Source organism: Macaca mulatta, chromosome 2 (genome assembly GCF_049350105.2).
Source record: "Macaca mulatta isolate MMU2019108-1 chromosome 2, T2T-MMU8v2.0, whole genome shotgun sequence".
NCBI lineage: Eukaryota > Metazoa > Chordata > Mammalia > Primates > Cercopithecidae > Macaca > Macaca mulatta.
The window spans coordinates 41,029,419-41,155,000 of NC_133407.1; the positions used below are offsets into that span (position 1 = coordinate 41,029,419).

At 43.3% G+C, this 125,582-nt stretch overlaps 2 protein-coding genes and 1 pseudogene across 9 annotated transcripts; all 3 read right to left on the reverse strand.

Annotated features, from left to right (window-relative positions):
- Positions 1-28,176: 28,176 nt before the first annotated feature.
- DZIP1L (DAZ interacting zinc finger protein 1 like) lies at positions 28,177-83,426 on the reverse strand. 7 transcript variants are annotated; one of them, XM_077991526.1, is made up of 17 exons: positions 82,962-83,133; positions 79,842-79,982; positions 71,311-71,892; positions 65,240-65,324; positions 62,365-62,486; positions 57,556-57,717; positions 53,497-53,625; positions 52,085-52,147; positions 50,703-50,843; positions 48,326-48,356; positions 47,172-47,222; positions 43,618-43,751; positions 37,812-38,004; positions 34,320-34,536; positions 33,705-33,871; positions 30,794-30,933; positions 28,177-29,159 (listed from the first exon to the last, which is right to left on the reverse strand). In XM_077991526.1, the coding sequence occupies exons 3-17, from the start codon at positions 71,809-71,811 to the stop codon at positions 28,998-29,000; spliced, it is 2,298 nt and encodes a 765-aa protein (XP_077847652.1). In that variant the 5' UTR covers positions 71,812-71,892; positions 79,842-79,982; positions 82,962-83,133; the 3' UTR covers positions 28,177-28,997. The 7 variants fall into 7 exon arrangements, 5 of the variants coding, with proteins under 5 accessions (XP_077847652.1, XP_077847651.1, XP_028699572.2 ...); XR_013413579.1 differs by lacking the exon at positions 79,842-79,982 and adding an exon at positions 30,100-30,488 and having other exon boundaries at positions 28,860-29,159; positions 82,962-83,426; XR_013413580.1 differs by lacking the exon at positions 79,842-79,982 and adding an exon at positions 30,353-30,488 and having other exon boundaries at positions 29,027-29,159; positions 82,962-83,426.
- On the reverse strand, positions 69,233-70,356 carry LOC114676252 (keratin, type II cytoskeletal 8-like; annotated as a pseudogene).
- Positions 83,427-90,351: 6,925 nt separating the features above from the next.
- A4GNT (alpha-1,4-N-acetylglucosaminyltransferase) lies at positions 90,352-100,019 on the reverse strand. Of its 2 annotated transcripts, none has more exons than XM_015132078.3 (3): positions 99,861-100,019; positions 98,374-98,807; positions 90,352-92,393 (listed from the first exon to the last, which is right to left on the reverse strand). In XM_015132078.3, exons 2-3 carry the CDS (start codon positions 98,779-98,781, stop codon positions 91,779-91,781), a joined length of 1,023 nt encoding a protein of 340 aa, XP_014987564.1. In that variant the 5' UTR covers positions 98,782-98,807; positions 99,861-100,019; the 3' UTR covers positions 90,352-91,778. The 2 variants fall into 2 exon arrangements, with proteins under 2 accessions (XP_014987564.1, XP_077847655.1); XM_077991529.1 differs by having other exon boundaries at positions 99,731-99,906.
- Between the last annotated feature and the right edge of the window lie 25,563 nt (positions 100,020-125,582).

The window sequence follows — 125,582 nt, forward strand, 5'->3', positions numbered from 1 at the left end:
TACAAAAAATTAGCCGGGCGCGGTGGCGGGCGCCTGTAGTCCCAGCTACTCAGGAGGCTGAGGCAGGAGAATGGCGTAAACCCAGGAGGCGGAGCTTGCAGTGAGCCGAGATCGCGCCACTGCACTCCAACCTGGGCGACAGAGCGAGACTCCGTCTCAAAAAACAAAAAAAACAAAAAACAAACAAAAAAAAGAAAATGTTACTTTGTACATATTTAATGTAGAGGCGAAAAGTTTCAGGATGAGAATTCCCTCATAATCGGCATATCTCAAAGGCATCTCTTAGTGGGTCTCCAGATAATAAGCAAAGCCAGTACCAATGACAAAGAATTCATCAATGGTCATTCTCTGAATGTCTTGCCTCATACTAGGAGGTAGTATCATCTAACAAAAAAAAAGATACGTTCACTTCATATTTCTTACCAACTTATCAGTTTGTTAGACATTTGTTTTTATGTTTTGATCTCTCTTTTTATGTGTGCTAACATTGAATATTTTGTGTGATATGTGTGTCCCTTTGGCTTGTGTTTATGGACGAATTGAGTATTGGTAAGAATAAAGGAAATTTCAAAATCCTTGGTTCTCAATCAGAATGTGCTAAAAAATGAGAGACTTCCAGACTCCTGGAAGAATAACAGCAAAAAAAAAAAATGTAATTTTATGCCAAGTACATTGAGTTGATTGATAAAAATTATCTGCTAAAACAACTTTTTCACACTAGGATGGTTAACAGGGACATTGTGTGTATATATGAAAGTTGTACAGAGATAAGATTTTAAAAGAAATGAAACTAAGACTACTCTGTTTGCATTTAATCACCTAAAACCTATTTTTAAGAAAGGATTACAGAGTTATCTATTAGTCATCATCATTGATGGCAAATAGTTCAACTCTCCTCTCCCTCCAGGTATATTTTCCTCCAGGATGTGAAAGAAAAATATTTTCCAAAGCAGTTGTCTTTAGGCCAGATTCTCCCAAGGAAATAATTATGGCCCCTGCAGTGGACAATTTAATCCCACAGCAGCTGGTGAGGGTACGGTTTGCAGAGTAGGATGGGACAGACAATGAGTGTAAAGACACTATTGTGAGATCCTGTAGCTGACTGCCCTTCAGTTCTTCTGCTCTGCCCTGATTCATGTTTGAATGGAATGGAAACTCCAAAACCAGGCTGAACATGAGTTCCTCCACTTACATGCAACCCCTTAACATTCTTTTTTTCTTCATAGAAGCTAACTCTTCTTTCTGTGAACAGTAGAACTGGCACTTCAGTTATTGTTCTCCAAATTGGGTTTCCTACACTTAATATATTTTCAAGATTCAGTTGTATTCATTTAGTCAACAAATATGTATTAAATATCTATTTTGCAAAAACATGAAGAAACTTTGCTATTAAAATATAATATCTACGAACCATGTAGCAAATTTTTAAAAAATTAAAGAAATAAAGGGAAAAAACTAGACTGCAGTAGGTGAAACTGTTGAGTCCCATAGTAGGCACTCCTTATGGATGCATCCACACCCCAGGACATGCACGAGCTCCCCATACAAAAACACCTCTCACTAAAGTTAAGCTCACTATCAAGAATTAGAGAGCATGTGGAAAAAAAAAAAAAACCATGATGAGAAAGCCACCCAAGGTAATAACCAAGAGAAATCCCATCTCAGTATCTATAGCTAATAGAAAAATCTAAAAGAAACTGTAAAATAAGCATATGTAAAATGTCCAAAAAAATAAAGAAGGTGTAGTGGGGGGATGGAGGAACCTGTGGGATTTTAAAATAAACCAAATAAAAATGCTGGAAATCTAAAATATAGACACTGATACAAGAAACACAGGTAAGTTAAACAGTGGACTAGACACAGCAATAGTGACTGAGGAGAGCAAGTCAAAGAAATGACCCAATATGAGAAGGAAAGAAACATGATGACTGAAAAGGCTTTGGAGATATGACACACAGGATGGGGAACTTCTCAACATGCATTTAATTCAGGTTCCAAGAAAGGAGAACAGTCAGAATAAGGAGAAGAAACGTCTCTATACTTGAAAACATACATTCTAGTATTGAAAACACTCTGTCTTCTGAGAAGTATTAAACCATGCTTAGCTACACTTTAGTGAAAATGGAGAATATCAACAATAAAAATAACATCTTAAAATAAGAAAAAAAATATGTATTACATACCCATGGCAATGAGACTGACATCAGTACCAAAAAAATGACAGAAGACTTTGTAATCATTTCTTCAAAGATCAGAAGGAAGACGACTGTCAAGCTAGAATATTACACCAAGATAAATCATCATTCCAAAGTAAGGACAAGATAAAGAGTAGCAACAGCAACTGTGATCAAAGCCTTCATGGGACCAGCATAGAAGATACTGGAAATTCCAGCTGTCATCATGCTCCGAATGTGTAAGCCACTCAGGATTCTCCTAGCAAAAAAGGGTCAGACCTAAAGAACTGGAGATCCTGTTGACCTTGTTACATGGGGAATCCGATACAAATTTCACTGAGGATTCTATGCAGACACTCAAGAGCAGGTGGGCCTTGAATAGTAGTCATCATCTTAGTTTTAGTGTTATTTACCCATCTGAAATGGCTTCATTAGTTTGAGAACTACAAAGATACATACACTGGGTGAGCAGAGGGCCCAGATTAAATGTAAGCTGTGCTCACCCTAAGACGCATACATCTATGAATACCTTGGTCAAGTATTTTCATATGCAAGGAACAGAAAACCCACTCCAAGATTCTGGCTGTTCCTGCCAAGTGCTTACTCATCAACTAACAATGGTTGCCCCACCCAGATCCAATTCTGTGTGAACTTCTAATTAAAGCATCTACTACTGCCTAAGCAGAGTCTATGTTTCTCTTAGTTTAAATTCTCTCCAAAGAGAAAATCTTATTGACGACTAGCCAGTGAAATGTTTGTCACCCCCTCTGAAGAGAGATCCCCTCTCTCAAGAGTCCACCTCTGATCCAATCAGCTCTTTCCCTGTGGAGCAAGAACTGTTGGCTTGCCTAATCAACATCCATTCCACCATCACTATCACTTTTTTCTTATTAATATTGTAAATCAATCCCTCCCTCCTATGGTGCTATCCTCAGCTCAAGGGGTATATTCTGATTTGCCTAAGTCATGGTGTCCCATTCTCCTTACCAGTGATTGGTTTAGGGGATGGAGCACATGACCTTGTTTCTTTTTTTTAAGTCTTTATTTTTTTAAAGGAGTTTAAGCTTACAGCAAAATTGAAAGGAAGGTACAGAGATTTCCCACATACATGCAGGTGCATAGAGTCCCCCATTTTCAACAGCCCCCACAGAGTGGTACCTTTGTTACAACTGATGAACCTACATTGACACATCATTATCATCCAAAGTTTACAGGATTTGCTCTTGTCACTGTACATTCTATGGGTTTGGACAAATGTGTGATGACACATATCCACCGTTGTAGTATCCTACAGAGTGACTTCATTGCCATAAAAATCTATGCTCTGCCTTTCCCCCAGCCTCTGGCAACCACTGATCTTTTTACTATCTCCATAGTTTTGCCTTTTCCAGAATGTCATATAGGTGGGATCATACCCTATGTAGCCTTTTCAGACTAGCTACTTCCAGTTCATAATATGCACTTACAATTTCTTCATGTCTTTTCATGGCTTGATAACTTATTTCTCTTTAGTACTGAATAGCATTCCATTGTCTAGATGTACTACAATTATTTATCCATTCACCTACTGAAGGACATCTTGGTTGCTTCCAAGTTTTGACAGCTAAGAACAAATCTGCTATAAACATCTGTGTGTGGGATTTTGTGTGAGTGTAAGTTTTCAATTCCTTTGTGTAAATACCAAGGAAAATGATGGCTACATCATATGGCAAGATTATGGTGAGTTTCATAAGAGCACATGACCCAGTTTTGACTAGTGGTTCAAAAGGAAAGATTCTAGTATTTCTTCATTGAAGGGAAAACTTCTTTACTCTTAATGAAGAGACAACAAAAGAGGCAGCTCCATCCTTGGAAACATATACAGACACACACACACACACACACACACACACACACACACACAGGTGCACACCTTCTTCCTCCATCTAAGCATTCTCATGTGTGATACATTGGAAGTACTGCAGCCCAAAGATGAACCAACATGGATGAAGGCAGAACAAAAGAAGCCTGGGGAAATGGAGCCAGAGCTCTACTTTATGTTCCTCACCTGACAACACCCCTCCTCTGAACTTTTTATAATGTGTGGTAAGTTTTCTTTTTTTTTTTTTTTTTTTTTTTTTTGAGGCAGAGTCTCGCTCTGACACCCAGGCTGGAGTGCAGTGGCATGACTCACTGCAACCTCCACCTTCCGAGTTCAAGCCATTCTCCTGCCTCAGCTTTCCAAGCAGCTGGGAATACAGGCACATGCCACCATGCCCAGCTAATTTTTGTATTTTTAGTAGAGACGGGGTTTCACCTTGTTGGCCAGGCTGGTCTTGAACTCCTGACCTCAGGTGATCCACTCGCCTCGGCCTCCCAGAGTGCTGGGATTACAGGCATGAGCCACTGCGCCCAACCTTAAGTGTGGTAAGTTTCTTTATTACTTAAGTCAATTTCAGTTGGGATTTACTATTACTTAAAGCCAGTGCATCTGAATCAAAACATGGACACCCACGCCAGTCCTCCATCAAAGATCACGTGTAGGTCCAACTCCCACAGAAATATCTACTGTGTCATGGGGGTTTTGTGGACTTGGAAAACACAAGGAATGAACAGTGTCCTGGGAAGTCCCATCTCATGAGAAAAAAAGTGAAAAAGAACAAGTTTGAGTAGGGATGAGAGATAATTCTATTGTCCTGTAAACTAGTGTGCATAGACTCATGTCTGACTTCCAGGGCATACACATTGCAAAAAGTAGTTTAAAACAAAATTATATATATATATATATATATGGCTGTTTCGCTAAAATCTCTGTGGCATAGTGAAAGGTGCTAGTAACTTTGGTGCCATGACCTGGCCATGTCAGGAGACCAAAGGAAGCTTCCTGAGGAGGAAGGGAGTCTTTGAATATTGGGTACTAAATGTACAAAAAGTGGTCCTTTTTGGGGCCAGGGACAACAAATTGTTTGATCTTAAATCTTAACTGCCAACTCAGGCCAATTCCAACTGACTATGCTGAGAAGGACTCAGGAATGGAAGACTGTCATGATCAATCGGCAATGCCTGTCATGGAACTGACTGGAAACCAGCAGTACACATGCCACATGCTTGCCCTCTTGAATTCCTTTTTGAGATGGACCTCGGCCAAATACTCCCTGCATCAGTGAAGATGCATTCACTCTAACACCCCACGTTACATATTCAAAAATCTTACATTTTATTTTCTCTACTCTTAAGCAAGGATACACATACAAAAGTGCACTTTTTAGTCCACTTTAGATTGGTTTAAATTAACCAATCTAATCATTGTTGAACAATCCCCCAAACCCAGGAGCTGTTCTTGTCACATTTATTGTCCCTTGTGCTTCAGGGTACTTGACAATCCTCAACTACTGCTGTTTCTTGAAGAGCAACAGCACTCCATCTAGTACATTTTACTTCAGAATGTTAGTACTATTGTTATTTTCAGCATTATTTTTGTCTGTCTGCCTCATCCTAAAGATTGTAACCATGAGTAGCTTTGACATGCTTCAAAACTTCTTTTGTTCTTCCAGGGAGCTTTTGGAGAGGGTCCCACTTCATGATGTCCCTATGAAACAAGGTCATGGAGAATCCTTTGAATTTACTTCCACGAATATTTCTTTGAGTACCTATTTTGTGCCAGGTGCCACAACAGGTATAAAGAGGAATAAGGAAGAAAAGAGAAGGATCATTTGTCGAGATTCTGGTCTGCTATGCAATGTGCTAATACGCCATTCTGGTGACTTGGAGGCGTTCATCTCATTCCATTCCCATAACTACCTCCCAAAGCATCTTTACCACAGTTACAGCTGAGGAAACTGAGGCTTGTGGAGGTTACATGACTTGCCCGGTCATTCATCTAGTGGTTACTGGTGCTGGGATCTGAATCATGTCTGTCTGACTCAAAGCCCATGTTTCAATTCTCCTGACAGGAGACCAGTTGAGAAGTATGGTTCACAAGTTGGGGAGGAGCGTGTCTTGGGAAATTTTGAGGCAGAGCACTTCCTAGCCCAGTGTATGAAAGCAGGTCAGTTATTAACCTATCTTAGCCTCAGCAACCCAGTCACCAGAGGCTAATACCTACCTTGCAAAGTTGTTGTGAGGATTAAAGATAATGAGTAAAACATCCAGCACACAGTATGTGGTCTATAAAGAATAGCTATGTTATTCAAAGCTATGTAAAAAATTACCATTTCTCAAAGAAGCAGCAGCTATTTTCTGATACAGTGAATTCTTGGAACTTGCAATGGGTGTGTATTGTGAAATTTAGGATCTAAGCTAGCAAGATTTTGCTATATGGCTCTGAGAAGGTATACGGTTGTCGCAAAAATCTCAGGAGTATCTGCAAGATAAAAAAAATCTCAAAGCAGAGGCAAGTTCAGACACTTGCTTTCCTACTCCTGAATCTTCATTCAGCTGAGCTACTGGCCAGGAATAACAAGAGGACTCACCATTGTTTGAGCCTGCCTGTGAATTTGCATAAAATGTGATTTAAAACAAAAACATAACCAAGGATCTGGCCCCCAGGAATAGCCATGGTATCTGCAGTGAGTAGAAGACCATTATTTATACTGCCTGGAATCCCACCACAAATCTTTACAGAAAGGCACAAACGCACATTGGATCAGGCTTTTGTTGGTCTCCAGGGAATGCTGACTTTGTTTATTAATGCCACAACAAATGTGTCTCTGAATAAGGGAATTGACAGAACACCTGTCTCTGCATTGAAACCTGATTAAAAGCAAGTCCAGCCCCTTCTAGTCTCTCAGGAGTCTTCACAGTTTCTAAGCTGTCCTTTGTGAGTCAGTGATGTCGAAGGCAGGAAAGCTCCATCCTTGCTTCTTCGGGTGATAATCCACACAGCACAGCATGAATACTCAAGCTCTCACACGAAGCAATGGTCTGTCTCCCATATAGAAAGAAGGAGAGTTGCCTAAGTGGAAGGACTTGATAGGAGCTGAAAATGCAATCCCATGACACCCAGTCCTCCCCTAACAAAGGTTTTTCCCTATCTCCTGTCACTGATGCTGCAAATTCTACTCTGGAGGCAGAATGGTACAGGCAGGCAGCACTTCTTGAACCTTTCCATGAAAGGACCCCTCAAACACAGGGGAACAGTGCGGATAGTTGCACAACATTATGAGTATACTGAAAACTACTGAATTGTATACCTTATTCTGTGAACTTATTATGTGCTGAAGTTATATGAATTATATGTTAATAATAATAATAAATTTTTTAAAAACACATAGAAGAAATAGCCTGTCCTTGCAAGGCCAGCAGGGCCAGGACTCAAATGGACAGCTCTAAGTATAAAGTCTTGTGCATGTTGTATTCTGCTCCAACATATATCTGTTGTAATTGTTTAAGGTTAAAGTTATTTACCAGTTAAAATGTTTAACTTTTATCCCCTCAGATATTCAAATAAAATTGATACCCCAGGTAGACATACCTCAGATGGAGAACCCTATGGCAGCACCACTCACTTGTGGCTTGAGAAACACAAAGGGGAGGTGGGCTTACCAGGGTGAGATCCCAAGGTGTGGATCCCAGAGTACAAATCCCAGGATGTGGATCCTAGGGTATGGGCGCCTAAAATGGTGCTGAAGTTCTGACTTAGGGTGACTCTCACTCACATTTTTCCCAGAATAAGTTCAGAACTCTGGGCTATCAAAAGCGCATTGTCACATGTGTGGACCCATGCATCCACTCTCACCCTTCCATGTTCTGTTCACAGTGCTGCCTCAGGTCTATGACATCCAATGGCAGCAGGCGTCATTCACCTTGTGCGTGCCCAACTCTGACTCCCAGGGCAGTCTCCCCACCCCTCACGGGCTGCATGCCACATATGAAGCAGGCCTCTGGGGGTGGTCTCAGCCATATCCTCCGAGAGCCTTCAAGACTGTTGCTCTGCAACACCAGTGGTCCCTTCCAACCAATGTCCTTTCTTGCCTCCAGTTGACATGGTGACATCATGCTCTCCAGCTTTAGTTTTAAGCCATGGCGGAAAATGTTTGGTCATGCCTTGCACAATAGACATACCTTACTCTTCTCACTCCATCCACAGGCCTTTTGCCTACCCAACCTGCAAGTGGCTGTGTGTGGAAGGCAGGGGTATGTCAACATGGAAAGAAATCACATTCTAGGAATGTGGGGGTTAAGGCCTAAAAAGTCAAAGAGAAGACATGGTTTGTAGATGTGTCATGCTACATTTCCATTATGAAATTTCAAATGGCAAATTTAACAAGACCAGAACATTATCATTCAGATTCTCTGCATACTCTGGGTAGGATTTGTATTTGTTCTTAACAACAAAGCACAGCAACAAGATTTGAGAGAGTCCTTGGAAGCCAGCATCCACAGGAGGCTGACATGTGACTCGGCATCACAAGTAAGCAATGATATCACCAGCAGGACACGTGAAGCCCAAATGCACCTAGATCTACTAATCTGTGGGTCTTAGGTAAGGTGACGTTCCCTGCCAGAGGTCCCAGAGTGCCCCACATAGCAACAGAGCTGTCACCTGCACCCTCCGCGCGCATCCTCCCTGTGCTCTGTGATCTACTGCCCCCTGCCGGCCTCCCTGGACTCACCTCATCCCTCTCCTCTCTGAAGTCCAGACGACCGTTTTCTGGCTTCTTCCAGGCCACTCTCAAATCACCATCTACACCCACTGCAGATCTGCACACACCCCCTGCCTCTGTCTCCCAGAACAGGGCCTTCCCCTTCTAAGACCCAGCTCTGTCGCAGAGCTGCGTGGGCCCCTAATGATATAGCTGTGAACCCCATAATTCCCGAAGGGCTTTTTCAAAAGTCATTTTGTTTCTGCTATACATTAGCCACAAAAGAACTAATTCTAAAGAAAAAAAAAAAAAGACAATTATGTGAAAAACGGCTCAGAACCATGAAATAGATGCTGATTATAAATATAGGCTTCAGGCTTTATGAAATGAGGCAGCTCTAAATTTTCAAAGAACAAAGAAAAAGCAAGAGGATTTTTTAAATATCAAAAAGACTTTCAGGTTATAATTAGTAAATTGACTAACCTTTTTAAAGGTAAAAGTGAATTTCTAAAGCCTGCAGCATTCATGGAATTATATATACTGTAAGTCTAGGGGACCGACTCTGCCAGCCTCACTTCACAGATGAAAAAACAAAAGGTTCCATGACTTTCCCAAAGTCATGAAACAAGTTTGTGGCTGCCAGGATTTTAATTGGAGCTCCTGACCTCCATCCTCAGTTTCTTTCACCCATTCTACAATGGAAGCTACTTTCACAAATAGGCAACAATGTTCAGATTACTTGGATAAATATATGGAGATGGTGTTTGTGGAGGTGGTGGTAGAGATGGTGGTGGTGGTAAGAAGGTGGTAATAATGGTAATAGAGGTAGTAGAGGAGGTGGTAATAGCCGTGGTGGTGGAGGTGGAAGTGGTTGTAGTGGAGGTGGTGGTTGTGGTGGTGGTGGTGATAGTGAAATGATGGTAGTGATGTTGGTGGTGGAGGTAAGAGGTGGTGGTGGAGGTAAGAGGTGGTGGTGGAGGTGGTGGTTGTGGTGGTGGTAGAGGTGGTGATGGTGATAGTGGAGTGATGGTAGTGATGGTGGTGGATGTGGAGGTGGTAGTGGTAGTGGTGGAGGTGGTGGTTGTGGTGGTGGTGGTAGTGAAATGATGGTAGTGATGTTGGTGGAGGTAAGAGGTGGTAGTGGAGGTGATGGTGGTGGTAGAGGTAGTGATGGTGGTGGATGTGGAGGTGGTAGTGGTAGTGGTGGAGGTGGTGGTTGTGGTGGTGGTGGTGGTGATAGTGAAATGATGGTAGTGATGTTGGTGGTGGAGGTGGTGGTTGTGGTGGTGGTAGAGGTGGTGATAGTGATGGTGGAGTGATGATAATGATGGTGGTGGATGTGGAGGTGGTAGCGGTAGTGGTGGAGGTGGTGGTTGTGGTGGTGGTGGTGGTAGTGAAATGATGGTAGTGATGTTGGTGGAGGTAAGAGGTGGTAGTGGAGGTGATGGTTGTGGTAGAGGTAGCGATGGTGGTAGTGGAGTGATGGTAGTGACGGTGGTGGATGTGGAGGTGGAAGTGGTAGTGGTGGAGGTGGTGGTTGTGGTGGTGGTGGTAGTGAGATGATGGTAGTGATGGTGGTGGTGGAGGTAAGAGGTGGTAGTGGAGGTGATGGTGGTGGTAGAGGTAGCAATGGTGGTAGTGGAGTGATGGTAGTGATGGTGGTGGATGTGGAGGTGGTAGTGGTAGTAGTGAAGGTGGTGGTGGTGGTGGTGGTGGTGAAATGATGGCAGTGATGTTGATGGTGGAGGTAAGAGGTGATAGTGGAGGTGATGGTGGTGGTAGAGGCAGTGATGGTGGTAGTGGAGTGATGGTAGTGATGGTGGTGGACGTGGAGGTGGAGGAGGTAGTGGTGATGATGGGGGTGAAGGTGGAGGTGGTAGTGATGATGGCAGAGATAATGAAAATTGTGCTGGGGCTAGGCACAGTGGTGCACACCTATAATCCTAGCACCTTGGGAAGCTCAGATGGGAGGATTACTTGAGCCCAGGAGTTCAAGACCACCCTGGGCAATATAGAGAGACCGCCATCTCTATAAAAAATAAAAAATGAGCCGGGCATGGTGACACACGCCTGTGGTCCCTGCTACTCAGGAGGCTGGGGCAAGAGGATCTCTTGAGTCTGGGAGGTCGAGGCTGCAGTGAGCTGTGATCGCACTACTGCACTCTAGTCTGGGTGACAGAGCAAGACCCTGTTTCAAAAAAAAAAGAAAAAGAAAGAAGAAAGAAAGAGAAAGGAAGGAAGGAAGGAAGGAAGGAAGGAAGGAAGGAAGGAAGGAAGGAAGGAAGGAAGGAAGGAAGGGAGGGAGGGAGGGAGGGAGGGAGGAAGGAAAGAGAGAAGAAAGAAAGAAAGAAAGAAAGAAAGAAAGAAAGAAAGAAAGAAAGAAAGAAAGAAAGAAAGAAAGAAAGAAAGAAAGAAAGAAAGAAAAAGGAAAGAAAGAAAGAGAAAGAAAGAAAATAGTGATGGTATGCATATGTGCTGGGAAGTTGAGGAGTGAGGGACAGTTCAAGGGCATTTCAGTCAAAGCTCAGATTCAGTTAAGAGTGAATATATATAAGAAACTGGTGGAATGAGGAAAAGGATTCAGCAGGTATAAACAAATCAATTACATGTATCTATAAACAAAATGACAGAAATGGTACAGCAGCTGAGGAAGTAGCAACAGGGTCATAAGGATCCTTCAGTGTGGGATTGCCATGCATGCTGGATACTTCCAGGCTGGGGAAAAGCTCCTAATAATGAGGCTTCTCGAGTGCAGGTACAGGTTGTGAAACCCATCAACATTTGTTGGTTGCCTTTTCTGTGCAAAGACCTCAGCTGGGCGTTGGCAACACAAGGGTATGCAGGAAAGCAAGAGAGGCCACACCCTGTCCTGCTCCATTTTCTGTCTTTAAATGTTGGAGGTTTTGTGCTTTGTTTTGTTTTTTAATCACGGGAGAGTTGCGCGGCTGAATAAGACAATTCGTCAAGTCCTGCCGAACTGTGAGTGGTGGTGCAGGCTGCAGGAGCCCGGCTTATTTCTTACAGTGAAGTTCACCTGTCATTAAAAAGTGCCTGTGTAGCCATTCACTTTGTGGCCCACAGTGCCACCGTGTGGAAGGCACCTGTTGACTGGACATGCACAAAATAAAACCGAAGCAGTAGCAGCTTTTAAACTAATCCATCACCTTCACTCAGGGAACCCAAAGCACTCCCTCCATGTGACTATTATGCTCAATTTACCAAAGAAAAGGCTGTTGGATCTGTGGGTTCAATGAACCCTTAGTGCATCAGCTATGTGGTCTAAGTTCTCACTGATCTCCTCTCCAAGATCCCTGACTGAGGCCAGAATCACAGAATCAATGGGCACCTCTCTATTCTTTCATACCAATCATTTGATCCATTGCAATGATAGTTTATTGAGTACAAAATGCTGCTTCCTTTTCCACAAAAGCCTAACAATGGTCAGCTATTGCCAGTGGAAGAACAATTCAGCTCATCGCATCTTTTCTGGATCAGGCCCTTATATTCACCACCCTCTGAGCTTTATTTAAAGTCCTCTCTATCCCTTTGAAACATTTTTCTTTCTGGCTCCCTGCTTAGGTTAGCTCTTCTCGCGTGTCTTGTCATTAGGTGGAATAATGCATGAAGACACTCCTGGCACAATTACTGCCTCAGAATTGGCCCAGTTCAGCTTATCAGATGATGAGTGTCTGCTATGGGCAGATACAAGTGATATAAGCATCAGAGACACCTCCTTCCTAGAGAACTTAACAAATGTTAGTGTCTCCACCAGCAGCTCTGTTTTCTGTCTACTATGCTAAACGTTGAGCCTGCATCTTTACGTCCAGCTGGGAGACAGGCTTGCAACCTTTTGTAACAGACACAGGCATGAACACAGATGTAGAGAAGGCCATACAGGTGCAGGATAATTCCTTCCACACCCTTTCCACCTAAGCCTGGAGAGGACTTAGTGGACCTTTGCAGCTCCCCTAAGAAACTGGCAGTGAGGCCAAGCGCAGTGGCCCACGCCTGTAATCCCAGCACTTTGGGAGGCCGAGGCAGGTGGATCACCTGAAGTCAGGAGTTTGAGACCAGCCTGGCCAGCATGGTGAAACCCTGTCTCTACTAAAAGTACGAAAATTAACTAGCCATGGTGGCACATGCCTGTAATCCTAGCTACTCAGGAGGCTGAGGCAGGAAAATCGCTTGAATCCAGGAGGCAGAGGTTACAGTGAGCCAAGATCAGGCCACTGCACTCCAGCCTGAGCAACAGAACAAGATGCCATCTCAAAAAAAAATAATAAAAAAAGAAGAAACTGGCAATGAGAGACATGGGGAAGAGAAAAAAGTGTAGAATTACACTTGATGCTCTGTTGATTCTAAAGGTTACTTTACTCAGATTCCCTATAAGCCTAGAATTTGGTTATAGTATGTGAGTCAGTTTATTATAAATATATAATTCACTTTGGATTTTCTAAAGTTGAAAATGGTCTTAATCTTTATCTCAGTTACACACCACTACTAGGTTCCAGCCACGAGACCAAAGCATCTTCTGCTTCCTAAATTGTGGGCTCAGGTTTTCAGGTGATAAAAACCTTTTTCAGGTTGTAACTATAAACCTATTATACATTTCCAATCAATGTCATCCCTGTATGTATAAGTTCAGGACATTCTTTAGTTTACCTCAGAAAATACAGCTAATTAAATTTTCTCTTTTTATATTGAACCATGCAGTCATGGAAGGGAAAAGCTGGTATGGTCCAAAGACACAAACCAGTGCAGCAGCTCCCAAGTGCTAGGCTGTGGACCAGAGTTGGTCTATTGCTAAATTTTCATTTGTCTAAGACAAAATATGGGGCCAGCTGTCCATTCTTGGAGAGCCTTATTTTCTTACTCTGCTGGTATTAAAGTATCCTTTATAAAATGACAGTTATTGTTGCATATTTTATGTGCTGACTCGGCAAAATAAAAGTTAGCAACCTTGGGTCAACTGCAAAGCTTTTTGTTAACAGCCTATGGCACGCTGCTACCTCACACTACCAGGGACTATACTCCTGCATTACAGACAACTAGCCTGATGAGAATCCAGAACAGGAAGAATTGTGAGAAATGAGACTTTCTACTTAAAAGTATTCAGAAGATGCCCACAACTAAGGTTCAGGACTCAACTTCAAAAAAGATTTCTAATTAGAATTCATGAAGGCACCTACCCGTCAGAGCATTTATCCATATGCGGAGATTGGGATGGCCTCACAAGAATGTGATGTAATTTCACATTTGAAAAATAGTCAATAAAAAATTCTGAAAGAGAAAAATAATCAGAGTATCTGTGTCTTGCAAGATGGTAAAATATATGATAAAATTTCCATGACTAAAAATAGCACACTATTAGGACTAATAAATGGATTCAGCAAAGTTAAAGGATACAAAATCAACACACAGGCCGGGCGCGGTGGCTCAAGCCTGTAATCCCAGCACTTTGGGAGGCCGAGGCAGGTGGATCACGAGGTCAGGAGATCGAGACCATCCTGGCTAACATGGTGAAACCCCGTCTCTACTAAAAAAAAATACAAAAAACTAGCCGGGCGTGGTGGCGGGCGCCTGTAGTCCCAGCTACTCGGAGGCTGAGGCAGGAGAATGGCGTGAACCTGGGAGGCGGAGCTTGCAGTGAGCCGAGATCGCGCCACTGCACTCCAGCCTGGGTGACACAGCGCGAGACTCCGTCTCAAAAAAAAAAAAAAAAAAAAAATTCAACACACAAAAATCAGTTGCATTTCTATACATTAATAATGAACAATCTGAAAAAGAAATTAAGAAAACAATCCCATTTATAATAACATCAAAAGAATAAAATAACAATACACCAAATCAAGGAAACAAAAGATTTGTACACTAAAAACTTCAAAACATTGCTGAAAAAAAATTAAGGAAGACACCAATAAATGGAAACACATCGTGTGATCATGGATTGAAAGACTTAGTATTATTAAGATGTAAATACTAACCAAAGTCATCTACAAATGTGATGCAATGTCTATCAAAATCCCAACATTTTTTGCAGGAATAGCAAAATCTATCCTAAAATTCATATGGAATCTCAAGGGACCCTGAATAGCCGAAACAATCTTGAAAAAGAAAAACAAAATTGAAGGTCTCATGCTTCCTGATTTCAAAATTTATGGCAAAGCTATAATAATCAAAATAGTGTAGTACTAGTATAAAGACAGACATGTAGACCCATGGAGTAGAATAGAGACCCCAGAAATAAACACTCGCATATATGGTCACATGATTTTCAACAAGGGTGTTAAGACCATTCAATGGGAAAAGGACAGTCTCTTCAACACATGGTGTTAGGAACACTTGATATCCATGTGCAGAATAGTGAAGTTTGACTCCCCACTCCCCACCTTACAACATATACGAAATTTAACTCAAACTGGATCAAAGACCTAAACATAAGACCTAAAGCTATAAAACTCTTGGAAGAAAAGATAGGGGGAAATATTCACGACATTGGATTTGGCAAGGATTTCTTGGAAATGACACCAAAACACAGGCAACAAAAGTAAAAATAGATAAATGTGACTAAATAAAAATTGAAAATTCTTGTGCATCAAAACACACAATGAACAGAGTAAAAGACAACCTATAAAATGGGAGAAAACCATTTGCAAATCATATCTAACCCCACAATATATAAAGCTCCTATAACTCAACAACAAAAAAACCCAAATAACCCAATTTTAAAATAAGAAAAGGACTTGGATAAACATCTCTGCAAAGAAGATATACAAATGGCCAACAATCATATAAAAAGATGCTCAACATCACTAATCATTAGGGAAATGCAAATCAAAACTGCAATGAGATATTATTTCACATCCATTAGGACGGCCAATATTTTTTTAAAAAAACAAAATAAAAAGTGTCAGCAAAGGTGGAGAGAAATAGGAACATTTGTGCATTTTCGGTGGGAATATAAAATGGAAAACAGTATACAGGTTCCTGAAAAACAAAAAATAGACTATATGATTACTATATGATCCAGTAATTCCACTCTGGGTATATATCCAAAAAAGTTAAAAATAGGATCTTGGAGAAATATTTGCACAGCTGTGTTTATAGCAGCACTATTCACAATAGTCAAGATGTGGAAGCAACCAAGTGTCAACGGACAAATGGATTTTTTAAAACGAGATATATTCATACAATGGAATAGTATTTAATCTTTAAAAGGAAGGAAATTGTGACACACACTACAACATGAATAAACCTTGATTACATTACGCTAAGTGAAATAAGATAGTCACAAAAAGACAAATACTGTATGATACTACCATATATGGTATCTACAGTAGTCAAAATCATAGAAATAGAAAGTAGAATGGTGGTTGCCTGCAACTGGGTTGGGGGAGATAGGGAATTCTTTAATGGGTATAAAGTTTCTGTTGGGGAAGATGAAAAAGTTCTGGAAATTGGTTGCACAACAGTGTTCATATACCCAGCACCACCGAACAATACAGTTAGAGGTGGGTAAGATGGTAAATTTTACGTGTTGTTTTACCACAACTAAAAATAAATTTTTAAAAACAAAACTGTGCAACACCAAAATAGTACCAGAATAGTCAGATTACTGGAATATATAGAAAGTTCAGGAATACACTAACCACATACAATAATTTACATTTGATGGAGCAGGTATTTTTCAAGTGAAGAAAGGATGAATTGTCAAGTAATGCTGCTGAGATGACTGGCTAATTGTAAAAATAAAATAGATCCCTAACTTACTGTTAACATCCCTCAAAAAATCCAGATATACTAAATATTGAAATTTTTAAAACTTTTTAAACTAGTAAAAGAAAATATAGATGAACATATAGAAGTCTTGGAATGGAGAAAACATTCCTAATTATGACACCAAAAGCAGAAATTACAAAGTAAAACACTGATTAATTAGACAGCTACAACTTAAAATCTCTTTATAGTAAAGAACTCCATGAACATAGTTAAAAGACAAATGATCAACTAGAAAGGAGAAAAAGTAACATATACAACAAAGGATTAATATTTTCAATATATTAAAAACTCTTAAGAGCAATAAGACACAAATTACATAATAAAAATGCAGTCTCTAAAATCAAAAGTAAAATAAGGCATTCAGTAGCATAAACACAAAAAAGAACTACAAATGACTTTTGTTTGTTTGTTTGTCTTCTTTTTTTTTATTATTATTATACTTTAAGTTCTAGCATACATGTGCATAACGTGCAGGTTTGTTACATAAGTATACTTGTGCCATGTTGCTGTGCTACACCCATCAACTCGTCAGCACCCATCAACTCGTCATTTACATCAGGTATAACTCCCAATGCAATCCCTCCCCCCTCCCCCCTCCCCATGATAGGCCCCGGTGTGTGATGTCCCCCTTCCCGAGTCCAAGTGATCTCATTGTTCAGTTCCCACCTATGAGTGAGAACATGCGGTGTTTGGTTTTCGGTTCTTGTGATAGTTTGCTAAGAATGATGGTTTCCAGCTGCATCCATGTCCCTACAAAGGACACAAACTCATCCTTTTTTATGGCTGCATAGTATTCCATGGTGTATATGTGCCACATTTTCTTAATCCAGTCTGTCACTGATGGACATTTGGGTTGATTCCAAGTCTTTGCTATTGTGAATAGTGCCACAATAAACATACGTGTGCATGTGTCTTTATAGCAGCATGATTTATAATCCTTTGGGAATATCCCCAGTAATGGGATGGCTGGGTCATATGGTACATCTAGTTCTAGATCCTTGAGGAATCGCCATACTGTTTTCCATAATGGTTGAACTAGTTTACAATCCCACCAACAGTGTAAAAGTGTCCCTATTTCTCCACATCCTCTCCAGCACCTGTTGTTTCCTGACTTTTTAATGATCGCCATTCTAACTGGTGTGAGATGGTATCTCATTGTGGTTTTGATTTGCATTTCTCTGATGGCCAGTGATGATGAGCATTTTTTCATGTGTCTGTTGGCTGTATGAATGTCTTCTTTTGAGAAATGTCTGTTCATATCCTTTGCCCACTTTTTGATGGGGTTGTTTTTTTCTTGTAAATTTGTTTGAGTTCTTTGTAGGTTCTGGACATTAGCCCTTTGTCAGATGAGCAGATTGCAAAAATTTTCTCCCATTCTGTAGGTTGCCTGTCCACTCTGATGGTAGTTTCTTTTGCTATGCAGAAGCTCTTTAGTTTAATGAGATCCCATTTGTCAATTTTGGCTTTTGCTGCTGTTGCTTTTGGTGTTTTAGACGTGAAGTCTTTGCCCATGCCTATGTCCTGAATGGTACTACCTAGGTTTTCCTCTAGGGTTTTTATGGTATTAGGTCTAACATTTAAGTCTCTAATCCATCTTGAATTAATTTTCGTATAAGGAGTAAGGAAAGGATCCAGTTTCAGCTTTCTACTTATGGCTAGCCAATTTTCCCAGCACCATTTATTAAATAGGGAATCCTTTCCCCATTTCTTGTTTCTCTCAGGTTTGTCAAAGATCAGATGGTTGTAGATGTGTGGTATTATTTCTGAGGACTCTGTTCTGTTCCATTGGTCTATATCTCTGTTTTGGTACCAGTACCATGCTGTTTTGGTTACTGTAGCCTTGTAGTATAGTTTGAAGTCAGGTAGCGTGATGCCTCCAGCTTTGTTCTTTTGACTTAGGATTATCTTGGAGATGCGGGCTCTTTTTTGGTTCCATATGAACTTTAAAGCAGTTTTTTCCAATTCTGTGAAGAAACTCATTGGTAGCTTGATGGGGATGGCATTGAATCTATAAATTACCTTGGGCAGTATGGCCATTTTCACGATATTGATTCTTCCTATCCATGAGCATGGTATGTTCTTCCATTTGTTTGTGTCCTCTTTTATTTCACTGAGCAGTGGTTTGTAGTTCTCCTTGAAGAGGTCCTTTACATCCCTTGTCAGCTGGATTCCTAGGTATTTTATTCTCTTTGAAGCAATTGTGAATGGAAGTTCATTCATGATTTGGCTCTCTGTTTGTCTGTTACTGGTGTATACGAATGCTTGTGATTTTTGCACATTGATTTTGTATCCTGAGACTTTGCTGAAGTTGCTTATCAGCTTAAGGAGATTTTGGGCTGAGACAATGGGGTTTTCTAAATATACAATCATGTCATCTGCAAACAGGGACAATTTGACTTCTTCTTTTCCTAACTGAATACCCTTGATTTCTTTCTCTTGCCTGATTGCCCTAGCCAGAACTTCCAACACTATGTTGAATAGGAGTGGTGAAAGAGGGCATCCCTGTCTTGTGCCAGTTTTCAAAGGGAATTTTTCCAGTTTTTGCCCATTCAGTATGATATTGGCTGTGGGTTTGTCATAAATAGCTCTTATTATTTTGAGGTACGTTCCATCAATACCGAATTTATTGAGCGTTTTTAGCATGAAGGGCTGTTGAATTTTGTCAAAAGCCTTTTCTGCATCTATTGAGATAATCATGTGGTTCTTGTCTTTGGTTCTGTTTATATGCTGGATTATGTTTATTGATTTGTGAATGTTGAACCAGCCTTGCATCCCAGGGATGAAGCCCACTTGATCATGGTGGATAAGCTTTTTGATGTGCTGCTGAATCCTGTTTGCCAGTATTTTATTGAGGATTTTTGCATTGATGTTCATCAGGGATATTGGTCTAAAATTCTCTTTTTTTGTTGTGTCTCTGCCAGGCTTTGGTATCAGGATGATGTTGGCCTCATAAAATGAGTTAGGGAGGATTCCCTCTTTTTCTATTGATTGGAATAGTTTCAGAAGGAATGGTACCAGCTCCTCCTTGTACCTCTGGTAGAATTCAGCTGTGAATCCATCTGGTCCTGGACTTTTTTTGGTTGGTAGGCTATTAATTATTGCCTCAATTTCAGAGCCTGCTATTGGTCTATTCAGGGATTCAACTTCTTCCTGGTTTAGTCTTGGAAGAGTGTAAGTGTCCAGGAAATTATCCATTTCTGCTAGATTTTCTAGTTTATTTGCGTAGAGGTGTTTATAGTATTCTCTGATGGTAGTTTGTATTTCTGTGGGGTCGGTGGTGATATCCCCTTTATCATTTTTTATTGCGTCTATTTGATTCTTCTCTCTTTTCTTCTTTATTAGTCTTGCTAGCGGTCTGTCAATTTTGTTGATCTTTTCAAAAAACCAACTCCTGGATTCATTGATTTTTTGGAGGGTTTTTTGTGTCTCTATCTCCTTCAGTTCTGCTCTGATCTTAGTTATTTCTTGCCTTCTGCTAGCTTTTGAATGTGTTTGCTCTTGCTTCTCTAGTTCTTTTAATTGTGATGTTAGAGTGTCAATTTCAGATCTTTCCTGCTTTCTCTTGTGGGCATTTAGTGCTATAAATTTCCCTCTACACACTGCTTTAAATGGGTCCCAGAGATTCTGGTATGTTGTATCTTTGTTCTCATTGGTTTCAAAGAACATCTTTATTTCTGCCTTCATTTCGTTATGTACCCAGTAGTCATTCAGGAGCAGGTTGTTCAGTTTCCATGTAGTTGAGCGGTTTTGATTGAGTTTCTTAGTCCTGAGTTCTAGTTTGATTGCACTGTGGTCTGAGAGACAGTTTGTTATAATTTCTGTTCTTGTACATTTGCTGAGGAGTGCTTTACTTCCAATTATGTGGTCAATTTTGGAATAAGTGCGATGTGGTGCTGAGAAGAATGTATATTCTGTTGATTTGGGGTGGAGAGTTCTATAGATGTCTATTAGGTCTGCTTGCTGCAGAGATGAGTTCAATTCCTGGATATCCTTGTTAACTTTCTGTCTCGTTGATCTGTCTAATGTTGACAGTGGAGTGTTGAAGTCTCCCATTATTATTGTATGGGAGTCTAAGTCTCTTTGTAAGTCTCTAAGGACTTGCTTTATGAATCTGGGTGCTCCTGTATTGGGTGCATATATATTTAGGATAGTTAGCTCTTCCTGTTGAATTGATCCTTTTACCATTATGTAATGGCCTTCTTTGTCTCTTTTGATCTTTGATGGTTTAAAGTCTGTTTTATCAGAGACTAGTATTGCAAACCCTGCTTTTTTTTGTTTTCCATTTGCTTGGTAGATCTTCCTCCATCCCTTTATTTTGAGCCTATGTATGTCTCTGCGTGTGAGATGGGTCTCCTGAATACAGCAGACTGATGGGTCCTGACTCTTTATCCAGTTTGCCAGTCTGTGTCTTTTAATTGGAGCATTTAGTCCATTTACATTTAAGGTTAATATTGTTATGTGTGAACTTGATCCTGCCATTGTGATATTAACTGGTTATTTTGCTCGTTAGTTGATGCAGTTTCTTCCTAGCCTCGATGGTCTTTATATTTTGGCATGTTTTTGCAATGGCTGGTACCGGTTGTTCCTTTCCATGTTTAGTGCTTCCTTCAGGGTCTCTTGTAAGGCAGGCCTAGTGGTGACAAAATCTCTAAGCATTTGCTTATCTGTAAAGGATTTTATTTCTCCTTCACTTATGAAACTTAGTTTGGCTGGATATGAAATTCTGGGTTTAAAATTCTTTTCTTTAAGAATGTTGAATATTGGCCCCCACTCTCTTCTGGCTTGGAGAGTTTCTGCCGAGAGATCTGCTGTTAGTCTGATGGGCTTCCCTTTGTGGGTAACCCGACCTTTCTCTCTGGCTGCCCTTAAGATTTTTTCCTTCATTTCAACTTTGGTGAATCTGGCAATTATATGTCTTGGAGTTGCTCTTCTCAAGGAGTATCTTTGTGGCGTTCTCTGTATTTCCTGGATTTGAATGTTGGCCTACCCTACTAGGTTGGGGAAGTTCTCCTGGATGATATCCTGAAGAGTGTTTTCCAACTTGGTTCCATTTTCCCCCTCACTTTCAGGCACCCCAATCAGATGTAGATTTGGTCTTTTTACATAATCCCATACTTCTTGCAGGCTTTGTTCATTTCTCTTTCTTCTTTTTTCTTTTGGTTTCTCTTCTCGCTTCATTTCGTTCACTTGATCCTCAATCGCTGATACTCTTTCTTCCAGTTGATCGAGTCAGTTACTGAAGCTTGTGCATTTGTCACGTATTTCTCATGTCATGGTTTTCATCTCTTTCATTTCGTTTATGACCTTCTCTGCATTAATTACTCTAGCCATCAATTCTTCCACTTTTTTTTCAAGATTTTTAGTTTCTTTTCGCTGAGTATGTAATTCCTCCTTTAGCTCTGAGAAGTTTGATGGACTGAAGCCTTCTTCTCTCATCTCGTCAAAGTCATTCTCCATCCAGCTTTGATCCCTTGCTGGCGATGAGCTGCGCTCCTTTGCCAGGGGAGATGCGCTCTTATTTTTTGAATTTCCAGCTTTTCTGCCCTGCTTTTTCCCCATCTTTGTGGTTTTATCTGCCTCTGGTCTTCAATGATGATGGTGACGTACTGATGGGGTTTTGGTGTAGGTGTCCTTCCTGTTTGATAGTTTTCCTTCTAACAGTCAGGACCCTCAGCTTTAGGTCTGTTGGAGATTGCTTGAGGTCCACTCCAGACCCTGTTTGCCTGGGTGTCAGCAGCAGAGGCTGCAGAAGATAGAATATTGCTGAACAGTGAGTGTACCTGTCTGATTCTTGCTTTGGAGGCTTCCTCTCAGGGGTGTACTCCACCCTGTGAAGTATGGGGTGTCAGACTGCCCCTAGTGGGGGATGTCTCCCAGTTAGGCTACTCAGGGGTCAGGGACCCACTTGAGCAGGGAGTCTGTCTCTTCACAGATCTCAACCTCCGTGTTGGGAGATCCACTGCTCTCTTCAAAGCTGTCAGACAGAGTCGTTTGCGTCTGCAGAGGTTTCTGCTGCTTTTGTTGTTGTTTAGCTGTGCCCTGTCCCCAGAGGTGGAGTCTACAGAGACAGGCAGGTTTCCTTGAGCTGCTGTGAGCTCCACCCAGTTCGAGCTTCCCAGCGGCTTTGTTTACCTACTTAAGCCTCAGCAATGGTGGGCGCCCCTCCCCCAGCCTCGCTGCTGCCTTGTGGTTAGATCACAGACTGCTGTGCTAGCAATGAGGGAGGCTCCGTGGGCATGGGACCCTCCCGGCCAGGTGTGGGATATAATCTCCTGGTGTGCCTGTTTGCTTAAAGCGCAGTATTGGGGTGGGAGTTACCCGATTTTCCAGGTGCTGTGTGTCTCAGTTCCCCTGGCTAGGAAAAGGGATTCCCTTACCCCTTGCGCTTCCCAGGTGAGGCGATGCCTCGCCCTGCTTCAGCTCTCGCTGGTCGGGCTGCAGCAGCTGACCAGCACCGATTGTCCGGCACTCCCTAGTGAGATGAACCCAGTACCTCAGTTGAAAATGCAGAAATCACCAGTCTTCTGTGTCGCTCGCGCTGGGAGTTGGAGACTGGAGCTGTTCCTATTCGGCCATCTTGCTCCGCCCCCCTACAAATGACTTTAAAACAGTAATTTAATCATGGCATCACACAAGTGATTACTATGATACTGCAAGGAAAAGAAGGGTTGACATACACCTAAAATACATGTTGGGAACTATCATGACCTAATGTATCTTTTATCATTATGCATTACACAAATGATGCTGCTAGGTCCAAAAAGAAAATATTTTATTTTTCATGTTATAACCTGCCAACTTTTGTTTAATGCTATATCTATCTCACATATATAGTGATATATAGGGATATACAGACATCCCAAGTAGGATCTACCTTAAGGACAAAAACAACTCCAAAAAAATTAATAATAAATTTTAAATTGTTTTCAGTAGTCATACAATAAGCAATAGGGTGGGTATTGTTATTTCTAAGACTATGATTGTGATGTTAACAGCCAGAATTTTTGGTATGGAAGACAACTGATATAGATGTTAGATCAACAAGATAAAGTAAAAATTCTGTAGTCAGGAATTTGAATAGGGAATATCAGCATGAACTCACAATATTTTTATTGTATTTCTTATCTCTGTGCACTGAAAGTTCTTAAAAACAAATAGTAATAGGCACTCCTAGCACCCAGATGTCTACAAATATAATTTCCTTCTAAAAGAAACCAGGATTCCCTCAGATAAATTACTAATTTTAGGTCTGGGACAAGAAAGGTATGCAATGAGCCTGGAAGGAAGCTATCAGACTACTAAGGTCATATCAAAATCATTCAAGAACCGAATTAAAGAGGCATCCAAAGACAGGACAATCTCAGCATTAATAAGGATAATAGCTACAAGTGATTTAAACAAATCAAATATATTTAAATATATAAGGTTGTATGGCACCTATTGAAGATACTAGGAAGCTCATTCATTATTCTGAAAAAAGAAAGATTCGAGCCTTCAGCTGCTTTACCTGTATGAACTGTACCTCAGGGCAACCAGACAGTTTGATGTGGAGGATTTCTCTTTACAGAAGTTTTCCAGCTAGTAAATGTCAAAGGAATAACAGACTTAGACTATCAAACTTTTACAGATCTCTAATTAATAGATAGGGCTGGGCACGGTGGTTCACGCCTGTAATCCCAGCAAGTTGAGGGGTCAACGAGGGCGAATCACAAGGTCAGGAGTTCAAGACCAGCCTGGCCAATATGGTGAAAACCTGTCTCTACTAAAAATACAAAAAATTAGCTGGGCATAGTGGTGGGCACCTGTAATCCCAGCTACTGGGGAGGCTGAGGGAGGACAATCATTTGAACCCAGGAGGTGGAGGTTGCAGTGAGCTGAGATCACACCACTGCACTCCAGCCCAGGTGACAGTGCAAGACTCTGTCTCAAAAAAAAAAAAGATGGTAATGATCAATGATCATCAATGTCTATCATCAATGCCATCATCAACATCACAAGAAAGGAAAAAAAGATATTCTGTGTCTCCTGATGGAGATACACAAAACCACCGATGAAGAGTCCTGCCAAAACACAAAAGAATAGTCAAAGCTGAACCTGATCAAGCATTTAGCTCTAACTACAAATCTACAGATAGTTCAGGAGAAAGAGGAATACATTAAATGCCACCACAGTAATCAATCAGCAAAACCCAGACTGTGGGGAATTTCACAAGATGAACAATCTGATTTATTCAGCAACCGTCAAAATAATAAAAATCATGGGGAAGGAAAAGGGAAAGGAAGAGAGGAAAGGAGGGAAGAATGGAAGAGGAATCTATAGATTAAAAAAAGACAAATATGTGTAGTAAAACAGAGGAATTGTGGATACTGAATCGATATTTGACGACATTTAGAAAAAAAGTACTGATTTTTGTTGTAGTGTGATGGTGGTACAGTGGTTATTTTTTAAAAGGAAGTATCTTTTAGAGACACATACAGAAATGCTTGTAGATATAATGACATTATTTGGAATAATATGTAGTATTACATGTAAATTACTTGGAATAATATGCAGTATATTAAAATATACAATATTATTTGGTGAAAGATACACAGGAAATAAGATTCTCTATGTGTTGATAATGGTTAAAACTGAGTAACAGGAACACCAAGGTCATTACACAATTCTATTTTATATACGCTTGAAATTTTTCATAATAAAAAGATAAAACAGCAAAAAGAAAAGTGAACTACAGGCAACTCATAAAAGAAGACATAGCAACAACCAATATGAAAAGAAATAAAAAAGAATTTTACTTTAGAAGAAATATTAAAAATGCAAGTTTCTTAAAAGGTGAGGTTTCATTTTTCACGTATCACGTGGCCAAAACTTTGAAAGATTAATGATATCCCTGGGAGCAAAGGAATGCAAAAACTAGCTTTCTTGTATGCTCCAAACACTAGTAGACTAAATTGGCTCCAGTTTTCTGGAAAGCATTTGGCAATATGTAAGAAAAGTACATGGGGAAAGGAGCTAGAGTTCCAGGGCCAGGTTGCCAAAGCCAGATTGCAGTCACACCACTCACTGGTGGCAGGACCCAAAGCAAGTTTCTTGGCTGCTGTGTACCTCAATTCCTAGCCCATAAAAAGCATGTACTATAACAGTGGCATCCACCTCAAGGGCTGCTGCGAGGCTAAGTCATAATATTTGTACCAAACTTGGACCAGTGCCTGGCATATGGAGCTGGCTTTCATTATTATGTTGGCCCAGCAACCTTACTTCTAAGAATTTATTTTAAGGAAATCTTAATCAAGTGCACAAAGACACATATACACATTTTTTAATCACGTCATTATATATAAAATGCAAAAAGTAGAAATGTCTGGTTAAAAAAATTTTTGTAATCTTTGCCTGGAATACTAGGTGGCCATTAAATATAACTGTCTTATATTTATATGTACTGACATGTGCATGTGTAATGATATAAAGACATTTGTAATCTGTTTTCCAGGAGGAAAATCAAGCTAGAGAAGAATATAGTTGAACCCTAGGAGGGAGTTTTTTCTTCACCAGTGCATGTCTATCTAGATGTTAACAATAATTGACTAATATGTGGGTTATATTCTTTTTGATTATCTGTATTTTCTAATTTTTCTGCATCAATCTTATCATTTGTGTAATTTTTAAATGATCTATTACATATGTTCCATAGTTCTGGCAAATCTTGTGCTGGTTAATTTTAGGTTCAATTTGATGAGATTAAGAGGTACCTGGACAGCTGTAAAGCATTATTTCTGAGTAGGTCTGAGAAGGTGCTTCCAGAAGAGATTAGCATTTGAATCAGTAAACTGAGTGAGGAAAATCCGCCCTCACCCATTGTGGGGGGACCATCCAATCTGCTGCAGGCCTGGATAGAAGAGCTCTCTCTCTGGAGTCGGGACACTCAGCTTCCGTCCTTGGATGTCAGAACTCCAGGTTCTCTGGCCTTTGCACCCAAGGACCTGCACAATAGTCCCAGGTTCTCCGGCTTTCGGATTTAGACTGAGCCACTCTACCAGCTTCCCTCGTTCTCCAGTTTGCAGACAGCCTATGCCGTGACTTCTCAGCCTCCGTAATCGCATGAGCTAATTCGCTTAATAGATCCCCTGTCATTTATTAGGAACACTGGCTAATAAATACCCATAAGTATCTATCTATCTATACATCCTACTGGTTCTGTTTCTATTGAGACCTAATACAACTTACTAAAGAATTTTTAAATATACTTGAAAATGGGGAGGGGTGAACACAGCATAGAAACACCAAAGTAATATGTTAGTCAAACCCTCCAAAGTAGATAGAAAAATCCATTTGGAAACATATAACGTAATGATGAACATTTAAGAACAGAGACATTCTCATTGATAATCATCACCAGTGTGTGCACACACGTACAAACACATTTACTGTTTGCACTTGCGTTCCCCCGAAAGTGGAGCTAGAAACAAGGACTTGGGTGCAGATTAATTTATCTCAGAGGTGCTCATAAGAGAAAGAAGTGAGGGAGTGAGAAAAATGAAACAGAAAAGAGGAAGACCGATGAACTATGCATTAATAATAGTAACTGCATATTAGTGAGAACTAGCACTCAGTCCCACAAGGGACTCTGAGAAACCGTGCAGAATGAAACTCAGAGGTACCCCACAGAAGCACAGGAAGCCTGGAGTAATTGCTCCAGGCTTTTACTCATCAGGCAATTACTCATCAACTCCCATCGCACCAATATTGTGGGCTGGTCTGGAAGCATCAGCTCTGCAGCTCTCCTGAGCTTCCTCACTGAGCAGCTTCCTTTGTACCACAACACCCCAGCCTGCCCCTCCCCCAGCCGCCCTACCCCACCACCAGACCCCTTTTGCTTCCCGCAGTGCGTTTCCTCCATCACCTTCCTATGAGAACTTCAAGTCCTCACCAGGTGTCAGGATCACCCAAAGGCCAAAGGAAGTCTGGGTGAGATGGAGGTGGTAATAGACGAAACAAGATTGACCTTAAGTTGAGTTGATAATATTGGAAGCCCAATGATGAGCACATGGGTTCATCACACTCTTCCCTTTACTCATATATGTGTTTGAAACTTTCCATAGCAAAAAGTTAAAAATAGATCTTTGCTGTGTCAGGGATGGAGGTTCTTTGCTGGGTCTCCCTTTCAGGAAAAAAAAAAAAATTGCCATTCAACCAGGAGAAATGAAATTGACTGGCAGGTTCACACCAAGGTTCACTCCAGCTTTCAAGTCGAGGTCTCATTGAGTCCAGGCCACCCCAGCCGATGGCCAAGTGCGGGGCAGGCATGAGGGCCTGGACGTTTCTGAACAAAGGGGGACTCCCAAGTGGGCGGTTCTTGCTCAGGAGCTCCCCACTGGGTCAGTGGAGACCTTGTCAACCCCATATCGATGCCCTGAGTTCTCCTGGCTCCACTAGCTTCCTTCTCTCTTTCTGTTCACAGTGGTCAGGTGTACATTGCACTCTGTGGCCTTTCCCCACCGGATCCTGCCTCCACCTCCTTTTCTTTCCCAAGTGCGGCTCCTCAATGACTCCATCTTGGCAACTGTGTCCCAAAAGACCTAAACTGACACAATTAAGATGCAGTTGCTTCCTTTCCTCCCAACCCCTTGAAAGCTCCAAAAATAATGAAATACATACCAGAGTTAAAAACATCATACTATATTTAAACGTTTGCATATAATATATTAATGTTTTTCACACTACAAATATACAACAGCTATGTATAAAACCTGATTTTGGAATATCAAAAAATACACGTGTGGTCCCTTGGGGATACAAGGTCCAGCCAAGTGGCCCTCCTCTCTTCCCATCCATGAGTAGGCCTGCCACATATCACAACCCTAGGAAACTCTCCAGGGTCACCCAGGCTGGGCTGGATGGCCTTTCATATGCTCCCCGTAACACCCTGTTCTCTGCCACTAGATTACTACCCTGTGCTGGCACTGGCTGCAGACATTCTGCCCCAGCCTCGGCCTGCACCCTAACTCAGTAGTGAGAGGCTAGAGAGCCTGACGCAGAGTAGGCAGGCACTCAGTAAATAATTTTGGATCAATCACAGAATGACTGACTGAGGCATATGTCCCCAAAAGGACTCCAGATAGGACCCATCTCCACAGTGTTCCTGCAGTTTTATAAAACGCTTGGGAAAAGAGAGCTAGTGACTCTTTTCAGTCTCGGGGGCACACGGAGGTAGAGGAAGAAAACTACCTGGAGGTTCTGTTTTAACCCTTTCTCAAGCCTTGGGACCAGGGGCTCCTAATTAGGCACCTGTGGTGCTCTACAGCAGGGCCCCTCACAGGTCAGGAGGGATGAGATCATATCCGTTCCCTGCACTGCTTCTCTCCAAGAGGATGATCTCTTGGTTGTTTGTGAAGACAAGAGGCCCAGCAGCCTCTTCTGTTGGAGTGGACCTGAGCTGGCCCCAGCCAGGCTAACCGTCTGGCCAGCCAGCCTCTGGGGTGAATCACCAGGCAGGGACCCTGGGCTGGCTGGAGCTCTGCGGACCACTGCCAAACTTCTCAGGGAGCTTTGAGCGAGACAAGGGCTTGGGTTTCTCTCTCTGGTCCAGGTCCAGAGGAAGATCTTCCAAGGAGGAGATTTCCAAGTCACTCTCATCTTCAGAAAGCTGCAGGGGGTGAAGGGGAGAAGAAAATACATTTTGATAAGGGAGGAGGGTGGCTGAGAGCTAAGCACATTGCAGGATGGGAATGCAGAACGGAAATGGGGACAAATGCACACTGGGAAGGAAGCCAAAGGGAGACGCTACTCCTCCTGCCTTCTCAAGTCTTCCTGCCTTTGAGAACCTGCTTTAGTGACCTGGGATCACGGTGATTTCAAATACCCCTGAAATTCTACTAACCAAACCCAGGCAGCGCCTTGGAAAGGCCTATGTGCAGAGCAGGTTGCTCTCGTTTTCACTTCAACTTTGTGCAGATTTTTAACTCCCTCTTTGACAGAGCCAGAAGCCCAGAAACTCCACCGTTCCAAGTTCTCGAGCTGAATGCACTGTGGGCTAATGACCCGCCTCCTCTCAGACGGGTTCCCTCAGGCCTGGTAAACATCCTAACTGAAGGAGCATGAGAGGAGCTTGGGAGTCCAGCCTGGAAGGGTCTGCGCTGTAGCCAGCAGGACAGCTCAGAGTCGGCCAAGGGACTCTGACCACAGAGTCGATCCTGACCACAGCCACCTGCGTAGCAGCCCAGGCCTTCCCCTCTGGAGTCCTCATTGCCCCTGCTGGCCACCTGGGCTTTGATACAAGCCATCCTGTGCATTTTCTCCAGGAATGTAAGGCGACCAATCAGAACGCATGCAGGGTGCAGGGCAGCAAGCATGCTCTGAGCAGCGCCTCAATCTGTTTGGGGCTGTTGGTGCTCTTTCACAATTTGGAAAAAGGAACAAGTTTTTTCTTCTCAATCATTTGGATGCATTACTCACAAACATACATGAGCCGTGTGATAAACCAAACACACCATGGTAAACAGCAGGGAGTGCTATCAAAAACCCAAGAATGGTTGCCCACCACTACCAAATTTTAGAGCAATAGCACTGATTACCCCAGGATGCACCTTTTTGATGGAGAAAGGTGAGAAAGGAGTGCGAAGTAAAGGGAGCTCTGAAGTTTTCCGCTTGAAAAATAACAGCAGTGTGCAAGTTGTTCCCTGACGGAGGAGACAGGGGCAGTGAGGAAGGTCTGGTGATGCCAGGGAAGCTCAACGTCTGAGCTCTAAGTCTGAAAATCTCATGGTGGCTACAGTCTGACGCAAGGCTCAGGTTTCTAAAACAGGTATCTAAATACTCCCGTCTTGTGCTGTTACTGACTCTGATGTGCTATGCGAGGCCACTCCAGTACCACCCTTCGGGGAGTCCGCTCCACACACATATTGTCTTAGGGTCCGTGGCAGAGGCACTGGGGAGGAGCCCACTGCAGGATGAGACCGGACTGGAAGAACAGTTGCTGCAGGAAGCCAGGCACAGAGTCAGCTCCGAGGCTCTCGAGAGGCAGGAGATGGAAGAATCCAAACTTACTGAGCATTGCTTGTATAATGAACCAAAAGGCTTTTTAATGTTAACTTGGACACAAGTATTCCAAACTGGCCATCTCTCCATGTGCACAGGGCAGAGGGAGGTCACCTGCGACGTCCCACTAGGGCAAAGGATGACACTTGCTGGACCCTCCCCAACCTTCACCCCAGGCCCCCCAAACTCAGAGCTGGTTCTGTAGGGAATTGCAGGGTGAACTCTAAGCATCCTACATCCTACCTGAGGCTTCCCTCCTGGTGTGGCAGCCCTCTGCGGCCCAGCATTGGGCATAAAAAACAGACTGACCCCTCCAGCAGGCTTCTTTGCCGGAGCTTCTAGCTGCTTCTCCAGGTTTTTGACCATCGACTGCACCAGTGTTCCTGGAAGGGGAAAAAGTGGCTGTGTCAGTGGCAGAAGCCTAGAAAATGAGCATTTCAGTTTTATGGGTCATGCGTCCAGGCTCCAGTGTGGATAGAGGGAATGAGCAGAAGGGTCAGGAGGAAGAAGGCTGGGCAACCACAAAAAAGGAGACAGAGAAGGCCAGGCCAATGGGTGCCGAGTGAACAGAGGCTTGGCATATTCGGAAAATGTGACGGTGCAAACTTAATGACATGGCTAGTGACAGAGACTTAGGAAGCTGTGCTTCCCTCTAATGAGAGGCTGAGGCAGGACCTCTGCTCAGTGTGGGAAATGAGCTGTATCACTAGCACGCACTTAGTTCCTCAACATCTTCACACAGAGACAAGAAGAAATATCATAAAGATTAGTACATGAGGACTGCAGGCAAGAATGACTTTCTGCAAAGTCCATGCAGGAAGCAGGAGCTAAGCAGTGACAGAGATCATCAATAGATCCCTGGTGCCTGGCACACCAAGGTGATGTATGAACCTCAGGAATGACCAAGAAGCAGGAAGCTAACTACAGTCTTCTACGATTCAAACGAAATCAAGGTCTGAGCTGACTTTTGGAGCTACAACAGCCCTTGGCTCACTGATTCATTCAAGAAATGTTTGTTAAGGGCCTATGATGTAGCAGGCACTGTTTCCTCACCCTCTCATTAATCACCTTGTCCAAATACCTCATTTTACAACAAAGGAGCAGAAACCACCTGCACAAGGACAAGCAGGTAGCAAGTGGCAGAGCCAGGACTTTCTCTGAAGATTCCTAACTCCCAGTCCCAAGACCTTGCCACCCTATTGCCCTCGCCTGGCAGGGCATCAATACTTCTCCAGAGATCTGTTTCTGGCGAATTCTGATGGACTGGCAGGCTTGGCTTATGCTGTAAACATGGCCAAGTGCTGCAGAGTCTATTAGGAGCAAGAACTTTGCAGACTGCAAGCCTAGCCTGACATCCCAGAGTTTCTACTTACTGACCTTGGCAAGACAAAACTCTAAATTCCACATTCTTTATTCTTTAACTCAGTCTTGGCTAGAAAATACAACTGAAGCCAGAAGCTGCAGGCCTCAGTTGGCAGTTTGATAGGAAAATCTTGAAAGAATGGGAGTAGACAGTTGTTTTGAAAAGAAGGATGCTCAACTAGTCATTGCAACCTGTTAGACAGAAAATAATACATTGAAGGAATATTTTCATTCCAGTTACCATGACAGTTAGCTCAGGTCTCTACAATACCCTTTCCATCAACACGTTGAATTTCTAAGTCTCTTGGCTGAAAAGGGCAAAGAGCTTCCCCGTATGATGAAACAGGCTGCGTGGCCCAAAGGCAGCCTGCTATAAAGGTTGACTGACTGTCTGTGGCTGCCTCCTCTGTCTCAAGCTTTGCTGGGAAGCCACACTTTTCACAATTGAGTTGTTGCAAAAAGTTATGCTTGTTACAGTCTATGTGTTATAGAAAACTATATTTGTCAAAATGTTCATGGTAGCAAACTGTTTTCCCTTCAAGTTGTAACTGAGGTTTGCCCTGGAGGCTACTTTGACCACTGTGGTATTTAACTCTAGGACCATCAACTCTTGATCGGTGCTAACGAACTCAAACAGCATAAAAGACTATGGGGATATTCTTAACATTTGGAACACAGCTAAAGGCAGCTCTTTCTGTTAGTTTACAATTAAATAAATAAACGTGACTCTAACACATTAACTTCAAAAACATCATACAGAATCTCAACTTGCCATGACATCGTTCTGCGGTCTTGGGCCAGTCATAATGTCTATGAGGCTTAGTTTCAACTTCTGTCACGACGTGTGTGGCTCAGCCTTCCCTCATCAGTGCTGTGAGGAGTAAACGAGGAGACTCGTGCGAAGAGATCCACACAGAGCTGAGCACTCGGTGAGCACCCAGAAACACCAACACAGAGGGGAGAGCCTTCTCTCACGCCTCGAGCTTGCGCAGAAGGAGGGAACTTCTGCTCTCCTCACCAGGATGGACAAGGATAGGAGAAACACCCTCCCAGTTTCTTCCCCACATCCTACCCTCTCCTCACAGAAGAAGCCAAGCAGAGGGGTGGGCCTGCAACACACCCTGGGCCACGGCGCACCTGAAGGAGGGCTGCTGATCCAGAAAACAGTGCCAGCTCTTTCTCTCGGAGCCTCCCCGCCCCTATGGCTGGGTTTGAGCCGGGCTGGAGTGCACCCTACAGCTGCCTGTTTAAGGTCTTACACATTCAGGGTCTGCTTTGCAAACCCAGCCCTGCGCACAAGTAAGATCAGGATCTGGATTCGGGGAGACTGGAGGGGCCCCCACTTTGGCCTCAAGTGCTGGTTGTTCCTCTAATCCAGCCCTAACAGAAAGCCAATGCCTCAGGCATTCCTGGGCCCTGTCACCACTATTAGAGCGAGGCTTTGATCACCCGTGGCTGGCCACTGTGTTTATTCTCTACTGGAAAGAACATGGAGGAGAAAAGAGATGAGTGGCTCCCTTTGACCTCCCACAGTCAACAATTTGATGACAAAACAAGGGGTAAAATAAACCTTGCTCAAACTCTAGCTTTCTCCTGATATCTCTGCTATCCCAGAAAAAAAAAAAAATTTGAGGCGAAGGAGGACCATTCTCTCGAAGCCAAATAGAGAAAGAGATGTCAAATCAGAAAGCCTAAAGGAAGCTGAAGGGTGTTTCTGGAGCCTCGAGAAATCTGGGCTGGAGAAGGGTTTCACCCGTGGTCCCAGCCCACTCACCCGAAGGTGCCAGCTCACCTGAGCCCTGGCCAGGGGGCTGGGCATTCTCTGAGGTCTCTGTGTCAGACCAGTCCCAGTCATCCTCGGGCCGAGGCACCATCCTGGAAGGAACTTTCGGAGGCTGTAGAGACACACGCTGCACACGGTCTCCCTCTGAGTCCTCTTCAGAACTGAACGGGGGCGTGCTGCCATGAGGAGGAGAAGAAATGAGGGATGCATGGGCCAGAAAGAAAACTTTGAAAGCCAAACTTCATCATGCTGCAAGCTGGCTTGGTGGGCTCAGGGCAGCCCTGCTCCCTCCCTCAGGCCCAGAAGATATCTAGGAGACCCGTGGAGTGCAGCAGCCACACCAGCTTCTCCCTTAGTAGAGCCCTGCCTGTCTGAGGATCCGCCCCTCCGGAGTGGGAACGGGCTTGGGGGAGGAGATGGGTAAGGGGAGGGTGGGTTTGTCTTGGCTAGGAGCACAGGTTCTCAAGTCCAGAGCCCAGACTGGACCCTACCTGAGGCACCTTCTGTTCACATGTATCTGCCCCCCACCTATCTGCAGAAGCCCGGAGGGAGCCCAGAACAGGGCTGCCTGAAGCCAGGAGCCGCCACTGCAGGTGGGGTGAGAGGGCAGAGTCTGGGGCTCACCTCATCCCAGGCCCCAAGGAAGGAGGGGTGCTGGAGGGTCCATGCACTCTGGGGCGTGGAGCCGGGGTGGACACTTGGGTCAGGCCGGAGCCATGGCTGCCATGGCTCTGACGAGTTGGTGGGGGCGGCTCTGCCGGCGTGGATGGCAAGGCCCCCTGCAGGGTCCTGGTCTTTGGCTGGGCCTCTCTGGTGACCAGTGTGCTCTGCTGGCTTTTGACTGGAAACAGAAAGGAATGACTTTTGGAGGACACCCATGCTGGGTCTCAAGCCTAAGAGGAGGGAGAAAGCGGCTCCAACACCCTGGAAATGGACAATCACTCCCTCTCTGTGCTGTAATAACCACAGCAGATTGCACAATTGCTGCCAAATCAGGTGTTCTGCTGCTGGCCAGATTCAAGGCTGGGACCATAGTTCCACAGTTTCCTCAGAGACCAGGAGAGCAGCTGGGTGCTCCAGAGTCATGCTGTCATTATAGACCAGCAGGAGTCCGCGGGCCTGAAGAGGAACTCAGCAGTCCTAGATGGACTTCACCAAGACCGCTACCCTCTCCCCAACCCACACTACAGCTGCGGCAGTGCAGGCAGCCCTGCAGGAAGACCACGCTGCCACCAGAGGTCGCCGCAGGACTGCATGAACCATCAAGATCCACTCAAACCTCCTCCCAAATGCAACCTGGGGCAAGGCACTACTAAGGCAGGCAATTGGACACAGCCTCTCTGTTTTCCAAATCGCATCAAGACCTATAGCTGAGAAGAGAGGTCTGGGATCAGCAAGTTTTTATGGAAAGAGAAGAGATAGAGTGCATCACAGGGAGTCAGACATGTGTAGACTGAGTCACAATGTAAAATGAGTTTCTTACAGTAATTCAAGATCAAAAAATGTTTGAAATACAGTTGACCTTTGAACAACGTGGGTTTGAACAGCCACGGGTTCGCTTGTACATGGATTTTCTACTGACTCTGCCACATAAGACAGCAAGAGCAACCCCTCCTCTTCCTCCTCCTCCTTAGCCTACTCAACACGAAGATGACAAGAATGAAGTCCTTTATGATGATCCACTTCCCCTTAACGAATAGTAAACATATTTGCTCTTCGTTGTGATTTTCTTAATAACATGTTCTTTTCTCGAGCTTACTTTATTGTAATAATACAGCATATAATTCATATAACATGCAAAATAAGTGTTAACAGTCTATGTTGTCGGTAAGACTTCTGGTCAACAGCAGGCTATGAGTAGTTAAGTTTTGGGGCAGTCAAAAGTTACACGTAAATTTTCAACTGCATAGGGGGGTGGCACCCCTGGCCCCTGCGTTGTTCAAGGGCCAGCTGTGCACTGCTCTCAGTCAATGTGTCTACTCAGAAGTGGAGCTTTCAGGAAAGAGTGAACTAAAGAGAAGGGGAAGACAAAGACAAGCTTGCTGGGGGAAAATAACAATAGTTTCCCATGACTATGCACCAGATACCAAGAAAAGCACTTTACCTACAACCACGTGGCCCCCGAGCATCTTCAGAGGCTATCCTTTTCCCTACAGAGGCTTGCCCTCAGCTCCACGGAAGAAAGTGGTGAATACAAACCCAGGCTGTCTGTCTGCCTCAATCTTGGGCCCTCACTGCTACCTCCCACAACCTTGCCCCAGACAAGAGAAGAGGCAGGGTCTGAGCAGAAATGAGAGGTGAGCATTAAGACAGCACTTGCAGGACCCAGGAAAAGAATAAAGGTGCAGAGCTGGAAGGAAAGGTCTACAAAATGCCACAAAAACACAGCGCTCATCTCACACCTCAGTAACATCTCCACAGAAGGCAGAATCTCAGGGCCAGGGAAAGGGAAAGGCAGTGAAGGGGGCTCTCCCTCCTGGCTTTTTTACTACAGGAACAAAAGTGTGTGGGAGTGGGTGGGGCGTAGTACCTAGAAGGAGCAAGATACCTTTGCTGTCTCCTGGAAGCCAGCGTTCCAAGGGTTTTTCCATTAATCCTCCCCAAGTCCCTGTCCCCTCCCTCCTCTGAGCTCCCACCACCCCTGTGCTTGGCTCCATCATGTCACCTGGTCCTGGCTGGTTTCCCAGGTGAGGTGGCAGGCCCTGGCACACAGTCAACCTCAGCAAGTACTGAACTAAATGAATGAGTGGGCAAATGAATGAATGACCATTTGACTGAATGAGCAAAGGGATGTACATTTAAATTGGAGCATGAAAAGCAGATTGGCAACCAGGACAAATACCCTTCTGTCTGAGATTTCTGTGTAAGACTAAAAACCATCCTTTCCTTAGAGATTTTAAGACCAGAAGTTTAAACTAAATATTATAGTTTCCCAGGTCAACTCATTTTTTACCACATTTTCATGCCAAAATGACAATGCTTTTAAACACAAAATACCTGCTTTGTACTTGTCCAAGTAATAATTTCCATGAGCTCACAGGATTGCTATGTTAGTGTTATTTTCTCCTAATTCACATGAGGAAAAATAAAAATAAATTATAAAATGATTGGTAGATGTAGCAACTAAAATCATCTCTCATATCTTCAGAGATACCTGGGCCATACTCTGCAAAATTTTTTTGCATGAAGAGCTCAGGATGGTTCTTCCTGGACACAGGAGATACAGAACTAGCCTCCTTCTGGCCGCACATGTCCCTGACTGAGGAGACAAAGTAAAAGGAGCAGGACAGCACCCTGCATAAGCAGACCAGACCCACTGAAGCCCTCCCCAAAGCCTCCAATCACAGCAGCCCAGGGCCTCTGGGAACCTTCTAGAAACAGGGGGCTCTCAAACCTGGGAACACAAATACCCTTGCTCCATAAGAACAGACTCAAGGGTCCTGGTCCACAGAATTTAGTGTTCCACCAGAACCACAGGGCCTTCTCTTGTCATGACCCCCAGAGCATGGACAAATGGTAAAGTAGCAGCTATGACCTGGCCCAAAGAACTAACTCTGAGCTCTGAGAATTCATCCGTGTGCAGAACTGGCCCAGCCTCTCATGCCCTCCCATGGCCAGAGCAGGGGCTATCTGAGCTCTGTGGAAGTTTACATTTGATTGATATTTGCCTCCACCTGCAGCTCCAACGTTCCCAGGCCTCTGCCTGCCTCCCCAGGCTGGCACACCTGGTGTGTAGAGCCAGAAACTGAATAGGCTGCTCTCTGTTGAAGAGACACTCAACTGTGGTCGCAGCAAGCCAAGCAGTGCAGAAAGAAGGTGCTATGGGAGGCAGCATGTCTGCACAGGGACAGTTCAGGCTGACAACAGGCTCCAGCTCCGGTTCTCCTCCAACTTCCCTGAGTGACCCTGGACAAATGCCCCCACTCCCACCCCAGATCCTATTTCCTCAACAGAGAACTTCTGGACTCAGTCACCTGTGAGAACCCTACCAGCTCAGCCCTTCAGAGAAGTGCCCCTAAGGGACAAAGACTATACCCGCCTCATGTGCAAACAAGTCTTGGCAAGAATGGGACCCTTCCAGGTCACAGCCCTGAGCGAGCCCTCTCCCCAGTGTACCTGAAGGCTGCCCATCTGGCTGGGACACCACAGCGCCATTCTCCTGTCTCTCCTTCACTCTGCTGGTGACTTCCTTGACAAGCTTTCCCCTCAGACTCAGAAATTCAGAAAACTTCCGGGCCTTCTGCTCCCGCTGGACTCTCAGCAGGGATTCCAGGTGTCTGAGAGTCTGAATCGAGATTCCCTTTGCATCCTAGAGGAGACAGGAGTTCACCTTTACAGACAGAGGCTACTCTTCTTCTCCTTCCCCTAAGCCTCTCACACCTGCTGCTGCTGGCCTGGGAGTCTGCGATCAGTGCCTGGGCTTTTCTTGCAGGAGTGGGGGGCATGAAATGAGGATCAGAGAAGGGTAAGCAGCGGCTTCAAAGTTGCTGAAAGTGCAGTGGTTTGGGGTTTGAGAGCACCATCAAAATGTGCACAGCAGGATAATGCAAAGGACTGCATCACAATTCTAACCACATCATAGCAGAAGGGACTTCGTTGGAACATGCTTTTCTACATCTGACTGAATCCTAGGATAAGAGACCATAGCTTGCTCATTTTTGTACCCCTGATTACCATTATTATGCCAAACACACTGTCCATGGCTAACAATGTTTAAAAAACTAAACTGCTGTAAACACAATTCAGGTCCCTTTCAAGACCTACTGAAAGTTGCTCAAGCTTTTGACATCCACCCAGAGCCCATGGGAGGGTCTAGGGAGGCATCTGAATCCAAGATGAGGATTCATGCAAGGTTAGAAAGGAACGTCTTAATCAAGTATAAATATAGAGCCAAAGTTAGAGTAGTCAGTAGTTGAAAACAATCAAAGCAGTGAGCATTCTTCCTAAAATAACCCTAGTTGTCTATTTGATTTTTTTCTAACTTACTGTACACAAATAGTATTTCCAATAGTGTAGTGCTTGGCTAATTTAATAACAGGTGTGTTTTTATTTAATAATAGATTTCATTGGTGCTTCTAACAATAACATACATGTTCTGGTTAAGCACAATGGCATTCAAATACTAGTTGGAGAGAGAATCCAGAGACCCTTTAAAGGAACTGGATCACTGCTGCAGACTCCCTGAGATGCCGAAGACCTGTGAGTCTGCTTGCTTTCTCAATGGGGAGGCTCATGATCTGGGGCAAGTTCCCAGCCCTGGTCACCGGCTGCCTGGAAATAGACTCGGTCCTGTTGGTGGGGCACAGTGAGAGTGAGACCGGACTTTAGGACTGCAGGCTGCGTGGAAGCGGGCTGAGGCCTGTGACTGCCAGCTTTCCCCCACTTCCCTGGCGACCTGTATGACTCAGCAGAGGCAGCCATAATCCCCCTGGGAATATAACTCCACTGGACTGGGAACCACACCCTCATCCCCCACAGCAGCTGCAGCAAGCCTCACCCAAGGAGAGGCTGAGCTCAGACATGTCTATTCCTGACCCCACCTGGTGGTCTTCCTCTACCCGCCCTGGTAGCTGAAGACAAAGGTCATAATCTCTTAGGAGCTATATGGCCATGCCCACCACCTGAGAAACCTGAATACTTAACCACGTGTCCCTAGAGCAAGTAGGCAAGTATGCTTCCTCCCTATAGGGCCACAGCTTGAAAGCACCACCTCCTAGCTGGAGGCCAACTAACACAAAACCAGTGCACTAAACAAAAAAAGAAAAACACAAAGACCCTCAAGAGTCCACTTCACTCCCCTACTACCTCCACCGGAGCAGGCGCTGGAATAGTATCCACGGCTGCAAGACCTGAAAATAGATCACATCACAGGACTCTTTGCAGACACTCCCCAGTACCAGCCTGTAACTCTACTGGGTGGTTAAACCCAGATGATCAAAAACAATCGCTAGAGTTCAGCTCTCAGGAAGCCCCATTCCTAGGGGAAAGGGGAGAACACCACATCAAGGGAGCACCCATGGGACAAAAGAATCTGAACAGCAGCCCTTGAATCCCAGATCTTCCCTCTAACAGAGTCTACCCAAATGAGAAGGAACCAGAAAAACAATTCTGGTAACATGACAACACAAGGTTCTTTAACTCCCCCAAAAATCATACCAGCTCACTAGCAATGGATCCAAACCAAGACGAATCTCTGAATTGCCAGAAAAAGAATTCAGAAGGTCAATTATTAAGCTAATCAAGCAGGCACCAAAGAAAGGTGAAGCCCACCTTAAAGAAATCAAAAATATGATACAAGATATGAAAGGAAAATTTTTTAGTGAAATAGATAGCATACATAAAAAGCTATCACAACTTCTGGAAATCAAAAACACACTTAGAGAAATGCAAAATACACTGAAAAGTCTCAGCAATAGAATCAAACAAGGAGAAGAAAGAATTTCAGAGCTCAAAGACAAGGCTTTCAAATTAACACAATCCATCAAAGACGAAAAAGAATTTAAAAAAAAATGAACAAAGTCTCCAAGAAGTTTGTGACTGTGTTAAACATCCAAAACTAAGAATAACTGTTATTCCTAAGGAAGAAGAGAAATCTAATAGCTTGAAAATTGAAATCATCTTTGAGGGAATAATCGAGGAAAACTTTCCCAGCCTTGCTGGAGACCTAGGCATCCAAATACAAGAAGCTCAAAGAACACTTGAGAAATTCATCACAAAAAGATAATCACCTAAGCACACAGTCAACAGGTTATCTAAAATCAAGATGAAGGAAAGAATCCTAAGAGCTGTGAGGCAAAAGCACCAGGTAACCTATAAAGGAACACCTATCAGACTAACAGCAGATTTCTCAGCAGAAACCCTACAACCTAGAAGGGATTGGGGTCCTATTCTTTAGCCTCCTTAAACAAAACAATTATCAGCCAAGAATTTTGTATCCAGTGCAACTAAGCTTCATAAAAGAAAGAAAGACACAGTGTTTTCCAGACAAACAAATGCTGAGAGAATCTGCCACTACCAAGCCAGCACTACAAGAACTGCTAAAAGGAGCTCTAAATCTTGAAACAAGTCCTTGAAATCTACCAAAAGAGAATCTCCTTAAAGCATAAATCTCACAGGACCTATACAACAATAACACATGAGAAAAAAAAAAAAAAGGCAAGGTATTCAGGCAACAAATAGTACAGTGAATAGAACAGTACCTCACATCTCAATACTAACATTGAATGTAAATGGCCTAAATACTCCACTTAAAAGATACAGAATGGCAGAATGGATACGAATTCACCAACCAAGTTTCTGCTGTCTTCAGAAGACTCACCTAAACTCACATTGGGACTCACATAAACTTAAGGTAAAGGGGCGGAAAAAAACATTCCATGCAAATGGATACCGAAAGCGAGCAGGAGTAGCTATTCTTATAGCAGACAAAACAAACTTTAAAGCAACAGCAGTTAAAAAAGACAAACAGGGACGTTACATAATAATAAAAGGACTAGTTCAACAGGAAAATATCACAATTCTAAATATATATGCACCTAACATTGGAGCTTCCAAATTTACAATACAATTACTACAAGACCTAAGAAATGAGATTGACAGCAACACAATGATAGTGGGGGATTTTAAGACTGCACTGACAGCACTAGACAGGTCATCAAGACAGAAAGTCAATAAAGAAACAATGGACTTAAACTATAACCTACAACAAATAGACTTAACAGATATTATAGAACATTCTACCCAACATGAACAGAATATACATTCTATTCATCAGCACATGGAACATTCTCCAAGACAGACCAAATGATAGGCCACAAAACAAGTCTCAGTAAATTTAAGAAAATTGAAACTATATCAAGTACTCTTTCAGATCACAGTGGAATAAAATTGGAAATCAACTCCAAAAGAAACCCTCAAAACCATGCAAATACATGGAAATTAAAAAACTGGTTCCTGAATAATTGTTGGGTCAACAATGAAATCAAGATGGAAAATTAAAAGTTATCTGACTGAACAATAACAGTGACACAACCTATCAAAACCTCTGGGATACAGCAAGAGCAGTGCTAAGAGGAAAGTTCATAGCATTAAATGCTTACACTAAAAAGTCTGTGGTCAGGCACAGTGGCTCATGCCTGTAATCCCAGCACTTTGGGACACCGAGGTGGGTGGATCAGGAGTTCGAGACCATCCTGGCCAATATGGAGAAACCCCGTCTCTACTAAAAATACAAAAAAATTTAGCTGGGCGTGGTGGCGCATGCCCGTAATCCCAGCTACTCAGGAGGCTAAGGCAGGAAAATCCCTTGAACCAGGGAGTAAGAGGTTGCAGTGAGCCGAGATTATGCCACTGCTCTCCAGCCTGGTGACAGAGCGAGATTCCGTCTCAAAAAAAAAAAAGAAAAAAAAGTCTGAAAGAGTACAAATACATAATCTAAGGTCACACCTCACAGAACTGGAGAAACAAGAATAATCCAAACCCAAGGAGACAATGGATCAGGACGAGTGGCTGAGGAACGGGCCCAGAAGCCTTGGGTAGCAGCACTGGAGGTCCTAAGGACTGCAGACTGTCCTTAAATGAGGAGGGAGCTTCCCAGAGTGGGGATAGTCAGCATCACTAATTACCAAGAAAATGCAAATCAAAACCACAATGTGATACCACCTCACTCCTACAAGAATGGCCATAATCAAAATATCAAAAATTAGTAGATGTTGACATGGATGTGGTGAAAAGGGAACACTTTTACACTGTTGGTGGGAATGCAAAGTAGTACAACCACTATGGAAAACAGTGTGGAAATTCTTTAAAGAACTAAAAGTAGATCTACCATTTGATCCAGCAATCCCACTACTGTGTATCTACCCAGAGGAAAAGAAGTCATTACATGAAAAAGATACTTGCACATGCATGTTTATGGCAGCACAATTTGCAACTGCAAAAATGTGGAAGCAGCCTAAATATACAATCAACGAGTGGATAAAGAAACTGTGATATATATACATACCATGGAATACTACTCAGCCCTAAAAAGGAACGAAATAATTGTATTTGCCGCAACCTGGATGGAATTGGAGACTATTACTCTAAGTGAAGTAACTCAGGAATGGAAAACCAAACATCATGTGTTCTCACTCATATGTGGGAGCTAAGCTATAAGGACGCAAAGGCATAAGAATGGTACACTGGAATTTGGGGTAAAGAGCACGGGGGTGGCGAGGGATAAAAGACTATACACTGGGTGCAGTGTATACTGTTCAGGTGATGGCTGCACCAAAATCTCAGAAATCACCACCTAAGAACTTATACATGTAACCAAACAACACCTGTACCCCCAAAACCCATTGAAATAAAAAAAAAATAAATTTCAGATATTTTATCTCAAAATAAAATATACATACATATATGTAACTGCTAAAAAACTATAGGAAAATATGTTGTTATTTCTCAAAAAAAAACCCACAAATAATTGGTGCCAGACATAGCTTTCAATGATGCCCACACACAGCCACCTGCTGAGTGGACACAGCCACATATACCACAGATGATGGGCTTGCAGATGGATACTTACCCAAGGGGGGGACCTGTCCATAGGCCAGATTGAGCCAATTAAATTCCCTCTAGCAAAAAAATTAGAGACACAGAGGGAAGTAACCAATGAGTGGAGAACACTGAGCAGTGAGGACTCAGGGTAGCATCACCAGCCAAATAGGGCCAGTCTTGAGAAGCTGCTGGAGAAACACAGGAAAGATACCACACTGCCACTGTGAAGTGAGAAAGGCGTGCAGATGCCAAAGGAGGCCGGGCTGCCAAGTGAGATGAATGAGCTCACAATGCAAAGAACAATCGATCATTTGTCTGTTTGAGAGTGCTTAGTGTCTAAATCGTAGGTATCAGCCCTTAAAACGGTGGCCCTGAAACTCACCTTCCTTATCCCCATGCTTTCGAGCTTCTCTTCCAGGGTGTCCTCCAGGATTGGTCTGAAGTGCTTCAGCAAGGTGGGGTTATGCCTCAGAGCTGCCAGCACCTTCTGCTGTTCATCCTCGGAGTCGTCCATCTCTGTAGCATGAGACAATCACCCAGATCAGCCTGGGCACCTGAGTTCTCTGTTCCTAAAGCCCCACTGCACCTGCCAAGCCCTCACACTGCCAGGGATCCTGGTCTCTAGCCTGTGAGCCCAGGGCCACTGACCCCTCCTGAGTGTCCATCCTTGGGTCAGAAGCTGGGATGTTTCTGCTCCTGGGTACCGCTGCCTTGGACTCTCCACACATCTTTACATTTCTCATCCCCCGCCAGTCTGGATCTCCAAGACCTGGGCTCAGTCAGTCCTACCACAGGTTAACTCAGAACTTGGAGCTTGCATTTGAGCCCTTAAAGCAGCTTGTTCTCTGGGCTCCCTTCTGATCTCAGATTCCAGGCCCCACTGCTGTGGGTTCCAGCCTAATCCTAGCCCCACCTGATACCCTCATCTCATTTCCATGCCAGGCTCAATTCTGGTCCAGGTGATAAACTGGTGGACAAGATAGACAGATCGCTGCTCCCTCAAGTTTACTCTCTAGGCCGGGGATTCTCCCTCTAACTTTAGCATATGTCAGAATCACCTGGGCATGGGTTAAAAATTAATAGTCCCGGCCCGGCGCGGTGGCTCACACCTGTAATCCCAGCACTTTGGGAGGCCGAGGCGGGCGGATCATGAGGTCAGGAGATCGAGACCATCCTGGCTAACACAGTGAAACCCCGTGTCTACTAAAAAATACAAAAAATAAGCCAGGCGTGGTGGTGGGCGCCTGTAGTCCCAGCTACTTGGGAGGCTGAGGCAGGAGAATGGCGTGAACCCGGGAGGCGGAGCTTGCAGTGAGCCGAGATCACGCCACTGTACTCCAGCCTGGGTGACAAAGCAAGACTCCATCTCAAAAAAATTAAAATAAAATAATAGTCCCTCACCTCACCCTCCAATGAGTCTGATTCTATAAGTCTGGGGGAGGGCCCTAGAATCTGCAATTTAACATATTGAGATGATTCTTATGGAGGTAAGCCACAGACCATACTTTAAGAAATACTGATCTGAGGCTAGCAAAATAAGCAATTACAATTAAATGTGGTAAGTGCTACAAAGGAGCAGTCCAAGGTGAGTCAGGAAAGGCATCCTACAGTGTTCTTCAGGTTCCACGTGGGGGCCTCTGTGGTAAGAGTGGGACCAAGCCCTTTGACTCACTCAGTAGACATTAACTGAACAAGTAGCATGAGTGTAATCCAGCTAAGGCTGGATGCTAAGGACAGCGAAGCTCATCTCTCATCCCCCAAGGACCTCACTCACAATCAAGGGTGGTGAATTTCACCGCTGGCTGCCTGTTGGAATCACCCCAGGGTGATTCCATCAGAATTTCTCAAGGTGGACCCAACACTTGATATTTATATTTTGAATTCTCTAGATATTCTAATAAACAGCAAAGCCTGAGAAACAATGATTCTAGGACAATGGTCTTTAACTGTGAGCCAAAGGATCAGCATTACCTGTAACTTGTGAGATGCAGATTCTCAGCATCTACTCCAAACCTACTGAATCAAAAATTCTACAGCTGGAACCCAGAAATCTGGGTTATAACAATCCCTCCCCTACCACCCACTCACCCCCGACCCTGCGTGGTTCTGCTCAATCAAGTTTGCACCAGGACATGAGCCTCAACCTTGTCTTCACATTAGAATCACCTGGGGAGCTTTAAATGCTACTGATGCCTGGAGCCCAACCACTCCATGTTCTGCTTTAGGTAATGTGGGAGTGTAGCGTGGTCCTCTAGACAGTTCAAGCTTCCTGGGTGATTCTTAATGTTTAGCCAGTTGTAGACAGCCACTGGTCTCATGATGGTTCTCAAACTTGAGCAAGAATCAGAATGCCCTGGAGAATGTGTGAAAACAGACTGCTGGGTCCTGCCCCCAGAGTTTCTGCTTCAGTTTGTCTGGGATGGGGTCTGAGAATTACAACTCTGCATTTCTAACAAATTCCCAAGTGATGCTGTTGCCTGCTGGTCTGGGATGGGAAGAGGTAGACAAACAGTCTGCTAAGCAAGTAAAACCTCCACTGTAACAGCACGAGCACGGCCATGGGATCCCCCTGACTCATCGATCTCAGCCTCCTCCTCTCTAGAACCCTGCATCCACTGTTTGAAGATGTGATTCATCCTACCTGAGGACTTTGTGTCACTGAACAGATACTTTCCTCAAAAGTTATATGCAATTCTAATTTTTACAACTATATCCCAAGGTTAAATGCACCGGGAGGGTAGGGGGAGGCAGCAGAGGACTAACTGGTTAAATAAATTTTAGTTTGTCCATCTAAGGGAAGACTGCAAAGCCCTGAAAAAGTAATGAAGCAGTTCTCTTTAAAGGGATATGAAACCATTTCTCAAGTAAGTTGTTAACAATACAACTGACAGCAGAACAATGTGTACAGTGTGTTCCCATTTGGGAAAAGGGAGGAGAACGGGTACACACATGTGCTTATATTTGCACATACTCCCATGTAGCATGAGACGATACACGAGAAACCATTAACAGTGAAACTTCTGGAGAGGAAACTGGATAGCTGGGCAGAAGGGAGGCCTGCTTCTCACTGCATACCCTTTTACACCATTCCTTTTTTTTTTTTTCCCAAGGATTACCATCTCAAAAATAAAGAAAAACATTACATTAAAAAATAAAGTACCCCGTGATGAGCTCTCTGATGGCACAATTAAAATCTGTCTGGGCGTGTCTGTGGGGAACTTTGAAATTGTCACATTGCTGCCTTGCTCAGACGAATGGGCCCTGGTCAGCAGCTTTTCCAGTCAGCACTCACTCATCTGTCCTGGGAGCTTCCTCTCCCTGACTATCCTAAGAGCTCCTTGCAGTCTGGGAGCATCTCTCTTTTTCTCACTTTTCTTTGGCATCCCTTGGCTACATCTGGTTGAGAGGTCTGCGAATCAGAGTCAGTCACCGAATAGGGTGAATAAAAACAGCAGGTACCCAGTGCTCTGAAAAGGGAGCCGAGGTGGATTCCTACGCATTAGTTAGGCCCTGTGGGACCTGTCTGCAGCACACTCACAACGTAGAACAAAACAGCAAATGCCGTTTTAAGACAACTCAGCGAGTTATCTTCCACTGTTCTGCATAGTCACAGGTGAGAGTCAGTGGGGCAGGCTGTGAATCAGAAGTCCCTCCAAAACCTCACTCAGCTACCTTCTAGCTTTGTGACTCTGGACAAGCTAATGACCTCTCTGGGCCTGGGCTTCCCCATCACTAAACCAGCAGATTGTATGTCAGTATCTGCGTGTCACATACCTGGCACACAGAAGGTGTTAAGAAATACTATTTCATGTCCTTAGTTCCCTCCACTCCAGCTTTGGATGTTCAGATACAGTTAAGTAGAGAGAAACTAAACAAGAAGGAGGGCAAAAAATCTGTTTCTGCACTGGAAACCCAGGAAAGAAAGTAAGGTCCCACCTTCCTCTGGAGAGTCCTCTGCATCCGCAGCCTTTGGCACCTCGTGGGTCCCTGAAGAGAGGAGGAACGGTTAGTGGCGCCGGTGCCCTGGACCCCATCCCAGACTAGGAGAAAAGTACAGGACTCCAGCTGAGTATAAGTCAGAAAGAGAAAACCCTCCAGTCAGTTCATCTTGACTGTAGAAAGGCAGGATGCAGCAGACACTGGGGGCAGAAAAATCAGAGTCCACACACTAGCTCTGCCCCTCACTATCTGTGAAAGAGGCAAGTCCTTGAACCCCTCTAAGCCTCAGTTTCCCAGTCTAGAAAATGAGGATAATAATATCGACACCACATTCAATAGTGAGCCAATGTAATGAGATGATGAATCTGAAGTGGCTGGGGAAGGGTGTGGCACATGGCTGTTATTACTGGCTCTGTTCTGGCTCCATCCCTCAAGAAGTTCAGGGCCACAGGGGTCAGGCCTCTCTGAACTGGCTGCATGGCTGGGAAGGGGATGGGAGGAAGGCAAGATAGGAGGAAATGTGAGTTTGCAATAAAAGGCAGAAGTGTAGCTAAAGCCATAGGACAGGGGAGCTGGGGGTGGAGGATGAAGGGCCAAACTTCACAAGGGACTGTCCAAGGTCCTCTAAACAGGAGTAGTCCCCTGCGGGTTGCCATCTACCTTTAGATGCCAGCACCTGCACCCCATTACACACAGATACACGCATCCCCACACCAGAGTACCCAAGAGGAGGAGACTGTATATGCCAAACAGGACACATTCACATGGGGTTGGGGTCAACTTGCTGAACATTGGGAACAAGGTAAAGGTTGCTGGCAACGCTGAATCCTAATTTTCCTCATTCGCTGCAGGCATGGTGAATTAGAAAAGCCTTCTCAAGAACCCCCACTCTACTCATAACCACCCTCCTCCCCACTGCCTCCATCCCTCTACAGACAGGAGCAAACCAGGCAAGCAGCTCTGCCAGCTGCATGGAAAGCCTTCAGCACAAACGCAGCTGCAGGCCGTGTGTCCCAGATGCCTGACACTACACGTCCACAGGCGGCTGTCACCCATCCACCACCCGTGAATTGATTGGGGGGAGGGAAAAGGAGGGAGAAAAGCCAGACACAACAGTCAAGACTGCTACATACTGCCCTGTGTAGACTTACCTTCCACCTTGCTGAGGGACAAGGACTGGATCTGCAAAGAGGTGGAATAGAGCGGGTTACAACCAGCAGAGAATGTTGTGAGAACTCTGCTTCCAGCAGTGTGTCTGCCTAGCACAGTGAGGAAGGGGTGGTTACTGATTCCATGCCTCCCATTGGGAACTGGAAGGAGCTCAGATGCACCACCCCAGTCCCCTGACACATCTCTGGGGTCCGTGTGTGAAAGGGAATGGCAGCATGCTCCATTTTCCAAGGTGGGGGGGCAAGAATGTCCCCTCTTCAAAGAAGAATTAAGGCTCGAGGGCAGGAACCCCATAGAAACAGAGTGGGACAGGCACACAGTTGTTCCTATTGGTATAATTCATGGGAAACAGCCAGGGCAAGGGAGAGGCTCCCTCCCACAATGTGGGCATCTGAGCAGAGCACTCCCTGGGAGGAAGGAGTCAGACATGATCCAGGACAGGAGGCCAGATGTAGACATTCACTGAACGGTCTGCTCAACCCCCCTGCTCCAAGAAGTTCCTCTTCCTTCCTCCTTCATGGCTGCAGGCAGGACAGCCACAGGTGTGTGGCTTCACACCACAGCCGGACCCAACGTCAGGTTTGGGCAGAGAGCTCTGGACTGGCAATGAATGAAATCAAGAGCTGTTGGCAACCAACTGTTTGTGGTTTTCTTGGTTTATATATTTGTTTGTTTTACCACATGAAACAGATAAGAAGCAGAAGCTGATCTTCAGGGTAAAAGGGAAAAATAAAGCAGTTACAGAGAAAGTAACAGAGACACACAGAAGAGGAAAACTGACGACCACCTTCATGTCTCTGGTTTCAGTTTACTCCCAGACTCAGCTGCTCCCTGCCGTGAGCTCTGTGAGATGCTCCATCTACCCTTATGACAAACTCCCTTTTCTGCTTAAGTTTGGGTTGCTGTTTATCACCTGCGGTGGCACATACTGATGTATGACTCATCCAGTGTCCATTCCCCACTGCTGTCTCCTTTGCCTACCTCACTCCAAACTGTAGAACTAGCTGTTTACTTTCCCAGCCTGCTTTGCAGCTGTAGTTTCCCATGTGACACAGCTTTAACCAGCAACATAGATAAGCACAAGTCTTGGGAAGGGACTATGTCATCAACTTCTTCTGCCAAATATGGTTGTATGGTTGGAGCTACAGTAGTCTGCTTGCAACTATGAAAGTGAAGCGGGAAACAAAAGTCATCACACTGAAGATGGTAAAAAGAAAAACACAGTCTGGATTCACAATGGCATACTTCTGCTGCTAACCAAGCCCAGCAACTGTCACCTCTCTTGCTGTGACAATAAAAATAAGCCCCTATTAGCCTATTCTGTTATCTTTAGCCAATAGGCTCCTAACTGAATCATTTGCAAACAAGAGTTCTGAGTAACATACAGGACATTATAGCCAGCAGGGAACATTGTGGAAACTCTGCCGTGGTTTCCTCCTTAGGACACCTCCAGACTAGAGTTCAGTGCAGAGCTGAGTGTTTTGGGGGGGAAACTGAAAAGTAGCAAGAGAGTGGGGTAGTTATGTCACCTGGGTGAAATGTGGCTGGGTGTGTGGGAAAGCACAAATAGCAAGGGGTGCAGGAACAAGAGGCCAGGACTAGGCAGTAACAGTGGGTGCTCAGCCCAGGGAAGTTGTGTGGAGCCTGGTCCATGAGGTGGGTGGCAGCAGAGGAAGATACAGATTTTCCACAGACCTGGGGCTCGGGAGGGAGAGCTCAGCCTGGACTGGGCAGAGAATTGTCAGCAATAGGTAAAGAGTCACAGGGGCCAGCTTTAGGAGAAAGGTGCTAAGTGAGTGCCTTTTCATCACACTGCGTTCTCTCTCACCTCATCAGAGACTGTTCCTTTATGAAAAAGGTACTGGTTAAGGAATTCTGCCTGAGAACACTGTGTAAAAAACACAAGCTTTGCATTCTTCCTGCCTGGCCAGGGTTAAATCTCATCACTTACAGAGTGCCCCATGAGGACTTGAGCGAGGCACTTCCCTTCTCCAGTGTATTTCACCATCTGTCAAATGAAGATGGGGAGAAGGGGATGCCTACCTTGAAGGACAGTAGTGAGGCTTAAACGAGGTAGTAAGCAAAGTATCAGTGAGGTGCTGAGCATTTCACGTGGTCTCTGCTGTTAGAGTGGCCCCATCTGCCAGCAGCCCCTAAGGAGACGGCACATCTTCAGCCTGGAAGGAGGCAGCTACAGCCTGATGATTTTGTGCCCTTCATGCCAGAGGACTTTTCTCTCTCCTTAAGGAGCCTGAGTGGTAAGACTAGCACTGATAAGCCCAGAAGAATCCAAGGAGATCCTCACAGGAAAGAGGCCCAGGGACACCAAGGCCTGGCTGAAAGCGGGGACAGACCTACCATCTCCTCCTGGGAGGCAATGATCCTAGCTTGTTCCTGCAGCTGGGCACGGAGGGCGCTGATCTGGCGCTGGGACTGGGCAGCTGCCTTCTTCTGATCCTGAGACAGGGAGGCCTGGAGCCTCTGGTTCTCCTCCTGTAGCTGGCAGGCACAAGATGGCTGGTCAGTCAAATGTCTGCAGGGACATCTGAGTGCCCAGTGTCTGCAGGCCCAGCACCTGTAGGCAAGTGCCGGGCAAGCACGGTAAAGGATTTTGAGACCTGGACAAGCTTTCTAACAAGACTACCTTCAAGTCTGGGGACATTTTTGTGCTGTGCCTGAGAAGAAGAAAGAATGGAAGGCATGCGTTTAAGACTAGGAGAAAAAGGGCTGTCTGTCAGGTGTAGCCACCCACTGAGGAACAGTCAGATAAATTAAAACCATTTGAAAATCATCAAATGGATGTTTTTAGGTGAAAACAAGAAGTGAAGAAAACAAGTTAACATGCTACTTCTGATGTAACAGTGGAAATAAAGTGAAAATATTTATTAATATTTGCATAAAGAAACTTTAGAAGAATACAAAAGAAAGCTATAAAAGTCACCTGAGCAGTAGGTGTTGGGGACGGGTAGATGGAACAGGTGGGAGTGAGACTCTACTCAGTGTAACTTAATATATTTCTCCTGTTTTTGGAACAAATGTGAACGTATTTCCCATTTGGAAATGCTTCAGATAAAATAAAACCATCACATGTGAGTGATCATGCTTCCCTACACCACAGTGAGGAGCGTCTACCATGGACCAGACTGATCTAAGCCTTTTCATCTTCTGAGCTTTCTGCGGGCAGAACCTGGGGCTCTTATGAACCAGCTTCCTCCTCAACTTGCCTCCTGCTCAGGGCACTTTTACAGAAGCTGTTTGCTCTGCCCTGAGGCCCACCGCTCCCTGTTCACTGTTCTCAGTATCCAAGTCCTTCCCTTCGGACTGCCGCTGAACTATCACAGAGGCCCACGGCCGCCTGCTTCTCTCCTAGGGTGGGGGAATTTCAAAGAAGAGCCCAAATGTGAAATGACCAGGCGATTCATCTGAGGGTTATGGCACAACCCTCCCTGGAGGGCCTATAGGGGTCACTGCAAAGAAGACCACAGAACAAAGGATGTGTTTGATTCAGAGGAGAAGGCCTGGAGGGCCCTGTTCCTGGACAGGGAAGCTGCTGGCTGGACAGTTCACCCCTTCTGTGTACTGAGGAGACAGTAGCGAGGAGCAAAATCTGCAGCAAATTATCTGCCAACCAGTTCTAGGTGAGATAGGGGAGATGGTGGGTGAGGGGACATGGAGAATGCTGAATTCTGAGAGGAGGTCACGGGAAACCAAGCTCCCCGAGATCACCCAACAAAAGCTACCTCTTTCTTCTCAGCCACGTGCTCTTCATGCAGTTCCTTCATTTTTCTTTTCCACTCCATTTTCTGAAAAAGATTAAAAGCTTATCAAATGGACCCTTGCGGGTATTAAAACATATTATAAAGCTACAGGAAGTTAAAAGTACTGGCTCATGGGTAGGCAGACAGAGTAGTGGAATAGAATAGAAAATCCAGACAAAGATGGAAATAAATGGAAACAGTATGAGGAGAGGGAGATGGATTATTGACTAATGGTGTTGGAACAAATGGCTAGCTACCAGAAAAAAAATAGGAGGTTGGATCCCTATTACACATCTTAAACCAAAATATATTGTAGGTGGGTCAAAGATTTAACACAAAAAATAAGGCCATAAAAGTACTAAAAGAAAACACAGGAATGTTGTCTTTAAATCTCAGAATGGGAAAGGCCATAAAGAAAATATGAGTAATTGGATAATTTTGACTACATAAACATGAATGTATTGTTGTATGGCCAAACCATAATAAACAAAATTGAAGGACCAACAGAATACTGGGGAAAATAACCACAAGTAGAACAACAAAGGGCTGAGTTAATTTCCATACATTATACAAACTCATAAATTGATAGGGGAAACGTCAATAATAGAAAAGTAGACAAAGAATGTGAACAGAGTTCTCGGGAAAAGAGTGGCCTCTTTATAATGTGAAACCTGTCAAACATCAATCAGCAGAAACACCTTACTGCTGATTGTTAGTTAGACTTTACATTTTTTCTCAAGATTCTCGGACAGCAGAAAGAGAAACACAACATGATTTAACACCTGTACCAACTACCCTTCTTTGCCATGGAATTATCAGTGATACAGACTATTTTATAACCAGACTGCAGTAAAATTCATCCAGGGGTGGCCACAGCCACCTCCTACCAGCCCGTGAGAGCAGACTGCACAAGTCTTCCTGGCTCCATTCAGTGACCTCACATTGATAGCAGGAAATCGGCCATGGTGGGAGTATTTACACCATGGAAATTGGCAAATGCTACAAATTAAAGTTTTTTAGTTCCAGAGAGCTGTTTGCTAAACAACTACCATCACAACACTGGATGCATCCCAAATATCTTCAAACCCAAGAGACTATCACACTTTCTAAGAGTTGTTTCCAACTAGGTTAGAATTAGAATGGGGCAAAGGTGTCAAATAAGAGACAGAGTTTTATGTATTTTTTAAAAGATCTTAGGCAAATCTGACATTGCACACATACCACCAGCCTCACCTGAGAACCCTATTCTATGCTTTCATGTACTGGCAGAAGGTCTGAAAATACAGAACTTTGATGTCCTTCAACTTCTCTACATTCATAAATGAGAGAATATATTGGAAGAGAAGATGGCTCTCGGCTTCCTCTGGGAAGAAAGGCATGGAGCATCAGCTCACCTGAATTTCTGTCTTCTCTCTCAGGGCCTGAAGCTCCTGTGCCTGCCGGAGCCACTCCTCTGACTCCTCATCTCGCAGTGATCCCAGGTTGGACTCCATCACACTGTGGGACTGCAGTGCCCGCAGTTTCTGAAAAGGCCAGGGCACAGTTTTATTCAGATGAAGATCTCATCATGATGTCAGATCAGAGGGGCACGCCTTACCCAACTCATCCTCCCAACTTATCCTCACTAGATACCTACTCGCCTACAAATATTCACACAAATCAGCATTCCCCTGTACAAGGGCTCTCCTGGGGGCTCAGCCCTTGCATAGAAAAAGCAATTCCATGGAAGAACAAATTAAAGAGTATAGTTTCCATTTCACTTAAATTCTGCTATACTCAATATCCTGAGCTCTCCTGACTGCTGTCCCATTTCTTCCTCAGTCTGGAATAAGCTGATGAGAATGAGACTCTTAGAGCCTATGGGAGGGTCGCAGGCACCCCAGGCTACTCCTTGAGGACTCCTGCCTCTCTCCCTACAAAACATCCTGGCTGTCTCCAGAAAGGGCTTTGCACAGCTTGGAGTAGAGTCATCGATACCTGGTGATTCCTGGGCTAGTAGTGTGTGTGACCTGAAGGAAAAGGTACAGAAAATCGGATCAAAGAGAGGATGCCTTTCCACCCACCTATGATTATTTCTTATAATATATGACTGGTGTAGTAACAAAAGCAACGTATTTCCATCTGTATGACTGTATAAAACTCATAAGCCCTATTAAGGCTTTAAGGAAGTAACTGAAAGTGCCTAAGTTTAACTTGGCATCATTCTTGCTAACACTTCTCAACTATTGCTAAGCAATACTGGTTCCAAAGGTTAACAGTTTCTAAACTCCTTGAATATTATCAGAGAGTCAAATGCTTGATCAGATGTATGCACACCTCCCGGGTTCCGATGTGTCACTCCTGGTTTCCATATGCTGCTTATGACACACCACAGAGCTGACTTTCTTGGCAGTACAAACTTTCATGATATTTTCATTTAGCTAGACACTCCTTCGGCATCTCAGTTTACTCCAGGTCTAATCTAAAGTTCTCTCTTTAGTCAAGTGACATAGCCAAAGTAAGCTCTCAGACTTCTGTATCAAGCAAAAAGTTTTGAGGAAAAAAATATTTTCAAAATACATAGAGTTTTCATTGGCCTTCCTCACATCAGGGAGAATCGGTTTTTGCATTTTGAAAATGAACATCTTACAGTGTTTTATTTAACAATCATTCTAAATGGAATCTTGCTTGTTTTTACCCTTAAAATTTTTTTTAAAATAAATTAACAAAATGACTACCCAACTACACTGAGAATTTGGTATCCAGTTTGATTCCTATACTTTAATAAAAGTAAAACAATAAAATATTGAAAGGAGACAAGGGTAAGACACACAAACATACAAACACAATATAAATAATCCTATAGGGGAAAGGTTTTTAAAAAAGAATAAGATGGGCCGAGCGCAGTGACTCAAGCCTGTGATCCCAGCACATTGGGAGGCTGGGATGGGCAGATTACTTGAGCCCAGGAGGCCAGCCTGGGTAACATGGCGAAACCCCATCTCTACAAAAAATATGAAAATTAGCTGGGTGTGGTGGCACGTGCCTGTAGTCACAGCTACTCAGGAGGCTGAAGGAGGATCACTTGAGCCTGGGAGGTCAAGGCTGCAGTGAGCCGTGATTGTGTCACTGCATTTGAGCCTGGGCAACAGGGTGAGAACCTGTCTTAAAGGAAAAAAAAAAAAAAAGATAGGATGTTCGAGTTTAGGAGAATGTGATCCAAGTTAAAAAGGATATCATGGATGATAAGGATTATGTCCTCATTCACTGAAACTCCTAATTTTCTGACCAAAAGTAACCCTTTGACCCTTGAAGAGGCGGTTTCTGAACAACAACTTGAAATTCCTATCAATACCTATTTATCAAACGTCTAGTCAGCTAGCACTGTGTCGGGGAAGTGTGGGGGTCAGGAGATGTTTGCATGCGCTTGGGAAGGATGGATGTGGAGCTGTGTATTAGGAGCATGAGGTCAGTAGTGGAGCAGCATCTTCTCTTCCACAATCATGCCTGGCCCAACTAGGAAGCATTTTGGATGGAATGGTGTCATTTTAGGGAGCCCCCACCCCCACCCCAGTGCACACAGAGTTCTCATTTCAACCCGTCCACCTTCCACCTTTGGCTTTCCATCTCAGACAGGAATGATGGAGCACCCAAGACTCCAGGCATATGACAATTTCCTTTTGAAAAAAAATTTGCCTAGGTGTTTCTTTAGGTAAAACATGGAATGATTGTGAAAAAAGCTATTAGGCGGTTCATTTTCAAAAACAAGATTCTCCTTGATCTAGGAGGACCAATGAGAGATAAATACATTTAAAAAATATTTTTCCTTAAAACTTTTTCCTTGATACAGTTTTAGTCATACAGGTTTATATGGGAAGATATGGTCAAGGGATAACTTTTTTTTTCTTTTGAGACGGAGTCTCACTCTGTCACCCAGGCTGGGGTGCAGTGGTGCGATCTCAGTTCACTGCAACCTCTACCTCCTGGGTTCAAGTTATTCTCCTACCTCAGCCTCCCAAGCAGCTGGGATAACAGGCACCCGCCACCACACCCAGCTAATTTTTGTATTTTTAGTACAGACGGGGTTTCGCCATGTTGGCCATGCTGAACCACCCGCCTTGGCCTCCCAAAGTGCTGGGATTACAGGCGTGAGCCACTGCACCCAGCCCAGGGATAACTTTAATAAGGTTTTCCTGCATAAACTTGATAGTATATCCAGTAGAAGAATAGGACCTTTGGAAATTAAAGAGCTAGGTTCAAATCCCAGCTCCATCTCTTCCTAGCTAAGTGACCTTGGGCAAGTTATATGGCCTCAATTTCTTCACCTATAAAGAAAGAATGATAGCTGGGCACAGTGGCTCAAGCCTGTAATCCCAGCACTTTGGGAAGCTGAGGTGGGAGGATCATTTGAGGTCAAAAGTTCCAGACAAGCCTGGTCAACATGGTGAAACCCCGTCTCTTTGAAAAATACAAAAATTAGCCAGGCACGGTGGCACACGCCTGTAATCCCAGATACTCTGGAAGCTGAGGCACGAGAATCACTTGAACCCAGGAGATGGAGGTTGCAGTGAGCCAACACCGCACCACTGCACTTCAGCCTGGGCGACAAAACGAGAGAATGAGAGCAAGAAAGGAAGGTGGGGGGAGGGAGGGAGGGGGGGAGGGAGGAAGGGAGGGAGGGAGGGAGGGAGGGAGGGAGGGAGGGAGGAAGGAAGGAAGGAAGGAAGGAAGGAAGGAAGGAAGGAAGGAAGGAAGGAAGGAAGGAAGGAAGGAAGGAGAGAAAGAAAGAAAATAGCTTTAAAAAAAAAAACTTCAAAAAAAAGTACTAAACTAGTAATGCACCTATTTTGAGAATGTTATGGTTGGTTGCTATGAAGATGAAAAGTTAGTGTATATAAAGTATACTGCATGGGGGCTGGAAAATAGTAAATACAGTCAGTAAATGGTAGGTATTATGTCTGACCTCTGAAGACCCCAACACAGTGTCTGGCATGTAACCAGGATTCAGGGAATATTTGTTGGGAGAAAAACGCATTCATTTAAATTTTATCCCATTTCTTGTCCAGTGATGAAACCCCTTGGCAAAAATAAGAATAATACCTAGAGATATTACTATATACCAGATATACTACTGATATATTACTATATGCTAGATAATGTTACATACTGTATGTGTACTAATTTAACCCTCTCAGCAGCCTATCTTACAGTCATAAAACTGAGGCATGAGGAGGTTAACTAACTCATCCAAGGTCTCACAACCAGTATGTGACACAGCAGTGATTCAACCCCAAGGCCTCTGATATCTGGGCCTCTAATATCAGGCCTCTGATAACTGGCTTCTGATAACTGAGCTCACAGTGTTTTAGTTTCCAACAGCAGATGAAATAAAACTAGTACAAACCAAGATATAAATTTTGAGAATAAGCAGATTTCCAACAAAAGAACTTTGAAAAGCCTTTTATGTTGGGTACCTCTTCTAGTGTAGAGTTCTGGTTGGCAACATTTTTAAATTCATCCCAAAATAATTTTTTTAGTTTGTCTATTTCCCCATAAAGTTTGGTCCACTCTTGTTCTTTCCATTTATCAAATTCTTTCTTAGCTTCTACTTCCCTCTGATGAATGATCTCTGCTTCCTACAAAGAAGAGCAAGAACAATATGATGATTAATTCCACATCACAGCAAATATTTACTAAGGACCTGCTTAGGCTTCCTTGTCTATACAAGTCACTATGGAGACCCAAAGAACATTCATCCCACAGTTCCCGTTGTTTGGACTTGGGAGGACCAGTCTAAGCCAGTCTTACCTGAACTGTAAAGTCTCTTGAGTATAGGGACTTGTTTCTTTTTCTCTATGCAGGCATACCTCTGAGATATTACAGGTTCAGTTCCAGACCACCACAATAAAGAGAATATCACAATAAAGCAAGTAGTCGAATAAAGCAAGTATCACAACAAAACAAGTGTGTCATATAAATATTTTTGCTCCCCAGTGTATATAAAAGTTGCATTTACGCTAGACTGTAACCTATTAAGTGTTCCATAGGATTATGTATAAAAAAAGTACATAACTTTATTTAAAAATATTGTATTGCTTAAAAACAAAGATAAATAGCTAGGACCTAATTAAACTAAAGAGCTTTTGCATGGCAAAAGGAACAGTAAGCAGGGTAAACAGACAACCCACAGAGTGGAAGAAAATCTTCATAATCTATGCATCTGACAAAGGACTAATATCCAGAATCTATAATGAACTCAAACAAATCAGTCAGAAAAAAACAAACAATCCCATCAAAAAGTGGGCTAAGGACATAAATACACAATTCTCAAAAGAAGATATACAAATGGCCAACAAGCATATGAAAAAATGCTCAACATCACTAATGATCGGGGAAATGCAAATCAAAACCACAATGCGATACCACCTCACTCTGGCAAGAAGGGCCATAATCAAAAAATCAAAAAACAGTAGATGTTGGCATGAATGCGGTGATCAGGGAACACTTCTACGCTGCTGGTGGGAATGTAAACTAGTACAGCCACTATGGAAAACAGTGTGGAGATTCCTTAAAGAATTAAAACTAGGGCTGGGTGCAGTGGCTCACACCTGTAATACCTGCACTTTGGAAGGCCGAGGCAGGCAGATGGAGACCATCCTGTCTAACACAGTGAAACCTTGTCTCTACTCAAAATTCAAAAAATGAGCTAGGCGTGGTGGCAGGCACCTGTAGTTCCAGCTACTCAGGAGGCTGAGGCAGCAGAATCGCTTGAACCCGGGAGGTGGAGGTTGCAGTGGGCTGAGGTCGCACCATTGCACTCCAGCCTGGGTGACAGAGCGAGACTCTGTCTCAAAAAAATAAATAAATAAATAAAGAATTAAAACTAGAACTACCGTTTGATCCAGGAATCCCACTACTGGGTATCTACCCAGAGGAAAAGAAGTCATTATTCAAAAAAGATACTTGCACACACGTTTACGGTACCATAATCCACAATTGCAAAATCGTGGAATCAAACTAAATGCTCATCAATCAATGAGCAGATAAAGAAACTGTGAGATATATATATATATCTCACAGTTTTTTATATATATATATATATATATATATATATATATATATATGAAGGAATACTACTTAGCCATAAAAAAGAATGAATTAACAATATTTGCAGTGACCTGGATCAGATTGGAGACTATTATTTTAAGTGAAGTAACTCAGGAATGGAAAATCAAACATGTATGTTTTCACTGATATGTAGGAGCTAACCTATGAGGACACAAAGGCATAAGAATGATACAGTGGACTTTGGGGACTTGAGAGGAAGAATGGGAGGGGGGGCAAGGGGTAAAAGACAACAAATATGGTTTTGCTGTGTATATCGTTCAGGGATGGGTGCACCAAAATCTCACAAGTCACCACTAAAGAACTTACTCATGTAAACAAATGCAACCTGTACCCCAATAACTTATGGAAAAATAAAAAATAATAATAAAATTTTTAAAAAATACTTTATTGCTAAAAAATGCTAACGATCATCTGATCCTTTAGTAAGTCATAATCTTTTTGCTGGTGCTGGGTCTTGCCTTGAGGTTGATGGCTGCTGACTGATGAGGGTTGGGTGCTGTGGCAATTTCTTAAAATAAGACAACAGACCAGGCATAGTGGCTCACGCCTGTAACCCCAACACTTTAGGAGGCCGAGGTGGGTGGATCACTTAAAGTCAAGAGTTCAAGACCAACCTGTCCAACATGACAAAACCTCTGTCTCTACTAAAAATACAAAAAATTAGCCAGGTGTGGCAGCATGTGCCTGGAATCTGTTACTGTTACCAGGCTGAGGCAGGAGAATCACTTGAACCTAGGAGGCAGAGGTTGCAGTGAGCCAAGATCATGCCACTGCACTCCAGCCTGGGCGACAGAGCAAGACTCTGTCAAAAAAAAAAGACACCAGTGAAGTTTGCCACATAGACTGACTCCTCCTTTCATGAAAGATCTCTCTGTAGCATGAGATGCTCTTTGGTAGCATTTGACACACAGTAGAATTTCTTTCAAAATCAGAGCCAATTCTCTTAAACTTTACTGCTGCTTTCTCAACTAAGTTTGTGTAATATTTTAAGTCCTTTCTTATCATTTCAACAATGTTCACAACATCTTCAGCAGTAGTAGAGTCCATCTCAAGAAATTCCTTTATTTGCTCATCCATAAGAAGCAATTCCTCAACCATTAGTTTTATCATGAGGTTGCGGCACAGTCCCATCTTCAGGCTCCACTTCTAAGTCTATTTCTCTTGCTGTTTCCACCACATCTGCAGTGGCTTCCTCCACTGAAGTCTTGAATCCCTTAAAGTCATCCAAGATGACTGGAATCTATTTCATCCAAACTCCAACCTCCTCCAAAGAATCACACATTTGCTTAATGGCATCCAGAATGGCAAATCCTTTCCAAAAGGTTTTCAATTTACTTTGCTCATATTCATCAGAGGAATCACTATCTAGACAGCTATAACCTTACAAAATGTATTTCTTAAATAATAAAACTTGGAAGTCAAAATTACTCCTCGATTCATGGGCTGCAGAATGGATATTGTGTTAACAGGCTTGAAAACAATACAAATCTCCTTGTACATCTCCACCAGAGCTCTTAGGTGACCAGGAACATTGTCAATGAGCAGTAATTATTTTGAAAAGAATCTTTTTTTAGCAGTAGATCTCAACAGTGGGCTTAAAATATTCAGTAAACCATGCTGTAAACAGCTGTGCTGTCATCTGGACTTTCTTTTCCATTTTTGGAGCACAGGTAGAGTAGAGCTAGCATAATTCTTAAGGACCCTAGAATTTTCACAGTAGCAAATGAGCATTGGCTTCAACTTAAAGTCACCAGCTGTATTAGACCCTAACAAGAGAATCATGCTGTTCTTTGAAATTGTGAAGCCAGGCATTGTCTTATCTCTAGCTATAAAAGTTCTAGATGGCTTCTTCCTATAGAAGGTTATTTTTTCTACACTGAAAATCTGTTTAGTACAGTTACCTTCATCAATGATCTTAGCTAGATCCTCAAGATAACTTGCTGCAGCTTCTATATTAGCACTTGCTGCTTCACATTGCACTTTCATTGCTATGGAGATGGCTTCTTTCCTTAAACCTATGAACCAACCTCTTATAGCTTCCAACTTTTCTCCTGCAGCTTCGTCACTCTCAGCCTTCATAGAAGTGAAGAGAGTTAGGTCCTTGCTCTGGATTAAGCTTCGGCTTAAGGGAATTTTGTGGCTGGTCTGATCTTCTATCCAGACCACTAAAACTTTCTCCATCTCAGTAATAAGGCTGTTTCACTTTCTTAACATTTGTGTGGTCAGTGGAGTAGTACTTTAAATTTCCTTCAAATCTCCCTTGTATTCACAACTTGGCTGTTTGGCACAAGAGGCCTGCCTCTCAACCCATCTCAGCTTTCGACATGCCTTCGTCACTAAACTTAATCATTCCTACTTTTTGATGTAAAGTGAGAGATGCTTAAGTTTGCCATCTTATATGGACAGTTTGTGGCACCCCAAAACAATTACAACAGTAACATCAAAGATCACTGATCACAGATCACCATAACATTATTTTTCATAATAATGAAAAAGTTTGAAATATTGTGAGAATTACCAAAATGTGATACATAGACATGAAGTGAGCACAAGCTGTTGGAAAATGATGCTGATAAATTTGCTCAACACAGAGTTGGCACAAACCTTCAATGTGCAAACAATACAATGTCTGTGAAACACACAAAACACAAAAAAAGAGGTATGCCTGTATTCGTCACAATACCCACTATGCAGCTGGTGCTCAATAAATGCATGCTGAGGGGATGAATAATGAAGGGATGAGCAGGGTAACTTCATGTATTTTCATTCTACAAACATTTACTGAGCATCTTCTCTGCGCTGAGTTCTGGAGCTTTCAGAATCAAACCCAGTCTTTGTCCTCAAAAAGTTAACTTACAGTATTGTGTACGAAGCTAAAATTCAAGTGCAAATGTCCTCAGAGGGTGCTGACTAATGCAGGAAACTGCATCTCTCTGCTCTACTTTCGTCCACATAAGTCTGGCAAAAATAATTCAATTTTCCTTTCCAGGCTACCTAAAATCATTTGCCATGTCTGAGAAGGCACTATCCCAGTTCTGACTCTCAGCTCTGGGAAACCAGCCGGAACATTTGCCCTGTGGGATTCCTGTGCATCAAGGGTCTCCTGGGGTAGGTCCATGACCCGGGTCTCCCTGATGTTTTCTCTCCCTGCCCACCTGGAGCTGCCGCTGCCTCTCCGCCTCCCTCTGAGCTTCCAGCTCCTCTTGGGTCCACTTTAGCTTGGCCCGTAGCTCTTCTAACACCTCTTCCACTGGCTGTTCCTGCTTCTTCTGTTTTCCTGTGGGGTCCATGCAAAGACAGGTGATCAGTTTAAGTCCAAAAATCAAGGGAGTGTAGTTTCTCACCTCGTCAATCAGCCACATCTCGGTCTGAAACCAGCTTCACTACTTAGTACATTGACCTTGGGCAAAGAACATAACCTCAGTGTCCCTCTGTTTCCCCAAACTGGAAAATAGAGATAACAATAGCACCTAACTCAGAGGGCTGCTGTAAGGATGAAATGTGAGAATGCAAAGTGCTTAGCATAGTGCTTGGCACGACAGCTCAAAAAATGTGAATTACTTTTGTACTATCACTTAAAGTAAGTATTTTGACAGTACTGACATATGGAAATAGAAATTTAAAATTACTGTAGTAACAGAACAGAATATCAAATAGCATGTACACCAATTATCAATAAAAAGAACATATCTATGTATCCTGACAGTAATCAGAGAGAATTTTAAAGTAATAAAAATCATTGTAGTTTTAAGTTCACTGTTTTCAGTAATGTACGTGTATACTTTTAAATGTCAGGCCAGGCGCGGTGGCTCATGCCTGTAATCCCAGCACTTTGGGAGGCCGAGGCGGGCTGATCATGAGGTCAAGACCAGCCTGACCAACATGGTGAAACCCCGTCTCTACTGAAAAAACAAAAAAAATTAGCCGAGTGTGGTGGCGGGTGCCTGTAACCACAGCTACTCGGGAGGCTGAGGCAGAAGAATTGCTTGAACCCCGGAGGCAGAGGTTGCAGTGAGCCAAGATAGTACCAATGCACTCTAGCCTGGGAGACACAGCAAGACTCCGTCTCAATAAATAAATAAATAAATAAATTTCAAATGAAAAAGCAGCAGCATGTATTATAAAGAACCAAAGCTCCTTTAAGTGTATACTTTAAATTGTTTAAGTGAATAAAAAGATTCAGAATAAATTATAAAAAACATCCTAACTGAACCACACACTGATGATAAAGCAAGAGTTCAGGGTCAAAAAAGAATCCAATTATTCTTGAACATTTGTTACTTTTTAAAGCATATTTAGTGATTACTAGATAAATCATACTGTTATTAAAATTCTAAGCCTTTTCTTTGAAAAGCGATGTGGCTTTTCTCAGGTTGGACATTTTACAAACAAGCAATTTTTAGTTGCAGTAGAAATTAATCTGCTTTAACAATATGATTTGAGGCGACTGTAGAATAGGAGAGCGGGGCATCTGGGAAGTCCGCTGCCTGCGAATAAAGAGGCCATGACCATTAACATAGCAAAAGTGATCTGAAGAACACATTTCTCTCTCCTTACAGCACTTGACATTAAGGAAATAAGAAGAACTATGCACAAAGATTGACAAGTAAGAATATCAATTATCATGTGATTTATAATAAAGAAATGTTGGGGTAAGCCATATATTCAACAGGAGGAAATTGTGAAATAAATTATGATAGCCACTTAATGAAATACTATTCGGCCATTAAAAAATCACATTTTCAAAGATAATTTAATGACACTGGAAAATATGACATATTCTTAAATGAAAATAAGCAATAGTCAAAGCGCACACTATATGATTATATATGTCTACAGAAAAAAAATGACAGAGAATACACCAAAATATTAACTGCTGGTGATATTGTCCATGGTTTTTATTTTCTCTTTTCTAATTTCCTATATTTAAATTTTCTATATCAGAGACACATTTTTATTCAAAAAAATTGAAGGCATGGAAAATTTATTTTTCCTTATAGCCTTCAATGCAGAACTAAGAAGAATTAGATATGCATTAAATACATAGTTTTAGGTAAGTGATACTTCTTTTATGAAAAGGGAATTTGAATGATGGAAAATAGGAAAAGATGTACGTAATGGCATTTTTACATCTATATTTGTTTTATGTTTTAACTAATGTTTCTTATTGAACCTCAAAAAGGGAATATAGGTTGAGCACAATGGCTCACGCCTATAATCCCAGCACTTTGGGAGGCCAAAGCAGGCAGATCGCTTGAGCCCAGGAATTTGAGACCAGCCTGGCCAACATAGTGAGACCTCATCTCTATGAAAAATGTTTAAAATGAGTCAGGTATGGTGGTGTGTGCCTGTAGTCCCACCTACTCAGGAGGCTGAGGGAGGGGGATCGCTTGAGCCCGGGAGGTGGAGGCTGCAGAGGAGCCAAGATCAAGCCACTGCACTCCACCCTGGGTGACAGAGTGAGACCCTGTCTCAAAAGTGAATGTAAAATATGCAAATCTCTTTATGGGGAAAACATACAGCCTTGCTCCTCATTTTGGAATCTGAAGTTGTAAAATTAAAGTGATTAGGTCATGATAATCTCAAGTATGTAGAAAAGTCAAAGAACTGGTCTGACTGCCCATTCACCCCATTTAGGCTTATTTGTGGCTGGCATCAGGAAATTGCAGATTCGCAGAAGGCTGAAAGGTAAGAGCCCTTCAAAGTCACTCCATCTGACTGCCCCATTCAAAGGGAAGGCCACTGAGACACAGAGGGGAAAGCATGGACCAAGGTTACATAATAAATAGGGACAGAGCTAAGACTGAAATCTACCTGTCTAACTCCAGCCCTTCTTTACACATGGGGTCAGAAACCCTTCCAACCCATGGGGGCTCCCCCGGTGGTGGATGGTGGGATCATCCCACCCCCAATTGGACAGTGAGGCTCTGAGAGAAGTTTTGGGTGGTATAGGTGGTCGCCACCCACTGAATACCAGCCCCCGGCCCTTCCACAGTCCCAGAAGGGGCCCGGGCTGCTGTCTGGACTCACCACCTTCTGCCACGCCTGCATGCCTGCGCTGGATGTGGCCCCGGAGAAAGGTGGCATTCATGAATGTCTTGTCACACAGGTGGCACTATACAGAGAGGAAGCAATGGGGAGTACAGGATTAGGTCACCTGAGTCAGCCTGGGATTTTCCCTATATCAAAGCCCCCATCCCCTTGGGACCCCTGGGCTGCTTCAGAAATAAAGAATTTACTGAGCAAGGCAATGATGTCAACCCATGCTGCCCACTAGGATCACCTGGGGAGCTTTAAAATACCACCAGTGTCCCGGGAAACTGCGAACACTGACTGGATATTTGATGATACTAAGGAATTTCTGTTGCTTTTTCAGAGAGTGATGATGGTGTTCGTCTATGTTTAAAAGTCAGTCTTTCTCTTTTAGAGACACAAATAGAGATATTGAAATATTACAAATAAAATCATATTGCTAATATGCTTCAAAATAATCCAGAAGTGGGGGAAAGTGTGCAGGGGAAGAGACGCAACAACACTGGCCACGGGTTGATACTGTTAGTGCGTAGATAAAGGTTCATTAAATGATTCTCTCTACTACTGCATATGTTTGAAATTTTCCATAATAAAAACCTTTTTTTTTTTGAGACGGAGTCTCACTCTGTTGCCCAGGCTGGAGTGCAGTGGCCGGATCTCAGCTCACTGCAAGCTCCGCCTCCCGGGTTCTCGCCATTCTCCTGCCTCAGCCTCCCGAGTAGCTGGGACTACAGGCGCCCGCCACCTCGCCCAGCTAGTTTTTTTGTATTTTTTAGTAGAGACGGGGTTTCACTGTGTTAGCCAGGATGGTCTCGATCTCCTGACCTCGTGATCCGCTTTTAAAATATGCCAATGTCTATGTCCCACCCCAGGGTGGAGAACCACCAGAGGCAGGGGTTAGCAAATAAACAGCATCTGTAATTCCACATCCCTCTCCTAAGACATTTCAGACATAAGCAATCTATCTACATCGTCTTCTCACTGTAAAATTTCAGAATTCTTCTCAACACAGCTTTGGAGGCTGCCATTGCTAGTTAATCCATAGGCAGATTATTTGCTATCTTTGCAGACAATTATGACAGGAATTGCCAGTTGTTCCCCAATACCCATTTTCCTTTTCTTCCTTGGTAATAGTAAGTCCTGTGGCCAATGAGAATAAACACTCTATGACCCAACCTTCCTAGCAACCAGGTGTGTCCACAGGCCTTACTACTACAAGGGTTCTGACCCTTTTAATCATAAACATCATATCAATTATATCAATTTGTTATCAATTAATAATATATCGTAACGATTCCTTCTGTCCCACTGTGATATGGTGATACAATAAGAATGCAGGCTGGGCACAGTGGCTCACACTTAAAATCCTAGAACTTTGGGAGGCTGAGGTGGGTGGATCACTTGAGCCCAGGAGTTCGAGACCAGCCTGGGCAACCTGGAGAAACCCTGTCTCTACAAAAAATTAGCCAAACATGGTGATAGATGCTTATAGTCCTAACTACTCAGGAGGCTGAGGTGGGGGGATCACCTGAGCCTGGGAGGTTAAGGCTGCAGTGAGCCATGATCAGATGGCAGCCTGGGTGACAGAGTGAGACCCTGTCTCAAAAAAAAAAAAAAAGTAAATTTGGTCTTTGTTTCTAGTTTCTGGCAGGGAGCTCCTAAAACACTTAAAACAAGCTTGTTTAACCTGCAGCCCATAGGCCATATGTGGCCCAGAACAGCTTTGAATGCGGTCCAACACAAATTTGTAAACTTTCTTAAAACACTGTGAGATTTTTAAGAATTTTTTTTTTTTTTTAGCTCATCAGCTATCATTGTTAGTGTATTTTATGTGAGGCTCAAGACAATTCTTCTTCTTCCAGTGGGGCCCAGGGAAACCAAAAGATTGGACACCCCTGACTTAAAATCTTCAGAGTGATAAGGGTGATAAAAGCATCTTTTGTAATAATATTTGGTCTTAGTCCCCAGTTCATGACACAAGAGATTCTGAGATCTTTGGAATCTCCAGAGTAATAAGAGCATCTACTATAGTTTAAATGTTTGTTCCTTCCAAATCTCATGTTGAAATTTAATCTCCAATGTGGCAGTGTTGAGAGGTGGGGCCTAGTGGGAGGTATTTGGGTCATGGGGCAGATCCCTCATATACAGATTAATGCCCTCCCTTGAAGGTGAGGGAGTTCTCATTCTTATTAGTTTGACAGAGCTGGTTGTTAGAAAGAGCTTGGCACCTCCCTCTCCCCTTACTTCCGCTCTTGCCATGAGCTCTGCACAGGCCAGCTCCCCTTTACCTTCCACCAGGAGTGAAACCAGCCAGAGGCCCTCACCAGGTGCCCAGTCTTGAACCTTCCAGCCAGCATAACTGTGAGTCAAATAACCTCTTTTCTTTATAAATTACCCAGCTTCGCGTATTCCTTTATAGCAACACTAAACTTACTAAGACAGTGTTTTTTGTATGCTAATGAAAGGACTGGTGGCTGGGCACCTTCTGCCCCACCCCACAAATGACTTTCTGGGGACCAACCCCTATCCTTTTTCTCTTTGGCTCAACAGCCAAAGGATGCTGGGCTCAGCTAATCCTCCCAGGATGGGGGTTGGTCACCAGAAAGACCAAGGCACGGGGAGAGGGTTGGAACTTTCAGCCCCACCCTCCAGCCCCCAGGGAGGGAAGAGGGGCTGGACTACTAAGCCATGGCCAATGATTTAATCAATTATGCATGCTTGGTGGAATCTCCATAAAACCCCTAAATGATGAGATTTAGAGAGTTTCCAGATGGGTAAATACTGAGGTGCTAGGAGGTGGCATACCCAGAAAGGGCAGGGAAGTTCTGAGTCCCTTCTCCCATACCTTGTACTCTCGTGTCCTCAGTGCATCTCTTCCATTTGACTATTCTGACTTCTATCCTTATAACAAACTGGTAATAAAGTGTCTTCTTCCTGAGTTTTGTGAACCATTCTAGCAAATTATTGAACCTCAGGATGGAGTTATGGGAACCCTCAATTTGTGGCCAGTTAGTCAGAAGCACAGGAGGCCTGGGTATCTGAAATGGACCAGTCTTATGAACCTCAGGATGGAGTTATGGGAACCCTCAATTTGTGGCCAGTTAGTCAGAAGTACAGGAGGCCTGGGTATCTGAAGTGGACCAGTCTTATGGGACTGATCCCTTAACTCATGGGATCCGATGCTAACTCCAGGTAGATAGTGTCAGAATTGAAATTAAGGGCACCCAGTTAGCATTGGAGAATTGGTTGGTGTAAGGAAAAAAAACACACATTTGGTGTCAGAAGTGTTATGAGCAGAAATAGGAAACCCACCCATCCACAAACTATGAATGTCTTAAAAACCTGAACCAGCATGACTTGTGCCCACATCCTCAGAGCCTGGCACAGGGCCTAGCCGCCATGACAATTTTTATTAAAGGGAAAACATTCCCAATCCATACTTCCGCGGAGACACATTCAAATGCTCATGCTGCTTTGGGAAATGAACTGTCACTTAGTAGAATAATGGAGTCAGTATTCCAGGATAGGCCTGGCTCCACCAATCCCTTGTCACACATAGATTCAATACATACACACACACACACACCTTTACACAACACACTCCTCTACATACACATAAAATCCTCCATCATACATAAATATGCACGCACTCACACCCTCTATAAACACACTCTTAGACACATATACATCCTTCTTTTACACACACATCCTTACACACTCTCCATAAGTACATAACATACTCTTACTCACATATATACCCTTCCTTCATTCATTCACACACACACAAACACTATTTTTTTGTTTTTTGTTTGTTTGTTTGTTTGTTTGTTTGTTTGGCAGAGATAGCTGAGGTTTCATTTTGGACCAAAAAAAAAAGAAAAGCTATTGAATTGTTTTGTAGCTGGAGGCATGGGCATGGGCAAGGGGGGTCCCTAGGCAGTAAACTCCCCCACAGGTGGGTTGACGGCTAGGGCTGAGCCTCAGGTGGGTCTCCCGTTCCCTGTGCTACCCTGCACAGCAGCCTCCCACCATCACCCCGGGCTCTGGGGCAGCCACAGGAGGGGCAGGCTGAGAGGGGCTGCCGCAGCTGTTCACTTGGGCAGGATGTCAGAGGACTCAGACACCAGCTTCCCATCGCGAGTCTCTATCTTCTTCACAACCACAGTGGCCCTGGTGGAGCTGGTGCAGCTGAAGGAGCTGGAGCCTGCACCAGAGCCAAAGCTGGAGCCCAGGCCGTAGCTGAGGCCAGGGCTTGTGAGGCCCCTATAGGCTGAGCTCAGACCACCTGCATAGCTGCTGGTGATCTTTGTATGGATACTCCTGTTCTGCATCCCAGACTCCAGCCGGTTCTCCTCACCCTCCAGCAGCTTCCAGTAGGTGGCGATCTCGATGTCCAGGGCTAGCTTGACATTCATCAGCTCCTGGTACTCATGCAGTTGCCGCGCCATGTCCTGCTTGGTCCGCTGCAGGGTGGCCTCCAGCTCAGAGAGCTTGGTGTTGGCATCCTTAATAGCCAGCTCCCCACATTGCTTGGCATCTGCGATGCCCTCTGGACTTTGAGGCCCTCAATCTCAGCCTGGAGCTGGCTGATACTCTGGTTCATCTCGGAGATCTCAGTCTTTGTACGCTGCAGGTCATCCCTGCGTTTCCCAGCCAGCATTTGCAACTCCTCATACTTGATCTGGCACATGCTCTCAGCCTTAGCCCAGCTGCAGTTGGCGATCTCCTTGTACTGCGCCTTGACCTCAGCGATGATGCTGTCCATGTCAGGGAGCGGCTGATGTCCATGGACAGCACCACAGGCATGTCCAAGATCCGGGACTGCAGCTCCTGGATCTCCTCTTCGTACAGCCGCCTGAGGAAGTTGATCTCGTCAGTCAGCCCTTCCAGGCGAGACTCCAGCTCCACCTTGTTCACATAACCTTCATCCACATCCTTTTGATGAGGACAAATTCATTCTCCATCTCTGTACGCTTATTGATCCCATCCTCATACTTGTTCTTGAAGCCCTCCATAAGGCCCTGCATGTTGCCAAGCTCTGCCTCCAGCTTCAGCTTCTCCTGGCCCAGAGTCTCCAGCTGCTGCCTAAGGTTGTTGATGTAGCTCTCGAACATGTTGACCGAGTTGACTCTGAGCCGTCTTCTGCTGCTGCAGGAGGCTCCACTTGGTCTCCAGCATCTTGTTCTGCTGCTCCAGGAACCGCACCTTGTCGATGAAGGAGGCAAACTTGTTGCTGAGGGTCTTGATCTGCTCTCTCTCCTGGGTGCGCATGGCCTGGATGTTGGGGTCCATCTCCAGGTTAAGGAGGCTCAGCAGGCTCTGGTTGACTGTGATGGCAGTGATGCCTACCATGCCACTGGCCCCACCACAGCCTCCACCCAGGCCAACCCGGAAGCTGCTGCTGCCCACTCAGGAGAAGCTCAAGGAGCCAATGCAGGCACTGGGCCTACTCATGTAGGAGCAGCTGCTGAAGGCCTGGGGGCCAAAGGTGGCACCTTGTAGGACATCTGGGTCACCCTGATGAACATGGTAGAAGCAGGAGCGGAGGCAGGTGGGCTGAACCAGGCAGAGATTCCAGAAGGAGCAGAGAAGCTGCTTCTTGGTCACAAACACTATTAATACACCTTTTTATACATGCTCCAGAGTTGTATCCTTTATAATATAGTACGAGCACACATTACACATCACACACCCTACATACACACAGAGGTACCCTCAAGTATTCACATACACACACATTAAACACACACACGTATTCACACCATTTACAAACACACACACACACTCTCCATACATTCATGCATATACATACACTAGACATGCACCCTCTCCATAAACACACACACCTCCAACACATGTACAGTCTACACACACACACACACTGTAGAACCTAATGAGACACCCCCAGGCTCTCTGGCCATGAGCAGCATCTCTGAAATCTGCTCCTAACCAGTGAGAACAGCCCCCAGCAGCCTTGTGGCCCCAGCAGTGCTGCCCAGTGGCAACAGCTGCCCAGTGGCTGGGGCGCACAGCCCTCCCACTCTGCCTGCCTGGTGGAGATTCCTCACCGTGTGGTAGCTGTGGGCGCCTGTCTGCATTAGCAGCTGCTGCAGGGTGCTGATCATCTTGCGACGCCGGCGGCTTTCCTCCCGCACACCCTTGAGCTCATCAGCCTGGCGGCCCAGCTCCTGCTGACCACGCTGCTGCTGGCCCAGGCTGGTCTGCAGCCGTGCCTCCAGCTGGGCAATGCTGGCACTCAGGCAATCCTGGCAGTGCAGCAGGTACTCGATGATAAGCTGTGCCAGGCGCAGCACCTTGAGCAGTGCCGGGTCCACAGGCTGCCCACAGCGGTTGCATACCTCCCGGTCCAAGTTGCAGAAGGTGATGCCAGCAATGTTCTCCTGCAGAGTGGCCACATCCAGCTCCCGGGCCACGCGGTCTACATCCAGGGTGCTAATGCGCCTCCAGTCCATGCTATCGTGGCGAGGCTGAAACTTGAAGGTGGGGAACGTGTAGGCCCCAAAGAGGGGGCCGCTGAGGCCCTCAGCAGTGGCAGCTGGGGACTGCATGGGCAGAGGAAGCCCTGAGCTGACCACCAGAGGAGGGTGGCACCAAGACCACGGCAGTAGGCCAAGTAGCTGAGAGAAGGCCTGGAAAATGAGAAGAGAGTCCAAGTTAGGTGAGGTGTGTGTGGCTGCACATACTGTATATCTGGCCAGCAAGGGCCTAAGCGGGGCAAAGTGAGGTGTCGTTGCAGCAGCTGTAGCATTCATGGTGTGTGCTGACATGGCCAGAGCTGTGGAAAGAAAATGTGGGCTTTGCAATCACACAGATGTGAATTCGAATGTTCTGCCTTGGGCAAGTCCCTGCACATCTTTAAGCCTCCTGGGTCTAAGGAGGAACATGGGGCCCACTGTGTAGGCGTGTGGTGAGGAATGAGGCAAGTGAAGCACCCAGCCTAGTGCCTGGTACACAGCAGGTCCTCAGTGAGCCCCCTCTGCAAAGCCCACCTCCACTGCAGGAGTGCATGGCAAAGGCCTTTGTCAGCAGGTGGCTATCAAATTTAGAAATGGGTCCTTCTGCAACCCTATTTTTATATCAGGATAAAGTCCAACAACTTGCTGTGAGTGACCAAGGTACCTAATATCTACCCTGTCTTCTCTTTCTCCTGTAACTACAGGATTCTAGTAGAACACGAGTGAACTACCTTTCCTAGCTTCTCCAGCAATAACATGTGATCATATGACTAAGTTCTCTCTCCTGGAATGTGAGTGAAATGATGTCCACCCCTGTCAAGAGGGACTTAAGGAAGTCACGGAGTCTGCCACGTGATGCTCAATCCATCATGGGCTTTTTTAACTTAACAGTTAAGTAAAAAGATCTCCAGTTTTTTTGCCAAGACTCAGATTCTACTCTCAAAACTCTTGGTGAGCATATGAACTGTTCTCTCTGAAGAGGAATTTGACAATATCAATGGGAATTTTGAACATTCCACTACTAAAAATTATAATTACGCTACAGACAAACTCATATGTACAAAGGTACTTGTGAAAAAATTGTCATTGTAGTATCTTTTATACAAGCAAAGTACAAGAAAAAGTAGAAGAAAGCAAAGTACAATGTATCTCTAGGCAATGGAATATTATGCAGCTATCGATTGGTATAAAGCAGACTTATACGTACTGATACAAAATTATAATCTCTGAGATATATATATGTAAACACACACAAAACAGGCATATATACCTCTATTTGTGTTTTAATGACATTAATATAATCATATTTAATAACTCACCAAAGTGAAAGATATATATCATATTAGAATGGTTGTCTGTGAGAGGAGGGAGGGAAACGGGAGTGTGGAATGGGGATAAATAAATGAATAGATGGATGGTGTGTGGGTGGTGATGGTCAGATAGACAGGTAAATAGGCCTTCACAGACCAATGATGATCATTATATATATACATACATATTCAGTCGCCTCTCAGTGTCCATGAGGGATTCGTTCCAGGACCCTCCTCAGATACCAAAATCTACAGATGCTCAAATTGCTTATATAAAATGGTACAGTATTTGCATATACTATGCACATTCTCCCATAAACTTTAAATCATCTCTAGATTATTTATAATACCTAATACAATGTAAATGCTATAAAAATAGCTGTTATACTTAATTATTTAGGAATAATGACAAGAAGAAAAGTCTGTACATGTTCAGTACAGAAGAAACTATCCTTTTTTTTTCAAATATTTTTGATCCGCAGTTTGTTGTATCTGCAGATGCAGAATCCACAGACATGGAGAGTCTATATATATATATATATACACACACACATATATATTTGTATACACACACACATATATACACACACATATATACACACATATACACACATATATACACATATATACACACACATATATACACACACACATATATATACACACACATATATACCCACACACACACATACATATGAAAAGACTCATATTTGTTATAATTAGTTTTATAACGAATAAAATATGCTCATTTATAATTCATATATATGATTCATTTATGTATATTATTTCATAAGCATAGACTGTTTCTGGAAAGATAGACAAGAAGCTATTAGCAATGGCTGCCTCTGGGAAGTGAGAATGGAGATTAGAGAACTTTTATTTTTCACTTTCTGCCTCTCTGTACTATTCAAAGTTCTTACCATCTTCTATCACTTTTATTATTTTTTAAAAGAAAACATAGAACTTCAGCTCTTGCATAAGTGAGAATCTGACTAAGGCAACAAGAGGAACATTTTACCTTATTTAATCAAGTCCTTTCGAGATTACATCATTCAGTCTTCTTTTTTTTTTTTTTGAGACACTGTTTTGAACTGTCACCCAGGCTGAAATGCAATGGCGCAATCTCGACTCACTGCAACCTCCACCTCCCGGGTTCACGCAATTCTCCTGCCTCAGCCTCCAGAGTAGCTGGGATTACAGGCGCCCTCTACCACACCCGGCTAATTTTTTGTATTTTTAGTAGAGACAAGGTTTCACTATGTTGGTCAGGCTGGTCTCAAACTCCTGACCTCGTGATCCACCCACCTCGGCCTCCCAAAGACCTGGGATTACAGGCAGGAGCCACCGCACCTGGTCCATGATTCAGACTTTAAAAAGTGCAACAGAAAGTCAAAGAAGTAATCAGCTTCAGAAGTAAGAAGGCCTTTAAAAAATGGTAGGACTGGGCTGGGGGCCACTGTCTTCTTCTGTCTTCTTCTGTGAAAGGCAGTGACAGGCCAGCCCTGCCTACCTCACAGGGTGCTATGAGACTTGGAGAAGATGCAAGGGGAAGGTGCTCAGTGATAACACTGGCAACTCTGCAGAGAGTGCCACCCTCTGTGCTAGATACAAACTCCTAATACAAACCTACAAACAGGTATTATTATTCTCATTTTACAAATTTGGCATCCCTCAAAGGTCATATGTTGAAAACTCAATCCCCAATGCAGCAGTGTTGAGAGATGGTACCTTTAAGAGGTGATTAAGTCACGAAGACTCTGCCCTCATGAATGGATGAATGTCGTTATTGTAGGAGTGGGTTAGTTATCACAGGAGTAGGTTCCTGATGAAAGGAGGAATTCGGTCCCTTTCCCTCTTGCTCTTGTGCTTTCTTGACCTTCCTCTCTCCACCAAGAGATGATGCTGCATGAAGGCCCTTGCCCAATATTGGACTTCAAGCTCGATATTGGACTTGATATTGGACTTGACATTGGACTTCAAGCTTCCAGAACTGTGAGAAATTTATTTCTTTTCTTTATAAATTACCCAGTCTGTGTTATTCTGTTGGAGAGTACAAAATGGATGAAAACAGGAGGCCAGATTTGAAGTGTAATTGTAGGTTCATCTGGCACCAAAGCTTACGGACTTTGAACCACTCAACATTGATTCTTGGGGCTATTCCTCCTAAAATTTTGCTTTGATCAGATTACCATCCTTTATCCCTTAAACCTCCAATTCATCCATTTACTCACTCCTCATTTATAGTATGCCTATGTGGGTCCTGCCCAAGCTCAGGTCCTGGGCTATGGAGCTATACTAACCACACAGCTGCTCCCCACCCTGGAGCTCAGCACGGCTCCTTATTCCCACTGTACCAAATGCAAACCGCTTAGCCTGGTCTTGAGACTGCCTACAGGATGCCACTAGCCCACCTTTTCAGTTTCAGCTCTATCCTTCCCTTTCTCAGAATCTCTTTCCCAGCAAGTACTCCAAAAAGAAAACCAGCCAGACCTAAGCCCCACACCATGGCCATGAGAAAACTAGCACATTTCTGCCATGTTATGAGGGAAAAAAAAAAGGAGTTAGGTGACATGATACTCACCATGCTTAGCTCCAAAGCTGCAACTGTGCCACCAGAGCCTCAGAGACGACTGCTCACAACAAGCTGTGCCTCAGAGCAACAGCAGGTTACCAGGCATGCTGTGGGCAAGGGTAACAAGACACCTGCTTCCTGATGTCCCAGCTTTCAGGTGAGCTCACCTGAGAACTGTACTGTTTAACTATTTAAGCTTTGGCCTCAGATGTTTGCCAACAGTCCTCTCTCTAATAATAAAGTCAAGAACTCTCCATCAGCCACTCTCTCTCTCTCATCTCTCCTCCTACCTGTTTGAATGCTCTTCCTTAAACAGTAACCATTCTTTCCCCTTTCTTTTATGACAAGGTGTGCCAGTGCCCCCTTGATATTCTGCTCTCCACCTGCAACCCATTTCTCCCTGCACGCTATCCCTAGGAATGAGCTCACAGCTTCGGCTACTATAGGCTTGCTCTAGGCTGAGCCTCAGTCACCCCCAAATCTCTGTCTCTGTAGCCCCTCAGTCTCTTGTGGTCTTATACCCAACCATTCCATACTGACTGTGCCAGGAATTGCAAACCCAAGTTCCACCAGGGCCAGAAAAGTAACATTAAATGCACAAAATGTAGCAGATGTGAAAGAAACCACAGTACATGCATGATGATAAACGGCAACTCATTCGCCATCTTAGTGTCCAAGAGACAATAAGGCAGTGGTTCTCAAAGTGTGGTCTCTGGACCAGCAGCATCAGCATCACCTGGGAATTTGTTAGAAATGCAGATCCCCAGACTTACTGATTTAGAATCACTAAATCTGTGGAGTGCTGGATTAGGAAACATTAGGGATTGTGGCAAACCTGAGAGTGCAGGCCCTGCTTAAAGTGGGAAACCACTATTGAGCTCCAGCCACAGAGGAATGGATTTTGTGTTCCTTGTTGGCTAATTCCAAATACACTGAGTGATATTCAAAGACTTTGATGAACTGTTTCCAAACCTACCTTTCTAGCTGCATCTCCCATGTAACCATATTACTTGTCTTCCACACTTTCACACCTCTGGGCTGTTTATTTTATGTATAAGCACTGTTTTTAAAAGCTTTACAAAGAAGCACTCATATTTCTCAGGGCAAGCCCTTGAGGAGGTACTATTATCATCTAAGCCACAGAGAAATAAAGAAGCTTGCCCAAGATCCAGAGGTAAGATTCACACCCAGGCAGCTTGACTCCAGTCTGGGCTCCTAACCCCTATTCTATGCTGCCTCTTGGTATAGATGGTCCTTTGCCACCTCCTTGTGTTCCAACTAAAGGTCGATGCATGTTTCAAGGCCCTGCTAACAAATGATTACCTCCAAATGGGAGTGTAAATTAGTTCAGCCATTATGGAAGACAGTATGGCGATTCCTCAAGGATCTAGAACCAGAAATACAAATTGACCCAGCAATACCATTACTGGATATATACCCAAAGGATTATAAATCATTCTACTATAAAGACACATGCACACACATATTTATTGCAACACTATTCACAATAGCCAAGACTTGGAACCAACCCAAATGCCCATTAATGGCAGATGGGATAAAGAAAATGTGGGATATATACACCATGGAATACTACACAGCCACGAAAAAGAATGAGTTCAGGTACTTTGCAGAGACATGGATGCAGCTAGAAACCATCATTCTCAGCAAATTAACACAGGAACAGAAAACCAAATACCACATGTTCTCAATCATAAGTAGGAGCTGAACAATGAGAACACACGGACACAAGGAGGAAACATCACACACCTGGGCCTTTTGCGGGGTGGGGGACAAGGGGAGGGTGAGCTTTAGGACAAATACCTAATGCATGCGGGTCTTAAAACTTAGATGACAGGTTGATAACACCATGGTACATATATACCTATGTAACAAACCTGCACATTCTGCACATGTATCCCAGAACTTAAAGTAAAATTAAAACTAAAATAAACAGATCCCATTTGTCTATTTTGACTTTTGTTGCCATTGCTTTTGGTGTTTTAGTCATGAAGTCCTTGCTGGAAACCATCATTCTGAGCAAACTATCGCAAGGACAGAAAACCAAACACCGCCTGTTCTCACTCATAGGTGGGAATAGAACAATGAGAACACTTGGACACAGGGTGGGGAACATCACACACCAGGACCTGTTGTGGGGTGGGGGGAGAGGGAGGGATAGCATTAGGAGAAATACCTAATGTAAATGAAGAGTTAATGGGTGCAGCAAACCAACATGGCACATGTATACATATGTAACAAACCTGCATGTTGTGCACATGTACCCTAGAACTTAAAGTATAATAATAAAAAACAAACTTCCCACAATACAAAAATAAATAAATAAATAAATGATTACCACCATAAATCCCTGCTAGGCTCACAGTCAAAGTTCCCTGCCCCTCCCCTGGGCTTCCACAGTACAGAGCACACACTTTGGTCTGTTAGGGTGTCTCTGCAACATTCATATCTCCATCCCATCAACAAATGATTCCTGAGGCCCTACTAAGTGCCAGGCATCATGACTGGCACTCGGGATCAATGATGACCTGGGCAACTATCCCTACTATTGTTAATAAAAATAGTTCACATTTCTGGAATTCTATTATTTTCCATACTCAGTGCTAAGGCTTTATACGTATTATCCCACTTAATTCTCACAACAACCTATTATGCAGATGAAGAAACAGAGAGTGAACAAAGAGAGGAAACAGAGAGAGGAAACAAACAGGGGAAATGACTTTCCCACAATCACACAACTAGTAAGTGATAGTGTCTGGCTCCAAACTTTTTTTCTCCAGAGAGACAGAAAAATACACAGAAATTAACCCACAGAGTGGCAAGTGCCAAGACAGGAGCTGGGAAAGGGTCCTCTGGGAACACCAAGGAGGGGCCCATACCAGGACACTTCTGTCTCCTTCCTCCCCCACTCCCCTGGCTATGAACTTTACAGGGGCTGAGACCATGGCTTATTCATATCTGCTGTATCCCCGTCCCCAGCCCATTACCTGGCACCCAGATTGCTACTGAACTGAGCAAAATTGTTGAAATCTCAGAATATCTGACTTAAAATTCTATATTCTTAGGGTCTTGAATAAATGGGACTATGGACTGCCAAGAATTAGGATAAAGAGTAAAAGCTGAGTTAGGAATCCCTCATTCAGACTCGTTGGAGGGAAATGCCATTCAGACTTAGTAAATGCTGATTTGTTGACCATCTGCATCCATAGTTTAATCCCATGGGCTACCAATAAGAGCTGAGAGTGCAGGAGCCCTGGCAGGTGGAATCAGGCATATCAGTGAGAAGTCACAGCGCCCACGCTGACTGTCAAGATATGGCCTCAGTGTTGGAGCTTGCTTCCTGAGCAGCCCTGAAACCTTCACACTTACACTCTGAGTGTACTCCATAAACACAGAAGGTGGCAGCCCCACTCCCAGCTACATAGAATTAGGGGTCTGAGTTCATGAGGTTTTAATGCACCTCAAAAGTATTACTCATGTCTTTTTCTAGAATCCTAAGGGTCCAATTCTTAGATGTCCTAGAGCTCTAGCATTATAAGACAGAGCAGGGCCAGGCACGGTGGCTCACACCTGTAATCCCAGCATTTTGGGAGGCTGAGGCAGGTGGATCACCGGCGGTCAGGAGTTCAAGACCAGCCTGGCCAACAGGGTGAAACCCCGTCTCTACTAAAAATACAAAAATTATCTGGGCGTGGTGGTGGGTGCCTGTAATCCCAGTTACTTGGAAGGCTGAGGCAGGAGAATTGCTCAAACTCAGGAGGTGGAGGTTGCAGTGAGCCGTGAGCCAAGACTGTGTCATTGCACTCCAGCCTGAGCAACAAGAGCAAAACACTGTCTCAAAAAATATATATATAAATAAATAAATAAATAAATAAATAAAGATGGAGCAGCACTGTGGAACTTAAAGATGATTATGATATGATGATAGTATAATAGTTAACATTTTTCAAACATCTATATGCCAGGCACTGTGCCAGCCTTTAAAAGTACTAATTCTAAACTCATATAGCCTTGTAGATGGCTATGGTTTGTCTCATCTCACAGATGTAGAAACAGGCTCAGAGAAGCTAAGGGCCCTGCTCACTCAGCTACTAATAATGAAGCCAAGATTCAAGCCAAGTTCTGTCTGACTCCAGAGCTTTTCAATTATGCCAAACTCTTAATAATGATAATAATGATGATGATGACATACCAATTATTTCTCATTATGGAAATTACAATACCTGAGTTTTCTTGACCAAAGTACAAGCACTGACAGAGTTCACAGCAAATCACGACAGGGTTAGTGCTGGAGATTCTAAATTCTCCCTGTATTTCAGCAGGGCTTGTCTGAACCCGACTCAGCTCCACAGCTTGCGTCCTGACTAGGATAGGCAGACAAAAAGCCGAATGAGAGTGTTGCACGTTACCTGGAAACCATACACCCTAGGGGCAAGGACAGCGTGCTTTATCCAGACTGAATTTTGAGTAGACTGCTTTTCCCACATCTGGGAATAGAAACACAAGGTAGAAATGACTCACTGGCAACTGGGAGCAGTGGCTCATGCCTGTAATCCCAGCGCTTCGGGAGGCCAAGGCAGACAGATTGCCTGAGGTCAGGAGTTCAAAATCAGCCTGGCCAACATGGTGAAACTCTGTCTCTACTAAAAATACAAAAATTAGCTGGGTGTCGTGGTGCATGCCTGTAGTCCCAGCTACTCAAGAGGCTGAGGCAGGAGAATCACTTCAACCTGGGAGGCAGAGGTTGCAGTGAGCCGAGATCGCGCCATTGCACTCCAGCCTGGGCAACAGAGTGAGACTTCTTCTCAAAAAAAAAAAAAAAAAAGAGAGAGAGGGGAAATGATTCACTGTCATTAGGAAAACTGAAGCTGTTTAATCACCTTTAGATATGACAGGGTTTTGGGAAACTTTCCAGTCCTAGACCAATATTATGAATAAAGGACCCAAAAGAATATTTGTGCTACATTCAAACTTGCTTCATTGTTAAGAGTTGGTTTCTGCCTGGGACAATTCCACACCCATCTAGAACATAGAAAACCCATCTACCACCCTTGCTTTGCACTCTCCCGGTGACAGGTTGTTCACCCCCTCACAGCCATCCCACTGTGAAACAATTCCTGGAGACTTTATGGTTCCTCTAAAACCAGTCCACCGATAATCTGTCAAAAATAACTTCCTCAAAATTGGCCAAACATCTTTTTTTTTTTTTTAACATAAACTGACAGCTAGACAACAACAACATCGCCATCTTATTGTCTCTTCTGCTTCCTCAAGAATGCAGTCAAGAGGAGAACTTGAGGGAGCCAAGTTTCCAAGGTGGCTGCCAGGCAATCATTTACAAACCTGACCTGGCTCCCAAGCTAACTTCAGCGGTGCCCACTGGGGGAGCTCAGGCGTGTCATTAATGCTAATTGCTGTGGCTGCCAAGGAAACCTTCGCACAGTTTGCAAACAGGCTATGCACACACAGTATGCAAGGGAGCTCCAGAGACCTCAACGGAGATAACAGGGACCTGGGAGCTCTCCTGAAGTACTACCACTGCAGAGCTTAGACTTATTCTCAGATTCTGTTGTGTTCTCTTTTTCCACTCTTCCCTGATCCTCATGGGGGCTGCACAGACTCCTAGAACCTTCAAGCAGCAAGACAGAGGTCCCCTCCACCAGCCACAGAGCTCTCCTTACACCTGGCCTCCTATTCCCAGCAACTTTAAGGAGATATTTTTAAGTGGCCATAGTTTTATCAAAACCCCATTAAGTTTTTGCCACAAAAGGATTTTCTTTAAAATAAAAATAGGGGTAGGTATTTGACTGATGTCTCTTGGGAGTGCTTTAGAGAAGAGGAATGAATACTGACATGTCCTATCTTCCCAGATGCAGAACTGTAAAACAAACATAATTGCTTTTCACAGGTAAAAGAAAACTAGCTTAGAACATACTAGCGTTTTCTTTGCCACGAAGGAGTTCACTTTCAGTGACTAAGCCAGAACTACTAGAGTTGCCAGGCCTAGGGACAGGACACATTGTGAGTGCTTAGCCAGGCTGGCCAGGACTGACCATCTCTGCAAGGAGTCCATAAGAAGGCTCAGGGCAGCCCTTCCCTGCTCCTGTCAATTTGAGTTGAGCAACAAACCTTTTGACCAAATATCAGCTCCATGGCACAACCCACAGTTATGGTGCCCACATGAATTCAGATTTCTGTTTCCAACCTGAAGCATACAACTTCATGGGGCATTTAGATAGTATCAAAAAATATTTCCAGATGAGGTAGGTGTCTCCAGAGCCTTGGTGCTGACAGAGACAGACAAAAGGCCCCTTATCAGCCACTTGACTGGAGGATCAGCCTTCCCTAAGCAGGGTTGTTCTCACTGGCCAGTCCTCACATCCGGGAGGGGTGTGGAGAGGTGTTAGGGGCTGCAACTGAGAAGAGAGAGGTCACCCACCCTATCTGCAGATGAGGGTGTGAGAAGCCAAGTCAGAAGACCCCATACTTCCCAGGATTCTCTCCAAAGTCCTGTTAGAAATCGAATTCCAGGAGGCCAGGCAGGGGCAGCCTAGGCCCTGGGCCCCTAGGAAGGGCTCCCTGAACTAGGCCCTGCCCAGGCTCCCTCGGACCTCCTCCTCTGCCGTCTCCTGGACCCCTGTCCTGCACTGAGCAGGTCTTCGGTGGACTTTATTCGCAGCCACCTCAAGATGAAAATACCACGTCTGCCTCCTGCTGAGGTCCAGCCCAGGAAAGGAAGAAGGGGAACGAAAGATGCCAATGCTATTGTTTTTAAATCACCTATTTACTAAAAGATCCTCCTTTACCTAAGGCACTCAGATCATCAAGCCCTCCCAAATCACTTTTCTTTTTACAAAAAGTTAAAAACCCAAGTCCGTCTTCCCAGTGTAGCCAAGTCCTGGGGCATCCCGTCATTCCCGCTCCCGCCTTCACTGCCCGACGCCCGGGTCCTTCCCTCCCCGGGCGCCGCGGTTCGGCGCAGGCGGAGGCGGCCGGCGTGCAGGGCGGCGCCGGGCCGGAAGGGCGCGCCCTGGGCAGCGGGGACGCACGCAGCCGGCTCCTCCAGCGCCCCGCTGCACCCCGGTAGGGAGTTCGCCCCGGCTAATGTTTAACTTCCCGAATCCCTGATCCTTAGGAGTGCAGCCAAGCTACCCACCCGCCCCGCTCCCGGGACTAATTCCTGGCATAGTTTTCCCGCGCGGCCCGCTCACCGTGGGGTCGCCCGGAACCGGGGGCGGCGGGAAGACGTCTCGAGGTGGCGGCTCCCCTACTCGCCCCACGTCCTGCCTCCAGACTTGCTCCACCGCCCCAGACAGCCCAGAGACAGTTCCCGGAATGCTCACCGCCCGCCGTTCCTGGGATGCTTCCCCAGCTCCCCGCAGCCCGGGCGCTCTCTGTGGCGGAGGCAGAGCCTGCCCGGCCCACTCTGGTGCAGGGCCGCGGGCAGAGAGCTCCTCGGTGCGCCAGTCAGCTCGTGACTTGGGGTCTCTGGTGCCTCCCGCTCTTACTACAGCCGCCCCGCCCCGCCCCACCTCAAGAAGAGGTGGAGCCTCTCCCGGCCCCTCTGGGATGAGCTATTTTTAGGTCTGTAACGGATGGGGGAAGGAGAGAATGCCAAGTTTAATCCGTTAGTAAAATCCAGGATCCAAGTGAATGGCTTCCTGGCCTTGCTGAGAGGCTGGCCTTGCTCCGGTTTCCCCACACCCTGCCTCCGGTACAATTGATGGCCTGCTGTGCAGGGGCGGCCGCAGCCCCCCGGGCAGATAGTCCTGCTCACTCTCCTAAAGGGACCGTCCTGGTTTCTTCCTGACCTGATCCCAAGCTAGGAGAGTTCTTTGGGTGTGCCCCAGGTCTGATCAGACAGATGGCAGCCACCTTCCCTCCGCAGCCCCAACCCACCAGCCCCTACCCTCCCAACCTGCTGGTTTGCCCTGGAGATGCCAACTTGGAAACCCAGGACTGAAAAACGTATTTTTTCTCCTGATGTTAGTCTCTGATCGCTTCCCATAGCCAGTAGTTGCTGTGCTGAGATTCTGTTTTGTGGGCACCGTAACTGTGGGTTGTGCCATGGAGCTGATACTTGGTCAAAAGGTTTGTTGCTCAACTCAAATTGACAGGAGCAGGAAAGGACTGCCCTGAGCCTTCTTGTGGACTCCTTGCAGAAATGGTCAGTCCTGGCCAGCCTGGCTAAGCACTTGCCGTGTGTCCTGTCCCTAGGCCTGACAACTCTAGTAGTTCTGGCTTAGTCACTGAAAGTAAACTCCTTCGTGGCAAAGAAAACGCTAGTATGTTCTAAGTCACTTTTCTTTTACATGTGAAAAGCAATTATGTTTGTTTGTTTTACAATTCTGCATCTGGGAAGATAGGCCACGTCAGTATTCATTCCTCTTCTCTAAAGCACTCCCAAGGGACATCAGTCAAATACTTACCCTTATTTTTATTTTAAAGAAAATCCTTTTGTGGCAAAAACTTAATAGGCTTTTGATAAAACCATGGCCAATTAAAAAAATACTTCCTTAAAGTTGCTGGGAATAGGAGGCCAGGTGTAAGGAGAGCTATGTGGCTGGTGGAGGGGACCTCTGTCTTGCTACTTGAAGGTTCTAGGAGTCTGTGCAGCCCCCATGAGGGTCCGGGAAGAGTGGGGGAAAAAAGCTCCTTTTCACATTCTCTCTCTCTCCCATCCCCCAACTCTTCGCCCTCCCTCCCTCTTTCTCTTTTTTCCATTGCAAAGGCTTTCTTCCCACCACAGTCTCAATCTGCCAAGCTCTACATTTTGAGGCAGCCAAAGCAAATGTGTATGGGAGCAAGCATTGTCAAGGACATGCAGGAAAACTGGAACTCCTGTGCATTGCTGGTGGGAATGTGAAATGCTACCATTACTGTGGATACAATGGTAGTTCCTCAAAAAATTAAACATGAATTGCCAAAAGATCCAGCAATTCCATTTCTGGGTATATACCCCAAAGAACTGAAAGCAGGGATTCAAACAGATATTCATATACTCATGTTCATAATAGCATTATTCACAATAGCCAAAAAGTGGGAACAATTCAAATGTCTATCAACAGATTAATGGGTAAACAAAATGTGGTATATCCATACAATATAATATTAACTTTAAAAGGGAAGGAAATTCTGGCATATGAATGAACCTTGAAAACTGTCTTAGTCTATTCAGGCTGCTATAACAAAATACCATTGAGTGGGTAGCATATAAATAGTAGAAGTGTTTTTCTCACAGTTCTGGAGGCTGGGAAGTCCAAAATAGAGACATTGGCAGATTCGGTGCCTGGTGAGGCCCTGTTTCCTGGCTGTCATCTTCTCACTGCACCCTCACTTAGTAGAAGGGGCTACCTGCTCTCTGGGGTTTCTTTCATAAGCGCACTAATCCCAATTATGAGGATTCTACCTTCATGACCTAACCATACCTCCCAAAAGCCCCACCTCCCAATACCATCACCTTGGGGGTCAAGATTTCAACCCCATTTTGCAGGGACACAAACATTCAGATCAAGGCAAAAACATTATGTAAATGAAATAAACTAGACGCAAAAAGACAAATATTGTGTTATTCCACTTATACCTAGAAATATTGTATGATTCCATTTGTACCTAGAATAGTCCATTCACAGAGACAGAAAGTAGAATAGTGGTTACCAGTGGCCGGAGGAGGGGGAATGAGTAGTTATTGATTCATGAGTACAGAATCTCAGTTTGGGAATGATGAGAAAGTTCCAGAGATAAATGGTAGTGATGGTTGCACAATAATGTGAATGTACTTAATGCCACTGAATTGTACACTTGAAAATGGTTACAATGGCAAATTTTACGTTATGTATAGTTTACCACAATTTTTTAAACATTAAAAAAAATAGTAGATGGAGCAGGGACCAGGACCAAGTTGGGATATCTGTGCACCACCTACTCGGATGGGGAATCTTGTTCCTGCTGTCTTCTCCTAGTCAGGGCACTTTTTTCACCCCAGGGTTTTCTGCCACCCAGAAGAGCAAAAAGAAGAGTCCAGGCTTTGGGAGTCAAAGATGCATCTACATTCCACATTCCCAAGCTACATAACCCTGGGAACATCACGTAGCCTCTCTGATCTTCGTTTTTCTCATCTGTAAAGTGGGAAAAGTAAACTCTATCTAGAAGAGTTGTTAGAACCAAATTAGCTAAATTATATGTAGGCTCTGCCCTGAACCTACAAGTCAGTGGTGTGCCCTCTTGACTTGACACTGTGAAATCGCCTAAGACATTTACTTCTCAGCTCTCTTCCCACTGTATCCCTGACATTTGCAGAAAGTAGTTCTGAGGATACCTTTGTGTGTGTTATTTCCACCAGCCTCAATTTCCCCATGTGTAAATAGGGTGCCCTCCTTTGCAGGGCTGGTGTAAGAAAGTAGACTTGACATGCACCCAGATCTACCTTAGCCAAAAACCAAATCCTCCATCTTGAGCTGACCAAGACCTCATGCATGCAACCCTCACACTCTTCCCTTACTAGGCCTTAGTTCAACCCTCAACAAAGGGAAGAGTTACTGAGTGCCTATTATGTGCCAAGTTCTTTTCTTAGTCCCAAGGATACCAACAGCCTCTAGAGGACTAGATCACTTGGCACTGGAAAGCTGTCATTTCTGCTGCCCACCTCTACTGCAGCACACACAAGATCTGGCATCAGCCGTGGGGACAGGTGCACAGACTAAAGGAGACCAGCCCTAGCTGGCTAGTCCTGTCACCCTGAGCAGCTGGCCCACAACTGCTGGGTGGGAGGACAGGAGGATGGATTTTCAATACCCCAATGGCCCCTCACTCCCTCCTAAGCCCAGTACTAGGCACCTGCCCTCTCAGCCCCTTTCACAGAGGGTCTCCCTCCTACACCTCAGGAAATAGGACACAGCCTAGGCAACCTGTAATAGGAGTGCCCTCTGCTGCCAAATGCTGGCATCACACCTCAGAAGCCTGCTCTGGATCCCATTGTCCTGAAGGGAAATGTATCTGAGGTGTATGGACAGGGCTCCCCGCGCTGGGATGCCGGCCACTAAGGAGCCCTGAGGTGATTTAAGGTCAAAAGTGTATTGTTGGGCTTTCTGGGTTGATGTATAAATAGGCAGGCATACAGTCAGAGGAGGGGTTTACATAAAATCTGGTTTGCTGGTTTCTCCTGAAAAATCTAAGAATCTAGTAACAAAAGAAAGGCCTGCACTCTGACATGTCTAGAAGTGGCAGGATCTGAGAAGAAACTCTTTCTTAGGCAGATCGTACATTCTAGCCCAATCCCCGAAAAGATCACTTTGAAGGAAGTCTGAGCACCTACCGAAAAGACCTCCTTTCTCAGGAAAACGTCCCTTCTGCAAAAATGAAAGTGCAGAGCTGGATAAGCTTGGCCTAAGGCGTGGCTGTGATATGGCCACTCATTGGCTGGCAGTGATGGGGGGTGGGATCTGGAAGGAGCTGCCCCAGCCGCCTCCTGTCTGGGCTCTTGCCTTTTGGAGGAGGGATTCCCCTTTGGCAGTTTGATGAAGCCCATACCCTTTCCCCAGAATGGTTTTTATTTTTATTATTTATTTATTTATTTATTTTTTTATTTTATTTATTTTTTTTTTTTGAGACGGTGTCTTGCTCTGTCGCCAGGCTGGAGCGCAGTGGTGCGATCTCGGCACACTCCGCCTCCCAGGTTCAAGTGATTCTCCTGCCTCAGCCTCCCAAGTAGCTGGGACTACAGGCACGCACAACCACGCCAAGCTAATTTTTGTATTTTTAGTAGAGACGGGGTTTCACCATGTTGGTTAGGATGGTCTCGATCTCTTGACCTTGTGATCCTCCCGCCTTGGCCTCCCAAAGTGCTGGGATTACAGGCGTGAGCCACCGTGCCGGTCTAAGAATGGTTTTAAATGCACAAAGCAAAACATAGAATTACAGAGGACATCAAAATATTGAAAATATAGCTATGAGAACACAAGAAAATGTGCAAAATAATAGCATTTGTTTATTAATGCATTAAATAGCAAGACCTAGCATCTGATCTAAAAGTAGTAAGAGTGTAAACAATATTTCAAGATATCTGTAATAACTTTAACATGATAGGAAAAAACTAATATTTAATGACAGTCACAGGTTTCACTGATACTACTGCGGTTTGTGGCCTACATTCATAATTGAAAGAAATGATACATTTTGATTAACAGCTAGTAAAAATAAAGATATAAGTTCCCAGACTCCCAAAATCTCTTCACAGCCCCCTAAATTAAGAATCCCTGCCCCAGTATCACCAAGGAGAGTGCGTTAACCTTGCTACTTAGTTTAGAAGATACATCTGAGATTCAGGGTCCTGACAATTCCCTTGGGTGAGAGAGCTCTACCTTTATTTATTGAAGGGGAGCAGGGTGACAGAAGGGTAGGGAAGCATGGCATGAAACCCAAAAGACCAAAAAAAAGACAGGTTGGATTACATAAAAATTTTAAAATATATATGATGAAAACATCCTAAATGAGGTTAAAAAACAAAGAACTAAAAAAAATGCAACATAATGATACAGTATTAGTGACATTAATTTATAAAGAGTGCTTACAAATCAACGAGAAATAGAACAACCCAAAAGAAGAGTGGACAAAAGATGAGATTATTCATAGAATAAAAATAATTGCCAGTTAAACATGTAAACAACCTTACCAAAATGAACATCAAAATTACATGTTTTAAACTATTATACTGGCCAAAATTAAGTAGATGTTTTAAATTGGTGAAAAGTGGGAAAATGGGCAGTTTCAAACAGCCTTCTTGAAAAATAATTATCAAAATTTAAAGTCCTCAAAAATGCAGGAATCAGGATTTTTTGCTATAGTATTACATGTACTATTAAAATTAGAATAACCTAAATATCCAATTGAATAACGATTAAATAGATTATGTATCATGTATCCTACAATGAAACACTATGCAACCATTATAAAGAAAAAAGTATATCTTGGTGTGCTAATGAAAAAAGGTACCTAAGACATACATTTTTAAAGTGAAAAACAACATACAAATAACATGTATCTTTTTTTTTTTTCTTTTTCTTTTTCAGACAGAATTTCGCTCTTGTTGTCCAGGCTGGAGTGCAGTGGTACAGTCTGGGCTAACTGCAACCTCCACCTCCTGAGTTCAAGCAATTCTCCTGCCTCAGCCTCCCAAGTAGTTGGGATTACAGGTGCCCACCACCACGCCTGGCTAATTTTTGTATTTTTAGTAGAGACGGGTTTCATCATGTTGGCCAGGCTGGTGGTCTCAAACTTCTGACCTCAAGTGATCTGCCCCCATTAGCCTCCCAAAGTGCTGGGATTACAGGCATGAGCTACCACGGCTGGCCATAACACATGTTATGGAATCTTATGATTCCATTTGTGGTTTTTTTAACTGTTGATATGAGAAACTCAGGAATGGTATTCAAAATATTTAATGAGTCTGGCAAAGATACCACCCAATCAGCACTGATGCTGGCCGTTACCCTAGAGAAGGAAACAAGGCAGCCCTGTTGAATTGTGGGAGTCCTGGGGAAAAAGCAAGGGCAGACAAGGTGGCAGTGTAGGGTATTGGAAGAGACTTCTTACCAATAAGCAGGAATACATATGCAGAGAAAGAGTGAGACGTATCTACAAACTTGACAGTGGTACACAACAGGCACTTTCACGTTTTGCCCCACACAATCCTATTTGAAATTCTAAGAATGAGTAGGATTTGAAAAAAAATTAATACAGGAGAAAACACCAGCATGAGCCTATTCTCAAAATGTAGCCTGACATAAATTAATGGCATAGATTCACAAAAGACCAGAAGGAATCCAGGGTTATCTGGGGTCCCAGGAACCTCACATTTCTTACCACTTACTACTCTTGCCATCATCACTACCACCATGTTTTGAAATGTTCTTTTTCACTAAGCAAACTGGATTCATTAAGTAATACATTATTACTTTATTTCCTACATTTTTTATTAATCAAAAAACATATTAATCAGAAACATAATTTACTGCCAGGTAAAGCTCCCTATAAACATCAAATTATCATTAATGTCAAAATGAATTTGTGTATGTGTGTGTGTATGTGTGTGTGTATACATTTATTTACTTATTTATTTATTTGACATAGGGTCTCACTGTCTTGCCCAGGCTGGAGTGCAGTGGTGTGATCACAGTTCACCATAACCTAGAACCCATGGGCTCAAGTGATCCTCCTTCCTTAGCCTCCTGAGTAGCTAGGACTACAGGTGAGCCATCATGCCTGGCTATTTGTTTCTTGTAGGGACAGAGTCTTGCTGTTTTCCCCAATCTGATCTCAAACTCCTGGACTCAAGCAATCCCCCCACCTTGGCCTCCCAAAGTGCTGGCATTATAGGCATGAGCCAATGTGCATGGCCAATTCACATGTTTTTGAAATATCGAAAATATTTCTAATCAAACCCCTCAAAACCCTATTGGTCAGGAATGTTCGACAGTTGAAGAACCATTTGTCATGCATTCTCTAGATGTAGAAGTGAGAGACCTATGTGTCCCTGCTTGTCTCTAAGACAGCTAGCCCTAGAAATCCTCACCTGTGGAGACAGTCAGGAGAACTGAAAACCAGTAGCAGTTCCTAGGACACAACCCAGAGGACAACCATGGGGTATGGCAGCAGCCTCAGAGCCTGACGATGGTATCAGACATCTACAAGTCCAAAGCAAGTAGCTGTGAATAAATAAAGCTGGGGCATGAGACATGACTTGTAAATATTTTTTAATAAGACTGTCAGAGCAGTGATTTTTTTTTTTTTTTAAATCTGGCTCTATCACCCAGACTGAGTGCAGTGGCAAGATCTTGGCTCACTGTACCCTCAACCTCCCATGTTCAGGTGATCCTCCCAACTCAGTCTCCCAGCTAGCTTGGCCTACAGGCATGCATCACCACACCTGGTTAATTTTTGTATTTTTTGTATAGACAGGGTTTCACCCTGTTGCCCAGGCTGGTCATGAACTCCTGGGCTCAAGCAATCCACCTGCCTCAGCCTCCCAAAGTGCCAGGATTCCAGGTGTGAACCACTGTGCCTGGCCAGCAGTGATTCCTAAAGGGGGAAATATTAGAATAAAAGAGGGATAGATGGATATAGTTTGAAAAGGTATCATAATTTTATATTCAAGGGCAAATACAAACTTTTTTCCGTAAAGCAAACTATCAAAAGGAAAGTTCTAGAAAATCTTCGCTGATAAGTGTTTGCTGAAATATTCTCATAACAGTATAATTCTCATACCTCCTGAAAATAAATAAATAATTTATTTGTAATTGACAAATAAAAATTGTATTTATTTATGGTGTTTTGAACATGACATTTTGAAATGCAGGAGGTAAATTTTTATGTGAATCTAAAAAGGGCAGCAGTTTTAAATAGTCTAAGTTTGTAATTTGTTTCTATGGGCCAATTATGACAGGGTTAAAGTGTATATTGGAAAGAGGTAGGGTAGAGAACAGCAGATACCCTGGGGAGGAGAGGAGACTGTCCCAGGGTCATGAGGCCAGGGATTAGGATATAAGTGCTGAGGACCTCATCTGCTTGATCCAGCTGTATCTGCAGCATCTAAATCAATGCTTGGCACATAGACCAGGCTCAGTTAATATTTATTGACTGAATGCATTAATGAATGTCAAAATCAGGACTAGAAATCAAGTCTCTTTTTACCTCAGTCAATGCTCTAACAGGTCCTGGAATTAATCTTACTGTATTAAATAGAACATGTGGCAAAACTGTTCGCTGCCTACCCCAGTACCCATTTTTTCTTCCTCCTTAAACTTCCCAGCCTCTCTTGCAGCTACATCTCAGTCAGTGCAATGTAAGAGGAAGTGTTATATGGTACTAGCAGGAAGTCTTCACAAAATAAAGCAAGTGCACCTTTCCTCTTTTCTTCATCCTACTGCCTGAAATGCAAACATGGTGGGTTGGAGGCCAAGCAGCCACATGGACCATGAGTGTATGTTTTATAGCCAGTATTATTTGGGATTGTTCTATTATAGACAGAGAAAGCTAATCCTAACTGACATTTGAGAGGTAACCCTCTGCCCACCCCCGCAAGGGACAGTGGAGATCAAGTGAAAATGTGGCACTCCAGGAAATATCCATTTCCACACTGCAGCAGCAGCAACCCAGTGTTAGCTCTATTTGTTACCTGGACCCAGCTCCCCAGTCACTGACCCCTCTGGGCCTTGAATCAGGTCTCTGTAAGTCCCAGGACAGTGCTTGCGATAGAGATTTTCCACCAGTGTGTTGCTTCCTCTAACCACAGCCCGCCCCTCCTGGTTCATGTAGTTCCACAGATGCAGGGCATAGGAGTCATTGAAGCTTGGGTCTGTATCCCACACTTCATAGTAGCGCCTCCACTCTGGATAGGAGATGGGGTAAAATCTTTGGGGGTGTAGGAAGGATATGTTCAGGCACCTGAGGTCGCTCAGCTCCTGGAAGTCTTCAAGTTTACACCATACCCTCAACATCCTTGTCATCAAATCAGGGCCTTGGTTGCCCCAAATGTCTGAATTATAGTGTTCAACAAAGTTTTCCATGCATTTCCACAAAAAGGGGTGCTGGGGGAGGAACCCAAATACTCCATTACTAGAGTACCGAGAACCCTGGGCAGCCAAAAAGTTCTCCTCAGGTATGGGCCTGATGGAGATGACATCGGTGTCCATGTAGATGCCACCGTATTTCCAGATGACGGCCAGGCGGGATGCGTCCGAGCTGATGTGGAGCCAGTTTCTCTCTATGCTGGTGTTGATCTGCAGGAGCAGGTGCAAATCAGTCCCAAGTAGCCAGGGGGAAGAGGGAGGGGCATCACAGCAGGAGGCCAGGCCCAGAGAAGCTGGGGAGGGGTTAAAGAAGCCAGCTTCCCAAAATCCTATTTGCCACAAGCCCGATTTTGCAAATTTACCAAACTTACCTCACTCCAAAATTTTTCATTTAAGTAAAAAGTTTGCAGCAATCAGCATCAATGGAAAGGTTTTAGCACCTTTTAAAGATTTCATGAAATGGTTTTTTAAAAACATTAAAGCATTGGAAAGATAAAGAAGAAATCCAGAAAAGATTTCACAATGCACTGTATGATTCATTCTTCAATGTGGGTGGCATAAACTACAAATATGAAACTGTAGAGGAAGAACCAAATAAAGCCCTTAAAATGCTAACAACTGACAATGAAAAAATCAGTATGTCTGCTCTTTGAAAAATTGGTAAAAAGAATCTTAAAATGCATACCTTTGCTCATTTATTAATTCCTCTAATAATATTTAATGAGGACCTATTTACTATGTGCCGAACTCTATTAAAACTGCTAAGGATACAGCAGTGAACAAACAAACAGAAAACCCTACTGGGAGGAGACAGATAATAAATAAACATTATGTGTCAGATGTTGACAACAACTATGAAGAAAAAAGGCTGGGTGAAGGGACTGTGAAGGGGCCAGGGTGGAGCACTGTATTTCATTAGTTCCCCCAGAAACTGGAATGAAGTGGGTGGGTGACCCATGCCCATAGCTGAGGAAGAGAGTTCCAGGAGGAGGGAACTCCTGGAACTCTCTTCTCTTGCAATAGAGATCGTCCACCAGTGTGTTGCTTCCTCTAACCACAGACCTCCCCTCTTGGTTCATATAGTTCCACAAATGCACGGCATAAAAGTCACTGAAGCTTAGGTCTGTATTCCAGTGAATACAAGGGCCCTAAGGCAAAAGCACACTTGCCATGTGCGGGAACAAGGAGGAGGCAGTGGGCTGAAGCAGAGTAGAGAAGGGAGTAGGGTAGGCAATGAGATCAGAATTGGACAGGGGTGGGGAGGGAGGCTAGATTATGTAGGCTGGGGCCAAGACTGAAGTTATTGGGAAGGTTTAGAAGAAAGGAGGGACGTGATCTCAAGTAGTCTTCAAAGGGTCACTCTGGCTGCTGTGTGGAAATCAGTCTGGGGTAGGGTTGGTAGGTGGCAAGGGCAGAAGCAAAGGCAGGTTAGGAGTCAGTTGACATAATCCAGACAAGAGATGATGGTGCTAACAGTGGGGGTGAGGGAAGGGCACATAATGAAGATGAAGCTGGTCAGCATTTTCTGATGGGCTAGATGTGGGGTGGGAGAGAGAGGAGTCACAGATGACTGCAAAGGCTAAAATGTGGGCAAAACAGAAAATTACTTTAAAAAGAACAAAAATAAATCAGCATAAATGTCAATGTTCTCATATGGAATGCTAAGATTTTGAAGAGAAATAGCAAAATGTTTTGTTTGTTTGTTTGTTTGTTAATTTTAAAGACATTGGACAAAAGGTTAAACAACCACCCCTGGCTTTTGACAAAATAAACAGTCTTTAAAATTCTGCTATCCAGTCAAATGAAAGCAGGTCAACTAAAACTTTGCAGAAATCTTCACAAGTTGTTAAAAATTGTCACATTGTGCTGGGCGTGGTGGCTCACACCTATAATCCCAGCACTTTGGGAGGCTGAAGTGGGTGGATTACCTGAGGTCAGAAGTTCGAGACCAGCCTGGCCAACGTGGTGAAGCCCCGTCTCCACTGAAACTACAAAAATTAGCTTGGTGTGGTGACAGGTACCTGTAATCCCAGCTACTAGGGAGGCTGAGACAGGAGAATCACTTGAACCTGGGAGGCGGAGGTTGCAGTGAGCCAAGATCATGCCATTGCACTCCAGCCTGGGTGACAAGAGTGAAACTCCATCTCAAAAAAAAAAAAAAAAAAAAAAAATAGGCCGGGCGGGGGTGGCTCATGCCTGTAATCCCAGCACTTTGGGAGGCAGAGGCGGGCAGATCACGAAGTCAGGAGTTGGAGACCAGCCTGGCCAACACAGTGAAACCCCATCTCTACTAAAAATACAAAAAAAAAAAATAGCCAGGCGGGTGGCGGGTGCCTGTAATCCCAGCTACTCCGGAGGCTGAGGCAGGAGAATCACTTGAACCTGGGAGGTGGAGGTTGCAGTGAGCTGAGATCGTACCACTGCACTCCAGCCTGGGCGAGAGAGCAAAACTCCGTCTCAAAAAAAAAAAAAAAAAAAAAAAATTGTCACATTGTATACAATTGCCAAAAACCTAATAATAATAGCTAACATTTATCAATAATTGTTCTAAGTTCTTTTTAATCTACACAAGTCCTCAAAAATAGGTACTATGATCATTCCTATTTTTTTTAAGTTAAAAATTATGACCAGGGGCGGGGTGCGGTAGCTTAAGCCTGTAATCCCAGCACTTTGGGAGACCGAGGTGGGTGGATCACAAAGCCAAGAAATCGAGACCATCCTGGCCAACATGGTGAAACCCCATCTCTACTATAAATACAAAAATTAGCTGGGTGTGGTGGTGCATGCTTATAGTCCCAGCTACTTGGGAGGCTGAGGCAGGAGAATTGCTTGAACCCGGGAAGCGGAGGTTCTGGTGAGCCGAGATCGCACCACTGCACTCCAGCCTGGGCGACAGAGCGAGACTCCATCTCAAAACAAAACAAAACAAAACAAAAACAACATAAGCGCACCAATAAGGATGACCAGCAGAAAGAGGTTGAAGGTTCTAGCTGCTCAGAGAACAGTCGCCCATCCCCACCCTATGCCCATAGTTCTAATTCCTGGGCATCATTAAGGGCTACAGTAGCCCAGATCAGTGCAGCAAACCCAGTGGTCATGAGGAAGTGATGGCACCTTGAGTCTTTCCTAACAGGTGGTTCCCAGCTATCCTGTGGTGGCCTAACTGGGGAAGCACATGCCAGAGCTCAGCATCCCTAGGGTATTATGGTGTGATCCCTGTAGATGTACAGCCTACTGTAGTATCCTGCAGGCTCAGACGGAGCAAACACTTAGGAGCTCTCTAGCTCAGAGCCCATCTTGCTCCTAAAATCCAACATAGTAAAATTAAGGTGCAGCTTAGAGCAACCTAAACTGTGTTCCATGGAACATCAGTGCCAAGAGATTATTTATGTGTCACACTGAAAGAGGGTTCCATGCTCAAATAAGTTTAGGAAGTGATGGGTTGAATCCAGTTAAATTTCTTTAGTTCAGAATGATAAAGAGGCTTTAATATCCTCATGTGCATAATTCATCTGTAAGAAAAGGATGTGGCATGCAGCTTCTCCCAAAATAATTTAATTACAGATTTTTTTCAAGGAGCAAAATACAATTTAGGCAGTGTGTTAGGCTGTTCCTGCATTCCTATAAGGAAATACCTAAGACTGGGTAATTTATAAAGAAAAGACGTTTGATTGGCTCATAGTTCTGCAGGCTGTACAGGAAGCAAAGCAACAGCATTTGCTTGGCTTCTGGGGAGGACTCAGGGAGCTTTTACTCACAACTGAAGGTAAAGCAGGAGTAGGTGCATCACATGGCAAGAGCAGAAGCAAGAGAGAGAGTCGCGGGGGGTAGGTGCCACACACTTTTAAACAACCAGATCTTGTGAGAACCCACTCACTATCCTGAGGACAGCACCAAGTCATGATGGATCCACTCCCATGACCCAATTACCTCCTACCAGGCCCCACCTCCAACAATGGAGATTACAATTCCACATGAGATTTGGTGAGGATATATATTCAAACTATATCAGGTGGTATTAGTCTAGCTCAGGCATCAGGAAACTTGTAGAGTCCCGGAGCACCCTCAAGCAAGTTAGCACTGAGAGCCACAAAGACCAAGCTGGGGTATCCCCTCCACTCCCAGAAACTGCCTCCCTACCCCTCTGCCCGCCCTGCCACTGCGCAGGGCAGCACCACCTGTTTTTTGGGAACTCTGCTGTTGGCACTGCCAACACAGTGGAAACTCAGTCCACGAACTGCCCCACCTCCTCCTGATGAGTCCCAATCTGAGGACTTCAGGGCTCTTCAGAAGGAGAGATAGGCACTTTGGGATCTAGAAGTCACTGAGGCCAAGAATAAACTGACCCCAGCAGCCACTCCCAACCCCAGCCCTTACCTTTCTGGCCCACCAGATCCCTCCTCATCAGGTCTGTCACTTAGTCCAAAAAATGTCTCCAGCTGACAGCAATTAGGTACACGCATGCCCTCCACCCAGGGGAGTCCACCCAGTTTCCAGGCAAATGAGGCGGGGCAGGGAGTAGGCTAAATAATGGCTACCCAAAGACCTCAGGTCCTAATTCCTGGAACCTTCTAATGTTACCTTATATGGCAAAAGTATCTTTGCAGATGTCATTAGGAAACTTAAGATGGGGAGATTATCCTGGATGGGCTCTAAATGTAATCACAAGTGTCATTTAAAGGGAGAGACAGAGGGAGATTTTACACACAGAGAGAAAAAGAGCTTTGAAGATGGAGATAGAGATTGGAGTGAGGGGCTATTGACCAAGGAATGCCAGCAGCCACAGAAGCTTGTCAGAGGCAAGGGATCATCCTTCCCTAGGAACTCAGGAGGAAACACAGCCCTACCAGCACTTTGATATTGGCCCAGTGAAAATAATCTGGGACTTCTGACCTGCAGAACTGTGAGAGAACGAATTTCTGTTGTTTTACGCCACCAGGTTGGTGGTAATTAGTTACAGCAGACGGAGGAAACTACCACAAGTACCTTCATAATATCCTCAATTTTGCCACCTTAGCCCACAAAGCCAAAAATATTTACTATCTGGCCCTATACAGAAAAAAAAAGTTTGCTAATATTTGCTACAGCCTATGATTAGAATTTAGACAGAACTTTATGTGGCAAGCAAATAGTATTATTTTTGCTTGTGTGTTTGTTTGAGACAGAGTCTCACTATGTTGCCCAGGCTGGCCTTTGAACTCCTGGGCTCCAGCAATCCTCCTGCCTCAGCCTCTGGAGTAGCTGAGACTACAGGTGCATGCCAGCACACCCAATGCGAATAGTATTATTTTTATGTCAATTTTTAAATGACTTTTTGTTTTCTAAAATAATTTTATTTGTAAAATCAACACATTCTCATCAGTAAATTCACTCCTAATCCAATTATACTAAAACACCTACTATTATTGTGTGTTGTATAGTTCTTTGAGGTCTTTTTTTTTCAATAGATGTGTGTGGGTTTTTGCATAACTTAAATCGTTATAACTACTATAATCACATTATGATATAAGGTGGTTTTAATTCCATATTGTGTTATAGTCTTCATAGGATGTCAGTTTTAAAAAATCATAGTTAAAGCCTGCATAATGGAATCATTGAGTGGCTGTACTACAATTTCCTTAAGCAACCTGATTTCAGTTCTTCTATAAGAGAAATATTAGATTGGCATGTTATTCCCTTATTATGGTTTGCTACTATCATGGGGATTACAAAATTCCTCCGAGCTCCAGGACTTTCTCAATCATATCTTAATACAACCCAATCCATATCGCAGCATTTCACCAATCCTTCATGAATTTTCTACTTACATCATTTCATGTTAAATATTGCCTGGTTTCCCCTTTAGGTGCAAAAAAAAAAAAAAAAAGTTTAACATAAGTGGATTTAAAACGATAGTGAAAAAAAGTGTCCTATACACCTAGAAAAGATATAAAAACTCATTCAGTTAAGAACAGTCTCCAAAGTAACCAAGATCCTAAAAGAAATAAGGCTAGAAGCAAAAGACACGAGAATAAAGATGCACCTAACACAAGTCTCCCCTGTTTATTTGAATCAGTTCTCAACATAAAAAGAGGGCCAAATGAGAGTCAACCCAAATATGAGTTCTAGTTCCATCTCCGACCTGAGTCCTTGCCCTCAGTTTACCCATATATACAATTCGTTGATATTTTAAGTTTTCCTGAACACTTACTTGATTGTACCATGAAAACAATGGTGTGTCTTCAAACAGCCTTTTCATATCCAAAGGGAAGAGGAAAACGTTGTCTATTGCTGAGAGGAAGGAAAAAGCTGGGTATGTGGAGTTTGAGGGCATCGGTGTGGAATCAGTGAGACCCTTCATAAAGAATACCACGGGCCGCTCAGGATAAATCTTGGCAGCAGACTCTACAGCACAGGAGACCAAGTGGGTCGGCTCCATTCTCTCTGAGGTCTCTAGAAACACAATGCCGCGTCTGTGGCTCAGGAGGGCTTCCAACCCCTGCTGGGACTTGAAAGAAGGCAAGCAGAAGAGGAAGCTGGACTTCAGGGTGAACTGGTAGAGGAAGCCACAGGCAAACAGCAAGGTGACTGAAAGGGAGAGCTGGAGCTCCTTCCGCATGTCCTCTTCTCTGTGCCAGCCTGCTCCTTTAAATCAACACAATTAATTAAAAATCACAGCTGCAAAGGCTGAAAAAGGTAGCACATGAGAAAATGATACATGAATATCATTTAAAAACTTAAATTTTAAATATCCTAAATAAAATCTTATGAAATCAAGTCCAGCAATATTAAAAAGAAAAAACGCAGCCAGGCATGGTGGCACATGCCTGTAGTCCCAACTACTAGGGAGGCTGAGGCAGGAGGATCCCCTGAGTCCAAGAGTTTGAGACTAGCTTGGGCAGCATAGTGAAAATTATCACAAAAATTTTTTAAAAAAAGAAAAAGACAAGAAATGTGTGAGAAAGAAAAATGCATCATAACCAATCAGGATTTATCTTAGATTTTAAAAAGATTTGACATTAAAAATAATTAGTTAATAGGGAAAACTATTGATAAAATGCATTATCTTAACAGGCTAAAGAAGAAAAGCCATATCATTTTGGCTCAAGAGATGCCAAGAATGTGACTAACTTTAAGATTCATTCACAATTTTTTTAAAGTACAAGGAAACTTTCTTAAGCTGATTTTAAACTATGTCTACCAGAACATACAGTAATTATCATACTTAATATGAAACATTTGAAACATCCCCTTAAGATCAGGAATATGATATGAATGCCCATTGTCATTGTCACTGATATCATTGGTTACAATCGGATAATTGTAACCAATGCAATAAAACAAGAGAAAGAAATTTCTACTATGAATATTAAAAGAGGCAAAAGTATCTCTAGTTTCAGAAAACATAATTGAAAAACTAATAGAACTAAGAAAAAAAATTAACAAAGGAAGCAAACTGAAGGCCACAGAGTTAAATAAATTGCCAAGATCACACAATTATCAAGTAGCAGAGCTGTGACCCTAACTTGCATCCACCTGCCACCAAAGTCCAGGCTCTGAACTGTTACCTGCAGTGTTTTCCTCACCATAAATGTTAGCTCTAACCAAGCAGAACACAGATCTCAATTCTTAGCAGGTCTATCTTTCAAATTACTTATAACTGTTTTACAAAATACAAAACAGTGAATCAGAGCCTACCTTCTAGCTGGAAACTTGCAGTTAACCAGTATTTGAGATCTTAGAAGCAACAAGTTTTTCCTGCTACACTTTCTGATAAATCGCCACCCAATCTTCCAATTCAACAACACAGGGTGAGTAAATCATTGGCAGATTGAGACTAAACACAAAAGGTTCCGCGGAAGCTCCTCCCTTTACTAAGTTCCCTCAAACACAGACACTTGGGAACAAGAGGGGGTTCACCAGATTTTTAAGGTGACCCACACACTAATCCTGCCTGTTTGTGGATCTATTATGGGGGTTAGAAAGGGATTATTTCACCTGGAGAAAGCTGTATCCTGGCATAACCTTGGAGCCAACATATCCTGCACTTGTTCAGTTTAGCTTGAATCAAAATTATGGACAGAGACCCTGTAAGGTGGTACAAACACCCCTTTGCAAGCACAAAGTTTGATGAAAAGGAAAGAGAGCCCATCACCACAAATAAGCAATGAACAAGCGCCTGCAGTCCAAAGGCCCAGTGATTTAGAATGTAAGAAGTGATTCTCCAGTGTCAGTCACAGTGGCTGCAGGAAGGCTCCTTTTTCCCCAAGGTCCCCCTTGTATGAGCCTCCTCTCAGTCTCAGGAAGCCAGCTTTGTTGTCCTCCACTGATGTGGCAGTCCCCACATTTCCCAAGGTGTTAGCACTCACCTGTGGCCTATTCCCCGCTGCCCCTGACATGAGCTCTTAGTAATCTTCTTTGGAGCCATCCTCTGCTCAGTCACCTGTCTTGGCCATGAGCAGGTATCCACAGTTCCCCCTGGATGCTCTAGTGTGAGCAGGTAGGCCTGCTCCTGAGCAGACTTTGGATTCTAACATAGCAGGTCCTACACAAAGGAATTAAAGCTGCCCCACTCATTGATGGCTTCTGGTTTTCTATGTGTCCAAGGATCCCAGAAACAGCTTGTAGGTCTCCCCTCTTCCTTTTGGAGCTGAATTTCTTCTCTGGACCTCATCAGTTCTGGGCTCAGAGTTCCTTGGCATCTTTCCAAAGTTCTCTGTAGTTGGACAGATTGGTTGTTCTTTCCTGTGAAGGGGAGTGGAGATTAGTGCTCCTGCTCCTTGCTCAGGGGTAACTAGAGGACCCCATCTGTGGGAGTGGCAATGCATTCCTGGGTCTCAGGTGGGTCACATATCTTAGCGCCTCGCAATTGCTAGCCCAGTGGCTAAAACTATTGAACAAGTGGTCAAAGCAGAGATCAGTGATGTAGTTAATGGCCTTTGTCAGGTGAGGATGAATGTGAGCATCAGCAATGCAGTGAAATCCCAAACACAAAAAATCCCAAACTTGGTCTGACCAAGAACCAAGTAGAAAGTATGATGGAAGTAGCACTGAGCTTGGAGTTATGCCTCCAGCCACCCCAGGCGGAGGGAACTAGACAAGCCCCTAAACTGCCCAGAGCCTCAACTCCCTTGAAAAGTGCAGAAAATGACTGACCTTAGGCTCACTGTGAGAATGAAAGGGCTCTGTAAACCAAAGAAGCAATTGTCACTTTCTACCAAGGAAAATAGAAGAGAAAAATAGAATTATATCAATATGGATGGTATTTGTACTCCCTGATGACAAACATTAAGTTGTTTTGTTTTGTTCAGAAGAGTGAAATCTCTTCCTTATTCTAACTCTTTTTTTTTTTTTTTTTTTTTTTTTGAGGCGGAGTCTCACTCTGTCGCCCAGGCTGGAGTGCAGTGACATGATCTTGGCTCACTGCCACCTGCACCTCCCGGGTTCAAGTGATTCTCCTGCGTTGGCCTCCCGAGTAGCTGGGACTACAGGCATGTTCTACCATGCCTGGATAATCTTTGTATTTTTAGTAGAGACAGGATTTCACCATATTGGCCAGACTGGTCTCAAACTCCTGACCTCAAGTGATCCGCCCACCTTGGCCTCCCAAAGTGCTGGGATTACAGGCGTGAGCCACTGCACCTGGTCCCCAGTGAACTTTTAAGAGGGAAATCTTCAACCCTGTATAAAAGTTGATGAGATGTGTTCAGAAGCCAGGTCACTGGTAGTTGGAACCTCTTTAGGTTCATAGCCCGAAGTCTTTCCTGTGTCTTTTTGAGAAGGCCTCCTGTCATCTGAGCCACTCTACCTGCAACTTCTCAGGGCCCCCACATCCATCCTTCAGCATTCCCTTTGGTTTGAGAAACAGAACTATTTTCCCTGCCTTCTACTCCCCTTTCTGCCTTTCCTGGCCTATACCACACTAACTTCTGTCTGTTCAGGCAGGTGTCACAGCAGCAGCTCCTAACCTGGACTTTACAGATCCCTAGAAGCTCCAAGGATGGGCTTCAAGAAACCCTGAACCCTGGGGCCATATTTTACATCAGTACCTTAACCCAGGATGTCACTTGTCCATACCTTCTCCTACATATCACCTTCCCTAAGAAATATTCCTGCTCCCTGACCCTCCTTGACACTAACTCTGCTCAAAATTCTTCTGAATTTCTTCACTACACAATCTTAGGCCTTCTCCAACTAGCCAAGCAACCCCTAGGAATCCCAGTGTAGATATCTGATTAGAGATGTACAAAGAACTACTTGTCTTTGAGCAATGGATGTGTCTGAATACACCAATGACAGTCACATATGCATTCATGTGTTGTCTACTTTCCTGGGAATTTCTGAGTCATGTGAGAGAGATCTTGCTTCCTCCATTATGATGTAAGCCAGACTTGGTCAATCCAACAGACTATGGAGCCTGGGCAATGGCTGCTGACTGATAAGAACTTAGGAAATATGAATTGATGTGGCCCCAAATAAATTAACAGGATAAGACAAAACATCTGAATTCAGTGTTTTTCTATTATACGTGGATGTTTGGAACTAGTGTTAAAAAAGAAAAAAGAAAAAAAAAAGGCAGACCAGGGAGGAAACCATAGAACTAGAGGAGAAGAGGAGAAATTTCCCCAACTCTTCAGTCCTTTGGATGACCTCTGATAAACTCAAATGAAAATAGTTCATTGTTTGGCACTAAACTTCCTCCTTCTACAGGACCCACTGTATTAAGAAGGGGAAGGTAAAAGAAGTTTTTTTTAACAATAAATATTTGTCGAATTGAATTTCACATGAAAAGCACAATGCTTAATTCTATAGCTTCTTTGAACTCACATTTATTGCATGAAGGAAATTTTCAACCTAAGAATATTTTGCCTTCTTTACTTTGGAGCCTTTGGAACCACAGTTCCGGTTTTAACGTATTTGTTAAGCAAGTGGGGCTGATAAACTTGTTAAAGCATTCAGTTATTAACAGGGAGAAACCAATACACGAAGTGATATCTTATCAACAATGCCAATTCCCTTCACCACTGTTCTGAAGTTGGAACAAACACTGGAATGCTGGGTTCACATGAATGGAGAGATGGCTGGGCAGAGGCATTTCACTGCAGACTAAGGACAATCCATAGCACAATACTAGGAAACCCATAGAGGAATAATAAAATAATTGACATGCATTAAGGACTGACATTATCAACATTAAATCCTGAAAAAAATAATTGTTAAAAAGTATTTTTCACTAAAAATCAATGAGTTAGCACCAGAGAAAAATCTCTTTGTCCCTTAGCAATATTTTAAACTGTTCTGCATTTTCAAGGAAATGAATCTAGCCTTGTGTATCTGGTGATAATGCTTTTTGTTCTCCATTCAGCCACAGCAGTCCAACATGCCCCTGTTTGCAACACTTTACACAGCTATCAATAATTGATTTCGGGGTTTGTTTTGGAAATTATCATGTTCACACATGTAGTTTCCCCCCTTTTTAAATTTACTTGCAGATAAAAGAGTAGGTGAGGGATAAGAGCAGGGAGATAAGGGAAAATAAGTTAATAAATGTTCCCTATAAACCAGTTGTGCCCCAGACACCACTTTCAAAGACTGAAGAACAGGGTCTGCAAGAAGCCTATAGAAAAGAGTGGCACCTTTCTGAGAGCGAGGGGCTATTTGAGGAGACCTTGCTAAGTTCTGTAAGCCAGAGTTTACTTCCTTTTTCTTGTAAGGAACTGAAAACAGCCTAGGGCCATCTATGCTAAGTGTCCACATGGCACAGGACTTTATAAAGCCTGAGTGTCTGAGAATGAGCACTTTCCAACATGGCTGAAAGAAACTGTTATGGATTGAATGTTTGCACCCCTCTATATGTTGAAGCCCTAACCCACAATGTGATGGTGTTTGGAGGCAGGGCCTTTGGAGGTAAGTAGGTTTAGAATAGGTCCCTGAGAAGAAGAGGAAGACAGATCTCTCTCTCTCTCTCTCTCTCCCTGTCTCTCTCTCTCTCTCTCTCTCTCCCTCTCTCCCCATATATACCATGGAAAGGCTATATGAGCAACACGGAGAGAAGGTGGCTACAATAAATGTCTGTTGTTTAAGCCACCCAAACTGTGGTATTTTGTTATAGCAGCCCAAGCTAAGACAGAAACCCCAGGGTAGGTTTCTTCTGTCGAATCCCCTTACACATGTTTTTATGAGAATCTGTTTTTGAGCCATGAGTGAGGTTAGAGCTGCTCTTAAGATTTACAGAATTGGGACCAGGCTTCAGTGGGGAAGGAGTAACTTCATCTGCAACAGAAACCTGTAGCAAGTGGAACTGTCCTCCTAACCTGAGGCCTCTCTGCCTTTCCTTCCTTTTGTCCTTCCACACACCCCCGCTCTGTCCTCTTGCTATGTCTTTTCTCTTTAAATGGAGATCCCTGGTCTTCCTTATCTCAGGGACTGACAATCACCATGCACTCAGTTGCCCAAGCCAGAAACCAGAGGTTAATTCTGAACTCTTCTTTCTCCTTACCCCTCACATCTAAGCTACAAAGTTCAGGTCCTCTGAGAAGCAGAGACCATGATGACATTAACTGCACAAGGTTTTATTGGGGAAATGCATATTTGAGAAAAATAGGAAGAAAGTCTTGTATGGCTGGGACAGTTGTCAAGTCACAATGCAGATCTGAGAAAAGTTGGGGGGAAGCATTCTAGGCTGGTTTGTCTAAGGTTGTCTTTGTCTAAAGAAGATTCAGCACAGTCACTGGGGAGTCCTCAAGCCAAAGTCAGTCATATAGGCTGGTCGCGGTGGCTCATGCCTATAATCCCAGCACTTTGGGAGGCCAAGACAGGTGGATCACCTGAGATCAGGAGTTCAAGATCAGCCTGGCTAACATGGTGAAACCCCACCTCTACTAAAAATACAAAAATTAGCCAGTGGTGGTGAGCACCTGTAATCCCAGCTACTCGGGAGGCTGAGGCAGGAGAATGGCTTGAACCCGGGAGGTGTAGGTTGTAGTGAGCCAAGATCACGCCACTGCACTCCAGCTTGGGAGACAGAGTGAGACTTCGTCTCAAAAATAAATAAATAAATAAAAATCAGTCATAGAGTAGTTCTGCCTCTCCCAAGAGTGGGTCTACCTTAATACTCTTGCCACATCCAATCATTGGCTGGGAGCAGCCTGTGGAAGGAGTGGCCTCGGCATAAAATCAGTGATGTATTTCATAGTGCAGCAGCAGCAGCTAGGACTCCTGGTCAGTTATGCTCTCTCTAGCTGGAGGTCTGTGAGGCACATTCTCACAACTGCCACAGTGCACCCCTTGAGCTGCATAGATTTACTTCTGCACAGAGGTTCCAGAGGCCTTTCTTCCTGGGAGGAACTAACAAGAAGGAGGTTACTGAGATGAGCCACAGCCCCTATCACCGTAGTTGATCTTGAGCAGCAACTCATCTTGTCCCTTCTCAATATTCATTCTAAATTCCCTTACCCTCAGAAGGTACCTCATCAGATGTTGGTAGCTCAGCTGCTTGTGCAACTTACCCTGAGGTGCTAAATGCTTGATAGTCATAACTTTCTAGGTTCAGGGTTGCTGCACATGTCTGTTCACAGTTACAATGGGGCAAGGGAGTACCAGGAGGCCCAAAGTGGATCTCATAGGTACCATATCTATTCCTCCCTGCTGCTATTGTGAGAGAGCAGCCTTACTTCCTCTTGCCAATCAGGGTTAATTACTTCTACCAGTGTAACTACTTTTTACTTGCTGGTGCCAAAGCACAAGGAGTCCAAGATGCCCTGCAGTAGTTTGTATTACAGGGGAACCCTTGCAGTATCACCTGGCAAGAATCTTCTCTATTTGGGACAAGAACCTCCAACACTGAAGAGCTCAGAGTTTCAGGAACAAGAAACACAAAATCTCCTAATAGATCATTAGGAGTGAGGATTAGTGGGGCCACTCCTATTCACACCTCCTTAATGCCTGTATCCTTCCTACTGGGAACAGAGCACCCAATGCACATCTCTGGATAGACATAAATATGTTGTGTCCTGAAGGATGGCACCCCACTCTTTCAGAGTGCTTCTTCCAAGCAAGCACTTTAGTTGCACCTTTAGAAAGCCATTCCAGAAAGCTGCCTCTGAGTGGTGTGATATGTGATACAGCCAGTGGATCCCATGGTCATGGGCCACTCCTGCACCTCCATTGCTGTAAAATGGTGGTCAAATTCTATGCTATATGAGATCCCACGCCTGTGTACCAGGCATTTCATAACGCTCAGATAGTGCTGTAGTTGGAAGGAAAAGAAAATTCATACCAGGAATTTTCATTCCTGTGGGGATGAACCATTGGCTCTTTCAAGGTGTGATGGTTAATTTTATGTGCCGACTTGATTGGGCTAAAGGATGCCCAGATAGCTGGTAAAACATTATTTCCAAGTGTGTCTGTGAGAGTGGTTCCAGAAGAAATTAGCATTTGAATCAGTAAACTGAGTAAAGAAGATCCACCCTCACCAATGTGGGTGGGCATCATCCAATCTGTTAAGGACCTAAATAGAACAAAAAGGCTAAGGAATGGTGACTTCCCTTTCTCTCTCTCCCTCTTTCCCTCTTTATTTGTGAACTGGGACATCCATCTTCTCCTGCTCTCAGACATTGGAGCTGCTGGTTTTGGGCCTTCAGACTCCAGGACTTACTCCAGGCTCTCCCGAACCATTCCCCAACGCCACCCCCCCAGCCCCCCCAAACACACAGTTCTCAGGCCTTCAGACTTGGACTGAATTACACCACAGGCTTTCCTGGTCTTCAGCATGCAGTTGGCAGATCATGGCATTTTTTGGTCTCCATAACTGGGTGAGCCAATTCCCATAGTAAACCTCCTCTTATATATCTACATCTATTCCATCAGTTCTGTTTCTCTGGAGAATCTTGATTAATACACAACAGAAGGGGTGTGATGTGGTCAACCAACTGGCACCAAGTAGCCACTTAGTCCCCTCAGTAAATAATGCCATATCAGGGACTTAATGTTGATCTCTGTTGCTGACAAGTTGGGCATTCAGAGGCAGCAGTCGTTAGTTTGGTCCTGGTAAGTGGGAGTCTATGCTGTTAGGGCAATACATGGCCTCTATCTTTGCCATGATGGCCCTTCCGTTTATGTTCCCATCATGCAAATTTTGGGGTGGTGACCAATTGCTAGACTGTCAGCAGTACCCCAGTGTTCCTGTGAGACGCCTCGCTGTTGTTCTATTGGCATTTCTCTGATAATTCTTAAGTTGAAGTATCACTTCATAAAAAGTTAGCTTTTTTGTTTCCTCTGGTATAAATTGCCTTTTCATGCACTTTGCTCATCTTTCTGTTGGATTCTCTGCCTTTTTATTGTAAATCTACAACTTCCTAATACAATCTAGATATTAGTCTCATGTTGGTTTTAAATATTGCAACTATTTTCTCCCAATATGTCATCTGGTTTGTCTATTTAACAGATATTATTATTTTGATGCAATAAATACAGGAGTTATTTTGTTGAATAACGTGTGTCTTGGAGATCTTTTTGAAAAAGACCTTCCTGGCCGGGCGCAGTGGCTCAAGCCTGTAATCCCAGCACTTTGGGAGGGCGAGGCGGGTGGATCACGAGGTCAGGAGATCGAGACCATCCTGGCTAACACCGTGAAACCCCGTCTCTACTAAAAATACAAAAAACTAGCCGGGCGTGGTGGCGGGCGCCTGTAGTCCCAGCTACTCGGAGGCTGAGGCAGGAGAATGGCGTAAACCCGGGAGGCGGAGCTTGCAGTGAGCCGAGATCGCGCCACTGCACTCCAGCCTGGGTGACACAGCGAGATTCCGTCTCAAAAAAAAAAAAAAAAAAAAGAAAAAGAAAAAGACCTTCCTCACTCCTAAATTACAAAAATATTCTCCTGCATTTTTTCTTTTTCCTGTATAATTTTTTTTTTTCTTGAAACGGAGTCTTACTCTGTCTCCAAGGCTGGAGTGCAGTGGTGCAATCTCAGCTCACTGCAATGTCCACCTCCTGGGTTCAAGCAATTCTCCTGCCTCAGCCTCCCAAGTAGCTGGGATTACAGGCACACATCACCACACCCAGCTAATTTTTGTTTTATTAATAGAGACAGAGTTTCACCATGTTGGCCAGGCTGGTCTCGAACTCCTGATTTCAAGTGATCTCCCTGCCTCGGCCTCCCAAAGTGCTGGGATTACAGGCATGAGCCACTGTGCCTGGCCATTCTGTATAATTTCATAGATTAAATTAAACTTATTCATTCATCTGGAGTCCACGTTTGTACATAATAAGATACGGAGATTGGCTTTTCCTTTTCTCCATATGGAGAATCTGTTTCCACAACATTGTCTACAAAATATTTCATGTTGTCTCTGTTGGGTTGTGATGCCAATGCTATCACACAGCAAGTCTCCATATGCATGTCATATATATGTACATATTTGAATCGGTCTCTGAGTTTTCTCTTTTGTTCCACTGGTCTAATTGTTCTGTACCTGTACTTCTTTGCCTGTACTTTTAAAATTCCACTGGCTTTGTCTGGTAGTCTTAATTCATGGTAGGTATTGAAGGACTGCATCCTTTTCTGATTCCCCACATGTCCTTGGAGCAGCTGCCTCAGCAGAACAAAATGGCTGCAAAAGGCAGTAGCAATAGAGAGACACTTGTCCTTAGAATAAATTGATAGAAATGAATGAAGATTAAGGAACAGATTTTAAAAAAAAAAAAAAGCTGTGACTGGATAGAACATATTCTTGGAAGAAATGAAGAAAAAAGAAGTAGGAAAGGAAGAGGAGAAGGACTGGAAGAAAAAGAAACAGGTGTCAGCAACAGCAGCTATTGAGAGGAAAGAATTTGAAGAATTTGAAACTATTTAGAAGCAACACAAACACAAATTATTAGTAAAAATGATAGTCCAAAATAAGTGCAGGATGTGGTACAAACTTAAATTTTATCTCAAGAGATCTCAGCAGAATTTTAAGAAAATAATAACAGCAGCCATGTAATTTTTTAATCTCTCCAAATCCCCATGTAAAAATGTGTAGACCAACTATATTTTAGCACCAGAATACCACAGGCAAAATTTACTACAGAACTAGGTGACAAGGTATCCCCATAAATCCCAAAATATATGTGGATGATGACAGACCACCAATAGCCCCAAGAATTCCAGGGTATCAGCTCTGTGCTGAAAAAAGCAGAGAGAGATTATCAGACCTGAAAGTAAAAGAAACTCAAAGCATCCAACAGATACTTACCAGAAAGCATGGCAAGGCAATGTGGGAACAGCACTGAAACTGGGGGAGGTTTTGTCCAGTATAATGGCGGATGAAGGCAAGGAGACCAAAGAAAATATAAAGGGGCTAGACTAGCCTGGACCTTTGTCAACTCGGAAAATTGAGCAACCAGGCCTCCTCTCCAATAGAGAATCCCACACTGAAGATAAACTGATAGGAACAGAATGAAAATTGTAAACGATAGGAAATTTCACCTTCAAAAAGATGAAATAAAGGGACCGGGTTTACCCTCTCATGTGAAACAAACAAAAAATAGACAACATATATAAAATAATGGTTTTTAAGACCCTGAACATCAGGGAATGGACAGTAATCCCTGAAAGATGGGAAACAAAGGTGAGCCCTGTGATTTTCCTAGCTTACTGCCTCAGGACAATTTCTAGGCCACAGTACAGAGAGGGAAAACCCAGGCAGAGCTCATAGACTCCTTGCACTGAAAAGACAAAGCTATCCTCATCTCTCACCTTATACAAAAATCAACTCAAGATGGATCGAAGACTTAAATCTAAAACCTGAAGCTATAAAAATTCTTTGCTCAAGCCAATGTCTAGAAGAGTTTTTCCAAAGATAACATCAGAAAAACTCTTCTAGACCTTCTAGACATAGGTTTAGGCAAATAATTCATGACTAAGACCCCAAAAGTAAATGCAACAAAAACAGAAATAAATAAATGGGACCTAATTAAACTAACAAGCTTCTGCACAGCAAAAGAAATAATCAGCAGAGTAAACAGACAACCCACAGAGTGGGAGAAAAAATTTGCAAACTATGTATCCAGTAAAGGAGTAGTATACAGAATCTACAAGGAATGCAAAGAAATCAACAAGAAAAAAAATCACATAAAAAAGTGGGCAAAGAACACGAATACACATTTCTCAAAAGAAGGTATACAAACAGCCAAGAAGCACATGAAGAAATGCTTGGCCGGGGGTGGTGGCTCATGCCTGTAATCTCAGCACTTTGGGAGGCTGGGGCAGGTGGATCACTTGAGGCCAGGAGTTCAAGACAAGCCTGGCCAACATGGTGAAACTCTGTCTCTACTAAAAATACAAAAATTAGCCAGGGGTGGTGGCATGTGCCTGTACTCCCAGCTACTTGGGAGGTTAAGGCAGTAGAATCGCTTGAACCCAGCACGTGGAGGTTCCAGTGAGCCAAGAGCATGCCACTGCACTCCAACCTGTGCTACAGAGTGAGACTCTGTCTCAAAAAAAAAAAAAAAAAAAAAAAAAGAAAAGAAAAAGAAAAAAGAAATGTTCAACATCACTAATCATCAGAAAAATGCAAATTAAAACCACAATGAAATACCACCTTACTCCTGCAAGAATGGCCATAATTTAAAAGTCAAAAAATAATAGATGGATGGCCAGGTGCGGTGGTTCACGCCTGTAATCCCAGCACTTTGGGAGTCCGAGGCAGCTGATCACCTAAGGTCAGGAGTTTGAGATCAGCCTGGCCAACATGATTAAACCCTGTCTCTACTAAAAATACAAAAAATTAGCTGGGTGTGGTGGCGGGTGCCTGTAATCCCAGCTACTCGGGAGGCTGAGGCAGAACCGCTTGAACCCAGGAGGCAGAGGTTGCAGTGAGCCAAGATTGCACCATTACACTCCAGCCTGGGCAACAAAGCAAGACTCTGTCTCAAAAAGAAAATAAATAAATTTTAAAAAATAATTATTTTATATATATATACACACACACACCCACACACCCACACACACACACACCAGTTAGGATTAAAGGCAGATTTGACATGGCAGAAGAAAACAATGGTGAACTGGAAGGTACAACAACAGAAACTATCCACAGTGAAACACAGAAAGAAAAAAAGAATTTCAAAAATGAACAAAAGATCAGTGTGCTATGAGACTTCAAGCCACCTAGTATATGTGTAACTGGTATCCCCAAAGAAGAGGAAAGAGAGTGGAGATAGAAAAAATAATCTCTAAAAATAATACTCAACTGGGCGCAGTGGCTCCTGCCTGTAATCCCAGCACTTTGGGAGGCCAAGGCGGGTAGATCACCTGAGGTTCAGAGTTAGAGACTAGCCTGACCAACATGGAGAAACCCCATCTCTACTAAAAACTACATAATTAGCAGGACATGGTGGCACATGCCTGTAATCCCAGCGACTTGGGAGGCTGAGGCAGGAGAATCGCTTGAACCTGGGAGGCGAAGGTTACAATGAGGTGAGATTGCACCATTGCACTCCAGCCTGGGCAACAAGAGTGAAATTCTGTCTCAAAAAATTAATTAATTAATTAATACCTAAAATGTTTTCAAATTTGATGGAAATAATAAAAGCACAGACACAAGAAGCTCAACTAACCCAAGTATAAGAAATATGAATTAAACTATATCAAGACACATCATAATCAACTTGCTCAAACCCAGAGGAGAGAGAAGATGTTAAAAGCAGTCAAAGATACCAGCAATGAACAAGAAGAATTTGAATTAAAAATACAATGCCATTTACATTAGTAACTCCCAAAAATTAAATACTTAGAAGTAAATCTAACAAATATGTATGAGATCTATATAAGGAAAACTACAAATCTCTGATGAAAAAAATCAAATAACTAAATAATTGGAAAGATATTCCATGTTCATCGATAGGAAGACAACATTGTCAAGATGTCAGTTTTTCCCAATTTGGTCTATAGATTCAATGCAATACCAATGAAAATCCCAGTAAGTTGTTTTCTGAATATTGATTAAATGAGTCCAAAGTTTATATAGATAGGCAAAAGACCCACGATAGCCAACAGAATATTGAAGGGGAAAAACAAAGTTGAAAGACTAACACCACCTGACTTCAAGACTTATTATAAAGCTAAAATAATCAAGATAGTGTGTTATTGGCAAAAGAATAGACAAACAGATTAACGAAACAGAATAGAGAGCCCAGAAATAGATCCTTACAAATATTGTCAACTGATCTTTGACAAAGAAGCAAAGGCAATACGATGGAGAAAAGATAGTTTTTCAACAAATGGTGATGAAACAACTGAATATCCACATGCAAAGAAAACGAATCTAGACAGACACAGACCTTACAACCTTTATAAAAGTTAACCTAAAATGGATCACAGACCTAAATGTAAAACACAAAACTATAAAACTCCTAAAAGATAGCACAAAAGAAAATCTAGATGTCCTCAGGTTTGGCAATGACTTTTTAGATACAACACTAAAGGCATAATCTACAAAAAAAAAAGATTTCGTAAGCTTGACTTCATTAAAATTATTTCTCCTCCATGTAAGACACTGTCAAGAGTTTTTTAAAGCAACAAATGTATAGAAAATATTTGTAAAAGACATATCTGATAAATGACCGTTATCCAAAATATACAAAAACTCTTAAAACTCACAATAAGAACATAAATAATCCCATTTTAAAATGGACCAGGGGCCGGGCGCGGTGGCTCAAGCCTGTAATCCCAGCACTTTGGGAGGCCGAGACGGGCGGATCACGAGGTCAGGAGATCGAGACCATCCTGGCTAACACAGTGAAACCCCGTCTCTACTAAAAATACAAAAACTTAGCCGGGCGAGGTGGCAGGCGCCTGCAGTGAGCTGAGATCCGGCCACTGCACTCCAGCCTGGGTGACAGAGCGAGACTCCGTCTCAAAAAAAAAAAAAAAAAAAAAAAAAAAAAGGACCAGGTCGGGCATGGTGGCTCATGCCTGTAATCCCAGCACTTTAGGAAGCCAAGGCTGGTGGATCATTTGAGGTCAGGAGCTTGAGACTAGCCAGGCTAACATAGCAAAACCCTGTCTCTACTAAAAATACAAAAATTAGCCAGGCATGGTGGCACGTGCCGGTAATCCCAGCTATTGGGGGGCTGAGGCAGGAGAATCACTTGAATCTGGGAGGCGGAGGTTGCAGTGAGCCAAGATCGTGTCACTGCACTCCAGTCTGGGCAACAGAGCGAGACTCCATCTCAAAAAATAAATAAATAAAATAAATAAATAAAAATAAAAATGGACCAAAGTCCTTAATAGATACCTCACCAAAGAAAATATGCAGATAGTGAATAAGCATATGAAAAGATGCTCCACATCATATGTAATTAGGGAATTGCAAATTAAAACTGTAATGAGATCCACTACACACCAATTAGAATGACTAAAATCCAAAACACTGACAACAAATGTTTAGCAAGGATGTGGGGCAACAGGACCTATTATTCCTTGCTATGGGAATGCAGAATGATGTAGCCACTTTGGAAGACAGTTTGGTAGTTTCTTACAAAACTAAATATACTGTTAACATGCAGTTCAGCAGTCACAGTCCTGGGTATTTACCCAAGGGTGCTAAAAGCTTGTGTCCACACAAAAACCTATACATGGATATTTTTAGCAGTTTTATTCACAACCGCCAAAACTTGAAAGCGACCAAATGTCCTTCAGGAGGTGAATGGATAAACTGTGGTACTTCCAAGCAATGAAATAGTGTTCAATGCTAAAAAGAAATGAGTTGTCAAGCCATGCAAAGACATGTAGACACAAATGCATATTGCAAAGTAAAATGGCCAGTCTGAAAATGCTACATGCTTTGTGTTTCCAACTATATGACATTCTGGAAAATGCAAAACTATGGAGATAGTAAAAAGATCAGTGGTTACCAGGGTTTCGGGGAAGAAGAGATGAATAGACAGAGCATACAGGATTTCTAGGACAATGAAACTACTCTATGTGATACTACAATGGTGGGTACATGTGACTCTACATTTATCTAAACCCCTAGAATATACAACACCAAGACTGAACCCCAATGTAAATTAGGGGGACTTTGAGTGATAATGATGTAGCAATGTAGGTTTGTCAGTCATAACAAATGTACTACTCTGGTGGAGGATGTTGATAATAGGAAAGATTATGCATGTGTGAAGGTGGGGGGTATGTGGGAAATCTCTATACCTTCCTTTCAATTTTGTTGTAAATCTAAAACTGCTCTAAAAATAATGTCTTTTTAAAAAAGCAGTTAGAGGTGGAGAAATGCATGTTACATACAAGGAACAGAGACATGGATTACAGCAGATTTCCTATCAGAAACAATACAAAAAAGAAGGCAGTGAGGCAACATTTGAAAGTGAAAAACAACAAGAACTATCAACATAGAATTCTACCCCCCATGAAAATATCTTTGAAATTTGAAGGCAAAATAAAGACTTTTTTAAAGATATACAAAAGGTGAAAGAATTTATCACAAATAGATTTGCAGTACAAGTAATATTAAAATAAGTCCTTCAGGCAGTAGAAAAATTATATGAGGAACTATGGACTGACACAAGGGAATGAAGAACACCAGAAATGAGTATATATGAGTAAATATACAAAGGTTTAAAAACAAAACTTAAAAAATTTTTCAAATATAATCATTGTTTAAATAAAAATCAAAACAATGTAGTGTGGAGGTTATAACACATATAAAAGTAAAATATATGACTAAATAGCGTGAATGTTGTGAGGGAAGCAATGGAAGTATATGATCATAAGGTCCTTATACTATATGTAAAGTGGTGTATCACTTGAAGGCAAAAACTCATAACTTAAAGGTATGTATTATAACCCTAAAATATCCACCAAAATGACACAACTGAGCTTATAGCTAATAAGACAACAAAGGAGGTAAAAATCGAATCATAAAAATATTAAATTATTCTACAAGAAGTCAGAAAAGGAAGAAATGGGGAACAAAAAACTGATGAGAAAAATAGAAAAAAGAAATCTATATCAGTGACTTAAAACTGACCATATCAACAAGCAAAAACCAAAATGGGGAGAAAATGGAGAGCAGATAGGCAAAATAAACAAACAAACAAAAAACACAAAAAAGCTCTCAGTAATTGTCTTATTGTGAGACTTTTGTGTGAATAATGTAGTCAAAATAAATGAGTGATTACAGAGTATTCTGATTCTATCATAACCTAGGTCCTTAAAAATCAGGATTTCCTGTGGTGGATAGAAATATACCCAATACAGAAAAGGTTAAGCAAAACACCCTATAGTCCTGAATTTGAATTGTAAGTATCAGAATGAACTTGGGATATTTTGCAGTGTGTGTGTGTGTGTGTGTGTGTGTGTGTACATTTCCTAGCTATCATTGAAGAAGCCTACAAACAATGGCCAATCCAGTAGCAATTAGCCATCCTTTAACCGAAACAGATTGTGGTTTTGAAATATCTCTAAGAAAAACTAAGGCTTTTAGGGCCAGGTGCGGTGGCTCATACCTGTAATCCTAGCACTTTGGGAGGCCGAAGCGGGTGGATCACAAAGTCAGGAGATCGAGACCATCCTGGCTAACGCGGTGAAACCCTGTCTCTACTACAACTACTAAAAATTTTTAAAAATTGGTGTTGGGCACCTGTAGTCCCAGCTACTTGGGAAGCTGAGACAGGAGAATGGCATGAACCCACAAGGTGGAGCTTGCAGTGAGCCAAGATCGTGCCACTGCACTCCAGCCAGGGTGACACAGAAAAAAAAAAAAAAAGAAAAATTAGGGCTTTTAGAGGGAAATACTTCATTCAAGGCCTGAGGCAGGAAAAGTACATGATGAATCTAGAATATATTTTCACACCAGATAGCAAGAAAGCTAGTAGGGTCATATAAAATGATTCAGGAACCAATTTGAGGAGGTTTCTACTGAACAAAAATAGGATACTTTTAGTTTTATAAGGCATAATCATTGCAGTTGATCAAAACTCTTCAAATATATTTAAAATCATAGACTCATGATATTTTTTAAAAACCTAATTGACCAGTTTTGGATCATGATAGATACCCAAATCACTATCTTGAAAATTGGTAAGAGAGAGAACCAAAGATTTATTTTATATTTCCTATATAAAATTGTACTTGTGGTTACTGACAGTAAAAACAGCAGTTATAAAAATATTTCAACTTATAGATGTATGTAAAAGCATTCCAACTAATACATGGCAAAGAAATTACTGAGTTAGAATATCACAATTTTGCAACTCCCAGTAAACTAATGGTTCTAGGCATTGGGCATCAACAGCTGCTAATATCAAAAAACGAGTGAAAACCAGGCATTATTTGCCTCCTGATAAATGAACACAGCACCACCTATGGACTTTTCAAAGGGATTATACCTAAATCCAATAAAGCCTCTGGCTCCAGCTGCCGATTTGCAGGTAATATAGCCAATGAGAAATGTGTTAAACTGTATCAAGAGCAAAATCCAGACTGCGGGAAACCACACATCAGAAGTTCCAGTGTCTTAATCTGAAAAAATTGTAAAGAAAATAAAGAATGGGCCGGGCGCGGTGGCTCAAGCCTGTAATCCCAGCACTTTGGGAGGCCGAGACGGGCGGATCACAAGGTCAGGAGATCGAGACCATCCTGCTAACCCGGTGAAACCCCGTCTCTACTAAAAAATACAAAAAACTAGCTGGGCGAGGTGGCTGCGCCTGTAGTCCCAGCTACTCGGGAGGCTGAGGCAGGAGAATGGCGTAAACCCGGGAGGCGGAGCTTGCAGTGAGCTGAGATCTGGCCACTGCACTCCAGTCTGGGCGACAGAGCGAGATTCCGTCTCAAAAAAAAAAAAAAAGAAAATAAAGAATGGAGGGGATTCCTGAAGATTAAAAGGTAGTTTAAGGCTGGGCACACTGGCTCATGCCTGTAATCCCAGCACTTTGGGAGGCCAAGGTGGGCAGATCACTTGAGGTCAGGGGTTCAAGATCAGCATGGCCAACATGGTGAAACCCCATTTCTACTAAAAATACAAAATATTAGCTGGTCGTAGTGGTGTGTGCCTGTAGTATTGCTATTCAGGAAGCTGAGGCAGGAGAATCCGGGAGGCAGAGGTTGCAGTGAGTGAAGATCGCGCCACTGTGCTCCAGCCTAGGCCACAGAGTGAAACTCCATCTCAAAAAAAAAAAAAAAAAAAAAAAACTTTAAAGATATAGCAATTTTTGAATATACAATACTAAACTGTAGTGATTAGGATTGTACATGGATGGAAAACTGAAGAAACACAAAGAAGTGATTACTGTAAAAGACAGGATAATGGATAATGAAGGAAGGGAGGGAGTTGAGATCAGAATGGGACATATAGAGGGTCTACTGGGATGACTGGCAAAGTTCTAGCCACCCAGGTAACCTGGGTGGTAATTACAGGAGTATTCACCTCATAATAATTCAGTAAGCCATATACTTGTGTTGTAGAATATTCTGATTCTGTGTTTTATTATATTTTATTATTTTATTATATAAAAAGACCTGCCAGGCACGATGGCTCACACTTGTAATCCCAGCACTTTGGGAGGCTGAGGCGGGTGGATCACTTGAGGTCAGGAGTTCAAAACCAGCCTGGCTAACATGTTGAAACTCTATCCCTATTAAAAATACAAAACTTAGCCGGGTACAGTAGCCCATGCCTATAATCCCAGCTACTCGGGAGGCTGAAGCAGAAGAACTGTTTGAACCCAGGAGGTGGAGGTTGCAGCGAGCCTCCTGAGATCACGCCATTGCACTACAGCCTGGGTGACAGAGCCAGACTCCATCTCAAAAAAGAAAAAAAAAAGGCCTAATGATTACAGTATCTTTAAGGGTAAGTCAGAGACAATGAAAAGCAAAATTATAAATTCCCTATTATATAGAAACTTCTACAAATCAATAAGAAATTTATATTTAATTCAATAAAAAAACAGGCAAAAATTGGCCAGATGCAGTGGTTCACATCTGTAATCCCAGCACTTTGGAAGGTTGAGGAGGGAGGATCCCTTGAGGCCAGGAATTTGAGACCAGCATGGGCTACATATTGAGACTCCATCTCTACAAAAATTTTTTAAAAATTAGCCAGGCATGGTGGTGTGCACCTGTAATCTCAGCTACTTGGGAGGCCGAAGCAGGAGCATCACTTGAGCCCAGGAATTCAAGGCTACAGTGATTTGTGATGACACCACTGTACTCCAGCAGCCTGGGTGGCAGGGTGAGACCCCATCCCTAAAAAGAAAAAAAAAAATTATGACTAGGCAGTTAACAGTAAAAGATAAGCAAAGGCTTATAAAGTTTAATAATATAAGGTGTTGGGGAAGATGCGGAGAAACATACATTCTTGGAAGCATAAATCTGTCTCAGCTTCTGCAGAGGGGAGTTGAGCTGTACATACCAAAATTATAAACCAACATATCCTTTTTTTTTTTTTTTTTTTTTGAGACAGGATCTCACTCTGTCACCCAGGCTAGAGCACAGTGGCACGATCTCAGCTCACTGCAACCTCCACCTCCTGAATTCAAGCAATTCTTGTGCCTCAGCCTCCCCAGTAGCTGGGATTACAAGTGCATGCCACCATGCCCAGCTAATTTTTGTATTTTTAGTTGAAATGGGGTTTTGCCATGTCAGCCATGCTGGTCTCGAACTCCTGGCCTCAAGTGATCTACCCATCTCAACCTCCCAAAGTACCAAGATTACAGGTGTAAGCCAGGCCTGACTAGCAATTCTAATACCAGGAATTTATCCTAGAGATCCAGTTACACATAGGTAAAATGACATTTTCATTGTTTGTATTATCAAAGGGTTAGAAACAACCTAGTGTATATCAGTAGGAACTGGTTTAATAAGATACATTTATATAATGCACCCATAAAAAACAAAAAAGACTTTTGTGTATGGACATGGAATCATCTCCAAGATATACTGATTGTTAAAGTGGAAAAAAAGTGAAGTAACAAGTAGAATATAGATTGCCACCATATTCCTCAAAAGAGAGGAGAAAAAGATAAATTCAACTTATTTAATGTTGATTGACTCTAGAGAGAGGAACTGGGTGACTGGAAGACAGATAAAATAGATATGCTTTATCGTGTGAATATATGAATAATTCAAAAAAAGAAAATTTAAAGAAAACCAAATGAGTATCCCAACAATGACTGATGAACATAAGCTTATGATGAGAGTTCAGAATTTTGATACAGGTATTACTGAAAAATTCAGGAAATCACCAGCAATTTCCCACTTTGGACTCAGTAAGTCAGTAAGTGGAGAAGCCCAAAATGGACAAAGAAAAGCAACTGAAGGGCCAGGCATCGTGGCTCAGGTCTGTAATCCCAGCACCTTGGGAGGCTGAAGTAGGAGGATCTCGAGGTCAGGAGTTCCAGACCAGCCTGGCCAACATGGAGAAAGTCCATCTCTACTAAAAATACAAAAATTAGCTCAGCATGGTGGCAGGCACCTGTAATCTCCGGAGGCTGAGACAGAAGAATCATTTGAATCCAGAAGGCTGAGGTTGCCATGAGTCGAGATTGTACCACTGCACTTCAGCCTGGGCAACAGAGCAAGGATCCATCTTCAAAAAAAAAAAAAGAAAAGAAAAGCAACTGAAATGCTTTGGAATCCTTTGATAATCTCACCTAGCCTTCCTTCTCCACATTTTATGTGTTAATAATAAATATAGTGGTCATATCAACATTTCACAGTGTTCTTTCTTGTATCAGTACCTTTATCTACTTTAAAGAATTGATGTTGAGGCTGGGTGTGGTGGCTCATGCCTGTAATCCCAGCACTTTGGGAGGCCAAGGTGGGCAGATCACGAGGTCAGAGTTTGAGACCCGCCTGGTCAACATGGTGAAACCCCTGTCTCTACTAAAAATACAAAAATTAGCTGGGCGTGGTGGTGGGCACCTGTAATCCCAGCGACTTGGGAGGCTGAGGCAGGAGAATCATGAACCCCAGAGGTGGAGGTTGCAGTAAGCTGAGATTGCACCACTGCACTCCAGACTGGGTGACAGGGCGAGACTCCATCTCAAAAAAAAAAGAACTGATGTTGAATGTCCTACGTAATTTCACTTCTATAATTCATATTAAAATTTTACTTTTCCAATTTGTTAAATTACCAGAATGGCATGAACACTTTCTCTCAAGTGGTTTGGGATCACTAGCAGTTGTTAATTGACAACTTTATAATGTTATTCTATCACATCCAGAACCATGGACTATTTCCTCATTTATGTAAATATTAAAATACTCTTTTTAATATAACTTAAAATTTTTCTTTATTGATGTCTACTCATTTTTTGAACCATTAATTTCCAGAAATGTTATCATATTTGTTCTTGCTATTTCATTTGCTCTCATTTTTTCTTACTGGTTATTGCTGATGTAGAAAAATGCTACCGATTTTTTCTTTTTTCCGAGACAGAGTCTTGCTCTGTTGCCAAGCTACAGTGCAGTGGCACAATCTCGGCTCACTGCAACCTCCGCCTCCTGGCCAACCCTTATACTTCTTATTTTCGGTTCATATTTTATACTTTTGACCAAGACCTCCAATAAGAATATTAAACAATACTTGTAAGTCAAATTTCTACTTATATTCCTCTCATGTGTGACACTACTATAATTAGAATTTCACTATTATTGGTGTGATTATTTTATTAACATTAATTTATCTCATTGTACTATAAACTCCATGAAGGCAGGAGTTATACCTGGTTTTTCTCATCCATTATATCCCTGGTGTAGTGCCTGGGACATATTTATCTCAGTAAATATTTCTCGAATAAAGAAATGAGTGGTCTAGGGTGGTAACGAAAAATTGAAGAAAATAACAGGTAAGGGCCTTCTATTTCTTCCCTTGCACTTTCCCTCCACTCCAATACAAGCTCATTAACACTCAGAGTATATGTATAAGTCAGGATATTTTGGTTGCAAACACCAAAACTCACTCTGGCTAAATTAAACAACTGGGAAATTTACTGGAAGGAGGTAAGGTAATGGGGGATTGGTGATTAGAAGATGAAAGGAAGGCTGAAAAACTAGGCTAAGAAAAGAGAAATCCTGAGAATGTAGAACAGATAGTAGAAATTACTCAATAGTTTTGTCAAGCTACTGCCACTGGAATTAATGAGCACCAACCATTTTCATCTCTTTATCTCTCTGATCAAGATTTGTATTCCAAGGAAGGAGCATCCAACTGGTACAACTTGAGTCATGTGACTTCCCACGAACAGGCAAGAGCTGGACACCAGTGCGGTAAAGGTGACTCTCAAAAAAATAAGATGTGGTACCAGTACTAGAAAGAGGAATGGAGGTTTACAGGCCAAAAATCAATGACTTTCACAACTTCCGCCACGTTAAAGGTTCACCTGAGATAGTACCAATTCAAATAATTGGATAAACTAGAAACTAAAAAAAAAAAAAAAAAGAGTTGGGGAGGGATAAGAGGACAAAGGGGTTCAGAATGAAAGCAAGACATCTCTGAGTATACCTTCCCATATAGGTTTGACTTTTGAAACATGCAAATGTTTTATAAATTCAAAACTAAAAGAAAAAAAGCAGAAGGTGAACTTTCTTATTGGCAGAAAATATATTGTATTAGTCCATTTTCACACTGCTATGAAGAATACCTGAGACTGGGTAATTTATGTAGGAAAGAGATTTAACTGACTCACAGTTCTGCAAGACTGGGGAGGATGCAGGAAACTTACAATCATGGCAGGAGGAGAAGCAGGCACATCATACATGGTGGCAGGCAAGAGAGAAAGAGAAGGAGGAACTGTCAAACATAAAAACCATCAGATCTCATGATGATTCACTCACTATCATGAGAACAGCTTGGGGGAAACCACTCCCATGATTCAATCACCTCCCACCATGTCCCTCCCTCTATGTGTGGGGATTATAGGGATTACAATTTAAGATGAAATTTGGGTAGGGACGCAGAGCCAAACCATATCATATATACTGTTCTGCATCTGGCTTTTTTCACTTATAACCTAGAACTCACTCCATATCAGTTTATAAGAATCTCTCACATTCTTCTTTCTTTAAGTGTACAATTTAATGTTTCCTTTTCTTTTTCTTTTTCTTTTTTTTTTTTTTTTTTTTTTTTTTTTTGAGACAGAGTCTCGCTCTGTTGCTGGGCTGGAGTACAGTGGCTCAATCTTGGCTCACTGCAACCTCCACCTCCTGGGTTCAAGCAATTCTCCTGCCTCAGCCTCCTGAGTAGCTGGGACTACAGGTGTGCACCACCACGTCCAGTTAATTTTTGTATTTTTTTTTTTTTTTTACCTTGAGACAGAGTCTCACTGTTGCCCAAGCTGGAGTGCAGTGGTGCGATCTTGGCTCACTGCAATCTCTGCCTCCCAGGTTCAAGTGATTCTCCTGCCTCAGCCTCCCAAGTCGCTGGGACTACAGGCATGTGCCACTACACCCAGCTAATTTTTATATTTTTAATAGAGACGGGGTTTCACCATGTTGGCTAGGATGGTCTTGATATCTTGACCTCGTGATCTGCCCACCTCAGCCTCCCAAAGTGTTGGGATTACAGGCATGAGCCACCGTGGCTGGCCTATATTTTTTTTTTTAGTAGAGACAGGGTTTCACCATGTTGGCCAGGATGGTCTTGATCTCTTGACCTAGTGATCTGCCCGCCTCAGCCTCCCAAAGTGCTGGGATTACAGGAATGAGTCATCGTACCCAGCCACAATTCAATGTTTTCAATATATTCAGAGTTGTGTAACCATCACCATAATCTAGTTTGAGATCATATTCATCACCCCCAAAAGAAACCCTGTATTCATTAGCAGTTATTCCTCTTTATTCCCTACTCCCTTCCTTCAGCCCTAGGCAACCAATAATCTACTTTCTATCTCTATAGATTTATCTAATTTGAACATTTCATATAAATGGAGTCTTACATGTGGATTTTTGTGTCTGGCTTCTTTCACTTAGCATAATGTTTTCAAGGTTCATCCACATAGCATTTATCAGTACTTCATTCCTTTTTACTGCTGTGTAATATTTCTTTGTATAGATATACCACATTTTATCCATTCATTGGTTGATAGACATTTGGGTTATTTCTACTTTTTGGCTAACATGAATAACGCTGCTATAAATATTCATGTATAAAATTTCATGTACCACATTCTTCTATTTTTTAAGGCTTCATCTTATTTCTTTGGGTGTTTGTTCAACTAGTCCTCTGGTGAACATTTAGGTTATTTCTAATCTTATGCTACTACAAATAATGCTACAATGAATAACCTGTGCTTATGCTTTTTTTTAAAATTTGTGGACATATGTCATTAGGACATATCCCTAGAACTGGGATTACTGGGTCTATATCGTTTATATTTCGGGAAGATAAGCACTTTGTTGGTGATGAGTTGCAAGTATATATCACCAGATTGTCATTTACCTTTTAACTTTGTTTATGGTATGTTTTCTTTGCCATGCAAAAGTTATCTATTTTTATATATAGTCAAAATGTATCAATCTTTTCCTGTGTTTGCATTTTAAGATATAGTTACAGAGGCTTTCCTTCGTTCTAGGTTATAAGGAAATTTACCTGTGTTTTCATCTGGTATTTATAGGGTTTCATTTTTCACATTTAGATCTCTGATCTCTTTGGAGTTTATTATGGTATATAAAGTATAAACCCAAGTTTCTTTCCAAATAAATATCCGTATATCCAACTCTATTTATTAAAAATATCATCTTAGCAGGTGCAGTGGCTCACGCCTGTAATCCTAGCACTTTGGGGGGCCAAGATGGGAGGATTGCTTGAGGCCAGGAGTTCAAGATCAACGTGGACAACATAGTGAAATCCATCTCTACAAAAAAAATTTAGGCCGGGCGCGGTGGCTCAGGCCTGTAATCCCAGCCCTTTGGGAGGCCGAGACGGGCGGATCACGAGGTCAGGAGATCGAGACCATCCTGGCAAACACGGTGAAACCCCGTCTCTACTAAAAAAATACAAAAAACTAGCCAGGCAAGGTGGCGGGCACCTGTAGTCCCAGCTACTCGGGAGGCTGAGGCAGGAGAACGGCGTAAACCTGGGAGGCGGAGCTTGCAGTGAGCCGAGATCCAGCCACTGCACTCCAGCCTGGGCGACAGAGCAAGACTCCGTCTCAAAAAAAAAAAAAAAAAAAAAGTTAAAAAAATTAGCCAAGTGGGGTGGTACATGCCTGTAGTCCTAGCTACTAAGGAGGCTGGGATGGGAGGACTGCTTGAGCTTAGAGATTTGAGGCTGCAGTGAGCTATGATCACACCACTGCACTCCAGCCTGGATAACAGAGCAATATCCTGTCTCTGAAAAGACAAACAAAAACATTCTTTTTCTTCAGTAATTTGAGATGTCACTTAATATGAAAACTTTATATACATTTGGGCCTATTTCCAGTCTTTCTGGTCCATTGAGCTATCCAATGCATCAATACTACACAGTACTACATTGTTTTAATTATACAGGAATTTTTTTTTTTTTTTTTTTTTAGACAGTTTTGCTCTGTCACCTAGGCAGGAGTTCAGTAGTGTGATCTCAGCTTACTGCAACCTCCACCTTCTGGGCTCAAGCGATCCTGCCACCTCAGCCTCCCAAGTAGCTGGGACTACAGGAGTGCACCACCACACACTAATTTTTGTACTTTTTGTAGAGACTGGGTTTTGCCATATTGGCCAGGCTGGTCTCAAACTCCTGGCCTCAAGTGATCCGCCCACTTCAGCTTCTCAAACTTCTGGGATTATAGGTGTGAGCCCCCGCACCTGGCCCATGCAGGTTTTATGGTATGTTTTTAATATATAATATGCCCAGTATCCCTCCATTGCCCTTTTTTGGAAAGTTTCCTGTCTGTTCTTATTTCTCCAAGTAAACTTTAAAATCAACTTGTGTAGCTTTAGACAAACAAACAAAACAAAACAAAACAAAACTATTGGTATCATGACTAGGATCATTTTAAATTTGTGTAACTTGAGAATAATTGATATGTTTAAAATTGTCATCTATCCAAGAATAAAAGATATTTTACCATAAAGTCTACTTTTGTATTTTTCAAGTATATTTTATGGTTTTCCTCATTATATGTTTTGCCTACTTCTTAAGTATTCTTATTGGTGTTATGTCACTGGTAATTGTGTGTGTGAAAACTGATTTCTATGTTAATTTTATCTTATTACTTTTTTTTTTTTTTTTTTTTTTTTGAGGCGGAGTCTCGCTCTGTCGCCCAGGCTGGAGTGCAGCGGCGCGATCTCGGCTCACTGCAAGCTCCGCCTCCCGGGTTCCCGCCATTCTCCTGCCTCAGCCTCCCGAGTAGCTGGGACTACAGGCGCCGCCACCACGCCCGGCTAATTTTTTTTGTATTTTTAGTGGAGACGGGGTTTCATTGTGTTAGCCAGGATGGTCT

Excerpts from the sequence above, each read along its gene's own strand:
- DZIP1L (XM_077991525.1), bottom strand. The coding sequence starts at position 71,811 with ATGCAGTCCCCAGCTGCCACTGCTGAGGGCCTCAGCGGCCCCCTCTTT. Across the intron at positions 43,752-47,171 it reads AGAGGACTCTCCAGAGGAAG|AGATGGACGACTCCGAGGAT; the intron begins GTGGGACCTTAC and ends CTCATGCTACAG. Across the intron at positions 38,005-43,617 it reads AAAGCATGGGGATAAGGAAG|GATGCAAAGGGAATCTCGAT; the intron begins GTGAGTTTCAGG and ends TGTCTCCTCTAG.
- A4GNT (XM_015132078.3), bottom strand. The coding sequence starts at position 98,781 with ATGCGGAAGGAGCTCCAGCTCTCCCTTTCAGTCACCTTGCTGTTTGCC. Across the intron at positions 92,394-98,373 it reads TGTTTTCATGGTACAATCAA|ATCAACACCAGCATAGAGAG; the intron begins GTAAGTGTTCAG and ends CTGCTCCTGCAG.